Genomic DNA, 144,179 nt, shown 5'->3' with positions numbered 1-144,179 from the left:
ATGAGCCTCAGCTTTCTGGGCCTCCCCGCTGAGAAACGGAGCCAGGATAGAGCCCCAGGCATCGCGGGGCCATTTTTCCAGGTGTGCCGTCCGTTCAAAGGTCTCCAGGTACGCCTCGACCTCGTCCTCCGGCGTCTGCTTCAGCAGCACATCTTTGGGAGCTCTGGGGGATGTGGCTGACCCAGCCTTCTGGCACAGTTCTGCCACGGCCTTCTGCAGGGCGCCTTGGGAGCGCAGTAGGGCGTTCATCGCTTCCTCCATGGTCACTGGGTCTGACCTTACTTTCGGCCCGGTTCTCTCTCGTGGTAGCTCGGTTCACCTTGCCTGCATCCTCCACCATATGTGGCGAGCCGCTGGTTGAGAGAGAGAGAGAGAGAGAGTAAAATTGGTGCAAAACAAGGATTTTATTTGTTTTACACGTGCCTTCCGGGCACTATCCAGCTATTCAGCCCAGCCAGGTACTTTTCTTGTCAAACAAATCAAAATCAAAAAGGAAAAATCCAAAAACTCAAAAAGGAAAAAAAACGGAAAAAAAGTAATCGGCCAAAAAATTAGGGGCGCGGGAATTCGGTTCGTCCTTCCTCCGTACTTGGGATTAGTGCGATTCCTGCGGCGTTCCGGCCGCCTAGTCGTCCGCCTGGGAGGCTCCGTTCTGGGTGCATAGAGGGAGAGATTAGCGGGGTTAGGGGGGTGGTGGTTTCCTCACGTGAGTCCTCGCGGTTGGAGGTTTCGTTTGCGGAGATTCGTTTGTGCCACTGGCTCTCTCATGGTACGTCCAGGCTCTTTCCGCTTCTCTTGCGGCTGGTTTAGCTCGGGGTTCAGTAGTTAGGGTTTTACTCCCTCGGGCTCCGGGTAACCCTCCTCCGTCATGAGCCCCGCTTGGTGTTTGTTCTCTCCTTTTAAATGCTGCCACTCCCTTCCGCGAACTCGGCGCAGCTGTGCCTGTTTAATTAGAGGAGGTTAGTAGTTTCCCCTCACATTCCGCACGCGTCTCGCCTCGGGCCCGCTGTCCTTGGTGCTGATACTCCTCCCAGCCTCTCTCCAAGGTGCCGCTCTTAGACATGTCAGGGGAAAATATTCAAAGTTAATTATTTTCCCAAGCGCTTGGCGCCGGCGCACTGGCTGTTCGACCCCAGTGGTGTACCGATCGCAGGTCGGGCCACCACAGCAAATAAACCCAAAAAGACTAAAACAGTCCCATTAATAAACACAGCCAAATGTTTAACTGTGTGGTAAAATATACAACTTGAAAACATTACAAAGGTTATTTGAATAAAATATTTGCCATAGGCGGCACGAATGGTGGAGTGGGTAGCACTGCCGCCTCACAGCAAGGAGGTCCTGGGTTCGAATCCCCGTCGGCCGGGGCCTCTCTGTGTGGAGTTTGCATGTTCTCCCCGTGTCTGTGTGGGTTTCCTCCGGGTACTCCGGTTTCCTCCGACAGTCCAAAGACATGCAGGTTAGGCTGATTGGAGAGTCTAAATTGCCCGTAGGTATGAGTGTGTGAGTGAATGGTGTGTGTGCCCTGCGATGGACTGGCGACCTGTCCAGGGTGTATTCCTGCCTTTCGCCCAATGTATGCTGGGATAGGCTCCAGCCCCCCTGCGACCCTCTTCAGGATAAGCGGGTTAAGATAATGGATGGATGGATGGATGGATATTTGCCAGACATTTACAATTGACAAAAATCACTTCTGGTATTATACATATACTATAATGTAGAGAATTAATGTACTTTATTTTGTAAAGCATATGCACAGTACTTAAACTTGCATATAAATATAATTGGTATATGGAGATCGCACATTAATATGCCACGTGTGCATATGGCATATTGGTGAACGCAAACACCGATAAAGACATTATAGTATGAGACATATATTTTCTGAGTTTTTCTTTCAATCCTTCTGCAATCTCTCATCAATCTCTCATCAAGCACAAGAGGGAAAGTTGTGCCGCTGTCTTCAATATTGGGTGTCATACTCTTTGCTGTCTTTGTGTTTAGCAAGGTAACAATTATGCCTGACAGGTCAGTAAGGTACATGAATATTCTTAAAAATATAAAAAACCTAAAGAAGAAAAAAACATACCTAAATAAAAATGCCTAAATGACAGCAAGTGAAATTTACAGATTCTAGCAAGCCTTCTGAGCCTTGCACACACTAATAGGAATGTAAAACCAGGGGTCTCAAGTCTCATCAAGCACTAATGTTTCAAAAGGTTATGCAACCTTTTGCTTATTTGCTTGCCAGGGGTAATTTCTGAGTGAACAGTGTTCTCTATGCTACGAATTAGGTCACATGGATACTGGCCTAAAATCAGACTACCACACCCCCAGCACCACCCTATAAACCACAAGCAGCCTATAGAAGGAATGGAAATTTGTACTCAGTTTGAAAAACCCTTCCTCCTTGCTTCCTGTCTCTTGACCCCTTTGCTTGAAAAGCCTCTGATCTACTGCAATGTAAACTCACCGCACTCAACCATAACTTCATTGGTCTTGCTCTTCACCTCGCCCTTCAGGCCCTTTTCACTGGCCTCTTCTTCTTCTTCTACTTCTTCTTCTTCTTCTTCTTCACCTCACTGGGCTGAAGGAAGGAGAGCAGAGGGACTTCTTTTCTGAACCATGTTAATTTCAGGGTTCAGATGCAATGCAATCCCCCAGGATCTGTCAGGGGAGGGTGACCGCACACATTAGCAGATAACAGGACTGCCACTACTGGAGTCTGAACAGGATCGAGCTCAATCATGAAACATCATGGCATTGCGGCCTCTGTTGCAATCAATAAATTGACAATGCTACCAATTAACAACAATTTCTTGTTTGGAACAACTTTAACTGGCAACATAAAAACTTGCATAAGGTAGCTGTTTAGCCAATTAATTGAACATTGACTTGGTTGTAGTCAATTGACCAAAGTCAAATTTTCTCCACACCTGGCAGCAGCATTGATACAGTGTAGAAATGCAGTACTGATGGTCATATTTGCACAATGTCACCATAGAATGTCATGACTACGTATTTGAAAAGCAACTTCTCGTCATCTGTTTATAGGGGTGAACTACTCCGGTTAATTTTTCTCAGTCTGTAATTGTACAGAGTAAAATTTCACAAAAGCCGTATAAGGTTCACGTTAAAATTGTAGAACTGTAGCATTAGGCAATGATGCAGCAAATTAGAGTCCAACATTGTTGCTATTATTGTTATTATACCTGCAGTTTAGCAGCAATACTGGCAACAAAACACTTCCTATAATTTGGTATCAGTCTTTCAAATCACAGTGGAGGAATGAGAACCCACTCTTATTTGCAGAACTTTTTTAATTCAGACAAATTGGTAGGTTTTTGAGCATGCTTCAGATCCTGCCACAGCAACTATATTGGGTTCATATCAGGACTTAGGCCACACCAAAACTTTCATTTTGTTTCTTTTCAGCTATTCAAATATGGACAGGCTTTTGTGTTTTGGGCCATTGGCTTGCTGCATAACCAAATTACACTTGAATTCCCTTCAATAATAGCAAGTCATCCAGGTCCCGAGGCAGCAAAGCATCCCCACAACACCACACTACCACCACCACATTTGACTTCTGGTACAGTATGATGTTCTTACTGTGAAATGCTGCATTTCCTTTGCACCATACATAATGGGACCAGTCTCGTCCAAAAGTGCATGAATCCCATTTTGTTTCTTTCTAATTGTGAAGTCAAGCCTTAACGGAGTTCTTTGGATTTTCTTATGTGAATCCTGGATGAGTTTCTGCAGAGCCCTTGGAGAAATTTGGGCATGCCGGCCACTCCTCGGAAGATTCACCACTGTTCTAAGTGTTCTCCCAGAAGTGTTCTCTAAGTGAGTCCCAGAGCCTTAGAAATGGCACTTTTTTTCTGATGGCTTTTGGAATTTCCTTTGGTGGTGGCGTAGTGTGCTTGTAGAAACTTTCTGGTAACTTCACTCTGATGGTAAGGTTTAACATGACTGAAGTTTAGATTCAACTGGGCAGGCTGCAACTGGTTGATTGAGTAAGGGGGCAATTGCTTTTTCACATGGGTGATATGGGTGTTTGACAACATTTTTCATTAAATAAATGAAATAATAATGTGTTTTGTATGTACCCAGTTTCCCTTTGTTGAATATTTCATTTTATTTAAAGGTCTGAAACCATTCAGGATGATAAAAATGCAATACGAGAAGAAACCAGGAAAGGAGCTAATACTTTTTCACAGCACTGCACAAAGATGATTAGCAAATGACACACTGCAACAACACAAAGGCAAAAAAGGAACACATTGCTGAGAAAGCCATGCATAATATAATGTAGGCAGGACAGTAACTTGTCCTCAGAGGACCCAAGGAATTGACTGTCACTTACATTGACGAAGGGGACGATGAACATGACGATGGCCAACTCCAACTGTGTGTTCTTTATAGGGTTCAGAAGTGCCTGCTAGGACACACACACACACACACACACAGACAGACAAATAAACAAATACACAACAGCATAGATATACAAACATATACACAGAGCACAAACAACATTTAAAAAAAAAAATAATTCAGTCAAATTAATTCAAAGGCATCATAAAATCAAAGCAAACAGACAGAAAAATGCAATTGAAACTTTCATTAAACATCAAGTTTTTTCATATTATTGTGGTATTCTTTGAACCATGCTATAATAATCCTGTAGTAATTAGGTACAAAAGAAACAGTGCTAAGTGGTAAGAAGTGGGAAGTGGGAATTAGATTCAAGGCTACAGTGGTGGGTTTTGCATTAGAACACAGATCATATTTTCTCAATTTTCTCAGTTGAGTTCACATCCAGTCATTCAGAGACATGTTCACCTCCATGCCAATTCACAGACGACATAGGTTCCGCAATACACCTTGGCTAGTTTGAGGATTAATATGCACTTCTTACAGCTAGCTTGCTAAGAACATTATTCAATCATGTGATGACAAAAGCGATGCCAGTCACCGAGAGCTCTCATGAATAAACGCCTAGAAACAAACTTCGTATAATGTTTTTTTTAAGTAAGTAAGTTCGTTATTTCAAACAATGTCCAAAATACGATTATTTACATTGATTTCGCTGGTAAAATGCTCACAGCACCTGGTATTCCCAGGCGGTCTCTCATCAAAGTACTAACCAGGCCCGACATTGCTTAGCTTCCGAGATCAGACGAAATCGGGCGTTCTCAGCGTGGTGTGGCCGTAAGCGATGTCTGGGTAGTCACCGAGAGCTCTCATGAATAAACGCCTAGAAACTAACTTCATATAATTTGTTTTTTAAGTAAGTAAGTTCATTATTTCAAACAATGTCCAAAATACGATTATTTACATTGATTTCGCTGGTAAAATGCTCACAGCACCTGGTATTCCCAGGCGGTCTCCCATCCAAGTACTAACCAGGCCCGACGTTGCTTAGCTTCCGAGATCAAACGAGATCGGGCGTTCTCAGCGCGGTGTGGCCGTAAGCGATGTCAGGGTCGTCACTGAGAGCTCTCATGAATAAACATCTAGAAACTAACTTCATATCATTAGTTTTTTAAGTAAGGTTGTTATTAGTGGAGCTGCACTTGTATTAAATAGCAGGAAAAGGAGTACAACATCAGTAACCTGATGCACCACTGTTATTAGTAGTAGTGATATTTCTGCACGGCAAATCATTTACTTATAGATGTAATAGTGTAATAGAAAAACAACAGACCCAACTGTCATGACATGCATGCTGCGTGTTCTGAGTAATTGACACATTCATTGAAAAGGATTGAAGTAATGAAGTGGCCAACTAAATCCCCCGACCTCAACCCCATTGAAAGCTTGTGGGTTGACATTAAAAATGTGGTTTCTGAAGCAAAACCCAAAAATTCACAGGAACTGTGGAATGTAGTCCGTTCATCCTGGGCTGAAATACCCGTTTCTAGGTGCCAGAAGTTGGTCGACTCGATGCAATACAGATGCGCAGCAGTTATTAAAAACAATGGTAATGCAACTAAATATTAGTTCAGTAATTTAAAGTGAAGTTAAATCTTGAATAATTTCTTCAGTTTATACAGTCATAATGTTCGAGTTTGCAGAGAAAAATGTCGACACTGCCGTTTTTTTGACAGATTAATATTCCTTTTCTTTGCTTCCTGTAAAATAATAACGCAGACTTTATCAAATTTGTTAATGCTTTGATTTGGAATTGAATGTGTAATGTTTCCACTACATTTGAAATATGGAACTAAAAGCTATTAAAAAATAGTTGCACTTTATTCACTTTTTTTAAATGCACTGCTATTTATTTGAACACAACTGTATATTGTAGAACTACTGTGGAAAATCTGTCTCTTAAAAACTGCCAAAGGAAACTATACCACAAAAAGCAAACTGATTACTAATTGTTTAAGCTTTTGAATGACAGACACTACAGAATCATTTTCATATCCATTTGAACTCCCTCACCTACTTCCACTGCGGGATGAGCAGGACCAGAACAATGACGACCTTCTCAAACATCATGAAAAACACCTTTGACACTATGTCATTGTCCTCTGCATGGTAAAGCACCATCCAATGAGCTTCCAGCATTTGATGGAATCTGAACAGATAATATGTTTCTGTACATGCTGTATGCTGTCAGCAGTCACATGATCAATAAGGAAAGTAAGCCAGTTACAGATGCAGCCATACAGGCCCAGGCCATAACACCCTCACCATGTTTCACAGATGAGGAGGACAGATCTATGTATGCTTACATAGCGCTCTTCCATGGTCTACCAGGTCATTTGCTATTGCTCACCTCCTCAGTGTGCTTGCTTCATAACTATGTACCAAACAGTTGACTCTGACACACTCCATGTTTTGGCTACTGTTTATAATTTTGATTTACTCCAATTTTACTCATTTAGCCTGCTTTACTGGCATTGCCACTTCATTAGTCCTCATGTAGAGAGACAACTGCAACATACTAGAATGAACACATTCTAGAAAGAACTCTAGATCTTGCCTTACCTTTCTTGTGCATTAACTAATGATGTGATGACACACAGCTGGCCAAGAAACAGCTGAACAGTCAATTGAGCTGAAGATTGCTGCAGTACAGGCCTGGCAGAGCACCACTGGGGATGCAACGAAGTATGAAACAAGATTAACTTTAGTTACATAACATGAATATGTCCCATGGAGTATAGAGCCAAAATGGAGTACAGAGCCAAATCAACAAAAAATATATCTTTTGAACAATGTTGACGGTAGTTGGCATCATAAAACACTCCCTTTAATCTCAAATAACTCTTATTTCTGAACATAGGATGTTTTTTTTGTTTGTTATGCAGCAGAGACTTGCAACTCTCAAACATATTCAAATGGCCAAAAGTGAAAGCAAAGTTGTGTTTGAAAACCACATGTACACTCACTGAGCACTTTATTAGGAACATTTTTACTTTATTACACCTACTTATTCAACCGATTATCAAATCAGCCAATTGTGTGGCAGCAGTGCAATGCATACAATCATGCAGATGACTTTGACCATGGAATAATTGTTGGTGGAAGACAGGGTGGAAGATACGGGATCAGGAGCTTGAGTTAATGTTCACATCAACCATCAGAATGGGGAAAAAATTTGAGTATCTCAGAAACTGCTGATGTCTAGGGATTTTCACACACACTCGTCTCTGTAGTTTGCAAAGAATGGTGAAAGAAAAAAATCCAGGGGCCAGACTGGTCAAAGCGTACAGGAAGGTGACAGTAACGCAAATAGCCACACATTACAACAGTGGTAAGCAGAAGAGCATCACTGAACACACAAGGCATCATAACTCTAAGTGGATAGGCTACAGCAGTAGCAGGTGAGTACAAATAATAATTCAAAGAGGAGATTGTTCTGGACTACAGAGCAATGCCTGGACATTACTCAGGCATTGGGGTAGTTCTGGTTCCAGAACCAGCAGGCTGCACAGTAAAGCCTGTTGTGTGTCCATTCTGTGTTCTGTGTAGAACAGACACTGCACATTGCATTTCCAGCTCTGTACTAGAGAGAGGTAGGTCCTAAAATGTTTTATAAATGGTAGAGAATGGGAAATCAAAGTAACCTTTTACCTGGGAAGGAACAGAGAGAAAGAATGAGAATGGGAGGAAGAGGAAGAGCTAAGATTGAGGAAGGACTACTTACCAAGTATCATTTGCAAACTCCAAACACTGCCCCCTAATTCCTCAAAGCACAGTAAAACAAAAAGGGACCACAGGAAGTTATTGATGAATAAAGCATACTGTATAGGCCCCAGAAACACAGGCAATCTATCGACACCAAACCTCTTTACATGCAAGAATAATAAGAGAGAAAATACCATCAAAAGCATATTCCAGTGCTAGCAAAGAGCCTTAGAGCCTTCTGTCTTCATTTCATATCTGCTTCAAAACACAATTTAAATAGAACTAATGAATGTGTAAAATGTTTTCTTTTTCTTGTTTTTAGGGTAAAATATGCAAAAACAAAGACTTTGCAGAGAGAAGACTGAAATTTGCCATTTGAAGATGTTCAAATTAATTAGGAATTATTCAGTTACATTAATTGCTTTGGTTGAAGTATTTGAACTACTAACTACAAAGTGGAAACATCCAGCCCTTTAATGAGATGCAACCACTTGAGCTTCTGGACACACTACTAACACAAGGGATACTAAACACACACAGTTCAACTATAAAAAAACGAACACACTGAAATATGTTACACAACTCATTCCTAAAGCACTAAGCTACTGCAACACACAACTGTCACACACTCCAAACACACAACTATCACATACTCTGGACACACAACTGTCACATACTCTGGACACACAACTGTCACATACTCTGGACACACAACTGTCACATACTCTGGACACACAACTGTCACATACCCTGGACACACAACTGTCACACACTCCAAACACACAACTGTCACATTACATTACAATATTGGCATTTGGCAGACGCTCTTATCCAGAGTGACGTACAACAAAGTGCATACCCATAACCAGGGATAAGTGCGCTGAAAGACCCTAGAGGGAAGTACAATTTCAATTGCTACCCATACAACAAAGATAAGGACCAGGGCCTATTTATTTAAACAACAAATAAACAAACAACAACTATCCAAATACTGCTTACCTAGCCAACTAAAAAATACCGAAACACAACGTAAATCACAAAGACAACAATTAAGGTTCACAGGGAGGTAGGGAGGGATGGGGAGAGGTGCTGCTTGAAGAGGTGCGTCTTCAGTTTGCACTTGAAGGTGGGGAGAGATTCTACAGTTCTGACCTCAACGGGGAGTTTGTTCCACCACCGTGGAGCCAGAACAAACAGTAGTCGTGAGTGTGAGGTGGAGGTTCGGAGAGGGGGAGGTGCCAAGCGGCCTGTAGAGGCTGAACGAAGAGGTCTGGCAGGGGTGTAGGGTCTGATGATTTTTTGTAGGTGACACAACTGTCACACACTCCAAACACACAACTATCACATACTCTGGACACACAACTGTCACACACTCCGAACACACAACTGTCACACACTCCAAACACAAGGTTAAGGAGGGGGGTTTGGGCAATGATGGAACAAGGAGAGTCAGAAGAAGGAGGAGGTGGAAGAGGGGAGTGGCTGTTCTTTGACAACGCAGCAAAGCTAACAATACTCCAACCTCTCCCCCCATTCTCCTTCCACTCACACAGCCACACCTGATTCTTACAATTCAACAGAAACAGCCGGAGAGAAGAAGATGAAATGATGCAAAACAAACAAACAACTAAGCAGAAGAATATAACATCCTGAGGACAAGACTTGTTTTAGACATATTCCTGCTGACATAGAGTTAACACAGGGCCATTTAATATTTAATTGGGAATGGCTTGATTGGTCAGTTATGCACAGTATGTGCAAGGTTCAATTGTTTTGGAAGACAGTCACATGGTGTGGAAGGTTTGCCCGTTGTAGGAGATTGTCAACCAAGGAGACTAATGTGGAAAAGGTCTGCTTGTATTAAGACAGTCTAATAGGACGTTTTGAGTAGGTTAGGACAGATAATATTATGGAGATTGCTACAATATGAAAAGGTTTGATTGTACTGACAGACATATTGCATGAGGTCTCACAGTCTAAATGTATAAGGATGAAGTCACATTGTGAGAGAAGGATGATTACATGAGAAATGTTCGGGGGACTTAAGGGTTTTCAGTGAGAGCGACATGTCAGGGATGCAGGCAGATACAGGTCTTCAAATCTACTGCAGGTAATTCAACATGCATATTGCTCCGTAGGCTCTGAAGGCCCTCACGATGCAGGAAAAACTTAGGCTGGGTTAGAAAACAGACACTGTCAGGAAACAGCCACAGTGATTTTGGTCTGGTTGTGATTTTGCGCTGGTTGTCTTCACTTCCTTTCTCAGTTTGGGAAAGGCACAGGGTGACATGGGGGTCATGGTGCTTCAGGCATTCTGTCTGTCTCATGGGAGAAAGCAGTGGTCCCTGGGTGGGGTATGTGGACAAATCTCTCCTACTGCACTGAAAAAATAGGAACCTAATTGTCTTTTGGAGAAATTGGACGATTGGACGGCGCTTCACAGTGCAGATGGATAATGACCCAAAGCATACTGCAAAAGCAACCAAAGAGTTTTTAAGGCAAAGAAGTGGAATGTTATGCAATGGCCAAGTCAATCACCTGACCTGAATCCGATTGAACATGCATTTCACTTGCTGAAGACAAAACTGAAAGGAAAATGCCCCAAGAACAAGCAGGAACTGAAGACAGTTGCAGTAGAGGCCTGGCAGAGCATCACCAGGGATGAAACCCAGCGTCTGGTGATGTCTATGCATTCCAGACTTCAGGCTGTAATTGCCTGCAAAGGATTTGCAACCAAGTGAAAGTTTGATTTATGATTGTTAGTTTGTCCCATTACTTTTGGTCCCTTAAAAAGTGGGAGGCACATATGCAAACTGTTGTAATTCCTACACCGTTCACCTGATTTGGATGTAAATACCCTCAAATTAAAGCTGAAAGTCTGCAGTTAAAGCACATCTTGTTCGTTTCATTTCAAATCCATTGTGGTGGTGTATAGAGCCAAAAAGATGAGAATTGTGTCGATGTCCCAATATTTATGGACCTGACTGTAAGTATGTGCATCAGGTATGTTTGTGTATTTGTGATGCTGGAGCTATGCAGTTATCCAATTTAGTCCTGGGGAACTGAGCAATATGACACAGTAGATCATTAAAGAAGACATTTATTAATGTGTGCAAAGGGACAGTATGCATCTGGAAATGTATGACAAAAAGGTCACAAAGCTGGAAGACACCAGCTTTGAGTTGCAGCCCAAAAAAACAGGCAGGGGTTTCTTTATAATCTAAACACACACACACATACACACACACATGCGCGTACGTATGAGTACGCACACACATTGAAAAATGAACTCCTAGAGAATATAATTTGTTGGTATGAGTGCACCTATCTATATCTCTACTGTGCTGTTTTAGTGTGAGAGAAGCAGTGGAGCAGTATGCATTCGTTTTTTAAGCTTTCATTTTTTGCATTGAAAACCAATGCTTCCATCTAGTGGTGAGTAAATATGTTGCATCACAGTGTCAAGCATGTTTTCCCCCCCACCCACCTAACAAAAAGGCAAACTTTTGATACTTTCATCAACATTCAGCCATATCTTTCACGACAACATACACCACATTGAGGGGGAGGGGTAAATATTGAGGTATCAGAATGTCAATTCATTGTGGATCCAAACTTTTCCCTGTTGTAAATTCCAGTTTGGTTCCAGCCCGGTTTTAGCTGGTTAAAGGTCATCATGCTGGCAACGATACAATGTCCAACTGGTGGGCAATAGACAGCAGACCAGCACAAAGGTATCCAGCGGGAGCAGACACTGGTTCAAGCTAGATTCCAGCTGTCCCAACAGGGATCTGTGGCACGGCCCTGAATTGGATTGAGTCCTACCTCTCTGGTCACTCCTTCCTGGTTGCCTGGGCTGGTACAGAATCGACACCTCATCCCCTTGCCACAGGTGTTCTCCAGGGCTCAGTCGTCTGTCTCCTTCTTTTCTCCCTTCACACTAAATCCCTTGGCCCTGTTATTACTGCTCATGGTTTGTCTTACCACTGCTTTGCTGATGACATCCAACTCTTTTTCTCCTTCTCACCATCTGATACACAGGTTTCAGCCCACATCTCTGCTTGCCTGAGTGACATCCAAAGCTGGATGGACAACCATACTCCGGTGAAACAAACGCCCTGTGCAAGGAACCTCGGAGTAGTGATGGACAACAGACTGTCCCTCTCTGAGAACATTATGGCAGTGACCCGGTCATGCAGATTCTTCTTATACAACATCCAGAGTATCCACCCCTTTCTCACCCCTTACTCAACCCAGCTTGTGGTCCAAGCTATGGTACTGTCCTTCCTGGACTACCGCAAATCTCTCTTGGCTGGCCTTCTGGCATTTTCCATCAGACTTCTCCAACTCATCCAGAATGCAGCAGCTCGTCTGGTCTTCAACCTTCCCAGACACTCCAAAGGTCATCAGACCCTGCATGCCTATGGCTTTAAGTCAGGAAGGGACCATGGTATCAAATGAGCATCAAACCATCATGCTGCTGCCAGATATGCAGTAGATACTACAAGAATTGTTTTTCCTGATAAATTTTCCTGTTGAACAGGATGAAAAAAATATTCAGGAGAAACAATCCTTGCAGTATCCAACAAATATATAGTAAAAAAATATATAGTTTTATTGATATAATGCATTGTCAGATTAATCTACAAGGCCCAATCTTATCTTAGTTCTATTTGTTATTTTTAACACTTGAAAATAAACTTCCCTTGAGGGTCTTTCGGTGCACTTGTCCCTGGTTATGGGTATGCACTTTGTCCTGACGAGCTGATCGTTGCCTTGCATGGCAGCCAATCGCCGTCAGTGTGTGAGTGTGTGTATGAATGGGTGAATGAGAAGCATCAATTGTACAGCGCTTTGGATAAAGGCGCTATATAAATGCCAACCATTTACCATTTACCATTTACAGGTTTCAGCCCACATCTCTGCTTGCCTGAGTGACATCCTGAGCTGAACCACCCCAGACACTCCCACGTCACCCCCCTGCTCACTTGCCTCCACTGGCTGCCTGTTACGGCTCGCATCAAATTTAAAACATTGGTGCCAGCTTTCCTGGCAGTTAAGGGGTCAGCCTGAGCTAGTTTTATTGATATAATCCATTGTCAGATTAATCTACGAGGCCCAATCTTATTTTAGTTTTATTTGTTACTCTTAGCACTTGAAACTAAACTTGGTTATGAGTATATTGAAAGTTGATTGTACTCTTCCAGGGTTCTGAATTTCTGTATGTTTACACTAGGACTCGGAACTGTACTGTCCTCTCAGGTCCTCTTTGCACTTGTTCTTGTGTTTGATTTGCACTTTGTTGTACATCGCTCTCGATAAGAGTGTCTGCTAAATGCCACGTAATGTAATGTAATGTAATATACACTTTGTTGTACGTCGCTCTGGATAAGAGCATCTGCCAAATGTCTATAATGTAATAATGTAATGTAGTATGCATGCATGCACTCACAAACACAGGCTATAAGTGGTCCCAATCTGTTAGGACTGACTGGCTGTGCATTAGATGTGAGCTGCATAGCAGGGGTGCAAAGGTAAACTCCACTGTTCTAGCATCACAGAGTGTAGCACATCTGCCCAATGTGCTGGAGTGCCAAGCCCTTGGAGATTACATCAGCTGCAGCTCAAAAAGCATGTCAAGAAGGGATTCCACTGCCCCCTGGTATTTCTGAAAAGCACTTGTGGGTTTTGTTTCATCCACACTATGACAGAGACAGGCTGTGTTGCACAAACCTTAGGGCATGTAGTCATTGTAATACTGCCACTAAATCCAATAAATAGCATTAATCCAATACCTACATGAACGCACACAAACTTTTGGCCCCTCAGAATTATTATTTTCTTCCTTTTTCTTAATTAAAATTTAGGAATGAGAAAATAATTATATATTTATACATATCCATGCTTCCCTTTATTTTTGTGATTGCAAACAAGTTGGACAAAGAGAGTTCATCATCACATTTCTTTGAGGTTGTTTCCATTGAACCTGATATCTGCCGATTAATGACATGGTAAGGTGCAGAGGAAGACAATGAAATAGATAGTAAACATTTTCATACTGTAGATGATAGTATGCTGGCCTAATACACTTTAATCTTTTGTCCCTTTCACCAAATTACAGACCCAATGTTAGCTTTTCAGACTTTGATTAACTGAGTCCTTGTCTATGGCAAAACACATTTTAAGAATTTAGGAAATCCTTGTGCAAAGCTATGTGTGATCGGAACCGAACTAACAAATTCCGCCAGATTTATCAAACACGCGTAGACACAGCTTTTTTTTTTTACAGCTTACCAAGTAATCGCACATCAAAGGTGTGTGTTCACAAAGTCTTCAAATACAGCAGAAAATGGAATGTAAAGAGAGGTCACCCATAGAAAAAAGCCTAATGCAGCGTTCATGTCATATCAGAATGAAATGATTTGGTACAGCTTAGCTGGTTTTGAATATTCCAGAAACAATGTAGTCACTGGCTGTGCCTTCTATAAGTCCTGTGCCGTTGTTGTGAATGAACCAGCATGGCACACGTTCCCCATTCTTCACATCCCAACGGAAGTCCCGCTGCCAGCCCCTGTACCACAGAGCCACACAATGCATGTGAATAACAGAGATTCCAAAATGTAGTATTGCAGTCTGGTTGTGTGTGTGTGTGTGTGTGTGTGTGTGTGTGTGTGCGTATGTGTGTGTGTGTGTGTGCACCTGAATCAGGGATGTTTGTGTAATTTTTTGTTACCTGGTAACAGAGAGTCGTGATCCCATTACTGTCATTGTGGCATCTGGTTTGTCTGGGGAATCTCCATGATGAAGCTCACCAATCTCAAAATGCACACCATTGTAAAACTGGCCTGTATGTGGGAGACTTATTTTTACACACAGACTTATTATGTGTTATTCAACTAAAATAACATTGAAAATCAGTTCACAGTGAGCTACAGATGTACAGGCAGGATTCAATGACTCCCCAAGCTAGCCCAGCCCCTGGTCTTACCCAGTAGGCCATGAACAGCGGGGGAGAGGAGGTGGCTGTCCAGGGTGTAGAAACCCAGGTAATCCCTATGGTACAGATGCTTCTCCCACACCTTGTGCAAGATAATGATGAACTTCACCGAGTCCTTCAGGGCGACAGTCAGACTTCGGTCCTTTGTCACCTGCAGGTCAATGCTGCAAGACAGAGCATTGTAGTTCATGTGATTCACATGATGGTGTATGGCCATGTCACATTATTAAATATTTTTTGTGGGTGCTGGATGCTGCTTAAATAACAATATTGTGCAGAAGTGATCATTTTGTGGACTCATCTCCATTTTTCATACGTCCTCCTTTTTGTTTTTAACGTTGTTAGAAGTGCCCAGTATGGCATTTGTTTAGTGTGTTATATGTTGTCCTTTCAAAATTAAATGAACTGCTCTAAAATGCACAAATGACAAAAGGTTTTTGGGGTGGACTGATGACTAGTTTGGCATAGGTCAGACAACATCTTCCTATGACTGGGTTGAGCCCATTAGTTTTCCAGTTTGCATTGTAGAAGCGTCCTTGCCTGTATCTCGGTTTTGTTTTACTTACATACTCCACACAAACAAATCCTTTGTTAGACCTTAATCTTTTGGCACCCACATAATTGCACTCATCTTTGGGGTCTAAGGGAAGGCTCAAATAACTGTCCACCAGAGCCACTTGAAGGACATGGTGTTGGACCAAAGTCTGTGCTTGCCTGGGAAGACTGGTGAAGAACTTTTACTCAATGCTCACCTGGGCCACTTGAAGGATTCAGTTGTGGACCAGGAGAGTGAAGTCTGTGTCCCGCTCTGTAAGACTGTGATACTCTGGGTGGTTACCTCCAGCTGGAACCCAAGCTTCTTGTGAAGGATCCCAAACCGGCCAAAGTAAGTATTAATTCTGCTCCCAGGGTCTACCTTCTTGTCCCCAATAGTCTGCGCATTGACCACAATTCCTGCAGGGGGTTCAGGGGTCACAGGGCACACATCAGGACTGCATCTCTCAATTGTACCCAGCAGCGATGTGTATGTTCAACCCACCATCAAAATGGCAGCACAACCGATGCAACCTTACCATAGCAGGTTAACAGTTTTACTGAATAAGCCAAGTTATTCAGAATTACAATCATTGTGAGTACACAAAGTCAGATGGAATGGAATTTTTTGTAGTGATTTTCTAACTTCATGGCCTACATTCTGCAAAACCGCACTGTCCACACCACATGCATTCTATACAGGAATGACGCAAATTGCATCTCCCCACACACTCATTTCATATACAGTACTGTGCAGAAGTCTTAGGCACCCTAGACTTTATTATATATATGTTTATTTTTTGGTGTGTGTTAGTATAAAAGAACACATTTGAGATTTACAAATATTCATTTTCCAAAATATTTAATTTAACAGACATTTTGTATTTCATTTTAAAAAGTAACATATTACTGTAAGCAATTGACTACTTTTTATATAAAAACTTGATCAAGGCTGTCTGAGATCAGAAGCAAGGAGCCAACCAAAGTCTGCAGAAGAACTGGCAAGTTCTCCAACATGCTTGGAACAACCTCCCTGCTGATAGTCTTATAGAACTGAAGGACAGTGTTGGCTATCTCAGAGAAGTGATGCAATTTTAACACCGAAGGGTGGTCACAAAAAATATTGATTTGATTCAGTTTTTAGCTATTCTGCCAAATTACTAAAATGTATGTAAAATGTATTGTACGTTTATGTAGGACCTTTCATAGAATTTTTTTGAAAGAATGTTTTCTGTACAGAATGTTATACAGGTGCTCAAGACTTTTGCACAGTACTGTACTACTGGTTGTACCCCTGATCTCACCTGGCAATGGGTCTCTAACCAGATTGAAGATGGTTCCAGGCGCATCGTCAATGTTGAAACACAGAGAGTCATTCTGTTCTGGCACATTGATGATGAAGTGGGGGTCACCGTCCACTGGTAATTAATATCAGAAAAGTTGCAGCTCCAAAACAGCTCATTCTAATGTAGACAGGCTTGCTCACTTCAAGCAAGCTGTCTGGTAAACTTGTTGTTGTATGGTATTTGTGTTTTGCCATGGATGGCTAAACTGGTCAGATTACATAATTCATACTATTGTATTTCACCAAATACACAATAGCAAAATATTTGATAATGTAGCATGTGTAACCTTACAATAATATTTAAAGGAAGTAAAGGAAAGGAAATCCCAATTGTGGACGTACCGCTTGTAACAGGGTTGTAATGATATGATGGGCTTGTGTACCTGGTCTGGCCTGGAATCAGAAATGCATTTTTGTCATTATCACCTTGTGGGACAGGTGGGGATAAGTATCACAGCACATATCCCATCGTATGTCCAACTTCATGTGTCCAACGTGCTAATCCTGCAGGGGTGGCCTGTAGCGTAGTGGTTAAGGTAAATGACTGGGACACACAAGGGCGGTGGTTCTAATCCCGGTGTAGCCACAATAACATCCGCACAGCCGTTGGGCCCTTGAGCAAGGCCCCTAACCCTGCACTGCGCCAGGGGAGGATTGTCTCCTGCTTAGTCTACTCAACTGTACGTCGCTCTGGATAAGCCAAATGCCAATAATGTAATGTAATCCTGAATATTTGGCAACTGACAACAGAAATTTCCATAAATTTAGACTTCCATCCTAAGACTACTGGTCTAATCATGGAATACACAGTATATTTACCAATTGCCAAGCCAAACTGCTAACATTTGTCTGAATTTGACTGTGATTTCAGAAAACTCCAAAATCTGGTTTGAAAGAGCAATGGACAAAAGTATAAGAATCAAAAAAAGTAAATAGGGGGTGTTTTGTTGCTGACCAATACTCACCAAGAGCTGAACGTGATCGCTCACCTATAAACCAACATCAAAAGCAAAATGTCAACAAAACATGCTTTTATCAATGCTTGGGAGCACCAGTCAGAGATTAGACTGTTTAGATATGAAGATCATGAACAGTTAACCAACAGCAGCCTGAATTGGTTGTAATTGTGACCCTATGAATTTCTAATGCCTCTCAGTGATTTTGCTTATGAAAGCAGATTACACTGTAGCTCAACAGTCTGTGAGCATTGCACGCTACTGTGGCTGTTCTGCCTGCCCTCCCAACTCCAAATCCTACCCTCAGTCAGTTTGTCAGCGATGAGTGTGTCCGGTGGGGCCTCGTCACTCTGGGGTTTTGTGGCCACCATGGAGGTGAGCGGAGTGACAAAATTGTACTTCAGGGACATTTCCAGAGCCCGGGCGGTGGCATTCGCCCTCTCGTGTTCTGGGCCACTGTCCCTGTGGAGACACACATCCAGAGAGGGCAGAATGAAGAATCCCTCCATATGACAGAGACATTTCTAATCTGTGAGTTGGTGCCTTTATTTAGAGGGTGGAAAGGGTGGAAAGTCACAGACTTGAAATATGATTTCAAATGTGATACAGTGGATGTGTACAATTCTGGGGATCCGGGTGGCACTCCTGCCTTAGGGCATAAGTAACGTGTACTGTTACTACAGAGATTCATACTGACTTCTTGCTCAGCAACTGTTGGATTGTGAGGTATGCCCAAAGACGCTCTGTGAAGTCTCCAAAGATGTACTTGTCATCAGGGAACACCACACTCCAGTCCAGGGTGTTGGCTTGACCCTTGTAAGAGATATCTTCTTCCAACTGGGGAGAAAATTATCATAAAGTCTGGGCATTGTGCATTATCATGGGGTAGTAAATATAGTGGTGTGTAGAAGGGGAATTTATTTTAGGGTGGTGTTGAATATGATGCAAGATAATGTATAGTGGTGGAAAGCACTGTAGAACAATAAGAAAATTAACTAAATATATATTTTCTTTTCCTCCTTTCCTGGAATGACCTGTTTCATAACTTGGCTTCTGTAAAATACTGAGATTTGGGAATTCACACAAGCATGTGTTCTCCATGCTCTTGTCCTTCTCAACGGTGGATGTTGGTGACCATCTGTGCGTGTGTCAGGCCTGTCTTGCATTGTTTTTACTTTATTCCTTTTTTCATGTCATTCAGTAACATAGGTGAGCATGAACCATTCCCATACACATGAAAACACATAAAACAGTGATAATGTATCTCACCCCCCGTGCTGACACCTCCACCAGGAAGTTGTTCAGTTCAATGTCAGCCAGACGGCCAGCTACAACAATCTCAGATCCATTGAAGAGCTGCTTGAAGTGATGGTTGGTCAGTGAGTCAACAGCATTCTCTGGATAATGCATGTTTACCTCAGAGAGCAAAGTGCTGGCTACCTCAGAGTAGAAACCCTAAAACAAATAACTGTGTGAGAACAATGCATCTATGAGCTCACAATCATGCGCACACACACGTATGCATTCATGCACAGACAAAACATATACAGTATAGTCCTGAACACAGTGAAATTCTCTGTGTCCATTTAACTCTAAAACAGTTAAAGAATAAAAAATAACACAAAGTTCTTGCAGTATAATTAACTACATAGTAGTACTTTTAAATTAGAGCCCAGTAGGTATACAACAGGATTACAGCAAGGGTACTGTATAATAAAATAAATATAATAATGTAGGGGTTAATAAGGGGTCAGCACATGCAGTTGTAAGGCAGCATCAGAGTCCTCGTAGATCCTTCTGGCCAATCCATTGTTCTGTGTTGCCATCACATTCAAAAAATCATAATCAACATCATAGCCAAATCCAAGGCAGAAAAATGTCATGCTGTCATTCATTGCATTCCGTGCATTCTCCTGGATTTTGTCAAGCCGTGTCTCCCCTGCACACAGGCACAAGCAAACACACACTTAAAAACCATTCCCAATAATGCCATATTTGTATATATACTATTCTTTCATGTGAGTCACATGCTGTCATTGTTTAGTAATGGCTAGTAACAGTATTTTCATGTGTGTTTTGGTTGTGTTGTCTGACTATGAGAACATCAGTCTTAATACACTTGAACATACCGGAACTAGGCTGCCCATCTGTCAGCAAGATAACCATGGACATACTCCTTTCAGGCAGCTTGTTGTTAGCCTTGTCTTCTAGCAACATTTTAACTGCATCCTGCACACCATCATTGATGTTGGTATCTAAGGGAAGATGGAGGAGGCACATCATATGACTTAAATGAAAGCCATGCAGAGAGACACACAGCCTAAAGCAAAAGACATAAAGACTCCTCTGAAAAATGTTCAATTACAGCATCTACTTTTATTTTTTATTGCCCGGTTATACGGGGGAGACTTCGGTGGTGTACACTGTACCCCGAGTGTCAAAAAGTTAATCCTGTGACCATTCCAAAAGCACCTTTATATCCATTACCTTAATAGAGGTGCCCTTTGAAAGAATTGGCATGGATCTCATCGGACCATTAGAGCAGAGCACAAAAGGATATCGCTTTGTGTTAGTCCTATTAGACGATGCCACCCGATATCCAATATCCCCCCGCAATACATCTGCTAAGACTATTGCAGAGGCCCTGTTTCATTCTTTTAAGAAGACAATGCTTTTTTTGGTTTTCATCCCTCTTCTCTGTGTCAACGAATAAACACGGATGAACAAACGCCATAGAATAAGCCATAATTGAACTAACAGCTACAGATGTAAAACACACAGAAATTATTTGACAATTGTAGTACTGTAGCATTCAATTCCATGCGGTGTTTGCATTCTTAACCCTCCAAAATGAGCGCAGATTGCTTTCTAGTACGACTGTAGCTTGTGGATTTCAATGTAAACAGCGTATTGTAATATTTGGTGCAATGATGTATTGCTTTATTTTTATGTAGATACAGAGTGGAAAGCTACGTTCAGTTTGCCATACTTCGAATTTGCGTGTCAACGACTAAACACGGATCTTCTGTGAATCTTAGGAAACGACATAACTTACAATTACCCATAAGTCAACCAACAGGCACAGAAATTCTTTGATAACTCTAATACTGTAGCATTCAATTCCCTGTGGTGTTTGCATTTTAAACCCCCTGAAATGGCCAGATTGCTTGTTCAAACTACTGAAGCTAGTCGATTGCTAGTTTAGAACCGCAAAAATACACATGCATTTATTTTAAACTGAGCTTACAATTTCACCTTCAGAAAAAAAAATCGGTTATCGGTTATCAATTATCAATTTTTGGTAACCGGTTACAAATCAGTTTCGGTTAACCGGTTAACCGTTCACACCCCTAGCTTTGGCCCTCTCCCCTTGTAAAAGAGGCTTTAATCTCAAGTCAAATAAAGGTTTAATATTTACTAAGATAGTAAAACCAAAATGTCAAAGGATCTCCACTTCAACCACATGTCAATTGCTGATCACAAAAAAATGTAGAGTAGAGCCAAATCAAGACAAAAATATGTCTTGGTCCCAAACATTATTGGAGAGCACAGTATATACTTATAAAAAAGATATTGCTAAAGGATTGATTCCCACTCACATCCACGGATATCAATTTTCCTGACATATTCCTTTGCCTCTTCAACATTCTCTTTCGTGGCCTTGATCAGGGATGGTTTCATTCTTTCAGTAAAGGTGGCAAATAGGACTATACCAAAGTAGTCCTCTTCACTGAGATCATCCAGGATAGTCAGCAAGGCCTCACGGGTCTGAGGGAGTGACAGAATCATTACTGAGGGACCCTCTAACACCTGACGTGCATTTAGTTAACACCTAACATGCAAGTCTAAGACTGAGGGAAAGGTTGTAAATGTTTACAGTGGTACAAAAGCATCTTGTGTGCTTCAATGGCATTAAGACCACCTCTCCCCCCACACACACCCCATAGTTAAGGGAAAACAACATCCATGTTCTGCAATGGCCATCTCAGTCTCCTGACTCAAATCCCATCAAATACCTGTGGTCTGACCTGAAGAGGGGATATCAATGATTCTGAAAAGTTCTGCATGGAGGAATGGTCAAAAATCCATCCAAATGTTTTCTCTAAATGTATCACAAATTATAGGAAAATACTGATGGCGGTCATCTTTGCCAGGGGTGTTTAAACCAGAACTGTATTAAACCAGGGGTGAGAATAATTTTAGCACCTATGATTTGCAGAAAAAAATTATCATTTAATAGTAATTATATACACTATTAAAACAATATTTACACTCAGTGAGCACTTTATTAGGTATTTATTAGACTTATTATTTAAACTTCTACTGCTGTAGCCTATCCACTTATGATGCGTTGTGTGTTCATAGATGCTCTTCTGCATACCACTGTTGAATACATAAAAAAAAAACATTTTTCCACATAAACTCAATATTAGCATTGCTACACTGGTTGCCTGTTTCTCTTTGAACCAATTTTAAAGTTGTATTAATCACATAGAAGGCAGCAAACTTTTAACTCCCCATTGTCCTCCAAGGCCCCTCAGCTCTGCCAGCTCTGGACTTTTGGCTGTTCGTTTGCCAGTTCTAGAGTAATTGACATTAAAATGAAGAAAACCCTTGGCTCTGGAACAGCCTTCCATACAATATTAGGTATGTGATATTAAGTTTTAGTAACCTAAAAACCTATTTAAACAAACCTGGTTTCTGTAATGACTGATAGCCATGTGCTGTGCATGTAATGATGCATTTATTATCACCTATGCTAAGAAACCCAATAAAACACTTCCATAACACAAATCAGTGTGTCATCTTCTCCACGTGCAAACTGACTCACCTGTCGCATTTTGTTCCCCCTCATTGAAAAACTGAGGTCTATCACAAAAACAACGTTCTTTGGCATATGGGGCAAATCCGTGGGGGCAAAGAAATGCACAAAGTACCCATTTACTATCTGGGAGAGGAACAAAGAAGGATTCAAGAGTTACTATTTGTCTGTCAAAACAAACCCACTCACAATACCAATGGAAAATATATTCATAGCATTTTGCCTGCTCAAAATTAATATCACTGAAGATGTAGATATTTGGGGATTACAATTCTCCATGCTTCGTGTTCAGTTGTTTACCATAATTTCTCATCTATAGGAATGAATTTGACCTATGTTGAGGACACCAGATTTAGCAAAACCTATTTAAAATAAAACAAAAAACATATTTCATTGCCAGGTCAATCTAAAAAAGAAAAAACTAATAACAGTATATTTCACTGCCTACTTTTTACATAATTTGGAATCTCTATTATGAAGCACGAGTCACTGACCTGAACATCACCAATGCCTTTCTCTCGATTCACATCATACTTGACAATGAAGTCCCCATCAATCAGGGTCCCATCACAGCCAGGGCATGCCCTCTGCTGATCCAGTGTTGGTGAGAAGGTGATATGGGCCTTGGTTGGGGGAGTGGGGGTGAGGGAAAGAGTAGATTTGAATATCCCTATGATTCATTCATAAATAAATGTAACAGTGAATGCGCCAATCAAATAAGACTATTGACCAATAATCCAAGCGACTCATTTATAAAAAGTGCATATGTTTCATGGATTTGACACGAAATAGACTTGACTGTACATGAAAACTGATCTGAAAATATTCTTATATGCATGCCAACTCCAGAGGATGCGTACAAACTTTTCTTTGTAGCCATGCAGTACTGCAGGTTCAACACATTTTTTCAGACCTTGCCAATCCCCTTTCATGTGGTGATGTGTAGGCTATTAGACCACATGTGTCAGTGCACCTTTTGAGATAAACACCGAGATGTAATGCTGTGGGCCATTAAGTGGGGTAGAGCCATATGTTTGGAGGTGAGGCAGGGAGACATTTCACCGACAATATTTTTATTGGAATTGGACGCTAGACTACCAATTATTATTGTGGTTATTGTTAATCCCCTTGAGTTTCTACATAATTTGTTCTCCTTTTTCAGTATGACAATTACCTTAGTGTCAGTGACAGTTTTTTCCACAAGAGGGAGTAAGTCATTGCTGATGAAAGTACCAGAGGCATCCAGAAAAGCAATTCCTTGAGGCTCATAAATGTCTACTATAATCTGTTGATGAAAGACAGAAACATAGTACTCGCATACTCCTGTCAAGGTACAACAAAATAGACAATGGCATATTGCACAGCTGAAGTGCACATTTTCAAATATATGACTATGTCTTTTGCATGGTGTCACCAACCTCAAAGTTCTGGATCAGCTGTTTGGGTTTGACTCTTGTCATGAGCTCATATTTGCCGTGACTGCGCTGAAGTAGCTCTTCATGGGTCAGCGTGAAGATGACTTCACTATTGGCTGCAATGTTCACAGACACAGAGAATTTCTCCATCTTTCTGCCAGATGCCCTTGAAACACACAAACATGGCATGTATAAAATTCTGTGCAAAATCCCTGGGAGGTAGATGCATGCAGCAATTCTTCACCACAATTTGGCACAAACACATATCCTTTGCCATTGATATCTGCCTGAAGTTTGCGACCCATCAGTGTCACCAGACACTGGATATCTTCCCTGGTGATGCACTGTCACGCCTGTACTTTAGCCATCATCGGTTTCAATTTGTTTTGTCTTCAGCAAGTGATATGCATGTTCAACTGGATTCAGGTGAGGTGGTCAACCTTTTTTTTTTTTTGGTTATTTTACAGTAGCAGTGTGTTTAATACTTGTTTCATCTGTCTCAGGTTGAAATGCATGGACCCCAAGAAATGCAGCGCTCTATAAGGGGTGGGGGGGATTATTTGACCAGTTTTAAAACTTTGGCAGGGTTGTAACCCCCCTTTCCCATAAATTACACCCTTACATCAATCCATAAGACCTTGTGCCAGGACTCTAGTTTTTAAAAATACTTTTTAGCCAACTATTATCTGGTTATTCTGTTCTTGAGGATTACCAGTGGATTGCATCTTTTCGTTAATGCTCTGTGGTTCTGCTGATGTAGTCTTCTCTTTATGGCAGTCTGACACATCTACTGTATGCCTACACCCTGGAGAGTGTTCTTGATTTGCTCAAATAAAAATCCCCAGTCTTAGCATTTTCTGTTTCCTGCTTTGTTTTCGTGTCCCTTGTCCTTGTTTGCTTTCCGCACTCTTTTCAGTCATGCATTCATTCATTCATTCATTTCACCTGTGTCTCATTACCCATTTCCCTGCACTCACACCTGTTTGTTATTTCAGTTAATTTGTCTGTGTATTTATACCCGTCTGTTTGCCTAGTTTCTTTGGCAGATTGTAATGTCTTTTGACTGGTCTTTCCAGCGGTTCTCTGCCTGCTTGTTCTGTGTTCTGACCTCCTTTGTGTACCCAAACTTTTTGGATAACCCTTCTGTTCTGTGTTTGATTACCTGCCACTGGACTTTTCTTGGACTATGGATTATGGATTATGTCCGTGCATGGACTTTTGCTTGTAATAACAACTACGAACTTGACTATCCTTGCTGAAACTGTTTGCATTCTTCAGTTCGGGCACCTGATTTTCCAGGCACCTTTTCGTAAAACTGCCTCGACATACTGTAGCTTAAAAAAAAACAATGTACAGTGCCCAATTTTGGTGATATTATCATCAATTTTGAAAGGGGGTTTGTCCAGTGTTGTGGCTTTGGCTCCATTTTTTTCCAAGCACACAGGATACAGCCACAATAATATGTATCAGCTCAAAAACATCTCAGAAAATCATTTCAGTGAGAAAACAAAAGTCCACTTCCACTGTGTTTGAGCTTGTGTAGCTTTGTTTTAGCAATACGTAATTTCATGGCTTTAACCATGAGGGAATCATTTACAACCAGCAATTAATATCAAAAATATAATAATAATAAACTTCATTTGCCCACTCGTTTCGTACATTAATGCAACGTACAATACAGGTAAAAATGATATAATTTGTGAAAGGTAATCACTTAGAAATATATAGCCCTCCCAAATGCCTTTTGTGGTTAACCACTCGATTTTATTCATAAGAAGACTTTACTTGGTTTCTGGATAATGCTACCACACGGAAATGTTGAATGAATTTGAACAGATCAGGTGTGTTATCTTACTTGACCAATCCAGCAGTTTGTCCTTTCGAGACTGCAGCCTGATATTCCTTCTTGGCCTTCGTTTTCTCTTTCACCTCACCCAGATACAGCTTTCCATCAACCTCCCTGAAACACACACACAGTGAGAGAGAGAAAACACCATCAAACTGCGCTTAGCTGGAATTTTCAGCAGGGGAGAGTTCAATGGAGATTTCCTGCTATGTTTCAGAGTCTAATTTCACATACTGCTTGATCCCTTCCATTATTTGAATTATAAAGCCATATACTGTACATACTGTATTTTATGGTTTACACAAAGTCACTGACATGCTGAAGTTTGTGATGAAGGCAGTCTTGGGAAGCTCCACATTAAAGAATACTTCTTTGGATGAGTTGGCTCTGTTGATAGCAGTGGAACTCATGACAGTGTGGGCAAAGTGAGATGCCACCTTAGAGACCACTTTCACACTGCGTACCACCACCTTGCCCTGCTTACAAAGAGGGAGAATCATTCAACAGTACAATCAATTGTCATTTTTGTTTTAGATTATGAAGTCATTTTGCTGTCTCTTTCACTTTCAAGCCTCTTGATGCAGTGCATCATTGTGCATTGCTTTTTATCACTAGATGACATTGGCTCAGGCGGTTAGAACAGTTGTATGGCGGAGAGTTGCCGGTTTGACCCCGCCCTGGGTGTGTTGAAGTGTCCTTGAGCAAGATACCTAACCCCGACATGCTCCTGATGAGCTGGTTGGTGCTTTGCATGGCAGCCAATCGCTGTTGGAGTGCAAGTGTGTATGAATGGGTGAATGAGAAGCATCAACTGTACAGCGCTTTGAATGAATATAAATATATAAATACCAACCATTTACCATCTTACTATGTTTTGATTGATCTTATTGTGTTTTATATGGAAAAGTATAGCTCTTTAATGAAGATAAGGGAACTGCAATCAATTTTGTTGAAAAGGCTCTACTTAACAAACTTTCCCACTGTCCCTCATTGTTGATTACATATACAGTCCCCTCAAAAAGTATTGGAACAGCAAGGTCAATTCCTTTGTTTTTGCAATACACTGAAGACAATTGAGTTTGAGGTCAAAAGATGTACATGAGATGACAGATTGGAATTTCAGCTTTTATTTCCTGGTATTTTTACCAAGATTTGTTTAACAACTGAGAACATATCACCTTTTGTATCAGACCATCATTTTTTTAGGTGAGAAAAAGTATTGGAACATGTGACTGACAGGTGTTTCTTGTTGCCCAAATATGTCCTGTTAGATTGATTGTTTAAGCAATAAATAGTTATGAATGTCTAGTCTTGGTTTTAGCCTTGGGTTTTGCCTGTGAACACTGCATTTGTATTGTATTGGCTGTTCCAATACTTTTGGAGGGCAATACAAATTTAGTAACTATGGTATCAGGTCTCTCTTTTTCTTAGATATACCACATGTAAACACCGAGCTGAAATAGGATTTCAGTACTCTTGCAAAAAAAGGAATTGGAATCACCTGATGTATCACTAGATTTTTAATTGATTTTCTAAATGGTGTACGAATGTAATTGCTTCATTTGTATGCTATTTTACTACTGAATGTTATTGTGCGACTGAAAGCCTTTATAGTTGTTTTATTTGTTCGCACAATTGAACAGACTACCTGCAACATAAAAGATAAATAAATAGATACAGTTGGAGCCATGAATAGATTAAAAAAAGAAGAAAAAAAGAAAGCTTAATAGTTCTTACCTCTTCACTGTCAGGGCTTCGCTTCTGCAGAAAAACAATGAACAAAAATGTACAAAACAAATAATACAAATACTAGCACACTATATCAAGACATAGACACATACGATTTGTGAATAACATCTGTTGCAATGGCGCCAGAATGGGTGGTGCTACTGACGCACCACCTGGTGAATGAATATATATATATATATATATATATATATATATATATATTGCAATGATCATTTGTGAATTTGAAGAGCTTATTGTGAGTTTCTCCAGTTGTTGAATACAAAGCAGAAAACATGAACGTAAATTACGAAAACGACAGTCAGCACCAGTAAGATTTGGGTTGTTCCGGAGCCTATGCGCCTTTGTTGTTTGGATTGTATGAGATTTGTTTTCCAGACACTATGCCACATAGGCATCAGTAATAAGGTGTTGAAGTCGGGGTGGAGGTGTAAAACCCCATGCTACCCCAACGACGGAATTTAGTGAGGGCTGAAGGTATCAGCGTGCTTGTCCTTCTGGTGTTTCTGAAAGAATACTAATACGGTTAAAAATGAGTGGCCCCTATGCGGAGATTCTAGATCAGCCAATAAATAAACCACGATACAATGGCAGTAGTACCACTCCCTTTACTGGTCCGGGCTGACCAAGAATCTCCACAATCGGGCCAATACATTCACCTTCGTTTATCTGACTCCATTAGAATAATAATTTAGATTAGTTGTCCACATTTGGTGGATGTCTTATTCATAATTTTGACTTGATCGCTATAGGAATCCTGTACTGAGAAGAACTCGCTGAACAATCCTCTGCTGGTACCACCGCATGTCACATCGCGCGTTATGTGCACGCCTCACAAACTGACTAGCTATCTGTAGTCATTACAGAGGTCGCAGGGAAAGCTACTCTCGGGTATATCTGTTTACAGCCTAGGGACCCAAGCAGACCAACATAGCTACGGCTGTGCTCGACATTAATTAACTACCATGCGGAGGCGAGGGATTTACCATCATAGGCCTACGGGTGCTATACGCCGTGATACAGTGAGCGGAAATTATTATTCTAATGGAGTCAGATAAATGAAGGTGAATGTATTGGCCCTATGGTGGAGATTCTTGGTCAGCCCGGACCAGTAAAGAGTAGAAGGCAGAGTGGTACTACTGCCTTTGTATCGTGGTTTATTTATTGGCTGATCTAGAACCTCAGCATAGGGGCCACTAATTTTTAACCCTATTAGTATTCTTTCAGCAACACCAGAAGGACAAGCACGCTCATACCTTCAGCCCTCGCTAAATTCCGTCGTTGGGTTAGCGTGGGGTTTTACAGAGTGGAGGTATAGAGGAGAGTACCTTCAGCTGCCTAGTCTCAACCTTAGCATCCTGGAAGAAAAGGTGGAGCATTGTTTAAAAAAGTTTCATTTACAAATGATTTACATTTTCAGCCCCATGGCCCAGCTCGATACAGTGGCTTCAGAAAGTATTCAGACCCCTTCACAATTTTCCCACTTTATTATTTGTAGATTTCATTTAAATTGATAAAATTGCCATGTTTGCCCATTATTCTATACTCAATTACCCAGAATGACAAAGTGAAACACCTTTTTCAACATTTTGACAAATTTATGAAAAAAATATTTTTCCAAAATGTATATATTAATTCAGTGCTTTGTACAAGTCCATTTGGCAGCAATTACAGCTTCCAGTCTTCTTGGGTAAGTCTCTCCAATATTTGCACACTTGGATTTCTCTCAAGCTCTGTTAGATTGTGACCTGCCATCTTCAGGTCTCTCCACCGATTCTGCAGACTCCACAGTTCTTTGGGGTTTATGTCTTGACTTTGGCTGGGACATTCAAGGACAGTCAGAGACTTGTTCCAAGGCCACTCCAGCATTGTCTTAGCTGTATTCTTTGGGTTATTGTCGCGCTGATAGCTGATCCGTCTCATAATAGGCTGAATACTTTCTGAAGCCACGGTAAATACTGTCACATGTGAGCCCCAGCAGGAAGATTAAAGATAGCTCATATAATTAAAGAAAATAGCCAGAGACACCACTTTACCTGTTGCAATGTGATATTACAGTCCAGCACAATTCCTAATGTACAACAAATGCCTAAACGATTATGCTTTAATAACTTATAGATTATTGCAGGCAATGGTGCTGTATGAAAGAAAGGAATGGGAACCACTTTGTGATCAAGATTAAAACAAGCCAACAGTGCAACTGGAAACCTGCAAACAGGCATGCTTATGGTGTATAAAAAAACATATCACGTTACACATGACACTATGGACGCAGTTTAGTCAATACAACCTCCCTATTAGCCCCAAGGTAAGACTATTTACAGTACATAAATAGAATGACAGGAAAGACAAAAGACAGAAATTCACCTGAGACAGGGTGTCCTGGGAGATGATGAGTGCCCCATGGGTAATGGTGGCGATAAACGCATAGAGCAGCACAGTCCTCAGCCCCAACATGATGAAGTTTGAGAACAGCACTGACAAACCCCAGCAGAACTCTGTGTTAAAACCTTATGTGCTCTCAGAGAGAGGCGAGTGGGTGGGGTGTGTGGGAGGAATCAGTAGGCCTATGAGCTGAAGACAGGAGCAGCAGACGTGACCTCAAGCCTGACATAATTGCAAGGCAAGAAAAAGAAAAATAATCTTAATGTACACAGAACATGTCAAAAGTGGATGGGCTAAATCAGCAGAAGTAAAAAAATAAGTCCAATGCACTCACTGAGCACTTTATTAGGAACATTTTTACTTTATTACACCTACTTATTCATGCGACTATCTAATCAGCCAATTGTGTGGCAGCAGTGCAGTGCATACACTTTGACCATGCAATGACTGTTGGTGGAAGACAGGGATTTGAATATCTCTGAAACTCCTGATCTCCTGAAATTCTAGTTTATATCTCCTGAATAAATATAAACTAGAAGATAATGTTACCTTTTACCTTTTGCTCCATGGTGAAATCTGTCCTTTGTAAATAATTGAGATAGATAACACTTTTTTTCTTGCAAGGGCTTTTAAGCAAATAAACCCAAAAAGACTAAAACAGTCCCATTAATAAACACAGCCAAATGTTTAACTGTGTGGTAAAATATACAACTTAAATACATTAGAATGGTTATTTGAATAAAATATTTGCCATACATTTACAATTGACAAAAATCACTGCTGGTATTATACATATATTGTAATGTACAGAATTAATGTACTTTATTTTGTAAAGTATATGCACAGTACGTAAACTTGCATATAAAAGTAATTGGTATATGGAGATCGCACATTAATATGCCACATGTGTGCATACGGCATATTGGTGAACGCAAACACCGATAAAGACATTATAGTATGAGACATATATTTTCTGAGTTTTTCTTTCAATCCTTCTGCAATCTCTCATCAATCTCTCATCAAGCACAAGAGGGCAAGTTGTGCCCCTGTCTTCAATATTAGGTGTCATACTCTTTGCTGTCTTTGTGTTTAGCAAGGTAACAATTATGCCTGACAGGTCAGTAAGGTACATGAATATTCTTAAAAATATAAATAACTGAAAGAAGAAAAAACATATCTAAATGAAAATGCCTAAATGACAGCAAGTGAAACTTACAGATTCTAGCAAGCCTTCTGAGCCTTGCACAAACTAATAGGAATGTAAAACCAGTGGTCTTAAGTCTCATCAAGCACTAATGTTTCAAAAGGTTATATAACCTTTTGCTTATTTGCTTGCCAGGGGTAATTTCTGAGCGAACAGTGTTCTCTCTGCTACGAATGAGGTCACATGGATACTGTAAGCCAGTCATAAGTAACATTTGGTCTCATGCGCTGGTCAGCTTGCTGACTTCCCCCTCCTGGAGCACACATTGTTAGCCCCCACCGTTGGCACACATGCCTGTGGGGGAGACCTAGAGAAGGATTCTTAGAGGCGCCTTCTTGGGCCCTGGGGGCCCCCTTTTCTCACATTCCAGAACAGGAATATTGGAGATGGCATAAAGATGTTTCATGATAATCCCAGGTCAGAATATAGTGATGTTTGGTGTTCAGTGTGACTGGTGTAATGGTCTAGTTTTTGTAACAGTCTACCATTGATATCATAACCATTCAGGGAAACTGGGCAAAAGCTGTCTCTGTAGAAGCCATGTGTTTTAGCCCCCTGCCTGGTGGGCCTGGCTGTAAATTATAGATGGGTGACTCACTTTTAGAGTCAAGAACTAAGGCCTGGATTTCGGAGATAAGGAGAAGAAACCAAACAGTCTGGGATGTCTCCTTTCCTTTCATTCACCCAAATCAGGTTTATCCAAAAGGTATATTACCATGAGAGGCACAAAGACATATTTACAGCATAATGCAGTTATCATGAAAACTCCGAACTACAGCATTCATAGATATGATGGGGCAGCCTGTAGCATAGTGGTTAAGGTCAGGAAGGGCTGCCATTTGTGAGGGGCCTGAGAGCTGGGGTTCCAATGTTGTTTAGACTACCTGTTGGGGAGTTAAGATCTTTGAGTGGTCCAAGGCCAGTTGGGTCATGGGAAAAGAATCCTCCCGAACATTGGTGACCTCGGTGTGACCCCATACCTGGTCACTTCCAAGGGGGAAGACTCCGGACAATGCCACAGTGCCCTCATTTGGGCACTGCTGCCATTACACCGGTGACTGTTCTCCTAGATTAAATATTCAAAACTGCTATTAAGATAGTAAATAGACCCGGTAACACCTTGAAAATATTGCCCATGTGATCCTTGTATTATTGCATTAAGTCTTATGTAATGGTAACAGGAATTGCATGTAAAATGGATAATCAGGAGGGAAGTTTCATGATAACTGCAACATAATAAAACATAAGGGTAATCTGTTTGGTATGGATGTGATCTGATAAAATCAAGGAATCGGATGAGATACATTTCATACCAAATGGAATTTAATAAACTATAGTTTCAGTATCCCAAGGGAAAACCTACACGTCCTCTCCTGGTAATCATCTCATTTTCCCTACTCAACAACCCCCAACGGTGGGGGTCTAAATTCCAGATTTGACCACCCCTCCAGGTTGATTTATGGCACTGCCGCCTGGTTTCAAACGTATGATTTGGCATAAAAGCAAGGGAGACAGACCAATCTGGGAAGATCGTATTCGACTTCCCACACAACATGTCTTGTGTATGTATGTATGTATGTATGTATGTATGTGTAGCAGTGGAAGATCGTATTCGACTTCCCACACAGCATATTGTACGTGTATGTAAGTATCAGGAAGATCGTAGTCGACTTTCCACACGGCATATTCTATACTCTGTGTTTGTGTGTAGTCCAAGCAGGCTAGGTATGATTATTTACTCTATCTCTATTCTTAATTTGTGTATTTTATACTTGATTGTGATATTCTAAAGCTAATAACCTACCTGTCTGCGAATAAACTATTTTGTTTGGAACTTGCGTGATCTCCATGACTCTAATTCATCTTGTACCTTTTCAGCCTAAGTTACAACTGAATACTCAGGGGGAAATGGTGGCCGAAGACCGACCGATCGGCGGGGCGGTACACCTGTGGTAGTTCTAAACTGTGCGGCCAGCAATTTCTGTCCCTTAAAGGGTCGGGTGACGCACGGCTCTTGTGATTTGGTGCGAAGGGAACCCTTGGGCGTTATGGCGCTGGTTCCTGCCAAATTAGCTCTAAGGAGCCCAGTTAATGCTACGCCAACCTGGGCTCGCAACTATCATGGCAGGTTTGCATGTATTGTGTTGACTGGACCCGCAGCCTCTGAGTTCTCCACCGAACTGAGATTTCAGCAGTAATGCTAATCCCGGGAGCATCTATTGAGTAATGGTGGCGCAGGTACAAGTCGAATGTAATCACTCCCGAGGTCCGCGTAAGTTGTAAACCCAAATTTCTAAATTATATTTTAAATGGAGTCAGATAAACAAGTAAAACTATAGTAACCACTAAGCGTACAATACGGCCCCGTTTGAGAACGGAGAATATTAAGAATTGTACTGATCCGTTTCTGGCCAGCTATAAGCGGGATATGGGGCAGGTCAATCCATATCCGACCCATGGCAACGGACCCAGTATATTCTTAAACATAATTGTGCTCTGTTCTTGTACGGAGGATAATAATTAACCCAACTAATGTTCTCCCAGCAACGCCAGAAGGACAAGCACGCAAAACCCCCTTCGGCCCCCGCTAAATTCCGTCATTGGGTTAGCTGTGGGGTTTTACAATACTGGCCTAAAATCAGACTACCACACCCCCAGCACCACCCTATAAAACACAAGCAGCCTATAGAAGGAATGGAAATTTGTACTCAGTCTGAAAAACCCTTCCTCCTTGCTTCCTGTCTCTTGACCCCTTTGCTTGAAAAGCCTCTGATCTACTGCAATGTAGTAAACTCACCACACTCAGCCATAACTTCATTGGTCTTGCTCTTCACCTCGCCCTTCAGGCCCAGTTTGCTCCTGGCCCCTTTCAGGTCCTCCTCTTTCATCACTGGCCTCTTCTTCTTCTACTTCTTCTTCTTCTTCACCTCACCGGGCTGAAGGAAGGAGAGCAGAGGGAAATAGCGTCACCCGAGGCAACTTCTTTTCTGAACCATGTTAATTTCAGGGTTCAGATGCAATGCAATCCCCCAGGATCTGTCAGGGGAGGGTGACTGCACACATTAGCAGATAACAGGACTGCCACTACTGGAGTCTGAACAGGATCGAGCTCAATCATGAAACATTATGGCATTGCGGCCTCTGTTGCAATCAATAAATTGACAATGCTACCAATTAACAACAATTTCTTGTTTGGAACAACTTTAACTGGCAACATAAAAACTTGCATACGGTAGCTGTTTAGCCAATTAATTGAACGTTGACTTGGTCGTAGTCAATTGACCAAAGTCACATTTTCTCCACACCTGGCGGCTGCATTCATACAGTGTAGAAATGCAGTGCTGATAGCCATATTTGCACAATGTCACCATAGAATGTCATGACTACGAATTTGAAAAGCAACTTCTCATCAGCTGTTTATAGGGGTGAACTACTCCGGTTAATTTTTCTCAGTCTGTAATTGTACAGAGTAAAATTTCACAAAAGCCATATAAGGTTCACGTTAAAATTGTAGAACTGTAGCATTAGGCAATGATGCAGCAAATTAGAGTCCAACATTGTTGCTATTGTTGTTATTATACCTGCAGTGCACACAGCTCACCTCAGACCTGGTTGCACCATGTTTAGCAGCAATACTGGCAACAAAACACTTCCTATAATTTGGTATCAGTCTTTCAAATCACAGTGGAGGAATTAGAACCCACTCTTATTTGCAGAACTTTTTTCATTCAGACAAATTGGTAGGTTTTTGAGCATGCTTCAGATCCTGCCACAGCAACTATATTGGGTTCATATCAGGACTTAGGCCACACCAAAACTTTCATTTTGTTTCTTTTCAGCTATTCAAATGTGGACATGCTTTTGTGTTTTGGGCCATTGGCTTGCTACATAACCAAATTACACTTGAATTCCCTTCAACAATAGCAAGTCATCCAGGTCCCGAGGCAGCAAAGCATCCCCACAACACCACACTACCACCGCCACATTTGACTTCTGGTACAGTATGATGTTCTTACTGTGAAATGCTGCATTTCCTTTGCACCATACATAATGGGACCAGTCTCGTCCCAAAAGTGCCTGAATCCCATTTTGTCTCTTTCTGATTGTGAAGTCAAGCCTTAACTGAGTTCTTTGGATTTTCTTATGTGAATTCCTGGATGAGTTTCTGCAGAGCCCTTGGAGAAATTTGGGCATGCCGGCCACTCCTGGGAAGATTCACCACTGACTCACAAGAGCCTTAGAAATGGCTTTGTAACCCTTTACAGGCTGACACATTTCAACAACTTGTTTTCTGATTGCTTTTGGAATTTCCTTTGGTGGTGGCGCAGTGTGCTTGTAGAAACTTTCTGGTAACTTCACTCTGATGGTAAGGTTTAACATGACTGAAGTTTAGATTCAACTGGGCAGGCTGCAGCTGGTTGATTGAGTAAGGGGGCAATTGCTTTTTCACATGGGTGATATGGGTGTTTGACATCATTTTTGATTAAATAAATGAAATAATAATGTGTTTTGTATGAACCCAGTTTACCTTTGTTGAATATTTGCTTTAAGGTCTGAAACCACTCAGGATGATAAAAATACAATACGAGAGGAAACCAGGAAACATGATGAACATGACGATGGCCAACTCCAACTGTGTGTTCTTTATAGGGTTCAGAAGTGCCAGCTAGGACACACACACACACACACACACACACACAGGAAAACACAGACAAACAAACAAATACACAACAGCATAGATATACAAACATATACACAGAGCACAAACAACATTTAAAAGAATTAAGTCAAATTAATTCAAAGGCATCATAAAATCTAAGCAAACAAACAAAAAATTCAATTGAAACTTTCATTAAACATCAAGTTTTTTCATATTTTTCTGGTATTCTTTGAACCATGCTATAATAATCCTGTAATTAGTAATTAGATACAAAGGAAACAGTGCTAAGTGCTAAGAAGTGGGAAGTGAGAATTAGATTCAAGGCTACAGTGGTGGGTCCTGCATTAGAACACAGATCATATTTTCTCAGTTCAGTTCATTCAGAGACATGTTCACCTCCATGCCAATTCACAGACAACATAGGTTCCACAATGCACCTTGGCTAGTTTGAGGATTAATATGTACTTCTTACAGCTAGCTTGCTAAGAACATTATTCAATCATGTTGTAGAACCTGCACAGCTAGACCAATGAGGGAATAGCTGGAGGTGAAGGGACGACGTGTTCTTTCCTGGCTGTTGAATGAAAGATTTTAATCATCATCCTCTGCACACGAACAGAGCACAATTATGTTTAGGAATATACTGGGTCTGTTGCCACGGGTCGGATATGGATTGACCTGCCCCATATCCCGCTTACAACTGGCCTGAAACAGATCAGTAAAATTCCTAATATTCTCCGTTCGTAAACGGGGCCGTATTGAAAGCTTAGTGGTTACTCTCGTTCCACTCGTTTATCTGACTCCATTTAAGATATATAATTTAGAAATTTGGGTTTGAAATTTACGCGAATCTCGGGAGTGATTACACTCGACTCGTACCTGCACCACTATTACTCAATATATGTTCTCGCGATTAACATTATTGCTGAATATCTCAGTTCGGTGTAGAACTCAGAGGCTGAGGGTCCAGTCAACACAATACATGCAACACAGTCATGATAGTTGCGATCCCAGGTCGGCGTAGCATTAACTGGGCTCCTTAGAGATAATTTGACAGGAACCAGCGCCGTAACGCCCAGGGGTTCCCTTCGCGTCAAATCACAAGAGCCGTGCCTAACCGACCCTTTAAGTTGGCAGAAACTTGCTGGCCTCACAGCTTAGAACTATCACATGGGTACCAAGCTCTCAGTTCGGTGTAGAACTCAGAGGCTGAGGGTCCAGTCAACACAATACATGCAACACAGTCATGATAGTTGTGAGCCCAGGTCGGCGTAGCATTAACTGGGCTCCTTAGAGATAATTTGACAGGAACCAGCGCCGCAACGCCCAGGGGTTCCCTTCGCGTCAAACCACAAGAGCCGTGCATAGCCGACCCTTTACGTTGGCAGAAACTTGCTGGCCTCACAGCTTAGAACTATCACCTGTACCAAGGGACTGCCGATCGGTCAGTCCTTGGTCCCCATTGTCCCCCTCAATATTCAGTTGTAATTTAGGCTGAAAAGGTACAAGATGAATTAGAGTCATGGAGATCACGCAAGTTACAAACAAAATAATTTATTTCCAGACGGGTAGGCAGTTAGCGTAGAATAAAACAGTCAATTACAGTCAATAGACAAATTAAAGATAAATAGAATAGAGTGAAATCTTACCCAGCCTGCTTTCGCTACACACATATACAAAGTATGCACAGTGTGGGAAATCGAGTGCGATCTTCCTGATACTTACATACACGTACAATATGCTGTGTGGGAAGTCGAATACAATCTTCCCTGATAGGCTCGTCTTCCTGGCTTTTATGCCAAATCATGTGTTTGATCCAGGCGGCAGTGTCATAAATTAGCCTGGTGGGGTTGTCGAATCTGGAATTTAGACCCCCACCGTTGGGGGTTGTTGCGTAGGGAAAATTAGATGATTACCAAGAGAGGACGTGTAGGTTTTCCGTTGAGTTATTAAAACTATGGTTTATTAAAATCCATTTGGTATGAAATGTATTCCTTGATTTTACTGGATCACATCCATACCAAACAGATTATCCTAATGTTTTGTTATGATGCAGTTATCATGAAACCTCCCTCCTGTGTATCCATTTTACATGTAATTCCTGTTATTACTACAATGGGCATATTGCAATACAACAAGGATCACATGGGCAATGTTTACAATATTGTACCGGGTCTATTGACCATCTCAACCACAGTTCTTTGGTTTTCCTCCAAGAGAGTAGTCCCTGGGGTAATGACAGCAGTGCCCAAAGGAGGGCACTGTGGTACTGCCCGGAGTCTTTCCCCCTGGAAGTGACCAGGTGTGGGGTCATAAGATTTTAGGCAAATTCTTTTCCCAGGAGTTTTAATGGCCCACATGGCCTAATTGCCCGGGAACCGCTCATCCACCCACCATATATCTATCCTTTATCTTCTTGGCGTCACTGGTCTGGAACTCCTCAAAAGGTACTACAAACAGTATTGTCCTTTGTCCCTTTTGACACACACCAGAACCCCCACCTCACAAATGGCAGAGTCAACCCCCAGCTCACAGGCTCCTCACAGATGGCAGTCACACTTCGCCTCCCTCCTACAATGTGATGACAAAAGTGGAGCTGCACTTGTATTAAATAGCAGGAATAGCAGTACAGCATTAGGAACCTGATGCACCTCTGTTATTAGTAGTAGTGATATTTCTGCATGGCAAATCATTTACTTATGGATGTAATAGTGTAATAGAAAAACAACAGACCCAACTGTCATGACATGTATGCTGCTTGTTCTGAGTAATTGACACATTCATTGAAAAGGATTGAGGTAATGAAGTGGCCAACTAAATCCCCCGACCTCAACCCCATTGAAAACTTGTGGGTTGACATTAAAAATGCGGTTTCTGAAGCAAAACCCAAAAATTCACAGGAACTGTGGAATGTAGTCCGTTCATCCTGGGCTGAAATACCCGTTTCTAGGTGCCAGAAGTTGGTTGACTCGATGCAATACAGATGCGCAGCAGTTATCAAAAACAATGGTAATGCAACTAAATATTAGTTCAGTAATTTAAAGTGAAGTTAAATCTTGAATAATTTCTTCAGTTTATACAGTCATAATGTTCGAGTTTGCAGAGAAAAATGTCGACACTGCCGTTTTGTTGATAGATTAATATTCCTTTTCTTTGCTTCCTGTAAAAGAATAACGCAGACTTTATCAAATTTGTTGTGATGTGTAATGTTTCCACTACATTTGAAATATCCAATGAGCTTCCAGCATTTGATGGAATCTGAGCAGATAATATGTTTCTGTACATGCTGTATGCTGTCAGCAGTCACATGATCAATAAGGAAAGTAAGCCAGTTACAGATGCAGCCATACAGGCCCAGGCCATAACACCCCCACCATGTTTCACAGATGAGGAGGACAGATCTACGTATGCTTACATAGCGCTCTTCCACGGTCTACCAGGTCATTTGCTATTGCTCACCTCCTCACTGTGCTTGCTTCATAACTATGTACCAAACAGTTGACTCTGACACACTCCATGTTTTGGCTACTGTTTATAATTTTGATTTACTCCAATTTTACTCATTTAGCCTGCTTTACTGGCATTGCCACTTCATTAATCCTCATGTAGAGAGACAACTGCAACATACTAGAATGAACACATTCTAGAAAGAACTCTAGATCTTGCGTTACCTTTCTTGTGCATTAACTAATGATGTGATGACACACAACTGGCCAAGAAACAGCTGAACAGTCAATTGAGCTGAAGATTGCTGCAGTACAGGCCTGGCAGAGCACCACTGGGGATGCAACGAAGTATGAAACAAGATTAACTTTAGTTACATAACATGAATATGTCCCATGGAGTATAGAGCCAAAATGGAGTACAGAGCCAAATCATAAACAAAAAATATATCTTTGTTCTATTGAACAATGTTGACGGTAATTGGCATCATAAAACACTCCCTTTAATCTCAAATAACTCTTATTTCTGAACATAGGATGTTTTTTTTGTTTGTTATGCAGCAGAGACTTGCAACTCTCAACCATATTCAAATGGCCAAAAGTGAAAGCAAAGTTGTGTTTGAAAACCACATGTACACTCACTGAGCACTTTATTAGGAACATTTTTACTTTATTACACCTACTTATTCAACCGATTATCAAATCAGCCAATTGTGTGGCAGCAGTGCAATGCATACAATCATGCAGATGACTTTGACCATGGAATGATTGTTGGTGGAAGACAGGGTGGAAGATACGGGATCAGGAGCTTGAGTTAATGTTCACATCAACCATCAGAATGGGGAAAAAATTTGAGTATCTCAGAAACTGCTGATGTCTAGGGATTTTCACACACACTCGTCTCTGTAGTTTGCAACGAATGGTGAAAGAAAAAAATCCAGGGGCCAGACTGGTCAAAGCGTACAGGAAGGTGACAGTAATGCAAATAGCCACACATTACAACAGTGGTAAGCAGAAGAGCATCACTGAACACACAAGGCATCATAACTCTAAGTGGATAGGCTACAGCAGTAGCAGGTGAGTACAAATAATAATTCAAAGAGGAGATTGTTCTGGACTACACAGCAATGCCTGGACATTACTCAGGCATTGGGGCAGTTCTGGTTCCAGAACCAGCAGGCTGCACAGTAAAGGGTATGCCTGTTGTGTGTCCATTCTGTGTTCTGTGTAGAACAGACACTGCACATTGCATTTCCAGCTCTGTACTAGAGAGAGGTAGGTCCTAAAATGTTTTATAAATGGTAGAGAATGGGAAATCAAAGTACCCATATACCTGGGAAGGAACAGAGAGAGAAATAATGAGAATGGGAGGAAGAGGAAGAGCTAAGATTGAGGAAGGACTACTTACCAAGTATCATTTGCAAACTCCAAACACTGCCCCCTAATTCCTCAAAGCACAGTAAAACAAAAAGGGACCACAGGAAGTTATTGATGAATAAAGCATACTGTATAGGCCCCAGAAACACAGGCAATCTATCGACACCAAACCTCTTTACATGCAAGAATAATAAGAGAGAAAATACCATCAAAAGCATATTCCAGTGCTAGCAAAGAGCCTTAGAGCCTTCTGTCTTCATTTCATATCTGCTTCAAAACACAATTTAAATAGAACTAATGAATGTGTAAAATGTTTTCTTTTTCTTGTTTTTAGGGTAAAATATGCAAAAACAAAGACTTTGTAGAGAGAAGACTGAAATTTGCCATTTGAAGATGTTCAAATTAATTAGGAATTATTCAGTTACATTAATTGCTTTGGTTGAAGTATTTGAACTACTAACTAAAAAGAGGAAACATCCAGCCCTTTAATGAGATGCAACCACTTGAGCTTCTGGACACACTACTAACACAAGGGATACTAAACACACACAGTTCTACTATAAAAAAACGAACACACTGAAATATGTTACACAACTCATTCCTAAAGCACTAAGCTACTGCAACACACAACTGTCACACACTCCAAACACACAACTATCACACACTCCAAACACACAACTATCACATACTCTGGACACACAACTGTCACATACTCTGGACACACAACTGTCACATACCCTGGACACACAACTGTCACACACTCCAAACACACAACTGTCACATTACATTACAATATTGGCATTTGGCAGATGCTCTCATCCAGAGTGACGTACAACAAAGTGCATACCCATAACCAGGGATAAGTGCGCTGAAAGACCCTAGAGGGAAGTACAACTTCAATTGCTACCCATACAACAAAGATAAGGACCAGGGCCTATTTATTTATTTATTTATTTATTTTTTAAACAACAAATAAACAAACAACAACTATCCAAATACTGCTTACCTAGCCAACTAAAAAATACCGAAACACAACGTAAATCACAAAGACAACAATTAAGGTTCACAGGGAGGTAGGGAGGGATGGGGAGAGGTGCTGCTTGAAGAGGTGCGTCTTCAGTTTGCACTTGAAGGTGGGGAGAGATTCTACCGTTCTGACCTCAACGGGGAGTTTGTTCCACCACCGTGGAGCCAGAACAAACAGTAGTCGTGAGTGTGAGGTGGAGGTTCGGAGAGGGGGAGGTGCCAAGAGGCCTGTGGAGGCTGAACGAAGAGGTCTGGCAGGGGTGTAGGGTCTGATGATTTTTTGTAGGTGACACAACTGTCACACACTCCAAACACACAACTATCACATACTCTGGACACACAACTGTCACACACTCCGAACACACAACTGTCACACACTCCAAACACAAGGTTAAGGAGGGGGGTTTGGGCAATGATGGAACAAGGAGAGTCAGAAGAAGGAGGAGGTGGAAGAGGGGAGTGGCTGTTCTTTGACAACGCAGCAAAGCTAACAATACTCCAACCTCTCCCCCCATTCTCCTTCCACTCACACAGCCACACCTGATTCTTACAATTCAACAGAAACAGCCGGAGAGAAGAAGATGAAATGATGCAAAACAAACAAACAACTAAGCAGAAGAATATAACATCCTGAGGACAAGACTTGTTTTAGACATATTCCTGCTGACATAGAGTTAACACAGGGCCATTTAATATTTAATTGGGAATGGCTTGATTGGTCAGTTATGCACAGTATGTGCAAGGTTCAATTGTTTTGGAAGACAGTCACATGGTGTGGAAGGTTTGCCCGTTGTAGGAGATTGTCAACCAAGGAGACTAATGTGGAAAAGGTCTGCTTGTATTAAGACAGTCTAATAGGAAGTTTTGAGTAGGTTAGGACAGATAATATTATGGAGATTGCTACAATATGAAAAAGGTTTGATTGTACTGACAGACATATTGCATGAGGTCTCACAGTCTAAATGTATAAGGATAAAGTCACATTGTAAGAGAAGGATGATTGCATGAGGAATGTTCGGGGGACTTAAGGGTTTTCAGTGAGAGCGACATGTCAGGGATGCAGGCAGATACAGGTCTTCAAATCTACTGCAGGTAATTCAACATGCATATTGCTCCGTATATAAGTTGGTGCACATTTTCTACATGTGGCATTTTAAAATTACATTATGTACAGGTGAGGGAAATAGGTTGAGATGCATGAACTGGCAACAGGGCATTTTTGTTATTCTGACTAATATCAATTTGAAAATCAAGCTGCCATCTACTCCCCTTACATGAAAACATGATTGTTGACTGTCCATTAGGAGACAGTCACAGGAGAGGCTGTGACTGAAGGCCCTCACGATGCAGGAAAAACTTAGGCTGGGTTAGAAAACAGACACTGTCAGGAAACAGCCACAGTGATTTTGGTCTGGTTGTGATTTTGCGCTGGTTGTCTTCACTTCCTTTCTCAGTTTGGGAAAGGCACAGGGTGACATGGGGGTCATGGTGCTTCAGGCATTCTGTCTGTCTCATGGGAGAAAGCAGTGGTCCCTGGGTGGGGTATGTGGACAAATCTCTCCTACTGCACTGAAAAAATAGGAACCTAATTGTCTTTTGGAGAAATTGGACGATTGGACGGCGCTTCACAGTGCAGATGGATAATGACCCAAAGCATACTGCAAAAGCAACCAAAGAGTTTTTAAGGCAAAGAAGTGGAATGTTATGCAATGGCCAAGTCAATCACCTGACCTGAATCCGATTGAACATGCATTTCACTTGCTGAAGACAAAACTGAAAGGAAAATGCCCCAAGAACAAGCAGGAACTGAAGACAGTTGCAGTAGAGGCCTGGCAGAGCATCACCAGGGATGAAACCCAGCGTCTGGTGATGTCTATGCATTCCAGACTTCAGGCTGTAATTGCCTGCAAAGGATTTGCAACCAAGTATTAAAAAGTGAAAGTTTGATTTATGATTGTTAGTTTGTCCCATTACTTTTGGTCCCTTAAAAAGTGGGAGGCACATATGCAAACTGTTGTAATTCCTACACCGTTCACCTGATTTGGATGTAAATACCCTCAAATTAAAGCTGAAAGTCTGCAGTTAAAGCACATCTTGTTCGTTTCATTTCAAATCCATTGTGGTGGTGTATAGAGCCAAAAAGATGAGAATTGTGTCGATGTCCCAATATTTATGGACCTGACTGTAAGTATGTGCATCAGGTATGTTTGTGTATTTGTGATGCTGGAGCTATGCAGTTATCCAATTTAGTCCTGGGGAACTGAGCAATATGACACAGTAGATCATTAAAGAAGACATTTATTAATGTGTGCAAAGGGACAGTATGCATCTGGAAATGTATGACAAAAAGGTCACAAAGCTGGAAGACACCAGCTTTGAGTTGCAGCCCAAAAAAACAGGCAGGGGTTTCTTTATAATCTAAACACACACACACATACACACACACATGCGCGTACGTATGAGTACGCACACACATTGAAAAATGAACTCCTAGAGAATATAATTTGTTGGTATGAGTGCACCTATCTATATCTCTACTGTGCTGTTTTAGTGTGAGAGAAGCAGTGGAGCAGTATGCATTCGTTTTTTAAGCTTTCATTTTTTGCATTGAAAACCAATGCTTCCATCTAGTGGTGAGTAAATATGTTGCATCACAGTGTCAAGCATGTTTTCCCCCCCACCCACCTAACAGAAAGGCAAACTTTTGATACTTTCATCAACATTCAGCCATATCTTTCACGACAACATACACCACATTGAGGGGGAGGGGTAAATATTGAGGTATCAGAATGTCAATTCATTGTGGATCCAAACTTTTCCCTGTTGTAAATTCCAGTTTGGTTCCAGCCCGGTTTTAGCTGGTTAAAGGTCATCATGCTGGCAACGATACAATGTCCAACTGGTGGGCAATAGACAGCAGACCAGCACAAAGGTATCCAGCGGGAGCAGACACTGGTTCAAGCTAGATTCCAGCTGTCCCAACAGGGATCTGTGGCACGGCCCTGAATTGGATTGAGTCCTACCTCTCTGGTCACTCCTTCCTGGTTGCCTGGGCTGGTACAGAATCGACACCTCATCCCCTTGCCACAGGTGTTCTCCAGGGCTCAGTCGTCTGTCTCCTTCTTTTCACCCTTCACACTAAATCCCTTGGCCCTGTTATTACTGCTCATGGTTTGTCTTACCACTGCTATGCTGATGACATCCAACTCTTTTTCTCCTTCTCACCATCTGATACACAAGTTTCAGCCCACATCTCTGCTTGCCTGAGTGACATCCAAAGCTGGATGGACAACCATACTCCGGTGAAACAAACGCCCTGTGCAAGGAACCTCGGAGTAGTGATGGACAACAGACTGTCCCTCTCTGAGAACATTATGGCAGTGACCCGGTCATGCAGATTCTTCTTATACAAAATCCAGAGTATCCACCCCTTTCTCACCCCTTACTCAACCCAGCTTGTGGTCCAAGCTATGGTACTGTCCTTCCTGGACTACTGCAAATCTCTCTTGGCTGGCCTTCTGGCATTTTCCATCAGACTTCTCCAACTCATCCAGAATGCAGCAGCTCGTCTGGTCTTCAACCTTCCCAGACACTCCAAAGGTCATCAGACCCTGCATGCCTATGGCTTTAAGTCAGGAAGGGACCAAAGTATCAAATGAGCATCAAACCATCAGGCTGCTGCCAGATATGCAGTAGATACTACAATAATTGTTTTTCCTGATAAATTTTCCTGTTGAACAGGATGAAAAAAATATTCAGGAGAAACAATCCTTGCAGTATCCAACAAATATATAGTAAAAAAAAATATTGTTTTATTGATATAATGCATTGTCAGATTAATCTACAAGGCCCAATCTTATCTTAGTTCTATTTGTTATTCTTAACACTTGAAAATAAACTTCCCTTGAGGGTCTTTCGGTGCACTTGTCCCTGGTTATGGGTATGCACTTTGTCCTGACGAGCTGATCGTTGCCTTGCATGGCAGCCAATCGCCGTCAGTGTGAGTGTGTGTATGAATGGGTGAATGAGAAGCATCAATTGTACAGCGCTTTGGATAAAGGCGCTATATAAATGCCAACCATTTACCATTTACCATTTACACAGGTTTCAGCCCACATCTCTGCTTGCCTGAGTGACATCCAGAGCTGAACCACCCCAGACACTCCCACGTCACCCCCCTGCTCACTTGCCTCCACTGGCTGCCTGTTACGGCTCGCATCAAATTTAAAACATTGGTGCCAGCTTTCCTGGCAGTTAAGGGGTCAGCCTGAGCTAGTTTTATTGATATGATCCATTGTCAGATTAATCTACAAGGCCCAATCTTATTTTAGTTTTATTTGTTACTCTTAGCACTTGAAACTAAACTTGGTTATGAGTATATTGAAAGCTGATTGTACTCTTCAAGGGTTCTGAATTTCTGTATGTTTACACTAGGACTCGGAACTGTACTGTCCTCTCAGGTCCTCTTTGCACTTGTTCTTGTGTTTGATTTGCACTTTGTTGAATGTCGCTCTCGATAAGAGTGTCTGCTAAATGCCACATAATGTAATGTAATGTAATATACACTTTGTTGTACGTCGCTCTGGATAAGAGCATCTGCCAAATGTCTATAATGTAATAATGTAATGTAGTATGCATGCATGCACTCACAAACACAGGCTATAAGTGGTCCCAATCTGTTAGGACTGACTGGCTGTGCATTAGATGTGAGCTGCGTAGCAGGGGTGCAAAGGTAAACTCCACTGTTCTAGCATCACAGAGTGTAGCACATCTGCCCAATGTGCTGGAGTGCCAAGCCCTTGGAGATTACATCAGCTGCAGCTCAAAAAGCATGTCAAGAAGGGATTCCACTGCCCCCTGGTATTTCTGAAAAGCACTTGTGGGTTTTGTTTCATCCACACTATGCCACAGAGACAGGCTGTGTTGCACAAACCTTAGGGCATGTAGTCATTGTAATACTGCCACTAAAGCCAACAAATTGCATTAATCCAATACCTACATGAACGCACACAAACTTTTGGCCCCTCAGAATTATTATTTTCTTCCTTTTTCTTAATAAAAATTTAGGAATGAGAAAATAATTATATATTTATACATATCCATGCTTCCCTTTATTTTTGTGATTGCAAACAAGTCAGACAAAGAGAGTTCATCATCACATTTCTTTGAGGTTGTTTCCATTGAACCTGATATCTGCCGATTAATGACATGATAAGGTGCAGAGGAAGACAATGAAATAGATAGTAAACATTTTCATACTGTAGATGATAGTATGCTGGCCTAATACACTTTAATCTTTTGTCCCTTTCACCAAATTACAGACCCAATGTTAGCTTTTCAGACTTTGATTAACTGAGTCCTTGTCTATGGCAAAACACATTTTAAGAATTTAGGAAATCCTTGTGCAAAGCTATGTGTGATCGGAACCGAACTAACAAATTCCGCCAGATTTATCAAACACGCGTAGACACAGCTTTTTTTTTTTACAGCTTACCAAGTAATCGCACATCAAAGGTGTGTGTTCACAAAGTCTTCAAATACAGCAGAAAATGGAATGTAAAGAGAGGTCATCCATAGCAAAAAGCCTAATGCAGCGCTCATGTCATATCAGAATGAAATGATTTGGCGCAGCTTAGCTGGTTTTGAATATTCCAGAAACAATGTAGTCACTGGCTGTGCCTTCTATGAGTCCTGTGCCGTTGTTGTGAATGAACCAGCATGGCACACGTTCCCCGTTCTTCACATCCCAACGGAAGTCCCGCTGCCAGCCCCTGTACCACAGAGCCACACAATGCATGTGAATAACAGAGATTCCAAAATGTAGTATTGCAGTCTGGTTGTGTGTGTGTGTGTGTGTGTGTGTTCGTATGTGTGTGTGTGTGCACGCACCTGAATTAGGGATGTTTGTGTAATTTTTTGTTACCTGGTAACAGAGAGTCGGGATCCCTTCACTGTCATTGTGGCATCTGGTTTGTCTGGGGAATCTCCATGATGAAGCTCACCAATCTCAAAATGCACACCATTGTAAAACTGGCCTGTATGTGGGAGAAAAAGGTTCAGAGACTTATTTTTACACACAGACTTATTATGTGTTATTCAACTAAAATAACATTGAAAATCAGTTCACAATGAGCTACAGATGTACAGGCAGGATTCAATGACTCCCCAAGCTAGCCCAGCCCCTGGTCTTACCCAGTAGGCCATGAACAGCGGGGGAGAGGAGGTGGCTGTCCAGGGTGTAGAAACCCAGGTAATCCCTATGGTACGGATGCTTCTCCCACACCTTGTGCAAGATAATGATGAACTTCACCGAGTCCTTCAGGGCGACAGTCAGACTTCGGTCCTTTGTCACCTGCAGGTCAATGCTGCAAGACAGAGCATTGTAGTTCATGTGATTCACATGATGGTGTATGGCCATGTCACATTATTAAATATTTTTTGTGGGTGCTGGATGCTGCTTAAATAACAATATTGTGCAGAAGTGATAATTTTGTGGACTCATCTCCATTTTTCATACGTCCTCCTTTTTGTTTTTAACGTTGTTAGAAGTGCCCAGTATGGCATTTGTTTAGTGTGTTATATGTTGTCCTTTCAAAATTAAATGAACTGCTCTAAAATGCACAAATGACAAAAGATTTTTGGGGTGGACTGATGACTAGTTTGGCATAGGTCAGACAACATCTTCCTATGACTGGGTTGAGCCCATTAGTTTTCCAGTTTGTATTGTAGAAGTGTCCTTGCCTGTATCTCGGTTTTGTTTTACTTACATACTCCACACAAACAAATCCTTTGTTAGACCTTAATCTTTTGGCACCCACATAATTGCACTCATCTTTGGGGTCTAAGGGAAGGCTCAAATAACTGTCCACCAGAGCCACTTGAAGGACATGGTGTTGGACCAAAGTCTGTGCTTGCCTGGGAAGACTGGTGAAGAACTTTTACTCAATGCTCACCTGGGCCACTTGAAGGATTCAGTTGTGGACCAGGAGAGTGAAGTCTGTGTCCCGCTCTGTAAGACTGTGATACTCTGGGTGGTTACCTCCAGCTGGAACCCAAGCTTCTTGTGAAGGATCCCAAACCGGCCAAAGTAAGTATTAATTCTGCTCCCAGGGTCTACCTTCTTGTCCCCAATAGTCTGCGCATTGACCACAATTCCTGCAGGGGGTTCAGGGGTCACAGGGCACACATCAGGACTGCATCTCTCAATTGTACCCCGCAGCGATGTGTATGTTCAACCCACCATCAAAATGGCAGCACAACCGATGCAACCTTACCATAGCAGGTTAACAGTTTTACTGAATAAGCCAAGTTATTCAGAATTACAATCATTGTGAGTACACAAAGTCAGATGGAATGGAATTTTTTGTAGTGATTTTCTAACTTCATGGCCTACATTCTGCAAAACCGCACTGTCCACACCACATGCATTCTATACAGGAATGACGCAAATTGCATCTCCCCACACACTCATTTCATATACAGTACTGTGCAGAAGTCTTAGGCACCCTAGACTTTATTATATATATGTTTATTTTTTGGTGTGTGTTAGTATAAAAGAACACATTTGAGATTTACAAATATTCATTTTCCAAAATATTTAATTTAACAGACATTTTGTATTTCATTTTAAAAAGTAACATATTACTGTAAGCAATTGACTACTTTTTATATAAAAACTTGATCAAGGCTGTCTGAGATCAGAAGCAAGGAGCCAACCAAAGTCTGCAGAAGAACTGGCAAGTTCTCCAACATGCTTGGAACAACCTCCCTGCTGATAGTCTTATAGAACTGAAGGACAGTGTTGGCTATCTCAGAGAAGTGATGCAATTTTAACACCGAAGGGTGGTCACAAAAAATATTGATTTGATTCAGTTTTTAGCTATTCTGCCAAATTACTAAAATGTAATGTAAAATGTATTGTACGTTTATGTAGGACCTTTCATTGAATTTTTTTGAAAGAATGTTTTCTGTACAGAATGTTATACAGGTGCCCAAGACTTTTGCACAGTACTGTACTACTGGTTGTACCCCTGATCTCACCTGGCAATGGGTCTTTAACCAGATTGAAGATGGTTCCAGGCGCATCGTCAATGTTGAAACACAGAGAGTCATTCTGTTCTGGCACATTGATGATGAAGTGGGGGTCACCGTCCACTGGTAATTAATATCAGAAAAGTTCAGGAGTTGCAGCTCCAAAACAGCTCATTCTAATGTAGACAGGCTTGCTCACTTCAAGCAAGCTGTCTGGTAAGCTCAGTTGTTGTATGGTATTTGTGTTTTGCCATGGATGGCTAAACTGGTCAGATTACATAATTCATACTATTGTATTTCACCAAATACACAATAGCAAAATATTTGATAATGTAGCATGTGTAACCTTACAATAATATTTAAAGGAAGTAAAGGAAAGGAAATCCCAATTGTGGACGTACCGCTTGTAACAGGGTTGTAATGATATGATGGGCTTGTGTACCTGGTCTGGCCTGGAATCAGAAATGCATTTTTGTCGTTATCACCTTGTGGGACAGGTGGGGATAAGTATAACAGCACATATCCCATCGTATGTCCAACTTCATGTGTCCAACGTGCTAATCCTGCAGGGGCGGCCTGTAGCGTAGTGGTTAAGGTAAATGACTGGGACACACGAGGGCGGTGGTTCTAATCCCGGTGTAGCCACAATAACATCCGCACAGCCGTTGGGCCCTTGAGCAAGGCCCCTAACCCTGCACTGCGCCAGGGGAGGATTGTCTCCTGCTTAGTCTACTCAACTGTACGTCGCTCTGGATAAGCCAAATGCCAATAATGTAATGTAATCCTGAATATTTGGCAACTGACAACAGAAATTTCCATAAATTTAGACTTCCTTCCTAAGACTACTGGTCTAATCATGGAATGCACAGTATATTTACCAATTGCCAAGCCAAACTGCTAACATTTGTCTGAATTTGACTGTGATTTCAGAAAACTCCAAAATCTGGTTTGAAAGAGCAATGGACAAAAGTATAAGAATCAAAAAAAGTAAATAGGGGGTGTTTTGTTGCTGACCAATACTCACCAAGAGCTGAATGTGATCGCTCACCTATAAACCAACATCAAAAACAAAATGTCAACAAAACATGCTTTTATCAATGCTTGGGAGCACCAGTCAGAGATTAGACTGTTTAGATATGAAGATCATGAACAGTTAACCAACAGCAGCCTGAATTGGTTGTAATTGTGACCCTATGAATTTCTAATGCCTCTCAGTGATTTTGCTTATGAAAGCAGATTACACTGTAGCTCAACAGTCTGTGAGCATTGCACGCTACTGTGGCTGTTCCGCCTGCCCTCCCAACTCCAAATCCTACCCTCAGTCAGTTTGTCAGCGATGAGTGTGTCCGGTGGGGCCTCGTCACTCTGGGGTTTTGTGGCCACCATGGAGGTGAGCGGAGTGACAAAATTGTACTTCAGGGACATTTCCAGAGCCCGGGCGGTGGCATTCGCCCTCTCGTGTTCTGGGCCACTGTCCCTGTGGAGACACACATCCAGAGAGGGCAGAATGAAGAATCCCTCCATATGACAGAGACATTTCTAATCTGTGAGTTGGTGCCTTTATTTAGAGGATGGAAAGGGTGGAAAGTCACAGACTTGAAATATGATTTCAAATGTGATACAGTGGATGTGTACAATTCTGGGGATCCGGGTGGCACTCCTGCCTTAGGGCATAAGTAACGTGTACTGTTACTACAGAGATTCATACTGACTTCTTGCTCAGCAACTGTTGGATTGTGAGGTATGCCCAAAGACGCTCTGTGAAGTCTCCAAAGATGTACTTGTCATCAGGGAACACCACACTCCAGTCCAGGGTGTTGGCTTGACCCTTGTAAGAGATATCTTCTTCCAACTGGGGAGAAAATTATCATAAAGTCTGGGCATTGTGCATTATCATGGGGAAGTAAATATAGTGGTGTGTAGAAGGGGAATTTATTTTAGGGTGGTGTTGAATATGATGCAAGATAATGTATAGTGGTGGAAAGCACTGTAGAACAATAAGAAAATTAACTAAATATATATTTTCTTTTCCTCCTTTCCTGGAATGACCTGTTTCATAACTTGGCTTCTGTAAAATACTGAGATTTGGGAATTCACACAAGCATGTGTTCTCCATGCTCTTGTCCTTCTCAACGGTGGATGTTGGTGACCATCTGTGCATGTGTCAGGCCTGTCTTGCATTGTTTTTACTTTATTCCTTTTTTCATGTCATTCAGTAACATAGGTGAGCATGAACCATTCCCATACACATGAAAACACATAAAACAGTGATAATGTATCTCACCCCCAGTGCTGACACCTCCACCAGGAAGTTGTTCAGTTCAATGTCAGCCAGACGGCCAGCTACAACAATCTCAGATCCATTGAAGAGCTGCTTGAAGTGATGGTTGGTCAGTGAGTCAACAGCATTCTCTGGATAATGCATGTTTACCTCAGAGAGCAAAGTGCTGGCTACCTCAGAGTAGAAACCCTAAAACAGATAACTGTTTGAGAACAATGCATCTATGAGCTCACAATCATGCACACACACACGTATGCATTCATGCACAGACAAAACATATACAGTATAGTCCTGAACACAGTAAAATTCTCTGTGTCCATTTAACTCTAAAACAGTTAAAGAATAAAAAATAACACAAAGTTCTTGCAGTATAATTAACTACATAGTAGTACTTTTAAATTAGAGCCCAGTAGGTATACAACAGTATTACAGCAAGGGTACTGTATAATAAAATAAATATAATAATGTAGGGGTTAATAAGGGGTCAGCACATGCAGTTGTAAGGCAGCATCAGAGTCCTCGTAGATCCTTCTGGCCAATCCATTGTTCTGTGTTGCCATCACATTCAAAAAATCATAATCAACATCATAGCCAAATCCAAGGCAGAAAAATGTCATGCTGTCATTCATTGCATTCCGTGCATTCTCCTGGATTTTGTCAAGCCGTGTCTCCCCTGCACACAGGCACAAGCAAACACACACTTAAAAACCATTCCCAATAATGCCATATTTGTATATATACTATTCTTTCATGTGAGTCACATGCTGTCATTGTTTAGTAATGGCTAGTAACAGTATTTTCATGTGTGTTTTGGTTGTGTTGTCTGACTATGAGAACATCAGTGTTAATACACTTGAACATACCGGAACTAGGCTGCCCATCTGTCAGCAAGATAACCATGGACATACTCCTTTCAGGCAGCTTGTTGTTAGCCTTGTCTTCTAGCAACATTTTAACTGCATCCTGCACACCATCATTGATGTTGGTATCTAAGGGAAGATGGAGGAGGCACATCATATGACTTAAATGAAAGCCATGCAGAGAGACACACAGCCTAAAGCAAAAGACATAAAGACTCCTCTGAAAAATGTTCAATTACAGCATCTACTTTTATTTTTTATTGCCCGGTTATACGGGGGAGACTTCGGTGGTGTACACTGTACCCCGAGTGTCAAAAAGTTAATCCTGTGACCATTCCAAAAGCACCTTTATATCCATTACCTTAATAGAGGTGCCCTTTGAAAGAATTGGCATGGATCTCATCGGACCATTAGAGCAGAGCACAAAAGGATATCGCTTTGTGTTAGTCCTATTAGACGATGCCACCCGATATCCGATATCCCCCCGCAATACATCTGCTAAGACTATTGCAGAGGCCCTGTTTCATTTTTTTAAGAAGACAATGCTTTTTTTGGTTTTCATCCCTCTTCTCTGTGTCAACGAATAAACACGGATGAACAAACGCCATAGAATAAGCCATAATTGAACTAACAGCTACAGATGTAAAACACACAGAAATTATTTGACAATTGTAGTACTGTAGCATTCAATTCCATGCGGTGTTTGCATTCTTAACCCTCCAAAATGGGCGCAGATTGCTTGCTAGTATGACTGTAGCTTGTGGATTTCAATGTAAACAGCGTATTGTAATATTTGGTGCAATGATGTATTGCTTTATTTTTATGTAGATACAGAGTGGAAAGCTACGTTCAGTTTGCCATACTTCGAATTTGCGTGTCAACGAATAAACACGGATCTTCTGTGAATCTTAGGAAACGACATAACTTACAATTAGCCATAAGTCAACCAACAGCCACAGAAATTATTTGATAACTCTAATACTGTAGCATTCAATTCTCTGTGGTGTTTGCATTTTAAACCCCCTGAAATGGCCAGATTGCTTGTTCAAACTACTGAAGCTAGTCGATTGCTAGTTTAGAACCACAATAATACACATGCATTTATTTTAAACTGAGCTTACAATTTCACCTTCAGAAAAAAAAATCGGTTATCGGTTATCAATTATCAATTTTTGGTAACCGGTTACAAATCAGTTTCGGTTAACCGGTTAACCGTTCACACCCCTAGCTTTGGCCCTCTCCCCTTGTAAAAGAGGCTTTAATCTCAATGGGACTTTCCAGTCAAATAAAGGTTTAATATTTACTATGATAGTAAAACCAAAATGTCAAAGGATCTCCACTTCAACCACATGTCAATTGCTGATCACAAAAAATTGTAGAGTAGAGCCAAATCAAGACAAAAATATGTCTTGGTCCCAAACATTATTGGAGAGCACAGTATATACTTATAAAAAAGATATTGCTAAAGGATTGATTCCCACTCACATCCACGGATATCAATTTTCCTGACATATTCCTTTGCCTCTTCAACATTCTCTTTCGTGGCCTTGATCAGGGATGGTTTCATTCTTTCAGTAAAGGTGGCAAATAGGACTATACCAAAGTAGTCCTCTTCACTGAGATCATCCAGGATAGTCAGCAAGGCCTCACGGGTCTGAGGGAGTGACAGAATCATTACTGAGGGACCCTCTAACACCTGACGTGCATTTAGTTAACACCTAACATGCAAGTCTAAGACTGAGGGAAAGGTTGTAAATGTTTACAGTGGTACAAAAGCATCTTGTGTGCTTCAATGGCATTAAGACCACCTCTCCCCCCACACACACCCCATAGTTAAGGGAAAACAACATCCATGTTCTGCAATGGCCATCTCAGTCTCCTGACTCAAATCCCATCAAATACCTCTGGTCTGACCTGAAGAGGGGATATCAATGATTCTGAAAATTTCTGCAAGAGGAATGGTCAAAAATCCATCCAAATGTTTTCTCTAAATGTATCACAAATTATAGGAAAATACTGATGGCGGTCATCTTTGCCAGGGGTGTTTAAACCAGAGCTGTATTAAACCAGGGGTGAGAATAATTTTGGCACCTATGATTTGCAGAAAAAAATTATCATTTAATAGTAATTATATACACTATTAAAACAATATTTACACTCAGTGAGCACTTTATTAGGTATTTATTAGACTTATTATTTAGACTTCTACTGCTGTAGCCTATCCACTTATGATGCATTGTGTGTTCATAGATGCTCTTCTGCATACCACTGTTGAATACATTAAAAAAAAACATTTTTCCACATAAACTCAATATTAGCATTGCTACACTGGTTGCCTGTTTCTCTTTGAACCAATTTTAAAGTTGTATTAATCACATAGAAGGCAGCAAACTTTTAACTCCCCATTGTCCTCCAAGGCCCCTCAGCTCTGCCAGCTCTGGACTTTTGGCTGTTCGTTTGCCAGTTCTAGAGTAATTGACATTAAAATGAAGAAAACCCTTGGCTCTGGAACAGCCTTCCATACAATATTAGGTATGTAATATTAAGTTTTAGTAACCTAAAAACCTATTTAAACAAACCTGGTTTCTGTAATGACTGATAGCCATGTGCTGTGCATGTAATGATGCATTTATTATCACCTATGCTAAAAAACCCAATAAAACACTTCCATAACACAAATCAAGGAGTGTCACCTTCTCCACATGCAAACTGACTCACCTGTCGCATTTTGTTCCCGCTCATTGAAATACTGAGGTCTATCACAAAAACAACGTTCTTTGGCATATGGGGCAAATCCGTGGGGGCAAAGAAATGCACAAAGTACCCATTTACTATCTGGGAGAGGTACAAAGAAGGATTCAAGAGTTACTATTTGTCCGTCAAAACAAACCCACTCACAATACCAATGGAAAATATATTCATAGCATTTTGCCTACTCAAAATTAATATCGCTGAAGATGTAGATATTTGGGGATTACAATTCTCCATGCTTAGTGTTCAGTCGTATATCATAAGTTCTCATCTATAGGAATGAATTTGACCTATGTTGAGGACACCAGATTGAGCAAAACATATTTAAAATAAAACAAAAAACATATTTCATTGCCAGGTCAATCTAATAAAACAACAACTAATAACAGTATATTTCATTGCCTAATTTTTATATAATTTGGAATCTCTATTATGAAGCACAAGTCACTGACCTGAACATCACCAATGCCTTTCTCTCGATTCACATCATACTTTACAATGAAGTCCCCATCAATCAGGGTCCCATCACAGCCAGGGCATTCCCTCTGCTGATCCAGTGTTGGTGAGAAGGTGATATGGGCCTTGGTTGGGGGAGTGGGGGTGAGAGAAAGAGTAGATTTGAATATCCCTATGATTCATTGATAAATGTAACAGTGAATGTGCCAATCAAATAAGACTATTGACCAATAGTCCAAGCGACTCATTTATAAAAAGTGCATATGTTTCATGGATTTGACACGAAATAGACTTGACTGTACATGAAAACTGATCTGAAAATATTCTTATATGCATGCCAACTCCAGATGATGCGTACAAACTTTTCTTTGTAGCCATGCAGTACTGCAGGTTCAACACATTTTTTCAGACCTTGCCAATCCCCTTTCATGTGGTGATGTGTAGGCTATTAGACCACATGTGTCAGTGCACCTTTTGTGATAAACACCGAGATGTAATGCTGTGGGCCATTAAGTGGGGTAGAGCCATATGTTTGGAGGTGAGGCAGGGAGACATTTCACCGACAATATTTTTATTGGAATTGGACGCTAGACTACCAATTATTATTGTGGTTATTGTTAATCCCCTTGAGTTTCTACATAATTTGTTCTCCTTTTTCAGTATGACAATTACCTTAGTGTCAGTGACAGTTTTTTCCACAAGAGGGAGTAAGTCATTGCTGATGAAAGTACCAGAGGCATCCAGAAAAGCAATTCCTTGAGGCTCATAAATGTCTACTATAATCTGTTGATGAAAGACAGAAACATAGTACTCGCATACTCCTGTCAAGGTACAACAAAATAGACAATGGCATATTGCACAGCTGAAGTGCACATTTTCAAATATATGACTATGTCTTTTGCATGGTGTCACCAACCTCAAAGTTCTGGATCAGCTGTTTGGGTTTGACTCTTGTCATGAGCTCATATTTGCCGTGACTGCGCTGAAGTAGCTCTTCATGGGTCAGCGTGAAGATGACTTCACTATTGGCTGCAATGTTCACAGACACAGAGAATTTCTCCATCTTTCTGCCAGATGCCCTTGAAACACACAAACATGGCATGTATAAAATTCTGTGCAAAATCCCTGGGAGGTAGATGCATGCAGCAATTCTTCACCACAATTTGGCACAAACACATATCCTTTGCCATTGATATCTGCCTGAAGTTTGCGACCCATCAGTGTCACCAGACACTGGATATCTTCCCTGGTGATGCACTGTCACGCCTGTACTTTAGCCATCATCGGTTTCAATTTGTTTTGTCTTCAGCAAGTGATATGCATGTTCAACTGGATTCAGGCGAGGTGGTCAACCTTTTTTTTTTTTGGGTTATTTTACAGTAGCAGTGTGTTTAATACTTGTTTCATCTGTCTCAGGTTGAAATGCATGGACCCCAAGAAATGCAGCGCTCTATGGGGGGTGGGGGGGATTATTTGACCAGTTTTAAAACTTTGGCAGGGTTGTAACCCCCCTTTCCCATAAATTACACCCTTACATCAATCCATAAGACCTTGTGCCAGGACTCTAGTTTTTAAAAATACTTTTTAGCCAACTATTATCTGGTTATTCTGTTCTTGAGGATTACCAGTGGATTGCATCTTTTCGTTAATGCTCTTTGGTTCTGCTGATGTAGTCTTCTCTTTATGGCAGTCTGACACATCTACTATATGCCTACACCCTGGAGAGTGTTCTTGATTTGCTCAAATAAAAATCCCCAGTCTTAGCATTTTCTGTTTCCTGCTTTGTTTTCGTGTCCCTTGTCCTTGTTTGCTTTCCGCACTCTTTTCAGTCATGCATTCATTCATTCATTCATTCATTTCACCTGTGTCTCATTAACCATTTCCCTGCACTCACATCTGTTTGTTATTTCAGTTAATTTGTCTGTGCATTTATACCCGTCTGTTTGCCTAGTTTCTTTGGCAGATTGTAATGTCTTTTGACTGGTCTTTCCAGCGGTTCTCTGCCTGCTTGTTCTGTGTTCTGACCTCCTTTGTGTACCCAAACTTTTTGGATAACCCTTCTGTTCTGTGTTTGATTACCTGCCACTGGACTTTTCTTGGACTATGGATTATGTTTGGTACCTCTGCCTGTTTGGAATGTTTACCCGTGCATGGACTTTTGCTTGTAATAACAACTACGAACTTGACTATCCTTGCTGAAACTGTTTGCATTCTTCAGTTCGGGCACCTGATTTTCCAGGCACCTTTTCGTAAAACTGCCTCGACATACTGTAGCTTAAAAAAAAACAATGTACAGTGCTCAATTTTGGTGATATTATCATCAATTTTGAAAGGGGGTTTGTCCAGTGTTGTGGCTTTGGCTCCATTTTTTTCCAAGCACACAGGATACAGCCACAATAATATGTATCAGCTCAAAAACATCTCAGAAAATCATTTCAGTGAGAAAACAAAAGTCCACTTCCACTGTGTTTGAGCTTGTGTAGCTTTGTTTTAGCAATACGTAATTTCATGGCTTTAACCATGAGGGAATCATTTACAACCAGCAATTAATATCAAAAATATAATAATAATAAACTTCATTTGCCCACTCATTTCATACATTAATGCAAATATATAGCCCTCCCAAATGTCTTTTGTGGTTAGCCACTCGATTTTATTCATAAGAAGACTTTACTTGGTTTCTGGATAATGCTACCACACGGAAATGTTGAATGAATTTGAACAGATTAAGTGTGTTATCTTACTTGACCAATCCAGCAGTTTGTCCTTTCGAGACTGCAGCCTGATATTCCTTCTTGGCCTTCGTTTTCTCTTTCACCTCACCCAGATACAGCTTTCCATCAACCTCCCTGAAACACACACACAGTGAGAGAGAGAAAACACCATCAAACTGCGCTTAGCTGGAATTTTCAGCAGGGGAGAGTTCAATGGAGATTTCCTGCTAGTCTAATTTCACATACTGCTTGATCCCTTCCATTATTTGAATTATAAAGCCATATACTGTACATACTGTATTTTATGGTTTACACAAAGTCACTGACATGCTGAAGTTTGTGATGAAGGCAGTCTTGGGAAGCTCCACATTAAAGAATACTTCTTTGGATGAGTTGGCTCTGTTGATAGCAGTGGAACTCATGACAGTGTGGGCAAAGTGAGATGCCACCTTAGAGACCACTTTCACACTGCGTACCACCACCTTGCCCTGCTTACAAAGAGGGAGAATCATTCAACAGTACAATCAATTGTAATTTTTGTTTTAGATTATGAAGTCATTTTGCTGTCTCTTTCACTTTCAAGCCTCTTGATGTGGTGCATCATTGTGCATTGCTTTTTATCACTAGATGACATTGGCTCAGGCGGTTAGAACAGTTGTATGGCGGAGAGTTGCCGGTTTGATCCCGCCCTGGGTGTGTTGAAGTGTCCTTGAGCAAGATACCTAACCCTGACATGCTCCTGATGAGCTGGTTGGTGCTTTGCATGGCAGCCAATCGCTGTTGGAGTGCAAGTGTGTATGAATGGGTGAATGAGAAGCATCAATTGTACAGCGCTTTGAATGAATATAAATATATAAATACCAACCATTTACCATCTTACTATGTTTTGATTGATCTTATTGTGTTTTATATGGAAAAGTATAGCTCTTTAATGAAGATAAGGGAACTGCAATCAATTTTGTTGAAAAGGCTCTACTTAACAAACTTTTCCACTGTCCCTCATTGTTGATTACATATACAGTCCCCTCAAAAAGTATTGGAACAGCAAGGTCAATTCCTTTGTTTTTGCAATACACTGAAGACAATTGAGTTTGAGGTCAAAAGATGTATATGAGATGACAGATTGGAATTTCAGCTTTTATTTCCTGGTATTTTTACCAAGATTTGTTTAACAACTTAGAACATATCACCTTTTGTATCAGACCATCATTTTTTTAGGTGAGAAAAAGTATTGGAACAGGTGTTTCTTGTTGCCCAAATATGTCCTGTTAGATTGATTGTTTAAGCAATAAAAAGTTATGAATGTCTACTCTTGGTTTTAGCCTTGGGTTTTGCCTGTGAAGACTGCAAAAAAGACTGGCTGTTCCAATACTTTTGGAGGGCAATGCAAATTTAGTAACTATGGTATCAGGTCTCTCTTTTTCTTAGATATACCACATGTAAACACTGAGCTGAAATAGGATTTCAGTACTCTTGCAAAAAAAGGAATTGGAATCACCTGATGTATCACTAGATTTTTAATTGATTTTCTAAATGGTGTACGAATGTAATTGCTTCATTTGTATGCTATTTTACTACTGAATGTTATTGTGTGACTGAAAGCCTTTATAGTTGTTTTATTTGTTCGCACAATTCAACAGACTACCTGCAACATAAAAGATAAATAAATAGATACAGTTGGAGCCATGAATAGATTAAAAAAAGAAGAAAAAAAAGAAAGCTTAATAGTTCTTACCTCTTCACTGTCAGGGCTTCGCTTCTGCAGAAAAACAATGAACAAAAATGTACAAAACAAATAATACAAATACTAGCACACTATATCAAGACATAGACACATACGATTTGTGAATAACATCTGTTGCAATGGCGCCAGAATGGGTGGTGCTACTGGCGCACCACCTGGTGAATGTATATATATATATATATATATATATATATATATATATATATATATATATATATATATATATATATATATATATTGCAATGATCATTTGTGAATTTGAAGAGCTTATTGTGAGTTTCTCCAGCTGTTGAATACAAAGCAGTCCAAAAACATGAACGTAAATTACGAAAACGACAGTCAGCACCAGTAAGATTTGGGTTGTTCCGGAGCCTATGCGCCTTTGTTGTTTGGATTGTATGAGATATGTTTTCCAGACACTATGCCACATAGGCATCAGTAATAAGGTGTTGAAGTCGGGGCGGAGGTGTAAAACCCCACGCTAACCCAACGACGGAATTTAGTGAGGGATGAAGGTATCAGTGTGCTTGTCCTTCTGGTGTTGCTGAAATAATACTAATACGGTTAAAAATGAGTGGCCCCTATGTGGAGATTCTAGATCAGCCAATAAATAAACCACGATACAAAGGCAGTAGTACCACTCTGCCTTCCGCCCTTTACTGGTCCGGGCTGACCAAGAATCTCCACAATCGGGCCAATACATTCACCTTCGTTTATCTGACTCCATTAGAATAATAATTTAGATTAGTTGTCCCCATTTGGTGGATGTCTTATTCATAATTTTGACTTGATCGCTATAGGAATCCTGTACTGAGAAGAACTCGTTGAACAATCCTCTGCTGGTACCACCGCATGTCACATCGCGCGTTATGTGCACGCCTCACAAACTGACTAGCTATCTGTAGTCATTACAGAGGTCGCAGGAAAAGCTCCTCTCGGGTATATCTGTTTACAGCCTAGGGACCCAAGCAGACCAACATAGCTATGGCTGTGCTCGACATTAATTAACTACCATGCGGAGGCGAGGGATTTACCATCATAGGCCTACGGGTGCTATACGCTGTGATACAGTGAGCGGAAATTATTATTCTAATGGAGTCAGATAAATGAAGGTGAATGTATTGGCCCTATGGTGGAGATTCTTGGTCAGCCCGGACCAGTAAAGAGTAGAAGGCAGAGTGGTACTACTGCCTTTGTATCGTGGTTTATTTATTGGCTGATCTAGAACCTCCGCATAGGGGCCACTAATTTTTAACCCTATTAGTATTCTTTCAGCAACACCAGAAGGACAAGCACGCTCATACCTTCAGCCCTCGCTAAATTCCGTCGTTGGGTTAGCGTGGGGTTTTACAGAGTGGAGGTAAAGAGGAGAGTACCTTCAGCTGCCTTGTCTCAACCTTAGCATCCTGGAAGAAAAGATGGAGCATTGTTTAAAAAAGTTTCATTTACAAATGATTTACATTTTCAGCCCCATGGCCCAGCTCAATACAGTGGCTTCAGAAAGTATTCAGACCCCTTCACAATTTTCCCACTTTATTATTTGTAGATTTCATTTAAATTGATAAAATTGCCATGTTTGCCCATTATTCTATACTCAATTACCCAGTATGACAAAGTGAAACACCTTTTTCAACATTTTGACAAATTTATGAAAAAAATATTTTTCCAAAAAGTATATATTAATTCAGTGCTTTGTACAAGTCCATTTGGGAGCAATTACAGCTTCCAGTCTTCTTGGGTAAGTCTCTCCAATATTTGCACACTTGGATTTCTCTCAAGCTCTGTTAGATTGTGACCTGCCATCTTCAGGTCTCTCCACCGATTCTGCAGACTCCACAGTTCTTTGGGGTTTATGTCTTGACTTTGGCTGGGACATTCAAGGACAGTCAGAGACTTGTTCCAAGGCCACTCCAGCATTGTCTTAGCTGTATTCTTTGGGTTATTGTCGCGCTGATAGCTGATCCGTCTCATAATAGGCTGAATACTTTCTGAAGCCACGGTAAATACTGTCACATGTGAGCCCCAGCAGGAAGATTAAAGATAGCTCATATAATTAAAGAAAATAGCCAGAGACACCACTTTACCTGTTGCAATGTGATATTACAGTCCAGCACAATTCCTAATGTACAACAAATGCCTAAACGATTATGCTTTAATAACTTATAGATTATTGCAGGCAATGGTGCTGTATGAAAGAAAGGAATGGGAACCACTTTGTGATCAAGATTAAAACAAGCCAACAGTGCAACTGGAAACCTGCAAACAGGCATGCTTATGGTGTATAAAAAAACATATCACGTTACACATGACACTATGGACGCAGTTTAGTCAATACAACCTCCCTATTAGCCCCAAGGTAAGACTATTTACAGTACATAAATAGAATGACAGGAAAGACAAAAGACAGAAATTCACCTGAGACAGGGTGTCCTGGGAGATGATGAGTGCCCCATGGGTAATGGTGGCGATAAACGCGTAGAGCAGCACAGTCCTCAGCCCCAACATGATGAAGTTTGAGAACAGCACTGACAAACCCCAGCAGAACTCTGTGTTAAAACCTTATGTGCTCTCAGAGAGAGGCGAGTGGGTGGGGTGTGTGGGAGGAATCAGTAGGCCTATGAGCTGAAGACAGGAGCAGCAGACGTGACCTCAAGCCTGACATAATTGCAAGGCAAGAAAAAGAAAAATAATCTTAATGTACACAGAACATGTCAAAAGTGGATGGGCAAAATCAGCAGAAGTAAAAAAATAAGTCCAATGCACTCACTGAGCACTTTATTAGGAACATTTTTACTTTATTACACCTACTTATTCATGCGACTATCTAATCAGCCAATTGTGTGGCAGCAGTGCAGTGCATACACTTTGACCATGCAATGACTGTTGGTGGAAGACAGGGATTTGAATATCTCTGAAACTCCTGATCTCCTGAAATTCTAGTTTATATCTCCTGAATAAATATAAACTAGAAGATAATGTTACCTTTTACCTTTTGCTCCATGGTGAAATCTGTCCTTTGTAAATAATTGAGATAGATAACACTTTTTTTCTTGCAAGGGCTTTTAAGCAAATAAACCCAAAAAGACTAAAACAGTCCCATTAATAAACACAGCCAAATGTTTAACTGTGTGGTAAAATATACAACTTAAATACATTAGAATGGTTATTTGAATAAAATATTTGCCATACATTTACAATTGACAAAAATCACTGCTGGTATTATACATATATTGTAATGTACAGAATTAATGTACTTTATTTTGTAAAGTATATGCACAGTACGTAAACTTGCATATAAAAATAATTGGTATATGGAGATCGCACATTAATATGCCACATGTGTGCATACGGCATATTGGTGAACGCAAACACCGATAAAGACATTATAGTATGAGACATATATTTTCTGAGTTTTTCTTTCAATCCTTCTGCAATCTCTCATCAATCTCTCATCAAGCACAAGAGGGCAAGTTGTGCCCCTGTCTTCAATATTAGGTGTCATACTCTTTGCTGTCTTTGTGTTTAGCAAGGTAACAATTATGCCTGACAGGTCAGTAAGGTACATGAATATTCTTAAAAATATAAATAACTGAAAGAAGAAAAAACATATCTAAATGAAAATGCCTAAATGACAGCAAGTGAAACTTACAGATTCTAGCAAGCCTTCTGAGCCTTGCACAAACTAATAGGAATGTAAAACCAGTGGTCTTAAGTCTCATCAAGCACTAATGTTTCAAAAGGTTATATAACCTTTTGCTTATTTGCTTGCCAGGGGTAATTTCTGAGCGAACAGTGTTCTCTCTGCAACGAATGAGGTCACATGGATACTGTAAGCCAGTCATAAGTAACATTTGGTCTCATGCGCTGGTCAGCTTGCTGACTTCCCCCTCCTGGAGCACACATTGTTAGCCCCCACCGTTGGCACACATGCCTGTGGGGGAGACCTAGAGAAGGATTCTTAGAGGCGCCTTCTTGGGCCCTGGGGGCCCCCTTTTCTCACATTCCAGAACAGGAATATTGGAGATGGTATAAAGATGTTTCATGATAATCCCAGGTCAGAATATAGTGATGTTTGGTGTTCAGTGTGACTGGTGTAATGGTCTAGTTTTTGTAACAGTCTACCATTGATATCATAACCATTCAGGGAAACTTGGCAAAAGCTGTCTCTGTAGAAGCCATGTGTTTTAGCCCCCTGCCTGGTGGGCCTGGCTGTAAATTATAGATGGGTGACTCACTTTTAGAGTCAAGAACTAAGGCCTGGATTTCGGAGATAAGGAGAAGAAACCAAACAGTCTGGGATGTCTCCTTTCCTTTCATTCACCCAAATCAGGTTTATCCAAAAGGTATATTACCATGAGAGGCACAAAGACATATTTACAGCATAATGCAGTTATCATGAAAACTCCGAACTACAGCATTCATAGATATGATGGGGCAGCCTGTAGCATAGTGGTTAAGGTCAGGAAGGGCTGCCATTTGTGAGGGGCCTGAGAGCTGGGGTTCCAATGTTGTTTAGACTACCTGTTGGGGAGTTAAGATGTATGAGTGGTCCAAGGCCAGTTGGGTCATGGGAAAAGAATCCTCCCGAACATTGGTGACCTCGGTGTGACCCCATACCTGGTCACTTCCAAGGGGGAAGACTCCGGACAATGCCACAGTGCCCTCATTTGGGCACTGCTGCCATTACACCGGTGACTGTTCTCCTAGATTAAATATTCAAAACTGCTATTAAGATAGTAAATAGACCCGGTAACACCTTGAAAATATTGCCCATGTGATCCTTGTATTATTGCATTAAGTCTTATGTAATGGTAACAGGAATTGCATGTAAAATGGATAATCAGGAGGGAAGTTTCATGATAACTGCAACATAATAAAACATAAGGGTAATCTGTTTGGTATGGATGTGATCTGATAAAATCAAGGAATCGGATGAGATACATTTCATACCAAATGGAATTTAATAAACTATAGTTTCAGTATCCCAAGGGAAAACCTACACGTCCTCTCCTGGTAATCATCTCATTTTCCCTACTCAACAACCCCCAACGGTGGGGGTCTAAATTCCAGATTTGACCACCCCTCCAGGTTGATTTATGGCACTGCCGCCTGGTTTCAAACGTATGATTTGGCATAAAAGCAAGGGAGACAGACCAATCTGGGAAGATCGTATTCGACTTCCCACACAACATGTCTTGTGTATGTATGTATGTATGTATGTATGTATGTGTAGCAGTGGAAGATCGTATTCGACTTCCCACACAGCATATTGTACGTGTATGTAAGTATCAGGAAGATCGTAGTCGACTTTCCACACGGCATATTCTATACTCTGTGTTTGTGTGTAGTCCAAGCAGGCTAGGTATGATTATTTACTCTATCTCTATTCTTAATTTGTGTATTTTATACTTGATTGTGATATTCTAAAGCTAATAACCTACCTGTCTGCGAATAAACTATTTTGTTTGGAACTTGCGTGATCTCCATGACTCTAATTCATCTTGTACCTTTTCAGCCTAAGTTACAACTGAATACTCAGGGGGAAATGGTGGCCGAAGACCGACCGATCGGCGGGGCGGTACACCTGTGGTAGTTCTAAACTGTGCGGCCAGCAATTTCTGTCCCTTAAAGGGTCGGGTGACGCACGGCTCTTGTGATTTGGTGCGAAGGGAACCCTTGGGCGTTATGGCGCTGGTTCCTGCCAAATTAGCTCTAAGGAGCCCAGTTAATGCTACGCCAACCTGGGCTCGCAACTATCATGGCAGGTTTGCATGTATTGTGTTGACTGGACCCGCAGCCTCTGAGTTCTCCACCGAACTGAGATTTCAGCAGTAATGCTAATCCCGGGAGCATCTATTGAGTAATGGTGGCGCAGGTACAAGTCGAATGTAATCACTCCCGAGGTCCGCGTAAGTTGCAAACCCAAATTTCTAAATTATATTTTAAATGGAGTCAGATAAACAAGTAAAACTATAGTAACCACTAAGCGTACAATACGGCCCCGTTTGAGAACGGAGAATATTAAGAATTGTACTGATCCGTTTCTGGCCAGCTATAAGCGGGATATGGGGCAGGTCAATCCATATCCGACCCATGGCAACGGACCCAGTATATTCTTAAACATAATTGTGCTCTGTTCTTGTACGGAGGATAATAATTAACCCAACTAATGTTCTCCCAGCAACGCCAGAAGGACAAGCACGCAAAACCCCCTTCGGCCCCCGCTAAATTCCGTCATTGGGTTAGCTGTGGGGTTTTACAATACTGGCCTAAAATCAGACTACCACACCCCCAGCACCACCCTATAAAACACAAGCAGCCTATAGAAGGAATGGAAATTTGTACTCAGTCTGAAAAACCCTTCCTCCTTGCTTCCTGTCTCTTGACCCCTTTGCTTGAAAAGCCTCTGATCTACTGCAATGTAGTAAACTCACCACACTCAGCCATAACTTCATTGGTCTTGCTCTTCACCTCGCCCTTCAGGCCCAGTTTGCTCCTGGCCCCTTTCAGGTCCTCCTCTTTCATCACTGGCCTCTTCTTCTTCTACTTCTTCTTCTTCTTCACCTCACCGGGCTGAAGGAAGGAGAGCAGAGGGAAATAGCGTCACCCGAGGCAACTTCTTTTCTGAACCATGTTAATTTCAGGGTTCAGATGCAATGCAATCCCCCAGGATCTGTCAGGGGAGGGTGACTGCATACATTAGCAGATAACAGGACTGCCACTACTGGAGTCTGAACAGGATCGAGCTCAATCATGAAACATTATGGCATTGCGGCCTCTGTTGCAATCAATAAATTGACAATGCTACCAATTAACAACAATTTCTTGTTTGGAACAACTTTAACTGGCAACATAAAAACTTGCATACGGTAGCTGTTTAGCCAATTAATTGAACGTTGACTTGGTCGTAGTCAATTGACCAAAGTCACATTTTCTCCACACCTGGCGGCTGCATTCATACAGTGTAGAAATGCAGTGCTGATAGCCATATTTGCACAATGTCACCATAGAATGTCATGACTACGAATTTGAAAAGCAACTTCTCATCAGCTGTTTATAGGGGTGAACTACTCCGGTTAATTTTTCTCAGTCTGTAATTGTACAGAGTAAAATTTCACAAAAGCCATATAAGGTTCACGTTAAAATTGTAGAACTGTAGCATTAGGCAATGATGCAGCAAATTAGAGTCCAACATTGTTGCTATTGTTGTTATTATACCTGCAGTGCACACAGCTCACCTCAGACCTGGTTGCACCATGTTTAGCAGCAATACTGGCAACAAAACACTTCCTATAATTTGGTATCAGTCTTTCAAATCACAGTGGAGGAATTAGAACCCACTCTTATTTGCAGAACTTTTTTCATTCAGACAAATTGGTAGGTTTTTGAGCATGCTTCAGATCCTGCCACAGCAACTATATTGGGTTCATATCAGGACTTAGGCCACACCAAAACTTTCATTTTGTTTCTTTTCAGCTATTCAAATGTGGACATGCTTTTGTGTTTTGGGCCATTGGCTTGCTACATAACCAAATTACACTTGAATTCCCTTCAACAATAGCAAGTCATCCAGGTCCCGAGGCAGCAAAGCATCCCCACAACACCACACTACCACCGCCACATTTGACTTCTGGTACAGTATGATGTTCTTACTGTGAAATGCTGCATTTCCTTTGCACCATACATAATGGGACCAGTCTCGTCCCAAAAGTGCCTGAATCCCATTTTGTCTCTTTCTGATTGTGAAGTCAAGCCTTAACTGAGTTCTTTGGATTTTCTTATGTGAATTCCTGGATGAGTTTCTGCAGAGCCCTTGGAGAAATTTGGGCATGCCGGCCACTCCTGGGAAGATTCACCACTGACTCACAAGAGCCTTAGAAATGGCTTTGTAACCCTTTACAGGCTGACACATTTCAACAACTTGTTTTCTGATTGCTTTTGGAATTTCCTTTGGTGGTGGCGCAGTGTGCTTGTAGAAACTTTCTGGTAACTTCACTCTGATGGTAAGGTTTAACATGACTGAAGTTTAGATTCAACTGGGCAGGCTGCAGCTGGTTGATTGAGTAAGGGGGCAATTGCTTTTTCACATGGGTGATATGGGTGTTTGACATCATTTTTGATTAAATAAATGAAATAATAATGTGTTTTGTATGAACCCAGTTTCCCTTTGTTGAATATTTGCTTTAAGGTCTGAAACCACTCAGGATGATAAAAATACAATACGAGAGGAAACCAGGAAACATGATGAACATGACGATGGCCAACTCCAACTGTGTGTTCTTTATAGGGTTCAGAAGTGCCAGCTAGGACACACACACACACACACACACACACACAGGAAAACACAGACAAACAAACAAATACACAACAGCATAGATATACAAACATATACACAGAGCACAAACAACATTTAAAAGAATTAAGTCAAATTAATTCAAAGGCATCATAAAATCTAAGCAAACAAACAAAAAATGCAATTGAAACTTTCATTAAACATCAAGTTTTTTCATATTTTTCTGGTATTCTTTGAACCATGCTATAATAATCCTGTAATTAGTAATTAGATACAAAGGAAACAGTGCTAAGTGCTAAGAAGTGGGAAGTGAGAATTAGATTCAAGGCTACAGTGGTGGGTCCTGCATTAGAACACAGATCATATTTTCTCAGTTCAGTTCATTCAGAGACATGTTCACCTCCATGCCAATTCACAGACAACATAGGTTCCACAATGCACCTTGGCTAGTTTGAGGATTAATATGTACTTCTTACAGCTAGCTTGCTAAGAACATTATTCAATCATGTTGTAGAACCTGCACAGCTAGACCAATGAGGGAATAGCTGGAGGTGAAGGGACGACGTGTTCTTTCCTGGCTGTTGAATGAAAGATTTTAATCATCATCCTCTGCACACGAACAGAGCACAATTATGTTTAGGAATATACTGGGTCTGTTGCCACGGGTCGGATATGGATTGACCTGCCCCATATCCCGCTTACAACTGGCCTGAAACAGATCAGTAAAATTCCTAATATTCTCCGTTCGTAAACGGGGCCGTATTGAAAGCTTAGTGGTTACTCTCGTTCCACTCGTTTATCTGACTCCATTTAAGATATATAATTTAGAAATTTGGGTTTGAAATTTACGCGAATCTCGGGAGTGATTACACTCGACTCGTACCTGCACCACTATTACTCAATATATGTTCTCGCGATTAACATTATTGCTGAATATCTCAGTTCGGTGTAGAACTCAGAGGCTGAGGGTCCAGTCAACACAATACATGCAACACAGTCATGATAGTTGCGATCCCAGGTCGGCGTAGCATTAACTGGGCTCCTTAGAGATAATTTGACAGGAACCAGCGCCGTAACGCCCAGGGGTTCCCTTCGCGTCAAATCACAAGAGCCGTGCCTAACCGACCCTTTAAGTTGGCAGAAACTTGCTGGCCTCACAGCTTAGAACTATCACATGGGTACCAAGCTCTCAGTTCGGTGTAGAACTCAGAGGCTGAGGGTCCAGTCAACACAATACATGCAACACAGTCATGATAGTTGTGAGCCCAGGTCGGCGTAGCATTAACTGGGCTCCTTAGAGATAATTTGACAGGAACCAGCGCCGCAACGCCCAGGGGTTCCCTTCGCGTCAAACCACAAGAGCCGTGCATAGCCGACCCTTTACGTTGGCAGAAACTTGCTGGCCTCACAGCTTAGAACTATCACCTGTACCAAGGGACTGCCGATCGGTCAGTCCTTGGTCCCCATTGTCCCCCTCAATATTCAGTTGTAATTTAGGCTGAAAAGGTACAAGATGAATTAGAGTCATGGAGATCACGCAAGTTACAAACAAAATAATTTATTTCCAGACGGGTAGGCAGTTAGCGTAGAATAAAACAGTCAATTACAGTCAATAGACAAATTAAAGATAAATAGAATAGAGTGAAATCTTACCCAGCCTGCTTTCGCTACACACATATACAAAGTATGCACAGTGTGGGAAATCGAGTGCGATCTTCCTGATACTTACATACACGTACAATATGCTGTGTGGGAAGTCGAATACAATCTTCCCTGATAGGCTCGTCTCCCTGGCTTTTATGCCAAATCATGTGTTTGATCCAGGCGGCAGTGTCATAAATTAGCCTGGTGGGGTTGTCGAATCTGGAATTTAGACCCCCACCGTTGGGGGTTGTTGCGTAGGGAAAATTAGATGATTACCAAGAGAGGACGTGTAGGTTTTCCGTTGAGTTATTAAAACTATGGTTTATTAAAATCCATTTGGTATGAAATGTATTCCTTGATTTTACTGGATCACATCCATACCAAACAGATTATCCTAATGTTTTGTTATGATGCAGTTATCATGAAACCTCCCTCCTGTGTATCCATTTTACATGTAATTCCTGTTATTACTACAATGGGCATATTGCAATACAACAAGGATCACATGGGCAATGTTTACAATATTGTACCGGGTCTATTGACCATCTCAACCACAGTTCTTTGGTTTTCCTCCAAGAGAGTAGTCCCTGGGGTAATGACAGCAGTGCCCAAAGGAGGGCACTGTGGTACTGCCCGGAGTCTTTCCCCCTGGAAGTGACCAGGTGTGGGGTCATAAGATTTTAGGCAAATTCTTTTCCCAGGAGTTTTAATGGCCCACATGGCCTAATTGCCCGGGAACCGCTCATCCACCCACCATATATCTATCCTTTATCTTCTTGGCGTCACTGGTCTGGAACTCCTCAAAAGGTACTACAAACAGTATTGTCCTTTGTCCCTTTTGACACACACCAGAACCCCCACCTCACAAATGGCAGAGTCAACCCCCAGCTCACAGGCTCCTCACAGATGGCAGTCACACTTCGCCTCCCTCCTACAATGTGATGACAAAAGTGGAGCTGCACTTGTATTAAATAGCAGGAATAGCAGTACAGCATTAGGAACCTGATGCACCTCTGTTATTAGTAGTAGTGATATTTCTGCACGGCAAATCATTTACTTATAGATGTAATAGTGTAATAGAAAAACAACAGACCCAACTGTCATGACATGTATGCTGCTTGTTCTGAGTAATTGACACATTCATTGAAAAGGATTGAGGTAATGAAGTGGCCAACTAAATCCCCCGACCTCAACCCCATTGAAAACTTGTGGGTTGACATTAAAAATGCGGTTTCTGAAGCAAAACCCAAAAATTCACAGGAACTGTGGAATGTAGTCCGTTCATCCTGGGCTGAAATACCCGTTTCTAGGTGCCAGAAGTTGGTTGACTCGATGCAATACAGATGCGCAGCAGTTATCAAAAACAATGGTAATGCAACTAAATATTAGTTCAGTAATTTAAAGTGAAGTTAAATCTTGAATAATTTCTTCAGTTTATACAGTCATAATGTTCGAGTTTGCAGAGAAAAATGTCGACACTGCCGTTTTGTTGATAGATTAATATTCCTTTTCTTTGCTTCCTGTAAAAGAATAACGCAGACTTTATCAAATTTGTTGTGATGTGTAATGTTTCCACTACATTTGAAATATCCAATGAGCTTCCAGCATTTGATGGAATCTGAGCAGATAATATGTTTCTGTACATGCTGTATGCTGTCAGCAGTCACATGATCAATAAGGAAAGTAAGCCAGTTACAGATGCAGCCATACAGGCCCAGGCCATAACACCCCCACCATGTTTCACAGATGAGGAGGACAGATCTACGTATGCTTACATAGCGCTCTTCCACGGTCTACCAGGTCATTTGCTATTGCTCACCTCCTCACTGTGCTTGCTTCATAACTATGTACCAAACAGTTGACTCTGACACACTCCATGTTTTGGCTACTGTTTATAATTTTGATTTACTCCAATTTTACTCATTTAGCCTGCTTTACTGGCATTGCCACTTCATTAATCCTCATGTAGAGAGACAACTGCAACATACTAGAATGAACACATTCTAGAAAGAACTCTAGATCTTGCGTTACCTTTCTTGTGCATTAACTAATGATGTGATGACACACAACTGGCCAAGAAACAGCTGAACAGTCAATTGAGCTGAAGATTGCTGCAGTACAGGCCTGGCAGAGCACCACTGGGGATGCAACGAAGTATGAAACAAGATTAACTTTAGTTACATAACATGAATATGTCCCATGGAGTATAGAGCCAAAATGGAGTACAGAGCCAAATCATAAACAAAAAATATATCTTTGTTCTATTGAACAATGTTGACGGTAATTGGCATCATAAAACACTCCCTTTAATCTCAAATAACTCTTATTTCTGAACATAGGATGTTTTTTTTGTTTGTTATGCAGCAGAGACTTGCAACTCTCAAACATATTCAAATGGCCAAAAGTGAAAGCAAAGTTGTGTTTGAAAACCACATGTACACTCACTGAGCACTTTATTAGGAACATTTTTACTTTATTACACCTACTTATTCAACCGATTATCAAATCAGCCAATTGTGTGGCAGCAGTGCAATGCATACAATCATGCAGATGACTTTGACCATGGAATGATTGTTGGTGGAAGACAGGGTGGAAGATACGGGATCAGGAGCTTGAGTTAATGTTCACATCAACCATCAGAATGGGGAAAAAATTTGAGTATCTCAGAAACTGCTGATGTCTAGGGATTTTCACACACACTCGTCTCTGTAGTTTGCAACGAATGGTGAAAGAAAAAAATCCAGGGGCCAGACTGGTCAAAGCGTACAGGAAGGTGACAGTAATGCAAATAGCCACACATTACAACAGTGGTAAGCAGAAGAGCATCACTGAACACACAAGGCATCATAACTCTAAGTGGATAGGCTACAGCAGTAGCAGGTGAGTACAAATAATAATTCAAAGAGGAGATTGTTCTGGACTACACAGCAATGCCTGGACATTACTCAGGCATTGGGGCAGTTCTGGTTCCAGAACCAGCAGGCTGCACAGTAAAGGGTATGCCTGTTGTGTGTCCATTCTGTGTTCTGTGTAGAACAGACACTGCACATTGCATTTCCAGCTCTGTACTAGAGAGAGGTAGGTCCTAAAATGTTTTATAAATGGTAGAGAATGGGAAATCAAAGTACCCATATACCTGGGAAGGAACAGAGAGAGAAATAATGAGAATGGGAGGAAGAGGAAGAGCTAAGATTGAGGAAGGACTACTTACCAAGTATCATTTGCAAACTCCAAACACTGCCCCCTAATTCCTCAAAGCACAGTAAAACAAAAAGGGACCACAGGAAGTTATTGATGAATAAAGCATACTGTATAGGCCCCAGAAACACAGGCAATCTATCGACACCAAACCTCTTTACATGCAAGAATAATAAGAGAGAAAATACCATCAAAAGCATATTCCAGTGCTAGCAAAGAGCCTTAGAGCCTTCTGTCTTCATTTCATATCTGCTTCAAAACACAATTTAAATAGAACTAATGAATGTGTAAAATGTTTTCTTTTTCTTGTTTTTAGGGTAAAATATGCAAAAACAAAGACTTTGTAGAGAGAAGACTGAAATTTGCCATTTGAAGATGTTCAAATTAATTAGGAATTATTCAGTTACATTAATTGCTTTGGTTGAAGTATTTGAACTACTAACTAAAAAGAGGAAACATCCAGCCCTTTAATGAGATGCAACCACTTGAGCTTCTGGACACACTACTAACACAAGGGATACTAAACACACACAGTTCTACTATAAAAAAACGAACACACTGAAATATGTTACACAACTCATTCCTAAAGCACTAAGCTACTGCAACACACAACTATCACATACTCTGGACACACAACTGTCACATACTCTGGACACACAACTGTCACATACCCTGGACACACAACTGTCACACACTCCAAACACACAACTGTCACATTACATTACAATATTGGCATTTGGCAGATGCTCTCATCCAGAGTGACGTACAACAAAGTGCATACCCATAACCAGGGATAAGTGCGCTGAAAGACCCTAGAGGGAAGTACAACTTCAATTGCTACCCATACAACAAAGATAAGGACCAGGGCCTATTTATTTATTTATTTATTTATTTTTTAAACAACAAATAAACAAACAACAACTATCCAAATACTGCTTACCTAGCCAACTAAAAAATACCGAAACACAACGTAAATCACAAAGACAACAATTAAGGTTCACAGGGAGGTAGGGAGGGATGGGGAGAGGTGCTGCTTGAAGAGGTGCGTCTTCAGTTTGCACTTGAAGGTGGGGAGAGATTCTACCGTTCTGACCTCAACGGGGAGTTTGTTCCACCACCGTGGAGCCAGAACAAACAGTAGTCGTGAGTGTGAGGTGGAGGTTCGGAGAGGGGGAGGTGCCAAGCGGCCTGTGGAGGCTGAACGAAGAGGTCTGGCAGGGGTGTAGGGTCTGATGATTTTTTGTAGGTGACACAACTGTCACACACTCCAAACACACAACTATCACATACTCTGGACACACAACTGTCACACACTCCGAACACACAACTGTCACACACTCCAAACACAAGGTTAAGGAGGGGGGTTTGGGCAATGATGGAACAAGGAGAGTCAGAAGAAGGAGGAGGTGGAAGAGGGGAGTGGCTGTTCTTTGACAACGCAGCAAAGCTAACAATACTCCAACCTCTCCCCCCATTCTCCTTCCACTCACACAGCCACACCTGATTCTTACAATTCAACAGAAACAGCCAGAGAGAAGAAGATGAAATGATGCAAAACAAACAAACAACTAAGCAGAAGAATATAACATCCTGAGGACAAGACTTGTTTTAGACATATTCCTGCTGACATAGTTAACACAGGGCCATTTAATATTTAATTGGGAATGGCTTGATTGGTCAGTTATGCACAGTATGTGCAAGGTTCAATTGTTTTGGAAGACAGTCACATGGTGTGGAAGGTTTGCCCGTTGTAGGAGATTGTCAACCAAGGAGACTAATGTGGAAAAGGTCTGCTTGTATTAAGACAGTCTAATAGGAAGTTTTGAGTAGGTTAGGACAGATAATATTATGGAGATTGCTACAATATGAAAAAGGTTTGATTGTACTGACAGACATATTGCATGAGGTCTCACAGTCTAAATGTATAAGGATAAAGTCACATTGTAAGAGAAGGATGATTGCATGAGGAATGTTCGGGGGACTTAAGGGTTTTCAGTGAGAGCGACATGTCAGGGATGCAGGCAGATACAGGTCTTCAAATCTACTGCAGGTAATTCAACATGCATATTGCTCCGTATATAAGTTGGTGCACATTTTCTACATGTGGCATTTTAAAATTACATTATGTACAGGTGAGGGAAATAGGTTGAGATGCATGAACTGGCAACAGGGCATTTTTGTTATTCTGACTAATATCAATTTGAAAATCAAGCTGCCATCTACTCCCCTTACATGAAAACATGATTGTTGACTGTCCATTAGGAGACAGTCACAGGAGAGGCTGTGACTGAAGGCCCTCACGATGCAGGAAAAACTTAGGCTGGGTTAGAAAACAGACACTGTCAGGAAACAGCCACAGTGATTTTGGTCTGGTTGTGATTTTGCGCTGGTTGTCTTCACTTCCTTTCTCAGTTTGGGAAAGGCACAGGGTGACATGGGGGTCATGGTGCTTCAGGCATTCTGTCTGTCTCATGGGAGAAAGCAGTGGTCCCTGGGTGGGGTATGTGGACAAATCTCTCCTACTGCACTGAAAAAATAGGAACCTAATTGTCTTTTGGAGAAATTGGACGATTGGACGGCGCTTCACAGTGCAGATGGATAATGACCCAAAGCATACTGCAAAAGCAACCAAAGAGTTTTTAAGGCAAAGAAGTGGAATGTTATGCAATGGCCAAGTCAATCACCTGACCTGAATCCGATTGAACATGCATTTCACTTGCTGAAGACAAAACTGAAAGGAAAATGCCCCAAGAACAAGCAGGAACTGAAGACAGTTGCAGTAGAGGCCTGGCAGAGCATCACCAGGGATGAAACCCAACGTCTGGTGATGTCTATGCATTCCAGACTTCAGGCTGTAATTGCCTGCAAAGGATTTGCAACCAAGTATTAAAAAGTGAAAGTTTGATTTATGATTGTTAGTTTGTCCCATTACTTTTGGTCCCTTAAAAAGTGGGAGGCACATATGCAAACTGTTGTAATTCCTACACCGTTCACCTGATTTGGATGTAAATACCCTCAAATTAAAGCTGAAAGTCTGCAGTTAAAGCACATCTTGTTCATTTCATTTCAAATCCATTGTGGTGGTGTATAGAGCCAAAAAGATGAGAATTGTGTCGATGTCCCAATATTTATGGACCTGACTGTAAGTATGTGCATCAGGTATGTTTGTGTATTTGTGATGCTGGAGCTATGCAGTTATCCAATTTAGTCCTGGGGAACTGAGCAATATGACACAGTAGATCATTAAAGAAGACATTTATTAATGTGTGCAAAGGGACAGTATGCATCTGGAAATGTATGACAAAAAGGTCACAAAGCTGGAAGACACCAGCTTTGAGTTGCAGCCCAAAAAAACAGGCAGGGGTTTCTTTATAATCTAAACACACACACACATACACACACACATGCGCGTACGTATGAGTACGCACACACATTGAAAAATTTGCATTGAAAACCAATGCTTCCATCTAGTGGTGAGTAAATATGTTGCATCACAGTGTCAAGCATGTTTTCCCCCCCACCCACCTAACAAAAAGGCAAACTTTTGATACTTTCATCAACATTCAGCCATATCTTTCACGACAACATACACCACATTGAGGGGGAGGGGTAAATATTGAGGTATCAGAATGTCAATTCATTGTGGATCCAAACTTTTCCCTGTTGTAAATTCCAGTTTGGTTCCAGCCCGGTTTTAGCTGGTTAAAGGTCATCATGCTGGCAACGATACAATGTCCAACTGGTGGGCAATAGACAGCAGACCAGCACAAAGGTATCCAGCGGGAGCAGACACTGGTTCAAGCTAGATTCCAGCTGTCCCAACAGGGATCTGTGGCACGGCCCTGAATTGGATTGAGTCCTACCTCTCTGGTCACTCCTTCCTGGTTGCCTGGGCTGGTACAGAATCGACACCTCATCCCCTTGCCACAGGTGTTCTCCAGGGCTCAGTCGTCTGTCTCCTTCTTTTCACCCTTCACACTAAATCCCTTGGCCCTGTTATTACTGCTCATGGTTTGTCTTACCACTGCTATGCTGATGACATCCAACTCTTTTTCTCCTTCTCACCATCTGATACACAAGTTTCAGCCCACATCTCTGCTTGCCTGAGTGACATCCAAAGCTGGATGGACAACCATACTCCGGTGAAACAAACGCCCTGTGCAAGGAACCTCGGAGTAGTGATGGACAACAGACTGTCCCTCTCTGAGAACATTATGGCAGTGACCCGGTCATGCAGATTCTTCTTATACAAAATCCAGAGTATCCACCCCTTTCTCACCCCTTACTCAACCCAGCTTGTGGTCCAAGCTATGGTACTGTCCTTCCTGGACTACTGCAAATCTCTCTTGGCTGGCCTTCTGGCATTTTCCATCAGACTTCTCCAACTCATCCAGAATGCAGCAGCTCGTCTGGTCTTCAACCTTCCCAGACACTCCAAAGGTCATCAGACCCTGCATGCCTATGGCTTTAAGTCAGGAAGGGACCAAAGTATCAAATGAGCATCAAACCATCAGGCTGCTGCCAGATATGCAGTAGATACTACAAGAATTGTTTTTCCTGATAAATTTTCCTGTTGAACAGGATGAAAAAAATATTCAGGAGAAACAATCCTTGCAGTATCCAACAAATATATAGTAAAAAAAAATATAGTTTTATTGATATAATGCATTGTCAGATTAATCTACAAGGCCCAATCTTATCTTAGTTCTATTTGTTATTCTTAACACTCGAAAATAAACTTCCCTTGAGGGTCTTTCGGTGCACTTGTCCCTGGTTATGGGTATGCACTTTGTCCTGACGAGCTGATCGTTGCCTTGCATGGCAGCCAATCGCCGTCAGTGTGAGTGTGTGTATGAATGGGTGAATGAGAAGCATCAATTGTACAGCGCTTTGGATAAAGGCGCTATATTAATGCCAACCATTTACCATTTACCATTTACACAGGTTTCAGCCCACATCTCTGCTTGCCTGAGTGACATCCAGAGCTGAACCACCCCAGACACTCCCACGTCACCCCCCTGCTCACTTGCCTCCACTGGCTGCCTGTTACGGCTCGCATCAAATTTAAAACATTGGTGCCAGCTTTCCTGGCAGTTAAGGGGTCAGCCTGAGCTAGTTTTATTGATATGATCCATTGTCAGATTAATCTACAAGGCCCAATCTTATTTTAGTTTTATTTGTTACTCTTAGCACTTGAAACTAAACTTGGTTATGAGTATATTGAAAGCTGATTGTACTCTTCAAGGGTTCTGAATTTCTGTATGTTTACACTAGGACTCGGAACTGTACTGTCCTCTCAGGTCCTCTTTGCACTTGTTCTTGTGTTTGATTTGCACTTTGTTGAATGTCGCTCTCGATAAGAGTGTCTGCTAAATGCCACGTAATGTAATGTAATGTAATATACACTTTGTTGTACGTCGCTCTGGATAAGAGCATCTGCCAAATGTCTATAATGTAATAATGTAATGTAGTATGCATGCATGCACTCACAAACGCAGGCTATAAGTGGTCCCAATCTGTTAGGACTGACTGGCTGTGCATTAGATGTGAGCTGCGTAGCAGGGGTGCAAAGGTAAACTCCACTGTTCTAGCATCACAGAGTGTAGCACATCTGCCCAATGTGCTGGAGTGCCAAGCCCTTGGAGATTACATCAGCTGCAGCTCAAAAAGCATGTCAAGAAGGGATTCCACTGCCCCCTGGTATTTCTGAAAAGCACTTGTGGGTTTTGTTTCATCCACACTATGCCACAGAGACAGGCTGTGTTGCACAAACCTTAGGGCATGTAGTCATTGTAATACTGCCACTAAAGCCAACAAATTGCATTAATCCAATACCTACATGAACGCACACAAACTTTTGGCCCCTCAGAATTATTATTTTCTTCCTTTTTCTTAATAAAAATTTAGGAATGAGAAAATAATTATATATTTATACATATCCATGCTTCCCTTTATTTTTGTGATTGCAAACAAGTCAGACAAAGAGAGTTCATCATCACATTTCTTTGAGGTTGTTTCCATTGAACCTGATATCTGCCGATTAATGACATGATAAGGTGCAGAGGAAGACAATGAAATAGATAGTAAACATTTTCATACTGTAGATGATAGTATGCTGGCCTAATACACTTTAATCTTTTGTCCCTTTCACCAAATTACAGACCCAATGTTAGCTTTTCAGACTTTGATTAACTGAGTCCTTGTCTATGGCAAAACACATTTTAAGAATTTAGGAAATCCTTGTGCAAAGCTATGTGTGATCGGAACCGAACTAACAAATTCCGCCAGATTTATCAAACACGCGTAGACACAGCTTTTTTTTTTTACAGCTTACCAAGTAATCGCACATCAAAGGTGTGTGTTCACAAAGTCTTCAAATACAGCAGAAAATGGAATGTAAAGAGAGGTCATCCATAGCAAAAAGCCTAATGCAGCGCTCATGTCATATCAGAATGAAATGATTTGGCGCAGCTTAGCTGGTTTTGAATATTCCAGAAACAATGTAGTCACTGGCTGTGCCTTCTATGAGTCCTGTGCCGTTGTTGTGAATGAACCAGCATGGCACACGTTCCCCGTTCTTCACATCCCAACGGAAGTCCCGCTGCCAGCCCCTGTACCACAGAGCCACACAATGCATGTGAATAACAGAGATTCCAAAATGTAGTATTGCAGTCTGGTTGTGTGTGTGTGTGTGTGTGTGTGTTCGTATGTGTGTGTGTGTGCACGCACCTGAATCAGGGATGTTTGTGTAATTTTTTGTTACCTGGTAACAGAGAGTCGGGATCCCTTCACTGTCATTGTGGCATCTGGTTTGTCTGGGGAATCTCCATGATGAAGCTCACCAATCTCAAAATGCACACCATTGTAAAACTGGCCTGTATGTGGGAGAAAAAGGTTCAGAGACTTATTTTTACACACAGACTTATTATGTGTTATTCAACTAAAATAACATTGAAAATCAGTTCACAGTGAGCTACAGATGTACAGGCAGGATTCAATGACTCCCCAAGCTAGCCCAGCCCCTGGTCTTACCCAGTAGGCCATGAACAGCGGGGGAGAGGAGGTGGCTGTCCAGGGTGTAGAAACCCAGGTAATCCCTATGGTACGGATGCTTCTCCCACACCTTGTGCAAGATAATGATGAACTTCACCGAGTCCTTCAGGGCGACAGTCAGACTTCGGTCCTTTGTCACCTGCAGGTCAATGCTGCAAGACAGAGCATTGTAGTTCATGTGATTCACATGATGGTGTATGGCCATGTCACATTATTAAATATTTTTTGTGGGTGCTGGATGCTGCTTAAATAACAATATTGTGCAGAAGTGATCATTTTGTGGACTCATCTCCATTTTTCATACGTCCTCCTTTTTGTTTTTAATGTTGTTAGAAGTGCCCAGTATGGCATTTGTTTAGTGTGTTATATGTTGTCCTTTCAAAATTAAATGAACTGCTCTAAAATGCACAAATGACAAAAGATTTTTGGGGTGGACTGATGACTAGTTTGGCATAGGTCAGACAACATCTTCCTATGACTGGGTTGAGCCCATTAGTTTTCCAGTTTGTATTGTAGAAGCGTCCTTGCCTGTATCTCGGTTTTGTTTTACTTACATACTCCACACAAACAAATCCTTTGTTAGACCTTAATCTTTTGGCACCCACATAATTGCACTCATCTTTGGGGTCTAAGGGAAGGCTCAAATAACTGTCCACCAGAGCCACTTGAAGGACATGGTGTTGGACCAAAGTCTGTGCTTGCCTGGGAAGACTGGTGAAGAACTTTTACTCAATGCTCACCTGGGCCACTTGAAGGATTCAGTTGTGGACCAGGAGAGTGAAGTCTGTGTCCCGCTCTGTAAGACTGTGATACTCTGGGTGGTCACCTCCAGCTGGAACCCAAGCTTCTTGTGAAGGATCCCAAACCGGCCAAAGTAAGTATTAATTCTGCTCCCAGGGTCTACCTTCTTGTCCCCAATAGTCTGCGCATTGACCACAATTCCTGCAGGGGGTTCAGGGGTCACAGGGCACACATCAGGACTGCATCTCTCAATTGTACCCAGCAGCGATGTGTATGTTCAACCCACCATCAAAATGGCAGCACAACCGATGCAACCTTACCATAGCAGGTTAACAGTTTTACTGAATAAGCCAAGTTATTCAGAATTACAATCATTGTGAGTACACAAAGTCAGATGGAATGGAATTTTTTGTAGTGATTTTCTAACTTCATGGCCTACATTCTGCAAAACCGCACTGTCCACACCACATGCATTCTATACAGGAATGACGCAAATTGCATCTCCCCACACACTCATTTCATATACAGTACTGTGCAGAAGTCTTAGGCACCCTAGACTTTATTATATATATGTTTATTTTTTGGTGTGTGTTAGTATAAAAGAACACATTTGAGATTTACAAATATTCATTTTCCAAAATATTTAATTTAACAGACATTTTGTATTTCATTTTAAAAAGTAACATATTACTGTAAGCAATTGACTACTTTTTATATAAAAACTTGATCAAGGCTGTCTGAGATCAGAAGCAAGGAGCCAACCAAAGTCTGCAGAAGAACTGGCAAGTTCTCCAACATGCTTGGAACAACCTCCCTGCTGATAGTCTTATAGAACTGAAGGACAGTGTTGGCTATCTCAGAGAAGTGATGCAATTTTAACACCGAAGGGTGGTCACAAAAAATATTGATTTGATTCAGTTTTTAGCTATTCTGCCAAATTACTAAAATGTAATGTAAAATGTATTGTACATTTATGTAGGACCTTTCATTGAATTTTTTTGAAAGAATGTTTTCTGTACAGAATGTTATACAGGTGCCCAAGACTTTTGCACAGTACTGTACTACTGGTTGTACCCCTGATCTCACCTGGCAATGGGTCTTTAACCAGATTGAAGATGGTTCCAGGCGCATCGTCAATGTTGAAACACAGAGAGTCATTCTGTTCTGGCACATTGATGATGAAGTGGGGGTCACCGTCCACTGGTAATTAATATCAGAAAAGTTCAGGAGTTGCAGCTCCAAAACAGCTCATTCTAATGTAGACAGGCTTGCTCACTTCAAGCAAGCTGTCTGGTAAGCTCAGTTGTTGTATGGTATTTGTGTTTTGCCATGGATGGCTAAACTGGTCAGATTACATAATTCATACTATTGTATTTCACCAAATACACAATAGCAAAATATTTGATAATGTAGCATGTGTAACCTTACAATAATATTTAAAGGAAGTAAAGGAAAGGAAATCCCAATTGTGGACGTACCGCTTGTAACAGGGTTGTAATGATATGATGGGCTTGTGTACCTGGTCTGGCCTGGAATCAGAAATGCATTTTTGTCGTTATCACCTTGTGGGACAGGTGGGGATAAGTATAACAGCACATATCCCATCGTATGTCCAACTTCATGTGTCCAACGTGCTAATCCTGCAGGGGCGGCCTGTAGCGTAGTGGTTAAGGTAAATGACTGGGACACACGAGGGCGGTGGTTCTAATCCCGGTGTAGCCACAATAACATCCGCACAGCCGTTGGGCCCTTGAGCAAGGCCCCTAACCCTGCACTGCGCCAGGGGAGGATTGTCTCCTGCTTAGTCTACTCAACTGTACGTCGCTCTGGATAAGCCAAATGCCAATAATGTAATGTAATCCTGAATATTTGGCAACTGACAACAGAAATTTCCATAAATTTAGACTTCCTTCCTAAGACTACTGGTCTAATCATGGAATGCACAGTATATTTACCAATTGCCAAGCCAAACTGCTAACATTTGTCTGAATTTGACTGTGATTTCAGAAAACTCCAAAATCTGGTTTGAAAGAGCAATGGACAAAAGTATAAGAATCAAAAAAAGTAAATAGGGGGTGTTTTGTTGCTGACCAATACTCACCAAGAGCTGAATGTGATCGCTCACCTATAAACCAACATCAAAAACAAAATGTCAACAAAACATGCTTTTATCAATGCTTGGGAGCACCAGTCAGAGATTAGACTGTTTAGATATGAAGATCATGAACAGTTAACCAACAGCAGCCTGAATTGGTTGTAATTGTGACCCTATGAATTTCTAATGCCTCTCAGTGATTTTGCTTATGAAAGCAGATTACACTGTAGCTCAACAGTCTGTGAGCATTGCACGCTACTGTGGCTGTTCCGCCTGCCCTCCCAACTCCAAATCCTACCCTCAGTCAGTTTGTCAGCGATGAGTGTGTCCGGTGGGGCCTCGTCACTCTGGGGTTTTGTGGCCACCATGGAGGTGAGCGGAGTGACAAAATTGTACTTCAGGGACATTTCCAGAGCCCGGGCGGTGGCATTCGCCCTCTCGTGTTCTGGGCCACTGTCCCTGTGGAGACACACATCCAGAGAGGGCAGAATGAAGAATCCCTCCATATGACAGAGACATTTCTAATCTGTGAGTTGGTGCCTTTATTTAGAGGGTGGAAAGGGTGGAAAGTCACAGACTTGAAATATGATTTCAAATGTGATACAGTGGATGTGTACAATTCTGGGGATCCGGGTGGCACTCCTGCCTTAGGGCATAAGTAACATGTACTGTTACTACAGCGATTCATACTGACTTCTTGCTCAGCAACTGTTGGATTGTGAGGTATGCCCAAAGACGCTCTGTGAAGTCTCCAAAGATGTACTTGTCATCAGGGAACACCACACTCCAGTCCAGGGTGTTGGCTTGACCCTTGTAAGAGATATCTTCTTCCAACTGGGGAGAAAATTATCATAAAGTCTGGGCATTGTGCATTATCATGGGGAAGTAAATATAGTGGTGTGTAGAAGGGGAATTTATTTTAGGGTGGTGTTGAATATGATGCAAGATAATGTATAGTGGTGGAAAGCACTGTAGAACAATAAGAAAATTAACTAAATATATATTTTCTTTTCCTCCTTTCCTGGAATGACCTGTTTCATGACTTGGCTTCTGTAAAATACTGAGATTTGGGAATTCACACAAGCATGTGTTCTCCATGCTCTTGTCCTTCTCAACGGTGGATGTTGGTGACCATCTGTGCATGTGTCAGGCCTGTCTTGCATTGTTTTTACTTTATTCCTTTTTTCATGTCATTCAGTAACATAGGTGAGCATGAACCATTCCCATACACATGAAAACACATAAAACAGTGATAATGTATCTCACCCCCAGTGCTGACACCTCCACCAGGAAGTTGTTCAGTTCAATGTCAGCCAGACGGCCAGCTACAACAATCTCAGATCCATTGAAGAGCTGCTTGAAGTGATGGTTGGTCAGTGAGTCAACAGCATTCTCTGGATAATGCATGTTTACCTCAGAGAGCAAAGTGCTGGCTACCTCAGAGTAGAAACCCTAAAACAGATAACTGTTTGAGAACAATGCATCTATGAGCTCACAATCATGCACACACACACGTATGCATTCATGCACAGACAAAACATATACAGTATAGTCCTGAACACAGTGAAATTCTCTGTGTCCATTTAACTCTAAAACAGTTAAAGAATAAAAAATAACACAAAGTTCTTGCAGTATAATTAACTACATAGTAGTACTTTTAAATTAGAGCCCAGTAGGTATACAACAGGATTACAGCAAGGGTACTGTATAATAAAATAAATATAATAATGTAGGGGTTAATAAGGGGTCAGCACATGCAGTTGTAAGGCAGCATCAGAGTCCTCGTAGATCCTTCTGGCCAATCCATTGTTCTGTGTTGCCATCACATTCAAAAAATCATAATCAACATCATAGCCAAATCCAAGGCAGAAAAATGTCATGCTGTCATTCATTGCATTCCGTGCATTCTCCTGGATTTTGTCAAGCCGTGTCTCCCCTGCACACAGGCACAAGCAAACACACACTTAAAAACCATTCCCAATAATGCCATATTTGTATATATACTATTCTTTCATGTGAGTCACATGCTGTCATTGTTTAGTAATGGCTAGTAACAGTATTTTCATGTGTGTTTTGGTTGTGTTGTCTGACTATGAGAACATCAGTGTTAATACACTTGAACATACCGGAACTAGGCTGCCCATCTGTCAGCAAGATAACCATGGACATACTCCTTTCAGGCAGCTTGTTGTTAGCCTTGTCTTCTAGCAACATTTTAACTGCATCCTGCACACCATCATTGATGTTGGTATCTAAGGGAAGATGGAGGAGGCACATCATATGACTTAAATGAAAGCCATGCAGAGAGACACACAGCCAAAAGCAAAAGACATAAAGACTCCTCTGAAAAATGTTCAATTACAGCATCTACTTTTATTTTTTATTGCCCGGTTATACGGGGGAGACTTCGGTGGTGTACACTGTACCCCGAGTGTCAAAAAGTTAATCCTGTGACCATTCCAAAAGCACCTTTATATCCATTACCTTAATAGAGGTGCCCTTTGAAAGAATTGGCATGGATCTCATCGGACCATTAGAGCAGAGCACAAAAGGATATCGCTTTGTGTTAGTCCTATTAGACGATGCCACCCGATATCCGATATCCCCCCGCAATACATCTGCTAAGACTATTGCAGAGGCCCTGTTTCATTTTTTTAAGAAGACAATGCTTTTTTTGGTTTTCATCCCTCTTCTCTGTGTCAACGAATAAACACGGATGAACAAACGCCATAGAATAAGCCATAATTGAACTAACAGCTACAGATGTAAAACACACAGAAATTATTTGACAATTGTAGTACTGTAGCATTCAATTCCATGCGGTGTTTGCATTCTTAACCCTCCAAAATGGGCGCAGATTGCTTGCTAGTACGACTGTAGCTTGTGGATTTCAATGTAAACAGCGTATTGTAATATTTGGTGCAATGATGTATTGCTTTATTTTTATGTAGATACAGAGTGGAAAGCTACGTTCAGTTTGCCATACTTCGAATTTGCGTGTCAACGAATAAACACGGATCTTCTGTGAATCTTAGGAAACGACATAACTTACAATTACCCATAAGTCAACCAACAGCCACAGAAATTCTTTGATAACTCTAATACTGTAGCATTCAATTCCCTGTGGTGTTTGCATTTTAAACCCCCTGAAATGGCCAGATTGCTTGTTCAAACTACTGAAGCTAGTCGATTGCTAGTTTAGAACCGCAATAATACACATGCATTTATTTTAAACTGAGCTTACAATTTCACCTTCAGAAAAAAAAATCGGTTATCGGTTATCAATTATCAATTTTTGGTAACCGGTTACAAATCAGTTTCGGTTAACCGGTTAACCGTTCACACCCCTAGCTTTGGCCCTCTCCCCTTGTAAAAGAGGCTTTAATTTCAATGGGACTTTCCAGTCAAATAAAGGTTTAATATTTACTATGATAGTAAAACCAAAATGTCAAAGGATCTCCACTTCAACCACATGTCAATTGCTGATCACAAAAAATTGTAGAGTAGAGCCAAATCAAGACAAAAATATGTCTTGGTCCCAAACATTATTGGAGAGCACAGTATATACTTATAAAAAAGATATTGCTAAAGGATTGATTCCCACTCACATCCACGGATATCAATTTTCCTGACATATTCCTTTGCCTCTTCAACATTCTCTTTCGTGGCCTTGATCAGGGATGGTTTCATTCTTTCAGTAAAGGTGGCAAATAGGACTATACCAAAGTAGTCCTCTTCACTGAGATCATCCAGGATAGTCAGCAAGGCCTCACGGGTCTGAGGGAGTGACAGAATCATTACTGAGGGACCCTCTAACACCTGACGTGCATTTAGTTAACACCTAACATGCAAGTCTAAGACTGAGGGAAAGGTTGTAAATGTTTACAGTGGTACAAAAGCATCTTGTGTGCTTCAATGGCATTAAGACCACCTCTCCCCCCACACACACCCCATAGTTAAGGGAAAACAACATCCATGTTCTGCAATGGCCATCTCAGTCTCCTGACTCAAATCCCATCAAATACCTCTGGTCTGACCTGAAGAGGGGATATCAATGATTCTGAAAATTTCTGCAAGAGGAATGGTCAAAAATCCATCCAAATGTTTTCTCTAAATGTATCACAAATTATAGGAAAATACTGATGGCGGTCATCTTTGCCAGGGGTGTTTAAACCAGAGCTGTATTAAACCAGGGGTGAGAATAATTTTGGCACCTATGATTTGCAGAAAAAAATTATCATTTAATAGTAATTATATACACTATTAAAACAATATTTACACTCAGTGAGCACTTTATTAGGTATTTATTAGACTTATTATTTAGACTTCTACTGCTGTAGCCTATCCACTTATGATGCATTGTGTGTTCATAGATGCTCTTCTGCATACCACTGTTGAATACATTTAAAAAAAACATTTTTCCACATCAACTCAATATTAGCATTGCTACACTGGTTGCCTGTTTCTCTTTGAACCAATTTTAAAGTTGTATTAATCACATAGAAGGCAGCAAACTTTTAACTCCCCATTGTCCTCCAAGGCCCCTCAGCTCTGCCAGCTCTGGACTTTTGGCTGTTCGTTTGCCAGTTCTAGAGTAATTGACATTAAAATGAAGAAAACCCTTGGCTCTGGAACAGCCTTCCATACAATATTAGGTATGTAATATTAAGTTTTAGTAACCTAAAAACCTATTTAAACAAACCTGGTTTCTGTAATGACTGATAGCCATGTGCTGTGCATGTAATGATGCATTTATTATCACCTATGCTAAAAAACCCAATAAAACACTTCCATAACACAAATCAAGGAGTGTCACCTTCTCCACATGCAAACTGACTCACCTGTCGCATTTTGTTCCCGCTCATTGAAATACTGAGGTCTATCACAAAAACAACGTTCTTTGGCATATGGGGCAAATCCGTGGGGGCAAAGAAATGCACAAAGTACCCATTTACTATCTGGGAGAGGTACAAAGAAGGATTCAAGAGTTACTATTTGTCTGTCAAAACAAACCCACTCACAATACCAATGGAAAATATATTCATAGCATTTTGCCTACTCAAAATTAATATCGCTGAAGATGTAGATATTTGGGGATTACAATTCTCCATGCTTAGTGTTCAGTTCATATCATAAGTTCTCATCTATAGGAATGAATTTGACCTATGTTGAGGACACCAGATTTAGCAAAACATATTTAAAATAAAACAAAAAACATATTTCATTGCCAGGTCAATCTAAAAAAACAACAACTAATAACAGTATATTTCATTGCCTAATTTTTATATAATTTGGAATCTCTATTATGAAGCACAAGTCACTGACCTGAACATCACCAATGCCTTTCTCTCGATTCACATCATACTTTACAATGAAGTCCCCATCAATCAGGGTCCCATCACAGCCTGGGCATGCCCTCTGCTGATCCAGTGTTGGTGAGAAGGTGATATGGGCCTTGGTTGGGGGAGTGGGGGTGAGGGAAAAAGTAGATTTGAATATCCCTATGATTCGTTAATAAATGTAACAAATGTTAATAAATGTATTGGTCAACACTATTGACCAATAGTCCAAGCGACTCATTTATAAAAAGTGCATATGTTTCATGGATTTGACACGAAATAGACTTGACTGTACATGAAAACTGATCTGAAAATATTCTTATATGCATGCCAACTCCAGATGATGCGTACAAACTTTTCTTTGTAGCCATGCAGTACTGCAGGTTCAACACATTTTTTCAGACCTTGCCAATCCCCTTTCATGTGGTGATGTGTAGGCTATTAGACCACATGTGTCAGTGCACCTTTTGTGATAAACACCGAGATGTAATGCTGTGGGCCATTAAGTGGGGTAGAGCCATATGTTTGGAGGTGAGGCAGGGAGACATTTCACCGACAATATTTTTATTGGAATTGGACGCTAGACTACCAATTATTATTGTGGTTATTGTTAATCCCCTTGAGTTTCTACATAATTTGTTCTCCTTTTTCAGTATGACAATTACCTTAGTGTCAGTGACAGTTTTTTCCACAAGAGGGAGTAAGTCATTGCTGATGAAAGTACCAGAGGCATCCAGAAAAGCAATTCCTTGAGGCTCATAAATGTCTACTATAATCTGTTGATGAAAGACAGAAACATAGTACTCGCATACTCCTGTCAAGGTACAACAAAATAGACAATGGCATATTGCACAGCTGAAGTGCACATTTTCAAATATATGACTATGTCTTTTGCATGGTGTCACCAACCTCAAAGTTCTGGATCAGCTGTTTGGGTTTGACTCTTGTCATGAGCTCATATTTGCCGTGACTGCGCTGAAGTAGCTCTTCATGGGTCAGCGTGAAGATGACTTCACTATTGGCTGCAATGTTCACAGACACAGAGAATTTCTCCATCTTTCTGCCAGATGCCCTTGAAACACACAAACATGGCATGTATAAAATTCTGTGCAAAATCCCTGGGAGGTAGATGCATGCAGCAATTCTTCACCACAATTTGGCACAAACACATATCCTTTGCCATTGATATCTGCCTGAAGTTTGCGACCCATCAGTGTCACCAGACACTGGATATCTTCCCTGGTGATGCACTGTCACGCCTGTACTTTAGCCATCATCGGTTTCAATTTGTTTTGTCTTCAGCAAGTGATATGCATGTTCAACTGGATTCAGGCGAGGTGGTCAACCTTTTTTTTTTTTTGGTTATTTTACAGTAGCAGTGTGTTTAATACTTGTTTCATCTGTCTCAGGTTGAAATGCATGGACCCCAAGAAATGCAGCGCTCTATGGGGGGTGGGGGGGATTATTTGACCAGTTTTAAAACTTTGGCAGGGTTGTAACCCCCCTTTTCCATAAATTACACCCTTACATCAATCCATAAGACCTTGTGCCAGGACTCTAGTTTTTAAAAATACTTTTTAGCCAACTATTATCTGGTTATTCTGTTCTTGAGGATTACCAGTGGATTGCATCTTTTCGTTAATGCTCTTTGGTTCTGCTGATGTAGTCTTCTCTTTATGGCAGTCTGACACATCTACTGTATGCCTACACCCTGGAGAGTGTTCTTGATTTGCTCAAATAAAAATCCCCAGTCTTAGCATTTTCTGTTTCCTGCTTTGTTTTCGTGTCCCTTGTCCTTGTTTGCTTTCCGCACTCTTTTCAGTCATGCATTCATTCATTCATTCATTCATTTCACCTGTGTCTCATTAACCATTTCCCTGCACTCACATCTGTTTGTTATTTCAGTTAATTTGTCTGTGTATTTATACCCGTCTGTTTGCCTAGTTTCTTTGGCAGATTGTAATGTCTTTTGACTGGTCTTTCCAGCGGTTCTCTGCCTGCTTGTTCTGTGTTCTGACCTCCTTTGTGTACCCAAACTTTTTGGATAACCCTTCTGTTCTGTGTTTGATTACCTGCCACTGGACTTTTCTTGGACTATGGATTATGTTTGGTACCTCTGCCTGTTTGGAATGTTTACCCGTGCATGGACTTTTGCTTGTAATAACAACTACGAACTTGACTATCCTTGCTGAAACTGTTTGCATTCTTCAGTTCGGGCACCTGATTTTCCAGGCACCTTTTCGTAAAACTGCCTCGACATACTGTAGCTTAAAAAAAAACAATGTACAGTGCTCAATTTTGGTGATATTATCATCAATTTTGAAAGGGGGTTTGTCCAGTGTTGTGGCTTTGGCTCCATTTTTTTCCAAGCACACAGGATACAGCCACAATAATATGTATCAGCTCAAAAACATCTCAGAAAATCATTTCAGTGAGAAAACAAAAGTCCACTTCCACTGTGTTTGAGCTTGTGTAGCTTTGTTTTAGCAATACGTAATTTCATGGCTTTAACCATGAGGGAATCATTTACAACCAGCAATTAATATCAAAAATATAATAATAATAAACTTCATTTGCCCACTCATTTCATACATTAATGCAAATATATAGCCCTCCCAAATGTCTTTTGTGGTTAGCCACTCGATTTTATTCATAAGAAGACTTTACTTGGTTTCTGGATAATGCTACCACACGGAAATGTTGAATGAATTTGAACAGATTAAGTGTGTTATCTTACTTGACCAATCCAGCAGTTTGTCCTTTCGAGACTGCAGCCTGATATTCCTTCTTGGCCTTCGTTTTCTCTTTCACCTCACCCAGATACAGCTTTCCATCAACCTCCCTGAAACACACACACAGTGAGAGAGAGAAAACACCATCAAACTGCGCTTAGCTGGAATTTTCAGCAGGGGAGAGTTCAATGGAGATTTCCTGCTAGTCTAATTTCACATACTGCTTGATCCCTTCCATTATTTGAATTATAAAGCCATATACTGTACATACTGTATTTTATGGTTTACACAAAGTCACTGACATGCTGAAGTTTGTGATGAAGGCAGTCTTGGGAAGCTCCACATTAAAGAATACTTCTTTGGATGAGTTGGCTCTGTTGATAGCAGTGGAACTCATGACAGTGTGGGCAAAGTGAGATGCCACCTTAGAGACCACTTTCACACTGCGTACCACCACCTTGCCCTGCTTACAAAGAGGGAGAATCATTCAACAGTACAATCAATTGTAATTTTTGTTTTAGATTATGAAGTCATTTTGCTGTCTCTTTCACTTTCAAGCCTCTTGATGTGGTGCATCATTGTGCATTGCTTTTTATCACTAGATGACATTGGCTCAGGCGGTTAGAACAGTTGTATGGCGGAGAGTTGCCGGTTTGATCCCGCCCTGGGTGTGTTGAAGTGTCCTTGAGCAAGATACCTAACCCTGACATGCTCCTGATGAGCTGGTTGGTGCTTTGCATGGCAGCCAATCGCTGTTGGAGTGCAAGTGTGTATGAATGGGTGAATGAGAAGCATCAATTGTACAGCGCTTTGAATGAATATAAATATATAAATACCAACCATTTACCATCTTACTATGTTTTGATTGATCTTATTGTGTTTTATATGGAAAAGTATAGCTCTTTAATGAAGATAAGGGAACTGCAATCAATTTTGTTGAAAAGGCTCTACTTAACAAACTTTTCCACTGTCCCTCATTGTTGATTACATATACAGTCCCCTCAAAAAGTATTGGAACAGCAAGGTCAATTCCTTTGTTTTTGCAATACACTGAAGACAATTGAGTTTGAGGTCAAAAGATGTATATGAGATGACAGATTGGAATTTCAGCTTTTATTTCCTGGTATTTTTACCAAGATTTGTTTAACAACTTAGAACATATCACCTTTTGTATCAGACCATCATTTTTTTAGGTGAGAAAAAGTATTGGAACAGGTGTTTCTTGTTGCCCAAATATGTCCTGTTAGATTGATTGTTTAAGCAATAAATAGTTATGAATGTCTACTCTTGGTTTTAGCCTTGGGTTTTGCCTGTGAAGACTGCAAAAAAGACTGGCTGTTCCAATACTTTTGGAGGGCAATGCAAATTTAGTAACTATGGTATCAGGTCTCTCTTTTTCTTAGATATACCACATGTAAACACTGAGCTGAAATAGGATTTCAGTACTCTTGCAAAAAAAGGAATTGGAATCACCTGATGTATCACTAGATTTTTAATTGATTTTCTAAATGGTGTACGAATGTAATTGCTTCATTTGTATGCTATTTTACTACTGAATGTTATTGTGTGACTGAAAGCCTTTATAGTTGTTTTATTTGTTCGCACAATTCAACAGACTACCTGCAACATAAAAGATAAATAAATAGATACAGTTGGAGCCATGAATAGATTAAAAAAAGAAGAAAAAAAAGAAAGCTTAATAGTTCTTACCTCTTCACTGTCAGGGCTTCGCTTCTGCAGAAAAACAATGAACAAAAATGTACAAAACAAATAATACAAATACTAGCACACTATATCAAGACATAGACACATACGATTTGTGAATAACATCTGTTGCAATGGCGGCAGAATGGGTGGTGCTACTGGCGCACCACCTGGTGAATGAATATATATATATATATATATATATATATATATATATATATATATATATATTGCAATGATCATTTGTGAATTTGAAGAGCTTATTGTGAGTTTCTCCAGCTGTTGAATACAAAGCAGTCCAAAAACATGAACGTAAATTACGAAAACGACAGTCAGCACCAGTAAGATTTGGGTTGTTCCGGAGCCTATGCGCCTTTGTTGTTTGGATTGTATGAGATATGTTTTCCAGACACTATGCCACATAGGCATCAGTAATAAGGTGTTGAAGTCGGGGCGGAGGTGTAAAACCCCACGCTAACCCAACGACGGAATTTAGTGAGGGATGAAGGTATCAGTGTGCTTGTCCTTCTGGTGTTGCTGAAAGAATACTAATACGGTTAAAAATTAGTGGCCCCTATGTGGAGATTCTAGATCAGCCAATAAATAAACCACGATACAAAGGCAGTAGTACCACTCTGCCTTCCGCCCTTTACTGGTCCGGGCTGACCAAGAATCTCCACAATCGGGCCAATACATTCACCTTCGTTTATCTGACTCCATTAGAATAATAATTTAGATTAGTTGTCCCCATTTGGTGGATGTCTTATTCATAATTTTGACTTGATCGCTATAGGAATCCTGTACTGAGAAGAACTCGTTGAACAATCCTCTGCTGGTACCACCGCATGTCACATCGCGCGTTATGTGCACGCCTCACAAACTGACTAGCTATCTGTAGTCATTACAGAGGTCGCAGGAAAAGCTACTCTCGGGTATATCTGTTTACAGCCTAGGGACCCAAGCAGACCAACATAGCTATGGCTGTGCTCGACATTAATTAACTACCATGCGGAGGCGAGGGATTTACCATCATAGGCCTACGGGTGCTATACGCTGTGATACAGTGAGCGGAAATTATTATTCTAATGGAGTCAGATAAATGAAGGTGAATGTATTGGCCCTATGGTGGAGATTCTTGGTCAGCCCGGACCAGTAAAGAGTAGAAGGCAGAGTGGTACTACTGCCTTTGTATCGTGGTTTATTTATTGGCTGATCTAGAACCTCCGCATAGGGGCCACTAATTTTTAACCCTATTAGTATTCTTTCAGCAACACCAGAAGGACAAGCACGCTCATACCTTCAGCCCTCGCTAAATTCCGTCGTTGGGTTAGCGTGGGGTTTTACAGAGTGGAGGTAAAGAGGAGAGTACCTTCAGCTGCCTTGTCTCAACCTTAGCATCCTGGAAGAAAAGGTGGAGCATTGTTTAAAAAAGTTTCATTTACAAATGATTTACATTTTCAGCCCCATGGCCCAGCTCGATACAGTGGCTTCAGAAAGTATTCAGACCCCTTCACAATTTTCCCACTTTATTATTTGTAGATTTCATTTAAATTGATAAAATTGCCATGTTTGCCCATTATTCTATACTCAATTACCCAGTATGACAAAGTGAAACACCTTTTTCAACATTTTGACAAATTTATGAAAAAAATATTTTTCCAAAAAGTATATATTAATTCAGTGCTTTGTACAAGTCCATTTGGGAGCAATTACAGCTTCCAGTCTTCTTGGGTAAGTCTCTCCAATATTTGCACACTTGGATTTCTCTCAAGCTCTGTTAGATTGTGACCTGCCATCTTCAGGTCTCTCCACCAATTCTGCAGACTCCACAGTTCTTTGGGGTTTATGTCTTGACTTTGGCTGGGACATTCAAGGACAGTCAGAGACTTGTTCCAAGGCCACTCCAGCATTGTCTTAGCTGTATTCTTTGGGTTATTGTCGCGCTAATAGCTGATCCGTCTCATAATAGGCTGAATACTTTCTGAAGCCACGGTAAATACTGTCACATGTGAGCCCCAGCAGGAAGATTAAAGATAGCTCATATAATTAAAGAAAAAAGCCAGAGACACCACTTTACCTGTTGCAATGTGATATTACAGTCCAGCACAATTCCTAATGTATAACAAATGCCTAAACGATTATGCTTTAATAACTTATAGATTATTGCAGGCAATGGTGCTGTATGAAAGTAAGGAATGGGAACCACTTTGTGATCAAGATTAAAACAAGCCAACAGTGCAACTAGAAACCTGCAAACAGGCATGCTTATGGTGTATAAAAAAATATATCACGTTACACATGACACTATGGACGCAGTTTAGTCAATACAACCTCCCTATTAGCCCCAAGGTAAGACTATTTACAGTACATAAATAGAATGACAGGAAAGACAAAGGACAGAAATTCACCTGAGACAGGGTGTCCTGGGAGATGATGAGTGCCCCATGGGTAATGGTGGCGATAAACGCGTAGAGCAGCACAGTCCTCAGACCCAACATGATGAAGTTTGAGAACAGCACTGACCAACCCCAGCAGAACTCTGTGTTAAAACCTTATGTGCTCTCAGAGAGAGGCGAGTGGGTGGGGTGTGTGGGAGGAATCAGTAGGCCTATGAGCTGAAGACAGGAGCAATGACCAGCAGACGTGACCTCAAGCCTGACATAATTGCAAGGCAAGAAAAAGAAAAAGAACAGTACACAGAACATGTCAAAAGTGGATGGGCTAAATCAGCAGAAGTAAAAAAATAAGTCCAATGCACTCACTGAGCACTTTATTAGGAACATTTTTACTTTATTACACCTACTTATTCATGCGACTATCTAATCAGCCAATTGTGTGGCAGCAGTGCAGTGCATACACTTTGACCATGCAATGATTGTTGGTGGAAGACAGGGATTTGAATATCTCTGAAACTCCTGATCTCCTGAAATTCTAGTTTATATCTCCTGAATAAATATAAACTAGAACATAATGTTACCTTTTACCTTTTGCTCCATGGTGAAATCTGTCCTTTGTAAATAATTGAGATAGATAACACTTTTTTTCTTGCAAGGGCTTTTAAGCAAATAAACCCAAAAAGACTAAAACAGTCCCATTAATAAACACAGCCAAATGTTTAACTGTGTGGTAAAATATACAACTTAAATACATTAGAATGGTTATTTGAATAAAATATTTGCCATACATTTACAATTGACAAAAATCACTGCTGGTATTATACATATATTGTACAGAATTAATGTACTTTATTTTGTAAAGTATATGCCCAGTACTTAAACTTGCATATAAAAATAATTGGTATATGGAGATCGCACATTAATATGCCACATGTGTGCATACGGCATATTGGTGAACACAAACACTGATAAAGACATTATAGTATGAGACATATATTTTCTGAGTTTTTCTTTCAATCCTTCTGCAATCTCTCATCAATCTCTCATCAAGCACAAGAGGGCAAGTTGTGTCCCTGTCTTCAATATTGGGTGTCATACTCTTTGCTGTCTTTGCGTTTAGCAAGGTAACAATTATGCCTGACAGGTCAGTAAGGTACATATTCTTAAAAATATAAAAAACATACCTAAATGAAAATGCCTAAATGACAGCAAGTGAAACTTACAGATTCTAGCAAGCCTTCTGAGCCTTGCACAAACTAATAGGAATGTAAAACCAGTGGTCTTAAGTCTCATCAAGCACTAATGTTTCAAAAGGTTATACAACCTTTTGCTTATTTGCTTGCCAGGGGTAATTTCTGAGCGAACAGTGTTCTCTCTGCTACGAATGAGGTCACATGGATACTGGCCTAAAATCAGACTACCACACCCCCAGCACCACCCTATAAAACACAAGCAGCCTATAGAAGGAATGGAAATTTGTACTCAGTCTGAAAAACCCTTCCTCCTTGCTTCCTGTCTCTTGACCCCTTTGCTTGAAAAGCCTCTGATCTACTGCAATGTAAACTCACCACACTCAACCATAACTTCATTGGTCTTGCTCTTCACCTCTCCCTTCAGGCCCAGTTTGCTCCTGGCCCCTTTCAGGTCCTCCTCTTTCATCACTGGCCTCTTCTTCTTCTACTTCTTCTTCTTCTTCTTCTTCACCTCACCGGGCTGAAGGAAGGAGAGCAGAGGGAAATAGCGTCACCCGAGGCAACTTCTTTTCTGAACCATGTTAATTTCAGGGTTCAGATGCAATGCAATCCCCCAGGATCTGTCGGGGGAGGGCGACTGCACACATTAGCAGATAACAGGACTGCCACTACTGGAGTCTGAACAGGATCGAGCTCAATCATGAAACATCATGGCATTGCGGCCTCTGTTGCAATCAATAAATTGACAATGCTACCAATTAACAACAATTTCTTGTTTGGAACAACTTTAACTGGCAACATAAAAACTTGCATACGGTAGCTGTTTAGCCAATTAATTGAACGTTGACTTGGTCGTAGTCAATTGACCAAAGTCACATTTTCTCCACACCTGGCGGCTGCATTCATACAGTGTAGAAATGCAGTGCTGATAGCCATATTTGCACAATGTCACCATAGAATGACATGACTACGAATTTGAAAAGCAACTTCTCATCAGCTGTTTATAGGGGTGAACTACTCCGGTTAATTTTTCTCAGTCTGTAATTGTACAGAGTAAAATTTCACAAAACGTTAAAATTGTAGAACTGTAGCATTAGGCAATGATGCAGCAAATTAGAGTCCAACATTGTTGCTATTGTTGTTATTATACCTGCAGTGCACACAGCTCACCTCAGACCTGGTTGCACCATGTTTAGCAGCAATAATGGCAACAAAACACTTCCTATAATTTGGTATCAGTCTTTCAAATCACAGTGGAGGAATTAGAACCCACTCTTATTTGCCGAACTTTTTTAATTCAGACAAATTGGTAGGTTTTTGAGCATGCTTCAGATCCTGCCACAGCAACTATATTGGGTTTATATCAGGACTTAGGCCACACCAAAACTTTCATTTTGTTTCTTTTCAGCTATTCAAATGTGGACATGCTTTTGTGTTTTGGGCCATTGGCTTGCTACATAACCAAATTACACTTGAATTCCCTTCAACAATAGCAAGTCATCCAGGTCCCGAGGCAGCAAAGCATCCCCACAACACCACACTACCACCACCACATTTGACTTCTGGTACAGTATGATGTTCTTACTGTGAAATGCTGCATTTCCTTTGCACCATACATAATGGGACCAGTCTCGTCCCAAAAGTGCCTGAATCCCATTTTGTCTCTTTCTGATTGTGAAGTCAAGCCTTAACTGAGTTCTTTGGATTTTCTTATGTGAATTCCTGGATGAGTTTCTGCAGAGCCCTTGGAGAAATTTTGGCATGCCGGCCACTCCGGGGAAGATTCACCACTGACTCACAAGAGCCTTAGAAATGGCTTTGTAACCCTTTACAGGCTGACACATTTCAACAACTTGTTTTCTGATTGCTTTTGGAATTTCCTTTGGCGCAGTGTGCTTGTAGAAACTTTCTGGTAACTTCACTCTGATGGTAAGGTTTAACATGACTGAAGTTTAGATTCAACTGGGCAGGCTGCAGCTGGTTGATTGAGTAAGGGGGCAATTGCTTTTTCACATGGGTGATATGGGTGTTTGACAACATTTTTGATTAAATAAATGAAATAATAATGTGTTTTGTATGAACCCAGTTTCCCTTTGTTGAATATTTGCTTTAAGGTCTGAAACCACTCAGGATGATAAAAATACAATACGAGAGGAAACCAGGAAAGGAGCTAATACTTTTTCACATCACTGCACAAAGATGATTAGTGTTGCTTTTTTAACACACTGCAACAACACAAAGGCAAAAAAGCAACACATTGCTGAGAAAGCCATGCATAATATAATGTAGGCAGGACAGTAACTTGTCCTCAGAGGACCCAAGGAATTGACTGTCACTTACATTGACGAAGGGGACGATGAACATGACGATGGCCAACTCCAACTGTGTGTTCTTTATAGGGTTCAGAAGTGCCAGCTAGGACACACACACACACACACACACACACACACACACAGGAAAACACAGACAAACAAACAAATACACAACAGCATAGATATACAAACATATACACAGAGCACAAACAACATTTAAAAGAATTAAGTCAAATTAATTCAAAGGCATCATAAAATCTAAGCAAACAAACAAAAAATGCAATTGAAACTTTCATTAAACATCAAGTTTTTTCATATTTTTCTGGTATTCTTTGAACCATGCTATAATAATCCTGTAGTAATTAGGTACAAAAGAAACAGTGCTAAGTGCTAAGAAGTGGGAAGTGAGAATTAGATTCAAGGCTACAGTGGTGGGTCCTGCATTAGAACACAGATCATATTTTCTCAGTTCAGTTCATATCCAGTCATTCAGAGACATGTTCACCTCCATGCCAATTCACAGACAACATAGGTTCCACAATGCACCTTGGCTAGTTTGAGAATTAATATGTACTTCTTACAGCTAGCTTGCTAAGAACATTATTCAATCATGTGATGACAAAAGTGGAGCTGCACTTGTATTAAATAGCAGGAATAGCAGTGCAACATTAGGAACCTGATGCACCACTGTTATTAGTAGTAGTGATATTTCTGCATGGCAAATCATTTACTTATGGATGTAATAGTGTAATAGAAAAACAACAGACCCAACTGTCATGACATGTATGCTGCTTGTTCTGAGTAATTGACACATTCATTGAAAAGGATTGAGGTAATGAAGCGGCCAACTAAATCCCCCGACCTCAACCCCATTGAAAACTTGTGGGTTGACATTAAAAATGCGGTTTCTGAAGCAAAACCCAAAAATTCACAGGAACTGTTGTCGAGGACCCAGCCCTAGGCCCCCCTGATGAGAGATTGACGGGGGATGGGTTAGAAAGGAATGCATTGTTAACCCCTCGCACACGCCATCGAGGTGGTAGTAAGAACGCCCGTAAGAAGAAAAATATGTGGTTCAGAGAATGAGCAGCCATACTTGTCAGTAGAGGAGTCTGAAGTCGGGGGACTTAGATTTAGGGTTTTAAGGAGCAAGGTTAAAGTTCTGACTGAGAATACCCCAACCCTACAGGGGAGGGGCACAATGCCTGGCTAAAGAAAAACAAAAATAAGGAAAACGGAAGGGATGTCAATACCGAAAGAAAATTAATGATTAATGGCGGATAATTTACACTCAGCTATTGGCTGGATGTCCTTTGTAGATCCCTTAAGGCGCCACAAAAAGGGGCACCTGAAGAGGGTGTTGAGATGGTGGCAGGCTTTAACGTCTGGCTTGCATGAGATCAAAGTTTGGAGGAAGTCAAGGAGAGATTATGAAACTGACACAGACACCAGTGATGAATAGGTTCATTAAAAACAACATAAGGGCTAGTGTTTTTCCACTCGTATATTAAGATGGTGGAAATTCCCAAACCAGAGGGGCCCATGAAATAAAATATTGGGGACAGTTCTTTTGAGGTATGAGAAAATGACAATTGGAAAAACAGAAATAATTAATATGGTCATTAAAAAACAGGTTATATAAGAGATAAATGTCTTCCCGCTTGACATAATGGGGGCATTTCTTATCAAAAAAGGTACACTTTTGTATGCAAAAAAGATATATAAGGGATAAGTTTTTAGACCTTAGAGCAGGATCCCAGAATTTGGCTTCAGAAGATATCTACGAGCTGGTGAAGAGAGAGCAACACAAGACAGCTGTAGTCAAGCTGGAGTGGCGCCACTCCAGGATATGGATATGGAGAGAGGAGTGACGTACGCGGTGCGGACTCAGCCCAAGAGTTGTGACAGCAGGACTGATGTCGAAAAGGTGTTCACGCGCATCCCTCATCATACAGAAAAGCTGGTGAAAGAGTTAAAGGGCTTTTACAACATGCTTGGAGCCGTGAACTGCACCTGGAGGCCAACAGACGGGACGCGGGGTTCCTCCACGCTACAGAACACCTTCCTGCTGGACCCACGCAAGAACCTGAAGCCTCCCCCCCTAACCTCAGTGTCAGTGAGGAGAGGCATATGCTGCGGCTGCACTGCAAAACCCCCGACGTGTTCGAAGAAATACCAGTGCACATCCCAGACAACAGGCAGGAGAAGTACGAAGTGCAAAGTCACGTCTTTCGAAAGTCTGGGTCCTGATCCTGCCCCAGATTCCCAAACCAATGCAGCTGTTCAAAGAGCTCATCAACAGCAAGGAGGAGGGATCAAATCCCGCAGAAAACGAGATGGCTATATTTAGGGCATGAGTGGTAATTATAATCTATATTACTTGTAGAAGTAGGAAAAGTAATACATAGAAGTAATACATTATAAGTTTCCTTTTATTTTTATGTCTTTTATTTTTTAGAAAGATACTATATACGATATAAATAAGTAGTAGACTTTAGGGGTGTTCGTACCCATTGTATTAATGGAAGTTCAGTAGCTTTTATCTCCGTGAAGGGGGAGCCATAAGATGAGGTAAAGGCCAAAGAGGAGGATGGATATAGGAAGGGTGTACCTTGATTTTTAAACATCGTGGTGGAAAGGTAATTTAGAAAGAGCTAAGAGGGGTATATGTAACTTGCATGTGATTAGCAAACTGCAAAAGATGATATGTACACTGTAATCTGTATAACTCTATTCTTTTGATTGATTATAATAAAGTATATCTTACTATAATCATATGTGATAAAGATTCTGTAGAGGAATACATTGAATACAGGACATCGATTACCAGATTTGCATCACACCCTTCACTTCGAGACTGGGCTGGAAGTTCAGTAGAACTTACCAGGGCTCCAGGACGTTCGGAGTACTTGAGTTCGTCCCCGAGACACCTCATTGTGAGGTACTGCTCGTGGGAACGTGAGGTCTGAGCTCGGCAAGGGGTCCGTGGCTCACGACACTGTGGAATGTAGTCCGTTCATCCTGGGCTGAAATACCCGTTTCTAGGTGCCAGAAGTTGGTTGACTCGATGCAATACAGATGCGCAGCAGTTATCAAAAACAATGGTAATGCAACTAAATATTAGTTCAGTAATTTAAAGTGAAGTTAAATCTTGAATAATTTCTTCAGTTTATACAGTCATAATGTTCGAGTTTGCAGAGAAAAATGTCGACACTGCCGTTTTGTTGATAGATTAATATTCCTTTTCTTTGCTTCCTGTAAAAGAATAACGCAGACTTTATCAAATTTGTTGTGATGTGTAATGTTTCTACTACATTTGAAATATGGAACTGAAAGCTATTAAAAAATAGTTGCACTTTATTCACTTTTTTTAAATGCACTGCTATTTATTTGAACACAACTGTATATTGTAGAACTACTGTGGAAAATCTCTCTGCCAAAGGAAACTATACCACAAAAAGCAAACTGATTACTAATTGTTTAAGCTTTTGAATGACAGACACTACAGAATCATTTTCACATCCATTTGAACTCCCTCACCTACTTCCACTGCGGGATGAGCAGGACCAGAACAATGACGACCTTCTCAAACATCATGAAAAACACCTTTGACACTATGTCATTGTCCTCTGCATGGTAAAGCTTCCAGCATTTGATGGAATCTGAGCAGATATGTTTCTGTACATGCTGTATGCTGTCAGCAGTCACATGATCAATAATGAAAGTAAGGCAGTTACAGATGCAGCCATACAGGCCCAGGCCGTATCACCCCCACCATGTTTCACAGATGAGGAGGACAGATCTACGTATGCTTACATAGCGCTCTTCCATGGTCTACCAAGTCATTTGCTATTGCTCACCTCCTCAGTGTGTTTGCTTCATAACTATGTACCAAACAGTTGACTCTGACACACTCCATGTTTTGGCTACTGTTTATAATTTTGATTTACTCCAATTTTACTCATTTAGCCTGCTTTACTGGCATTGCCATTCCACCTCATGTAGAGAGACAACAGCAACATACTAGAATGAACACATTCTAGAAAGAACTCTAGATCTTGCGTTACCTTTCTTGTACATTAACTAATGATGTGATGACACACAGCTGGCCAAGAAACAGCTGAACAGTCAATTAAGCTGAAGATTGCTGCAGTACAGGCCTGGCAGAGTACCACCGGGGATGCAACAAAGTATGAAACATGATTAACTTTAGTTACATAACATTAAAGTACCGAAAGAAGATACGGGATCAGGAGCTTGAGTTAATGTTTACATCATCTGATGAGGAAAAAATTTGATCCAAGTGACTTTGACCATGGAATGATTGTTGCTGGCAAACAGGGTGGTTTGAGTATCTCAGAAACTGCTGATCTCTAGGGATTTTCACACACACTAGTCTCTAGAGTTTGCAAAGAATGGTGAAAGAAAAAATCCAGTGAGCAGCATTTCTGCAGACAGAAATGCAGAATTAATCTACAAGGCCCAATCTTATTTTAGTTTTATTTGTTACTCTTAGCACTTGAAACTAAACTTGGTTATGAGTATACACTTTGTTGTACGTCGCTCTGGATAAGAGCATCTGCCAAATGTCTATAATGTAATAATGTAATGCAATATGCATGCGTGCACTCACAAACACACACAGGCTATAAGTGGTCCCAATCTGTTAGGACTGACTGGCCGTGCATTAGATGAGAGCTGCATAGCAGGGGTGCAAAGGTAAACTCCACTGTTCTAGCATCACAGAGTGTAGCACATCTGCCCAATGTGCTGGAGCGCCAAGCCCTTGGAGATTACATCAGCTGCAGCTCAAAAAGCATGTCAAGAAGGGATTCCACTGCCCCCTGGTATTTCTGAAAAGCACTTGTGGGTTTTGTTTCATCCACACTATGCCACAGAGACAGGCTGTGTTGCACAAACCTTCGGGCATGTAGTCATTGTAATACTGCCACTAAAGCCAACAGATTAATCCAATACCTACATAAACAGGCTACATTGATATAAAAGACGCTAACCTCCACCCCCCCTCAGGATGCATGTACACACACAGGCAATCACACGTCGTGCTTGTACACACACACACACACACACACACACACGTTTGGCCCCTCAGAATTCTTATTTTCTTCCTTTTTCTTAATTACAATTTAGGAATGAGAAAATAACAATATATTTATACATATCCATTACATTAGTGGCATTTGGCAGACGCTCTTATCCAGAGCGACGTACAACAAAGTGCATACCCATTAACAGGGATAAATGCGCTGATATCCATGCTTTGTCACGGTCGGGTCTAGAACCCCAGTCTCTGGCATGCTAGTCAGATGCCAATCCCCTAGACCACCAAGTACTGAGGATGACTCAATTGCGGATTACTGCAGGTATAGTCCAATTATTTATTTGAACAAAATATAAAGTTCCAAATGCACAGAAGATTTACGAAACAAAAACAAAAAGAGGATTTTCCAAAATTCCATAAAGCCAAAAAACAACAATGAACTTCCAAAAAGGGTAAACTAAAAATACTCCAAAAGGTAGCCAAAACACAAAGGGCAATCCAAGTCTCGAAGTGTGCAAACAATCCAGGGTCAAAAACAGAATATCCAATCACGGTACATGTAGACAGGGAATCAGACAGGGTTACTCACAGAGGGTTAAAGTGAAGACTCAACAAAGACCAAGTGAAAAGGACCGGGCTATATACAGGAGACAATGGGCAACACTAATCACAAGACTTAACAACAGGTGTGTGCAACAAGACAATTAAGCAGTGAGACAAAATCAATTTAGTGACACCTAGCAACACAAAGTACAACACTGTGACAGAACCCCCCCCCCCCCCCCCAGGATGACCAGGATGCTGCTGGTGAAAGTCTCTAATTAGAGTCTTGTCAACAATGTTCCGGGCAGGAACCCATGACCGTTCTTCTGGGCCGTAGCCCTCCCAGTCCACCAGGTATTGGACCGACCGTTGGACCCGACAGGAGTCCAGCAGCCGGCGGACAGTGTATACCGGTTGACCATCAACCATACGGGGTGGAGGAGGGGGCTTGGGAGCTGGGGCAAATGGGGAGGTGAGAACGGGTCTTAACCGGGAAACATGAAACGTGGGGTGGATTCTCATGGAACGGGGCAATGCAAGTCTGTAGGTGACCGGATTGACCCGATGGGTCACCTTGAAAGGGCCGACATAGCGTGGAGCCAGTTTACGGGATTCCACCCGCAAAGGTAGGTCCCTGGAAGATAGCCAGACCCTCTGTCCCTTGGTGGCAGTTGGCCTGCTCCTGGTTCCATCTGGCCGTGTGAAGCAGTGCCCGACGGACCCTCATCCAGGTCCATCTGCACCGCCTCACAAAGTGTAGCGCTGATGGCACGGCTGCTTCGATTTCTTGTTTGGGGAATAAGGGTGGCTGGAACAGTAAGTGCATCATTCTGACCAGGTGTTTAGTATCGCTGTGGACTTTCCTCTAGACGCGGTAACGTTGATTTTTAAATTGCTCATTTGAACAGCAAGGGTTAGGGCTTGAGCCAGTTTATTTGTCTATTACCTGTTAATCACTTCTACTGGTTGCATACCTGTAGAGTGATTGAACATTTGTCTTAAATAGCTGAAATAGCTGTGGAATTTATCAGTAGATTAGCTTTGATTTGAGCTTTTGCTTGTGAGCAATTGTAGGCGATTTAAATAGGCACGTCAGAGCGACGCTAGCGTCTCTCCGTCCCACTTTATGATGTTATGTTTCGCCCCATCCCAGTCTGCTCTCTCCCTCGAAGACCCCCCCTGCGACGTGGGCCTCCACGGCGTCGGAACCCCTCGAACCTCAGCTACCCCCCGCTGACCCCCTGTGAGGACTTTGCTGTCACAGGGGGACTATGGAACTGCCAGTCTGCCACTCCGAAGGCTGACTTCATCCCTGCGTATGCCTCCCTCCAGTCCCTACAATTCCTTGCCCTCACGGAGACCTGGATCACACCTGACAACACCGCCACTCCCGCTGCCCTCTCATCCTCCTTCTCCTTCTCGCACACTCCCCGGCCTTCCGGCCGTGGCAGTGGTACTGGTCTTTTAATTTCCCCCTCATGGAAGTTCTCTGTTCTCCCCCTCTCTGACCTGTCCATATCCACCTTTGAATTCCATTCTGTTGCAGTATCCTACCCTACTAACCATTTCATTGCAGTTATCTACCGTCCTCTAGGGCCCCTGGGAAACGTCCTTGATGAGCTAGACACCCTTCTCAGCTCCTTCCCTGAGGATGGCACCCCACTGATTCTCCTTGGAGACTTCAACATCCACCTAGAAGCCTCCCAGGCTGCTGCCTTCCTACCGCTAATCCACTCCTTCGGCCTCTCCCTGCAACCCGCAAGGCGGGCAATGTCCTAGACCTTGTCTTTGTGAGGAACTGCTCATGCTCCGATTTCACGGTTACCCCTCTGCATACATCTGATCACCACTTCATCTCATTCTCCCTCCCTCTTCCTCCCCATCCTCCTCCCCTTCCTCTCACCCACACTTCCTCAGCCCGCCGTAACCTCCACTCCCTCTCACCCTCTTCCTTTGCCAGCACCGTCACCGCCTCACTCCCCCTCTTGAATCCTTCTTCAAACTCCCCACTAACTCTGCATCTGCCACCCTCCTTTCATCTCTCTCCTCCGCCTTTGACTCTCTCTGTCCCCCTGTCTCAAAGCCACCTCGCTCCAGGGCCAGCCTCCGCGCAGCGGAGAGGAAGTGGGGGAAATCCAGAGACGCTTCAGACCTCACGACTTACCAGTCTCTCCTGGCGGCATTCTCTTCCGCTGTCACTGCCGCCAAAGCAAAATACTATCAAACACAAATTCAGAACTCCGGTTCTAACTCCGGTTCTAACTTTTCTCTATTTTCTCCTCTCTCCTCAACGCACCGCCTCCTCCTCCTCAGTCCTCCTTCGCTGCTGATGACTTTGCTGATTTCTTCGATGAGATGGTCACAGTCATCCGCAGATCCTTTACAACCACCGCCCCCCTCACTGTGCCCTTCCCCCCCTCTAGGCCCATCCCTTCCTTTTCTACTTTCTCCCCCCTTACAGATTCTGATGTTTCTCAACTCCTGCTCTGCCACTGCCCTACAACCTGTGCCCTTGACCCTATCCCCTCTTCTCTTCTCCAAACTATCACACCTGACATTCTCCCATTTGTCACCTCCCTTGTCAACTCCTCCCTGTCTTCCGGCTGTTTTCCGGCATCCTCCAAGAGGGCCCACATCACTCCGCTGCTAAAAAAGCCTACTCTGGATCCCTCCATCATCCAGAACTACCGCCCGGTATCTCTTCTTCCTTTCCTTTCTAAAACTATATAGAACTATATAGAACGAGCCGCTTCTACTCAACTTTCCTTTTTCTTTTCTAACAACAACCTGCTAGACCCCCATCAGTCTGGCTTCAGATCGGACCACTCGACAGAGACTGCGCTCCTCTCCGTCAGTGAGTCACTCCATGCCGCACGAGCAGCCTCCCTCTCCTCTGTCCTCATTCTTCTAGATCTCTCTGCTGCCTTCGACACTGTGGATCACTCCATCCTCCTGTCTGCCCTGTCAGCAACGGGCATCTGTGGCACAGCCCTGGACTGGATTGAGTCCTATCTCTCTGGTCGCTCCTTCCAGGTTGCCTGGGCTGGTTCGGTATCGACACCTCGGCCCCTCGCCACAGGAGTTCCCCAGGGCTCAGTCCTTGGCCCGCTTCTTTTTTCTCTTTACACTCGCTCCCTTGGCCCTGTGATCACTGCACATGGGCTATCCTACCACTGCTACGCGGACGATACCCAACTCTTCGTCTCGTTCCCGCCGTCTGATACGCAAGTTTCAGCCCGTATCTCTGCTTCCCTGAGGGACATCCAGAGCTGGATGGACAACCACCATCTAAAGCTCAACCCAGGCAAGACTGAAATGATATTCATCCCTGCTAATACCTCTCCCCATCTGGATCTCTCCATTTCCCTCGGGGATACCACACTCACGCCATCACCCAGTGCAAGGAACCTCGGCTTGGTGATGGACAGCAGACTGTCCCTTTCCGAGAACATTGCGGCGGTGACCCGGTCTTGCAGGTTCTTCCTATACAACATACGGAGAATCCGCCCCTTTCTCACCCCCTACTCGACCCAGCTCCTGGTCCAAGCGATGGTTCTGTCCCGTCTGGACTACTGCAATTCCCTCTTGGCTGGCCTCCCAGTGTCTGCCATCAGACCCCTCCAACTCATCCAGAATGCAGCAGCTCATCTGGTCTTCAACCTTCCCAAATACTCACATGTCACCCCCCTGCTTACTTCCCTCCACTGGCTGCCTGTCATGGCTTGCATCAGTTTCCTCCCACAGTCCAAAGACATGCACGTTAGGCTGATTGGAGAGTCTAAATTGCCCATAGGTATGAGTGTGTGAGTGAATGGTGTGTGTGCCCTGCGATGGACTGGCGACCTATCCAGGGTATATTCCTGCCTTTCGCCCAATGTATGCTGGGATAGGCTCCAGCCCCCCTGCGTCCCTATTCAGGATGAGCGGGTTAAGATAATGGATGGATGGATGGAATAATAATTTGGCCCTCGTCCTTATCTTTCTTGTACAGGTAGCAGTTGAAATTGTACTTCCCTCTAGGGTCTTTCAGCGAACTTATCCCTGGTTATGGGTTTGCACTTTGTTGTACGTCGCTCTGGATAAGAGCGTCTGCCAAATGCCAATAATGTAATGTAATGTAATGGAACCCAAACTGGCAGTGGAATGGAGAAAGGCCAGTGGAGGAGGACTGGAGGGTGTTGTGAGCATATTCTGCCCACGGCAGCTTGGAGCTCCACGCGGAAGGGTTCTCCGCAACCAAGCTCCGAAGGGTGGCCTCCATCTCCTGGTTCACCCTTTCTGTCTGGCCATTGGACTGGGGGTGAAAGCCAGAGGACAGGCTGGCAGTGGCCCCGATGAGCCGGCAGAAAAACTGGAAAACTGGGGACCTCTGTCGGAGACAATGTCCTGCGGCAGACCAAAAACTCGAAACACATGATTAAACACAAGTCTAGCAGTCTCGAGCGCAGAGGGCAATTTAGCTAACGGTATTAATTTACAAGCTTTGGAGAACCGGTCAACAATAACCAAAATAACCGTGTTACCTTCAGAGATGGGTAGGCCTGTAACAAAGTCCATGGACAAATGCGACCAGGGCCGACTGGGAGTAGGGAGTGAGTGAAGCAACCCTTGAGGCCGTTGACGCAGGTCTTTGCTTTGGACACAGGTGGTGCAGGCTGCCACAAAGTCCTTTACCTCTCTGTTCATTTCAGGCCACCAAAAGCGTCGCATTAGGAATTCCAGAGTCCTTTGGGCACCCGGGTGAGCAGTGAGGTGTGAGGAGTGGCCCCACTGGAGGACTTCAGACCTGGCCCTTCTGGGAACGAACAGTTTCCCAGCTGGGGCAAGGCCAGGAGCAGGTTCCTGCTGAAGAGCCTGTTGGACTACCGTCTCTATTCCCCATCGGATGGGTGCGATGATCCTAGTAGGGGAAATGACCGGTCCTATGTCCTCTGCTCTGTTTTCGGACCCAAACTGCCTGGAGAGGGCATCGTGTTTCCCGTTCTTGGAACCCGGTCGATAGGACAACGTGAAGTCAAATCGGCTGAAGAATAATGCCCACCGAGCCTGCCGAGGGTTCAGGCGTTTGGCCTGCTGAAGGTACTCCAGGTTCCGGTGGTCCGTCCAGACCAGGAAAGGATGTTGGGCCCCCTCCAGCCAGTGGCGCCACTCTTCCAGCGCCATCTTCACTGCCAGCAGCTCTCGGTCCCCCACATCATACCTCGTCTCAGTGGGGGTGAGGCGGTGTGAGAGGAAGGCACACGGGTGTACTTTGCCATCAGTTGAGCGTTGTGACAGAACCGCACTCACACCCACACTGGAGGCATCCACCTCTACAACAAACGGCAGAGAGGGATTAGGCAGAGTCAATATAGGCGCTGATGAGAAGCGCTCCTTGAGGCTTCGGGAAGCCTGGTCTGCCTCAGGAGTCCATGCAAACGGGTACCTGTCCTTTTTAGTCAGAGCAGAAATAGGGGCAGCCACAGAACTAAAACCTCTTATGAAACATCTGTAAAAATTAGCAAACCCAAGGAATTGTTTGACCTCCTTCACATTCCTGGGACTGGACCAGTCTCACACAGCCTTGGTTTTCTTAGGGTCCATCTGCACCTGACCCTGTTTGAGAATAAAACCAAGAAATGACACAGTGTTGACATGGACCTCACACTTTTCAGGCTTAACGAACAGGTGATTCTTAAGGAGTCTCTGGAGAACCTGGCGCACATGCTGGAAGTGCTTGTGATGTGACCTGGAAAAAATCAAAATGTCATCTAGATAAACAAATACAAAACGATTTATCATGTCACGCAGCACATCGTTTATCAGGGCCTGAAAAACAGCTGGGGCATTGGTGAGTCCAAACGGCATTACTAAATATTCATAATGTCCTGAAGGGGTATTAAATGGTGTCTTCCACTCATCACCTTGGCGGATGTGGATGAGGTGATAAGCGTTGCGAAGGTCCAACTTAGTAAATATGGTGGCCCCTTGTAACAGATCGAAAGCAGTGGATATCAAGGGAAGCGGATAGCGGTTCAGAGCCCTGTAGTCAATGCATGGGCGCAATCCACCATCTTTCTTCCCCACAAAGAAAAACTTTGCACCAGCAGGAGATGTGGAGGGGCATATAAATCCGGTGGAGAGGGCCTCCTTGTTGTAATCGTCCATGGTTTTCCTTTCAGGTAAGGAGAGAGAAGATCCGACCGCGTGGGGGACTGGATCCTGGCAAGAGTTCTATTGAGCAATCGTACGATCTATGGGGTGGAAGTGTGCAGGCCCTTTGTTTGCTAAACACCTCCTTAAGGTCGAGATACTTACTGGGAATGTGACTTTGCTCGGAGGGATCTGGAGACTTGGACACAGGAACTGGTCTTGAAAAAAGGCAGGTGGCATGGCAAGTGGGACCCCACTCTAAGATGGACCCCATCGACCAGTCGATGTGTGGGTTGTGACGATTCAACCATGGAAAACCCAGGACCACAGGAAATTCTGGTGAGTCAATCAAGTGTAAGGTAATGGTTTCGTTATGGTTCCCAACAATAAGGCGGAGTGGAGTGGTGGTTGACGTAACCTTCCCATTGCCGAGAGGTTGGCCATCTAATGCCGACACAGAGAGCGGAGTTTGTAAGGCGGCTTGGGGAATCTTCAGTCTTTGAGCCAGGGTGGTGTCAATGAAATTCCCAGCAGCACCAGAGTCCACTAAAGCCTGACAGGAGTGTCTTCGCTCTCCCCAGGCCAAGGTTACTGAGAGGTAGACTCCGGTTCCGGGAAGTTCGGGAGAACAAGTGACCCCCGTCACAACCCTCCCTCGGCTGAATGGGGGTGACCTTTTCCCTGGAGTTCGGGGCAAGAACGTCTGACATGGCCCGATTTACGACAATACATGCACAGCCCCTCCCTCCGTCTCCGATCCCTCTCCGCCTGCGAGAGCCGTGTTCGTCCAATCTGCATGGGTTCGGTGGCCTCAGGGGAAGCAGGAGAGTCCCAGGTGAGTACGGGAGGTGTGGACCGGCTCTGGACGCTGGTTGGCGGCTGGACACAGGTCTGGTCCCTTCGACGCTCCTGAAGACGATTATCTAGACATATAGATTGAGAGATGAGACTCAAGATCGTTAGGGCACTCGGTTTTGGCTAAACAGTCTTTCAGTGAGTCCGACAGGCCATTTAAAAAGGTGGAAACCAGGGCCGTCTCATTCCAGCCACTTTCTGCGGCCAAAGTTTGGAAAGAAATGGCGTAATCAGATGCTCGGTCTTCCCCTTGGCGGAGAAGCAAGAGTCGCTTAGCTGCCTCTTTTCCAGCAGCAGACTGGTCAAAAACCCGCAGCATCTGATTGGTAAACAAAGAGAAGTTAGAGCATTCAGGACCCTTTTTCTGCCAGATTGCCGTGGCCCAGGCTAATGCCTTGTCCGTCAATAGGGTGATCACATAAGCTATTTTGGACCTAGCGGAAGGGAACGTGGTGGGCTGCAGCTCGAAGGTCAGTTGGCATTGCGTTATGAACCCACGACAACCACCAGAGTTACCGTTGTATCTTTGGGGTGCAGGTAGACGTGGCTCCGCGCCAGGGTGTAGAGGTGCAGGTTGTGGTGGGGCCGGAGGATCGGGAGATGAACTTCCAAAAAGGGTAAACTAAAAATACTCCAAAAGGTAGCCAAACCACAAAGGGCAATCCAAGTCTCGAAGTGTACAAACAATCCAGGGTCAAAAACAGAATATCCAATCACAGTACATGTAGACAGGGAATCAGACAGGGTTACTCACAGAGGGTTAAAGTGAAGAATCAACAAAGACCAAATGAAAAGGACCGGGCTATATACAGGAGACAATGGGCAACACTAATCACAAGACTTAACAACAGATGCGTGCAACAAGACAATTAAGCAGTGAGACAAAATCAATTTAGTGACACCTAGTGGCTAGCAACACAAAGTACAACACTGTGACATGCTCCCCTTTATTTTTGTGATTGCATACAAGTCAGACAAAGAGAGTTCATCATAACATTTGTTTGAGGTTGTTTCCATTGAACCTGATATCTGCCGATTAATGACATGATAAGGTGCAGAGGAAGACAACGAAATAGATAGTAAACATTTGCATACTGTAGATGATAGTATGCTGGCCGAATACACTTTAATCTTTTGTCCCTTTCACCAAATTACAGACCCAATGTTAGCTTTTCAGACTTTGATTAACTGAGTAAAAATTTGTCTATGGCAAAACACATTTTAAGAATTTAGGAAATCCTTATGCAAATCTATGTGTGATCGGAAACAAACTAGCAAATTCCACCAGATTTATCATACACGTGTAGACACAGCTTTTTTTTTCACAGCTTACGAATCATACATCAAAGGCGTGTGTTCGCAAAGTCTTCAAATACAGCAGAGAATGTAATGTAAATAGAGGTCACCCATAGCAACAAAGCCAAATGCAGCGTTCATGTCATATCAGAATGAAATTATTTGGCGCAGCTTAGCTGGTTTTGAATATTCCAGAAACAATGTAGTCACTGGCTGTGCCTTCTATAAGTCCTGTGCCGTTGTTGTGAATGAACCAGCATGGCACACGTTCCCCGTTCTTCACATCCCAACGGAAGTCCCGCTGCCAGCCCCTGTACCACAGAGCCACACAATGCACGTGAATAACAGAGATTCCAAAATGTAGTATTGCAGTCTGGTTGTGTGTGTGTGTGTATGTGTGCGTATGTGTGTGTGTGTGCACGCACCTGAATCAGGGATGTTTGTGTAATTTTTTGTTACCTGGTAACAGAGAGTCGGGATCCCTTCACTGTCATTGTGGCATCTGGTTTGTCTGGGGAATCTCCATGATGAAGCTCACCAATCTCAAAATGCACACCATTGTAAAACTGGCCTGTATGTGGGAGAAAAAGGTTCAGAGACTTATTATTACACACAGACTTATCATGTGTTATTCAACTAAAATAACATTGAAAATCAGTTCACAATGAGCTACAGATGTACCGGCAGGATTCAATGACTCCCCAAGCTAGCCCAGCCCCTGGTCTTACCCAGTAGGCCATGAACAGCGGGGGAGAGGAGGTGGCTGTCCAGGGTGTAGAAACCCAGGTAATCCCTATGGTACGGATGCTTCTCCCACACCTTGTGCAAGATAATGATGAACTTCACCGAGTCCTTCAGGGCGACAGTCAGACTTCGGTCCTTTGTCACCTGCAGGTCAATGCTGCAAGACAGAGCATTGTAGTTCATGTGATTCACATGATGGTGTAACATACAGAGACTTCCCTTTCAAGAGGATAGTAGGCATAGAAGGTATGACTACCTGGAGGACTGACATGGATTTGATAGGAACAGAACCTGAATGATCTGTAATTGTGTTTAATTGTCATTGACACAGAAATAGTCAAATTTAACATTTTTTACATTTACATTTTAGTCATTTGGCAGGCGCTTTTAATCCAAAGCGACTTACATACCATGTCACATTATTAAACATTTTTTGTGGATGCTGGATGCTGTTTAAATATCAATATTGTGCAGAACTGATCATTTTGTGGACTCATCTCCATTTTTCATACGTCCTTCTTTTTGTTTTTACTGTCGTTAGAAGTGGCCAGTATGGCATTTGTTTAGTGTTTTATATGTTGTCCTTTCAAAATTAAATGAACTGCTCGAAAATGCATAAATGACAAATGGTTTTTGGGGTGGACTGATGACTGGTTTGGCATGGGTCAGACAACATCTTCCTATGACTGGGTTGAGCCCATCAGTTTTCCAGTTTCTATTTTAGAAGCGTCCTTGCCTGTATCTCAGTTTTGCTCAGTCTCTGACCCTCACCCCCTACAAACTGGAGTCCCGCAGGGCTCAGTTCTTGGGCCTCTCCTCTTCTCGCTATACACCATGTCTCTTGGTTCTGTTATCTCTTCCCATGGCTTTTCTTATCATTCTCACGCTGATGACACCCAACTCTTTATTTCCTTCCCCCCCGACACCCAAGTCACCACCTGAAGCTCAACCTTGCCAAAACTGAGCTTCTCTACATCCCTGCTAAGTCCTCTCCGTCAATCGACCTCTCACTGACTGTTGAGGACTTTGTAGTTTCCTCCTCCCGTACGGCAAGAATCTTGGGGTGACTCTTGATCTGCCTCACCCTGGCTCCACAAGTATCCTCCACTGCCAGAACCTGCAGGTTCTTTCTGTATAATAAACGCCGTATCCGTCATCTCCTGACGGAGAAAGCCACCCAGCTCCTAGTCCAGGCGCTCGTCATTTCCCGCCTGGATTACTGCAACTCCCTCCTAGCCGGTCTCCCAGCATGTGCCATCAAGCCCCTCCAGCTGGTCCAGAATGCTGCAGCCCGCCTGATCACCAGTCAGCCCAGGTCGACTCATGTCACTCCGCTTCTCATTGGCCTCCACTGGCTTCCTATTGCCGCACGCATCCGTTTCAAGGCCCTAGTGTTGGCATTTCAGGCTGCTAAGGGGACTGCCCCACCTTACATACAATCCTTGATCACTCCCTACTCCCCAGCTAGACCACTCCGGTCTGCCAGCTCTGGTCGCCTTATGGTTCCCTCTCTACGTGCACCTGGCAGTCGAGCTGCACATTCACGCCTGTTTTCCGTTCTGGTTCCTCAGTGGTGGAATGACTTGCCTACCACTGTCAGGACAGCAGAATCCCTCCCCCTATTTCGACGCAGACTCAAAACCCACCTTTTCAAACTCTACCTTCGTCCTCCCTCCTGATTTCCCCCGCCCCTCCTTTCTAATATCCCTATCCTTGTCTAACCCCGACCCCCCCCCCCCCCCCAACAAAAAAAAAATTACACTTATGACTTACTATATGTTTAGAACAGCATTCCATGTGTATTTTCCTAGTTCTGGATGTGATGCTTTGACTTGTGGTAGAACCTATGCACTTGTAAATTGCTTTGGATTAAAAGCGTCTACCAAATTACAAAAATGTAAATGTAAATGTAAACTTACATACTCCACACAAACAAATCCTTTGTTAGACCTTAATCTTTTGGCACCCACATTATTGCACTCATCTTTGGGGTCTAAGGGAAGGCTCAAATAACTGTCCACCAGAGCCAATTGAAGGACATGGTGTTGGACCAAAGTCTGTGCTTGCCTGGGAAGACTGGTGAAGAACTTTTACTCATTGCTCACCTGGGCCACTTGAGGGATTCAGTTGTGGACCAGGAGAGTGAAGTCTGTGTCCCGCTCTGTAAGACTGTGATACTCTGGGTGGTCACCTCCAGCTGGAACCCAAGCTTCTTGTGAAGGATCCCAAACCGGCCAAAGTAAGTATTAATTTTGCTCCCAGGGTCTACCTTCTTGTCCCCAATAGTCTGCGCATTGACCACAATTCCTGCAGGGGGTTCAGGGGTCACAGGGCACACATCAGGACTGCAGAGAACTGTGCAGGACATCTCTCAATTCTATTCAATCCCGCAGCGATGTGTATGTTCAACCCACCATCAAAATGTCAGCGCAACCGATGTTTAACTAAACTCACCATAGCAAGTTTACAGTTTTACTGAATAAGCCAAGTTATTCAGAATTACAATCATTGTGAGTACACAAAGTCAAAAGGAAGTCAGATGGAATGGAATTTCTTGAAGTGATTTTGCCTACATTCTGCAAAATCATCCCACTGTCCACACCACATGCATTCTGTACAGGAATGACGCAAATTGCATCTCCACACATACTCACTTCATATACTACTGGTTGTACCCCTGATCTCACCTGGCAATGGGTCTCTAACCAGACTGAAGATGGTTCCAGGCGCATCGTCAATGTTGAAACACAGAGAGTCATTCTGTTCTGGCACATTGATGATGAAGTGGGGGTCACCGTCCACTGGTAATTAATATCAGAAAAGTTCAAGTGTTGCAGCTCCAAAACAGATAATTCTAATGTAGACAAGCTTGCTCTCTTCAAGCAAGCTGTCTTGAAAGCTCACTTCTTGTATGGTATTTGTGTTTTGCCATGGATGGATAAATTGGTCAGATTACATAACTGTGCAAATTCATTCTACTGTATTTCTCCAAATACACAATAGCAAAATATCTGATAATGTCGCATGTGTAATCTTAAATTAATTTTGAAATGAAGTAAAGGAAATCCCAATTGTGGACGTACCGCTTGTAACAGGGTCGTAATGATATGATGAGCCTGTGTACCTGGGCGGGTCTGAAATCAGAAATGCATTTTTGTCATTATCACCTTGTGGGACAGGTGGGGATAAGTGTCACAGCATGTATCCCATAGTATGTCCAACTTCATGTGTCCAACATGCTAATCCTGAATATTTGGCAACTGACAACAGAAATTTACATAAATGTAGACTTTCTCTACGACTATTTATCTAATCATGGAATACACAGTATATTCACCAATTGCCAAGCCCAACTGCTAACATTTGTCTGAATTTGACTGTGATTTCAGAAAACTCCCTAATGTTTCCCTAATCTGGTTTGAAAGAGCAATGGACAAAAGTGAAAGAATCATAAAAAGTCAGGTAGATAAATAGGGGGTGTTTTGTAGCTGACCAATACTCACCGAGAACTGAATGTGATCGCTCACCTATAAACCAACATCAAAAACAAAATGTCAAAAAAACATGCTTTTATCAATGCTTGGGATCACCAGTCAGAGATTAGACTGTTTAGATATGAAGATCATGAACAGTTAACCAACAGCAGCCTGAATTGGTAATTGTAATTGTGACCCTATGAATTTCTAATGCCTCTCAGTGATTTTGCTTATGAAAGCAGATTACACTGTAGCTCAACAGTCTGTGAGCATTGCATACTACTGTCGCTGTTCCGCCTGCCCTCCCACCACCAAATCCTACCCTCAGTCAGTTTGTCAGCGATGAGCATGTCCGATGGGGCCTCGTCACTCTGGGGTTTTGTGGCCACCATGGAGGTGAGCGGAGTGACAAAATTGTACTTCAGGGACATTTCCAGAGCCCGGGCGGTGGCATTCGCCCTCTCGTGTTCTGGGCCACTGTCCCTGTGGAGACACACATCCAGAGAGGGCAGAATGAAGAATCCCTCCATATGACAGAGACATTTCTAATCTGTGAGTTTAGAGGGTGGAAAGGGTGGAAAGTCACAGAATTGAAATATGAATTCAAATGTGATACAGTGGATGTGTACAATTCTGGGGATCCGGGTGGCACTCCTGCCTTAGGGCATAAGTAACGTGTACTGTTACTATAGAGATTCATACTGACTTCTTGCTCAGCAACTGTTGGATTGTGAGGTATGCCCAAAGACGCTCTGTGAAATCTCCAAAGATGTACTTGTCATCAGGGAACACCACACTCCAGTCCAGGGTGTTGGCTTGACCCTTGTAAGAGATATCTTCTTCCAACTGGGGAGACAGAGTAGTGGGTAAAATCATTGTAACGTCTGGGCATTGTGCATTATCACGAGGTAGTAAATATAGTGGTGTAGAAGGGGAATTTATTTTAGGGTGGTGTTGAATATGATGTAAGATAATGTATAGTGGTGGAAGGCACTGTAGAACAATAAGAAAATTAACTAAACATATATTTTATTTTCCTCCATAGGTGGAATGACCTGTTTCATTTCTTGGCTTCTGTAAAATACTGAGATTTGGGAATTCACACAAGCATGTGTTCTCCATGCTCTTGTCCTTCTCAACGGTGGATGTTGGTGACCATCTGTGCATGTGTCAGGCCTGTCTTGCATTGTTTTTACTTTATTCTTTTTTTCATGTCATTCAGTAACATAGGTGGGCATGAACCATTCCCATATATGTGAAAACACATAAAACAGTGATAATGTATCTCACCCCCAGTGCTGACACCTCCACCAGGAAGTTCTTCAGTTCAATGTCAGCCAGACGGCCAGCTACAACAATCTCAGATCCATTGAAGAGCTGCTTGAAGTGATGTTTGGTCAGCAAGTCAACAGCATTCTTTGGATAATGCATGTTTACCTCGGAGAGCAAAGTGCTGGCTACCTCAGAGTAGAAACCCTAAAACAGATAACTGTGTGAGAACAATGCATCTAGGAGCTCACAATCCTGCACACACATTTGTGCACAGACAAAACATATACAGTATAGTCCTGAACACAGTAAAATTCTGTGTCCATTTAACTCTAAAACAGTTAAAGAATAAAAAATAACACAAAGTTCTTGCAGTATAATTAACTACATAGTAGTACTTTTAAATTAGAGCCCAGTAGGTATACAACAGTATTACAGCAAGGGTATTGTATAATAAAATACATATAACAATGTAGGGGTTAATAAGGGGTCAGCACATGCAGTTGTAAGGCAGCATCAGAGTCCTCGTAGATCCTTCTGGCCAATCCATTGTTCTGCATTGCCATCACATTCAAAAAATCATAATCAACATCATAGCCAAATCCAAGGCAGAAAAGAGTCATGTCCTCATTAATTGCTTCCCGCACATTCTGATGGATTTTGGGAAGCCTCGTCTCCCCTGCACACAGGCACAAGCAAACACTTAAAAACCATTCCCAATAATGCCATATTTGTATATATACTATTCTTTCATGTGAGTCATTGCTGTCAATGTTTAGTGATGGCTAGTAACAGTATTCTCATGTGTGTTTTGGTTGTGTTGTCTGACTTGTTATAAAAAAATATGAGAACATCAGTGTTAATACACTTGAACATACCGGAACTAGGCTGCCCATCTGTCAGCAAGATAACCATGGACATACTCCTCTCAGGCAGCTTGTTGTTAGCCTTGTCTTCTTGCAACATTTTAACTCCATCCAGCACAGCATCATTGATGTCGGTATCTAAGGGAAGATGGAGGAGGCACATCAAATTACTCAAATGAAAGCCATGCAGAAGAGACACACAGCCTAAAGCAAAAGACATGTTCAATTACAGCATCTACTTTTATTTTTTATTTCCCGGTTATACGGGGAGACTTCAGTGGGGTACAGTGTACCCCGAGTGTCAAAAAGAAAATCCTGCAACCATTCCAAAAGCACCTTTATATCCATTACCTTAATAGATGTGACCTTTGAAAGAATTAGCACGGACCACATCGGACCATAAGAGCAGAGTACAAAAGGATATCGCTTTGAGTTAGTCCTAGTAGACGATGCCACCCGATATCCGATATCCCCCCGCTATACATCTGCTAAGACTACTGCAGAGGCTCTGTTTCATTTTTTCTCCCGTGAGGGAATCCAAAAAGAGATTCTCTCAGACACGGACACTGACACAACAATACAAATTATTGGATGTCAGGTCTATTCAAACCGACAAGCTGGTGAAGCGGTTCAATAAGTTGCTGAAGACAATGATTTGTAAGTAACCAGATTTCAAGATGGATAATGGATATGTTGTTTATTACCTGTTCTTGATTGACACTATTTTAGTTTATGTATATTATCATTTTGGTTATTTTATTGTTGTTATTGTTGCTGTTTTCATATGCTGTTTTATACTGCTTTGGTCCTGTCTTGGCTAGGTCTCACTTGTAAAAGAGGCTTTAATCTCAATGGGACTTTCCAGTCAAATAAAGGTTTAATAATTACTTTGATAGTGAAACCAAAATGTCAAAGGATCTGCACTTCAACCACATGTCAATTGCTGATCACAAAAAATTGTAGAGTAGAGCCAAATCAAGACAAAAATATGTTTTTGTCCCAAACATTATTGGAGAGCACAGTATATACTTATAAAAATGATATTGCTAAAGGATTGATTCCCACTCACAAAGACGGACATCAATTTTCCTGACATATTCCTTTGCCTCTTCAACATTCTCTTTCGTGGCCTTGATCAGGGATGGTTTCATTCTTTCAGTAATGGTGTCAAATAGGACTATACCAAAGTAGTCCTCTTCACTGAGATCATCCAGGATAGTCAGCAAGGCCTCACGGGTCTGAGGGAGTGACAGAATCATTACTGAGGGACCCTCTAACACCTGACATGCATTTGGTTAACACCTAACATGCAAGTCTAAGACTGAGGGAAAGGTTGTAAATGTTTATAGTGGTACAAAAGTATCTTGTATGCTTCAATGGCATTAACACCACCTCCCCCCACACACATGCCCCATAGTTAAGGGAAAACAACATCCATGTTCTGCAATGGCCATCTCAGTCTCCTGACTCAAATCCCATCAAATACCTGTGGTCTGATCTGTAGAGGGGTATCAATGATTCTGAAAAGTTCTGCATGGAGGAATGGTCAAAACCCCCTCCAAATGTGTTCTCTAAATGTATCACAAATTATAGGAAAATACTGATGGCTGTCATATTTGCCAGGGGTGTTTAAACCAGAGCTGTATTAAACTATGATTTGCAGGAATGAATATATTAACATTAAAATTTAAAAAACCCTCGGCTCTGGAGCAACCTTCCATACAATATTAGGTATGTAATATTAAGTTTTAGTAACCTAAAAACCTTTTTAAACAAACCTGGCTTCTGTAATGACTGATAGCTATGTGCTGTGCATGTAATGATGCATTATAATTCATTATAATCACCTATGCTAAGAAACCCAATAAAACACTTCCATAACACAAATCAAGGAGTGTCACCTTCTCCAAGTGCAAACTGACTCACCTGTCGCATTTTGTTCCCCATCATTGATATACTGATGTCTATCACAAAAACGATGTTCTTTGGCATATGGGGCAAATCCGTGGGGGCAAAAAAATGCACAAAGTACCCATTTACTATCTGGGAGAGGAACAAAGAAGGATTCAAGAGTTACTATTTGTCTGTCAAAACAAACCCACTCACAATACCAATGGAAAATATATTCATAGCATTTTGCCTGCTCAAAATTAATATTGCTGAAGATGTAGATATTTGGGTATTACAATTCTCCATGCTTTGTGTTCAGTTGTTTCTCATAATTTCTCATCTATAGGAATTAATTCAACCTATGGTGAGGACAACAGATTTAGCAAAACAAATTTTAAATAAAACAAAAAATATATTTCATTGCCAGGTCAATCTAAAAAATAAAAATAAATAAAAATATATTTCACTGCCTACTTTCTATATAACTTAGAATCTCTGTTATGAAGCACAAGTCACTGACCTGAATATCACCAATGCCTTTCTCTCGATTCACATCATACTTGACAATGAAGTCCCCATTAATCAGGGTCCCATCACAGCCAGGGCATTCCCTCTGCTGATCCAGTGTTGGTGAGAAGGTGATATGGGCCTTGGTTGGGGGAGTGGGGGTGAGGGAAAGAGTAGATTTGAACATTCATTAATAAATAAATGTTAAAATAAAAATTAAAATAAAACTTTTGACCTGACTATTGACCAATAGTCCAAGTGACTAATTTATAAAAAGTGCATATGTTTCATGGATTTGACACGAAATGGACTTGACTGTACATGAAAACTGATCTGAAAATGTTCTTATATGCATGCCAACTCCAGAGGATGCGTAGAAACCTTTCTTTGTAGCCATGCAGTAGTGCAGGTTCAACATATTTTTTCAGACGTGATAATATCTTGCCAATCCCCTTTCATGTGGTGATGTGTAGGCTATTACACCACATGTGTCAATGTACCTTTTGTGATAAACACTCATGTAATGCTGTGGGCCATTAAGTGGGGTAGAGCCATACGTGCAGGTTTGGAGGTGAAGCAAGGAGACATTTCACCGACAACATTTTCATTGGAATTGGACGCTAGACTATCAATTATTATTGTGGTTATTGTTAACCCCCTTCAATTTCTACAGAATTTGTTCTCCTTTTTCAGTAAGACAATTACCTTAGTGTCAGTGACAGTTTTGTCCACAAGAGGGAGTAAGTCATTGCTGATGAAAGTACCAGAGGCATCCAGAAAAGCAATTCCTTGAGGCTCATAAATGTCTACTATAATCTGTTGATGAAAGACAGAAACATAGTTCTTGCATACTCCTGTCAAGGTACAACAAAATAGACAATGGCATATTGCACAGCTGAAGTCAAAGATATGACTATGTCTTTTGCATGGTCTCACCAACCTCAAAGTTCTGGATCAGCTGTTTGGGTTTGACTCTTGTCATGAGCTCATATTTGCCATGACTGCGCTGAAGTAGCTCTTCATGGGTCAGCGTGAAGATGACTTCACTATTGGCTGCAATGTTCACCGACACAGAGAATTTCTCCATCTTTCTGCCAGATGCCCTTGAAACACACAAACATGGCATGTATAAAATTCTACCTGGGAGGTAGATGCATGCAGCAATTTTTCACCACAATTTGCCCCAAACACATATCCTTTGCCGTTGATGACTGCCTGAAGTTTGCGACCCATCAGTGTCACCAGACACTGGATATCTTCCCTGGTGATGCACTGTCACGCCTGTACTTTAGCCATCATCGGTTTCAATTTGTTTTGTCTTCAGCAAGTGATATGCATGTTCAATTGGATTCAGGCGAGGTGATTGACAACCAGTCACCTTTTTCAAAACCTCCATGTTTATTTTACAGTAGCAGTGTGTTTAATACTGGTCTCATCTGTCTCATCTAAGGACATAACGATTGTTTGAATATTGTGGAGGTTGAAATGCATGGACCCCAAGAAATGCAGCGCCCTGTGGGGGGTGGGCATTATTTGACCCGTTTTAAAACTTTGGCAGGGTTGTAACCCCCCTTTCCCATAAATTACACCCTTACATCGATCCATAAGACCTTGTGCCAGGACTCTAGTTTTCAAAAATACTTTTTAGCCAACTATTAGCTGGTTATTCTGTTCTTGAGGATTACCAGTGGATTGCATGTTTTCATGAATGCTCTGTGGTTCTGCTGATGTAGTCTTCTCTTTATGGCAGTCTGACACATCTACTGTATGCCTACACCCTGGAGAGTGTTCTTGATTTGCTCAAATAAAAATCCCCAGTCTTAGCATTTTCTGTTTCCTGCTTTGTTTTTGTGTCTCTTGTCCTTGTTCGCTTTCCGCAGTCTTTTCATTCATTCATTCATTTCACCGGTGTCTCAGTACCCATTTCCCTGCACTCACACCTGTTTGTTATTTCAGTTAATTTGTCAGTGTATTTATACCCATCTGTTTGCCTAGTTTCTTTGCCAGATTGTAATGTGTTTTGTAATGTCTTTCCAGCGGTTCTCTGCCTGCATGTTCTGTGTTCTGACCTCCTTTGTGTACCCCAAGTTTTTTAGATGACCCTTCGGTTCTGTGTTTGATTACCTGCTTCTGGACTTGAATTTTGATTCTTGGAGTATGTTTGGTCCCTCTGCCTGTATGGAATGTTTACCCTTGCATGGACTTTTGCTTGTCATAACAACTACGAACATGACTATTCCTGCTGAAACTTTGCATTCTTCAGTTCGGGCACCTGATTTTCCGGGCACCTTTTCATAAAACTGCCAAGACATACTGTAGCTTAGAAAAAACAATGTACAATGCTCACTTTTGGTGATATTGTCACCAATTTTGAAAGCGGGTTTGTCCTGTATTGTGGCTCCATTCTTTTTCTAAGCACACAAGATACAGCCACAATAATCTGTATCCTCTCAAAAACATCTCAGAAAATAATTTCAGTGAGAAAAAAAAAAGTCCACTTCCACTGTGTTTGAGCTTGTGTAACTTTGTTTTAGCAATACTTAAAGTAATTCTCACCCCAAAGGGTTACCTTTCAGAAGATGCCAGGTTTATGCCTGTAGTCATAAACCACAAACGTCGCTCTGGATAAGAGCGTCTGCCAAATGCCAATAATGTAATGTAATGTAGTCAAAAGGGTTGCATTTAGAAGACATGTTTTTACAGACAGAGACATTTTAAGACATTTTATGGCTTTAACCATGAGGGAATCATTTACAACCAGCAATTAAAACAAGTGCACTTTGCAAAGTGATGCAAACCCTGCAAATACTGTGCACTGCTAAAAATATAATTATAATAAACTTCATTTGTCCACTCGTTTCATACATTAATGCAACGTACAGTACAGGTAAAAATGATATAATTTGTGAGACCGTTTCAGGCAATCACTAACAAATATATAGTGTTTCCAAATGTCCTGTGTGGTTAACCACTTGGTGGTTAACCACTACAGTGTATTAGTTATTGGTGACGTATTTTATTCATAAGAAGACTTTGATTTACTTGGTTTCTTGATAATACTACCACACGGAAATGTTTAATTATATTTTTAATATTATTTTTATTTCCTCGTGCATGGGAAGCCACAAAAATGTATGTCATTTAATGTTTCAGTGCACTGCCATTATCAGAAAGCAAGTAGGCTAAATCTTTTTACAAATGTAATTCATTTGCAAATACTTGCCATTTTTTAATGAATTTGAACAGATTATGTGTTATCTTACTTGACCAATCCAGCAGTTTGTCCTCTAGAGACTGCAGCCTGATATTCCTTCTTGGCCTTCGTTTTCTCTTTCACCTCACCCAGATACAGCTTTCCATCAACCTCCCTGAAACACACATACAGTGTGAGAGAGAAAACACCATCCAACTGCCCTTAGCTGGAATTTTCAGCAGGGGAGAGTTCCATGGAGATTTCCTGCTATGTTTCAGAGTCTAATTTCACATACGGCTTGATCCCTTCAATTATTTGAATTATAAAGCCATATACTGTACATATGGTTTATGGTTTACACAAAGTCACTGACATGCTGAAGTTTGTGATGAAGGCAGTCTTGGGAAGCTCCACATTAAAGAATACTTCTTTGGATGACTTGGCTCTGTTGATAGCAGTGGAGCTCATGACAGTGTGGGCAAAGTGAGATGCCACCTTAGAGACCACTTTCACACTGCGTACCACCACCTTGCCCTGCTTACAAAGAGGGAGAATCAATCAACAGTACAATCAATTGTAATTTTTGTTTTAATTATGGAGTCATTTTGCTGTCTCTTTCACTTTCAAGCCTCTTGATGCAGTGCATCATATCAATGCAATGCAATACATTTTGTTGAAAAGGCTCTACTTAACAAACTTTGCCACTGTTCCTCATTGTTAATTACATATACAGTCCCCTCCAAAAGTATTGGAACAGCAATGTAAATTCCTTTGTTTTTGCTACACACTGAAGACAATTGAGTTTGAGGTCAAAAGATATACATGAGATGACTGATCGGAATTTCAGCGTTTATTCCTGGTATTTTTACCAAGATTTGTTTAACAACTTAGAACATATCACCTTTCGTATCGGTGAGAAACAGTATTGGAACATGTGACTGACAGGTCTTTCTTGTTGCCAAGATGTGTCCTGGTATATTGACTGTTTAAGCAATAAATAGTTCTGAATGTCGACTCTTGGTTTTAGCCTTGAGTTTTGCCTGTGAAGACTGCATTTGTGTTCAAAAAGATAAATCAACATGAAGACCAGAGAGCTGTTTTGGGGAGAAAAAGAAGCCAATTTGAATAAATCCATAGCACAAGCATTGAGGACAGCTTGTACAACAATTTGAAATGTCCTGAAAATGAAAGAAACCGCTGCCGTACTGAGCAACAGACATCGCTCTGGTCGACCAAGGACAACCACAGCAGTTCACGACAGAAACACTGTGAGAGCTGTGAAGAAAAACCCCAAAACATCAGTCAGTGACTTCACAAACAATCTCAACAGGGTAGGGGTGAAGGTATCAATTAACCGTTCAAAGAACACTTAGAGTGCAGCAATATAGAGGCTCTACCACAAGATGCAAACCACTCATCAGTAGTAAGAATTGGAAGGCGGATGTGATGGAAAGGCCAAAGTGTGGATAACGAAGGGATCTACTCATGATCTAAAACATACAAGCTCATCTGTGAAGCACGGTGGAGGAAGTGTCATGGCATGGGCTTGCATGGCTGCCTCTGGAGTGGGCTCACTATTCTTTATTGATGATGTAACTCCTGATGGTAGCAATAGGATGAATTCAGAAGTCTACAAAAACATTCTGTCTGCCAACTTACAGAGAAATGTGTCCAAACTATTTGGAAGGAACTTCATCATGCAGCAAGACAATGACCCAAAACACACTGCCATCACAACAAAGAACTTCATTAGGCAGAAAAGGTGGAAGGGTTTAGACTGGCCAAGTCAATCACAAGACCTTAACCCTATTGAGCATGCATTTCCCCTCCTGAAGAGAAGATTGAAGGGGAAAAAACCCACAGAACAACTGAAAGAGGCTGCAGTAAAAGCCTGGAAAAAAAGAATGCAACAGTTTAGTGATGTCAATGGGTCGCAAGCTTGATACAGTTATTGCAAGCAAGGGATATGCTTGCAAATATTACATGTGATTTACTTTAATTTCCTTAAATACTCTCTGTTCACCTAAAAATTGGGTGGCCTGATACCAAAGGTGCTATGTTCTAAGTAATTTAATAGATCTAGGTGAAAATACCAGGGAATACCTGAATTCTTGACTCGTTCATATTTTTATCCTCACCCCAAATGTATTCAGTGTATTGCAAAAACAAAGGAATTGGCCTTGCTGTTCCAATTCTTTTGGAGGGAACTTCTAATATATATATAAAAAAACGTAATAGTGCTTACCTCTTCACTGTCAGGACTTCGCTTCTGCTGAAAAACAATGAACAAAAATGTACAGAAAAAATAAAACAAATACTAGCACACTATATCAAGACATAGACACATACGATTGGTAAAAACATCTGTTGCAATGGCGCTGGAATGGGCGGCGCTTCCGGCGCTATAGCACCACCCGGGGAAAGTTAGAAGTTTCAAAAACACAAACTCGGAAATCTAACTACGTAAACTCACCGTGTTCCGAGCAGAACACAGGGAAGCGGTCGCTTCCACCAAAAGTTATCGTCCGTGCAATGGTAGTTTTTCTACTGAGGAATGTGATTCAGGATTATGGTTGCTTAATGATTATCTTAGTCACAGTGTATGCCGAAATGGTTTTACACAAAATATACTTTGCACACACACAAAAACCAAAGCTGATTTGGAAGTAATTTATTTAGTTCTTCGGTGAGCTAACTTGGTGTTAGGAACATGCTGAGTTTACGTTAGTCACGAAATAAAGCATATTACTACTCATACTAAGATAACTCCAAGTTCAACACAATCACTAAACAGCGTAATGTAACTGGCCGGAGACTAATAGATGTGGCAAGCCGTGGTGGTTTCCCCACTTACTGGTGTTCTATACCCTAGCGGTTGGCAGTTAGTCAAACACCGCAAACAACAGTTTTTGGCAAGTTTAAATTAATTGGCGTGTTTGTATTTTTAACCTGCTTGATGCCACCTCAAATATACATTTCTGTAATTAATTTATCGAAAAGGTGATGGTCGTTATAGCGGGACGAAGTTTCAAATAACAGCATGTCACTTGAAATAGCCTGAATTTGTAGAATCATATAACGTGTAACTATCATATCCTATTTCTGTGTTAATCATATTGTATAGTGCACGGACTCTTTTTATTAATGTTAAAGACTATCACTTTGAAGACTTGTATGATGACATGGGGACAACTGTTTTATTTTATTTATTCATTTTTTAAATTAATTAATTAATTAATTTTATATTGCAATGATCATTTGAATTTGAAAAGTTTATCATGAGTTTTTCTCCGGCTTTTGAATACAAAGCAGTCCCAAAACATGAACATTAATGACGAAAACAACGTATCACAGTCAGCACCAGTAAGATTTGGGTTGTCCCGGTGCCTATGCGCCTTTGTTGTTTGGATTGTATGAGATATATTTTCCAGACACTATGCCACATAGGCATTAGTAATAAGGTGTTGAAGTCGGGGCGGAGGGGAGGTAAAGAGGAGAGTACCTTTAGCTGCCTGGTCTCAACCTGAGCATCCTGGAAGAAAGGGTGGAGCACTGTTTAAAAATGTTTCATTTACAAATGATTTGCATTTGCAGTCCCAAGGCCCTGCTCGATACAGTGGCTTCAGAAAGTATTCAGACCCCTTCACAATTTTCACATTTTATTATGTGTAGATTTCATTTGGATAAAATTCCCTTTTTTGCCCATTATTCTATACTCAACTACCCATACTGACAAAGTGAAAATCTGTTTTTCGGAAATTCATAAAAATATATATATTTAAATTATATATTAATTCAGTGTTTTGTAGAAACATTTGGCAGCAATTACAACTTTCCATCTTCTTGGGTAAGTCTCTCCAAGCTTTGCACACCTGGATTTCTCTCAAGCTCTGTTAGATTGCATGGGAAGCTTCTGTGACCTGCCATCTTCAGGTCTCTCCACCGATTCTGCAGACTCCACAGTTCTTTGGGGTTTATGTCTTGACTTTGGCTGGGACATTCAAGGACAGTCAGAGACTTGTCCCAAGGCCACTCCAGCATTGTCTTGGCTGTATTCTTCAGGTTATTGTCGCGCTGAAAGGTGATCCGTCTCATAACAGGCTGAATACTTTCTGAAGCCACTGTAAATACTGTCACATGTGAGCCCCAGCAGGAAGATTAAAGATAGCTCATATAATTAAAGAAAATAGCCAGAGACACCACGTTACCTGTTGCAATGTGATATTACAGTACAGCACAATTCCTAATGTACAACAAATGCCTAAACGATTATGCTTTAATAACTTATAGATTATTGCAGGCAATGGTGCTGTATGAAAGAGAGGAATGGGAACCACTTCATGATCAAGATTAAAACAAGCCAACAGTGCAACTGGAAACCTGCAAACAGGCATGCTTATGGTGTATAAAAAACACATCACGTTACACATGACACTATGGACGCAGTTTAGTCAATACAACCTCCCTATTAGCCCCAAGGTAAGACTATTTACAGTACATAAATAGAATGAAAGGAAAGACAAAGGACAGAAATTCACCTGAGACAGGGTGTCCTGGGAGATGATGAGTGCCCCATGGGCAATGGTGGCGATAAACGCGTAGAGCAGCACAGTCCTCAGCCCCAACATGACGAAGTTTGAGAACAGCACTGACCAACCCTAGCAGAACTCTGCGTTAAACCTTATGTGGCAAGTGGGTGGGGTGTGTGGGAGGAATCAATAGGACTATGAGCTGAAGACAGGATCAATGACCAGCAGACGTGACCTCTAGCCCTCTCTCTGAGATAATTGCATGAAAAGAAAAAACATCTTAATGTACACAGAACATGTCAAATCTTGAAGTGGATGGGCTACAGCAGCAGAAGACCAATAAGTAAAAAAATAAGCCCAATACACTCACCAAGCACTTTATTAGGAAAACTTTTACTTCATTACACCTACTTATTCATGTGATTATCTAATCAGCCAATTGTGTGGCAGCAGTGCAATACATACAATGGTGTAGATGACTTTGAATGTGGAATGATTGTTGGTAGCAGACAGGGTGGTTTGAATATCCCTGAAACTGCTCGGTGAGAGTAAATGCGTAGCAAATTGGTCACTGAGTGTATATACGTATTTTCCTTATTCTACTGTGAAGAAGTCCAGGCTGCTTGTTTCCATGCATGAAATTTGTCTCACAATGTAATAAATGTATTAAGGTCATATAACAGTTTAACCCCCCCACACGCACACACACTATCACACAAATATCAGTGTGGGACAAGGTACAGTCAGCAAGGGACAAGATGTCATCTCATCAGTACTGAAGTCACAGCTTCCAAAGGGCTACTCTCATGTCTTTAATAGTGAATCAAGTATACAGTACTGCATGACATAATGTTTTCAGCACACACCCCACTCTCTGCCTGCAGCAGACTCAGCTACTTGTGTTTCTACAGGACAGCACTCTTCTACTAGAGATACTACCAGACTCTCTGCAGAGTTCATTCTGGATTAAAATTCTGGAAGCCATACCCTTACCTGCTACTACACACATGAAATGCATAATTTCTATTAATTTTATTACTTTTCTATTTATTTTTCTGAAAATGTATGCAAATAGTAATGTGATTGAATGTGAGGTAAATTAGTGAATGATATACTTGGTTTCACTTTTGGCAAGTATTGCATGGTTTTTGGTTTCAGAAAGGAAATATTTGGGGTTACTGTAAATTGACGATTCATTTTTAAGAATATTTTCTTTTGAGTCAAACTATTTCTGTTGAACTCTGAGTAAATATAGCCTTTGGCCCCATGGTGAAATATGTGCTTTGTAAATAATTGAGATAGATAACCCTTTTTTTTCCACTATGGTTTTTAAGCAAATAAACCCTAAAAGACTAAAACAGTCCCATTTCATAAACAAAGCCAAATGTTTAACTCTGTGATAAAATATAAAACTCAAAAACATAAGAAAGGTTATTTTAATCAAATATTTGCCATACATTTACAATTGACAAAAATCACTGCTGGTATTATACATATACTGTAATGTACAGAATTAATGTACTTTATTTTGTAAAGCATATGCACAGTACTTAAACTTCTATATAAAAATAATTGCGGTATGGAGATCGCACATATATTTTCAGAGAGTTCGTCTTTTAATCCTTCTGCAATCTCTCTCTCTCTCTCTCTCTGTCCATCAGGATATCTGTGCTCCATGGTGCTACTTCCCAAAGACGCTGCCCGATGGTGTGGCACTAGGCTGTTGGAGGGCTGTCTCTCCCCCAGACCGCACATTGCTGAACACAGAGGGTGCCACCTTCCCCATGCGCTCTGGTGGTGACAGGGAATTGACAGTAAGCAGAGATAAAAAATAAAAAAAGAGAATAAAGAACGCAAACACCCTCTCATCAAGCACAAGAGGGCATGTTGCGCCCCTGTCTTCAATATTAGGTGTCATACTCTTTGCTGTCTTTGCGTTTAGCAAGGTAACAATTATGCCTGACAGGTCAGTATGGTACATGAATATTCTTAAAAATATAAAAAACCGAAAGAAGAAAAAAATGACAGCAAGTGAAATTTACAGATTCTCGCAAGCCTTCTGAGCCTTGCACAAACTAATAGAAATGTAAAACCAGTGGTCTTAAGTCTCCTCAAGCACTAATGTTTCAAAAAGGTTATACAACCTTTTGCCTATTTGTTTGCCAGGGGTAATTTCTGAGCGAAGTGTTCTCTATGCTAGGAATGAGGTCACTGGCCTAAAATCAGACTACCACACCCCCAGCACCACCCTATAAACCACAAGCAGCCTATAGAAGGAATGGAAATTTGTACTCAGTATGAAAAACCCTTCCTCCTTGCTTCTTGTCTCTTGACCCCTTTGCTTGAAAAGCCTCTGATCTACTGCAATGTAAACTCACCGCACTCAGCCATAACTTCATAGGTCTTGCTCTTCACTTCGCCCTTCAGGCCCAGTTTGCTCCTGGCCCCTTTCAGGTCCTCCTCTTTCATCACTGGCCTCTTCTTCTTCTTCACCTCACCAGGCTGAAGGAAGGAGAGCAGAGGGAAAAAGTGTCACCCGAGGCAACTTCTTTTCTGAACCATGTTAATTTCCCATGTCAAGTTCAGACATTTTGCCACAGCGGGCGTTCTCTTTCTTATGACAGCATTTTCAGTCTGGCTGCTTGTAACCACCACTACAGAATTGTGCTGTGTCCCTGGCAAAGAGCTTGTCTCCATGTCGAATTACAGCCAAACTAATGGAGGCTTTGAGCATTCCTTTCAAACTTATCTTCACATTAGCACCTTCCAATTGCTCTTTCCAAACTGGATACCACCCAAAACGCAGAGACTTCCTGAAAATTGTCCTACCTGGGACATGGTGTAAGCAGGCTTGTTGAGGCTCCTGGTAGAGTGGATGTCTCCTCAATTCCTCTCTGTCCCGCCTACTATATATCTGGCTGTGTGAGAGTTGGCATTCTGCCAAGGCAGAAAATAAGCCAGTGGGCTCTTTCCCTCTCTCCGTATCTGTCTCTCTGTTGTAAGGGTGTATTATTAGGTATGAGATAACAGCAGGATATAGCTGGAACTGTTTCGTCAAGCTCCAGATGAACAGCTGAAGGAGACAAAAACAGCAACACCCACCTCCTTCCCCGCCTCATATGTGTGATGACTGTTACACTGCCCCACTTGTTCAGAAGGATGTCCTGAACCATAAAACAGCCCAACCACTTGTCACTTTGCATTTCCAGGATTAGGGATACTACGTAAACAGAGAGAAAGAAACTAGAAACAAACTGACTCATTAACTAAAATCCATTCTGTAAATTATATATATATATTTTTTTTTTCTTAATAATAATAAGTCAATTTGAACACAATTCCATGGTTTGTCTCCTTTAAGCTTTTCTTTCTTCTCCTCTTTCCACAAATTATTCAGCAAAGTACCAATAATTATGAATTACCCATAATTCCATAACACCTTGTCTGCATACGGCTAACTACAGCACATCAAATTTCTAGTTCTACTCACACCAGTGTTTAATTCATGCTATGTATACTATTAATTCATGTATGATACCGCCTCAGTCCTATCATCGTTGTTACTAAAATCTTTTAGCCATTCACTTTACCTATGTATAACTCATTTTTTCAGTTTATTTTAAAATATATGACCATTGGCACACAAAGTCCTGGTGTTTCACGAGAGGACAGATTTAACTTCTGTGCTGTCTGTGCTGTCCCAACAGCAGGCACATGATCATAACCAAGAAAGAATTTAGGCTTGGTGAGCCATTCTGTGATTGCAATGTGGTGGTGGAGTGTGCAGATAACTTGTGAGTCAGTGCTCTTGTTTGTCGGTTTTCATCATGCAAACTGAATGGACTCTCATTTCACTGAACTGTTCCCAAGGGGCAATTGGCCATTCCCCTCCGTCTGTTTGTTTGTTTCTTCCTCGGTCACACCTACTGCGGCGAAAAAGCCATCCATTAATGGATAACTTGCGCTGGTATTTTACACACTGCATCTTTAAGTTGCTCTGGATAGGACCGTCTGCTTAGTTAGGTGAACTTACCACTAAGTAGGCAGATGTTCTTTTTTTTAGTGATTTGATACCATTAATTTATTACATGCTTAGATTTATGGTTTTCATACTACCGACATCAGGCGTCAAGTACAGTAATTGTCCCGCACACAATTAAACTGGAGGTGGCGAAAGTGCATCTTTGGTAGGGAAAAATGTTTTTGCTTGTATTCAGTGTGTGTATTCACCATCACTTTAAAAACTTCATTCCATTTTGTTCCCCTGCAAATCTTTACAAATACACCCACTACGGCAACATTATATACACATTTTATTGTAAACAAATATATAATGTCAATACGTCATATCAGTAAGCCATTTTATTTACTTTTTGAGTATTCCGAAGACTATGGTGGCAGGTGGTCAGTCATGGATTATGGAGAAATTTCAGATTTTATGATTTTTGTGATTTTGTGCAGTTCACAGCCACTCACTTTGGGAGCGCATTCCAGAACAGAGCTATTGCATTTTCACTGAATTCTATTACTGTCAACTGACAAGATGAAAGTCTTCGTCTGCAAGGCTAACACAGCTACATGAAATCAGCAAGGTCATCATCAATGTGTAGGCACCTGCACGTTTCCCTGCTTTCTGTATTACATGTTAGGAATATAACAGGACACTGCACCACCACAAGACACAAGGCCACAGTCCCCATATGAGGCAGGTAGAAAGGTAAAGTAGCTCTCAAACTGACAGCAATCACAAGGGGATAGAAGATCTCCAAAATCGTTCACTTGATTGGAATTCCTTTTCAATAGTTTTAGAAATTTAATAAAAAGAAAATAAATATAATTGACTGTTGTAACACTACACAATCATGACAACACACAACAATCATAGGCAAGGTATCCCATTTCAGAGGGAACAGGGACAGAAATGAGGACCGCTCCAATACTTAAATGAAGTCAAATGAAATACCACCCCACCCATCAAAGACGACCCAAGAACACAGGACACAGGGAGAACGGAAGATTACGCACAACAGGTCCTGTCCAGGGATGACTGCACCTGCTGGTGTTTACATATCCCTGGAGCAGAGCTCTCAGGAATCTCATGTATTTTGGCCAATCCAACAGAACATAGAAAAAACACAAAACACATAAAGATCCAAGTCTCCAGTAGGACTCCTTTTTAACTCTGATACATTAAGGCTGGGTGTCTGTGTGTGTGTGTGTGTGTGCATATGGATAAGCTTGTGTACATGTGTGTGTGTACACTGATGAGCCACCTGCCTAATATGGTGTTGGTTCTCTATGTGCCAGCAAAACAGCTCTGCCACAGTAGCCCTTCTGTCGGTGCGGACCAGACAGGATAGCATTTGTTGCCCTCATGCATTCATCAGCCTTGGTTGCCCAACACGCAATCGTCTGGCCATAAAGATTTAGCCCTTGTTAAAGTCACTCAGGTCTTTACGCCAGCCGATGTCTCCCACATCCAACACTGACAACGAGAACCAGCTGTTCGCTAACCGTGTAATACATCCCAGAGCTTGACATGCGCTATTGTTATGAGATAATCAACGCTATTCCCTAATGTTTTGGCTCATCTGAGAGTGGTCATAATGCTTTGGTTCAACTGATGAACATTATGACCACTCACAGATAAACCAAAACTTTATGAACACTCACAGATGAGCCAAAACATTATGATCTATCCGTTTACTGTGCTCACGAGCAGGCTACACTCTTATATTCACAGCACTTAAGAATAGGTAGTACTACATAAAATCATGTGTTAATAATGAGCTGAGCTGGTTCACAGCAACCAGCAAAGTTCCAACTGCTGAGAAGGACAACTTCACCCACCCTCAACACTTGTCAATCAAACCATCTGCTGGACTGAATCAATTGCTCTCTCAATCAAATCCATCAGAGCCCTGTGTCAATGCTCGAGTAGAGTGGAGAGGCAGGTACAGCGGTCAGACCACACTAGCCCAAAAGATGACTGGTAGGAGAAAAAAAACGATGTAAACAAGTGTACAGCTAGTTAAGAAGATGGTGCTCAAAGATGGTGCACCAACTTTACAGGGGAGGAATGCAAAAGCTATAAAATGCAAACTTATTACAGAAAGATCTAAGCACTACCTCCCAAACCATTGTGGTTCCCATTGCATCTGTAGGGCATTTTACATAAGTGTGCCTCTCTGCAGACCCCTAAAAGGAAACAGACCATGTTGACCATGTAGACACAGGGTCAGCAAGATTTGAGGAAAAGACAGCGCTCGTCAATTCAGGACTATTGCTCCCATCATTGTGCTGCCTCTGTGCAATTCTGCCACCTCAGTGGAATGCCCCCAGAACTGAGTGGAAATAGCACTGTATAAACCATGGGTTTTCCATATACAGTGTTTAGTGTCTTTAGATAGGTAATGTTGTGGGAAATAGTTTGGTGTCATTAGTGGTGTAGTACACTGGTTGCTGAATAAAGATCTTGTAGGAATAAACCACAGGTAATGCAAGTTACCTGTGAGTCAGCATCCAGCTGTGATACAAAAGTCTACCAGGTTTGTTAGACATACAGAGATAACATCAGCAGGACCATTGTTGGTTCGCTAATATGACCACTATTTGCGCACAGCCATTCATATTACAGCTTGTAATTCTTGTAACACATTGTCATTCTATTTCTGCAATGCACATTGTTGAATAAATTGTATTAATTTGAACCTGCATTCTCTTGACTTGCACCACTGCATACTTAGCAGTTTAGAGTCCTAACAGACATAGACAACCTAGGATACCTGCACCCTGCAGTCACTCGCCTATACACCAGTGCCGTCACAAGATCCATATTACGTGTATCATTGTAGGCTATACAGGCCACAGGCACGTCCGCATCTATACAAATAGATAGTGATCATATAGAGCCACACTATTGGCGGACATTTGCAGTTCCTTTTGTTGAACTGTTAGAACAGAGGAGCTTATCTTATGGAGGCAGATAAACGAGAATAAAATAAAATTAACCCGGTTCCATTAGCATTGGTCAGACTACATGCGTTTCCTTCACCTCTCAGATACTTCCGCCTTTTGGTGTATTTGGGGGGTTCTTACACATTATCAACTGTAGAAATCTCACAGACAGAAAATTCCTGAAAAAGAACTGACTGTGTTCAAAATACGATCTCTCCACATGCATGCATAAAAGACTCCACTCAGCCTCAGGCTGCCTACTGTAGATAGAAAAGTAACCATAGCAACATTCAGGCACTGTACTATAATGTAGAATTATGATCCACAAAACTGCTGAGTGGTTTCTATTTTTGGAAAAAAATGTTGGACATGATTAGAAAATTAAATAACAGTAATCAGAAAGCAGCATTTTAAACAATTTAAACTGCCATGTCAAGAGAGCTTATCCTTGACATTCCAATGTCATTCCAAAAGAGATGGAAACATTTAGTATGACATGATCCTGCTACCATTCAATCAATCCAGTATTTGGCTTTGTTATCCTTTTGTCCTTAATAGCCCTACTCTTATTGGTTGTTGACAAAAATCTCTCCAATCAGTTCATTTCAACATCACTCCAAAGCATGCTTCAGTTTTAATCAGCAGGTGTGGCAGTTCTTCTTCTAGTACTTTTTAAATAGGAGTGTTCCCAAAGTGCGAGGGACCAGGTCCAGGAGCAGGGGCTCAGACAGGGAGTTCCAGCAGGCACTTCTTATTGACCGGTTTGAGGTCGTTCACCTGCCACCAATCCTCCTCTCCATCCGATTCCTCCATCTCATCATCAGCTGAGATCAGGATCTGTGGGGGGAGGGTGACGGCTCACATCAGCAGAAAACAGGATTGCCAGCACTGACTGAACAGGATCGAGCTCAATCATGAAACATCATGGCATTGCGGCCTCTGTTGCGATCAATAAATTGACAATGCTACCAATGAACAATTTCTTATTGGGAACAACTTTAACTGCCAACATAAAAACTTGCATACGGTAGCTGTTTGGCCAATTGATTCAACGCTGACTTGGTTGTATTCAAATGACCAAAGTCAAATTTTCTCCACGCCTGGCGACTGCATTGATACAGTCTAAAAATGCAGTGCTGATGGTTATATTTGCACAATGTCACCATAGAACGTCATGTTCCTAGACTACGTATTTGAAAAGCAACCTCTAGTTATCCGTTATAGGGGTGAACTACTCAGTCTGTAATTCTACACCCTCCTTCTCCTCCAGCTTGGCTTTAGTCCTGCTCTTCTTCATCAGGAAGTTATCCATTACATTACATTACATTATTGGCATTTGGCAGACGCTCTTATCCAGAGCTGTACAACAAAGTGCATACCCATAACCAGGGATAAGTTCGCTGAAAGACCCTAGAGGTAAGTACAATTTGAACTGCTACCTGTACAACAAAGATAAGGACAAGGGCCTTTTTTCTTTTTTTTTTTTTTTTGAACAAACAAACAGAGCAAAAGTCACCAAAGTTAACTATCCAAACACTGCTTACCTAGCCAACTAAAAATACCGATACACAAAGCAAGTCACAGAGACAACAATTAAGGTTCACAGGGAGGTTGGGAGGGATGGGGAGAGGTGCTGCTTGAAGAGGTGTGTCTTCAGCTTGCGCTTGAAGGTGGGGAGAGATTCTATAGTTCTGACCTCAACGGGGAGTTCGTTCCACCACCGTGGAGCCAGAACAGACAGTAGTCGTGAGTGTGAGGTCGAGGTTCTGAGAGGGGGAGGTGCCAAGCGGCCTGTGGAGGCTGAACGAAGAGGTCTGGCAGGGGTGTAGGGTCTGATGATTTTTTGCAGATAAGCTGGGGAAGACCCTTTAACTGCTTGGAAGGCTAGCACCAATGTTTTGAATTTGATGCGAGCCATGACAGGCAGCCAGTGGAGGGAAGTAAGCAGGGGGGTGACGTGGGAGTATTTGGGAAGGTTGAAGACCAGACGAGCTGCTGCATTCTGGATGAGTTGGAGGGGTCTGATGGCGGACGCTGGGAGGCCAGCCAAGAGGGAATTGCAGTAGTCCAGGCGGGACAGAACCATCGCTTGGACCAGGAGCTGGGTCGAGTAGGGGGTGAGAAAGGGGTGGATTCTCCGTATGTTGTATAGGAAGAACCTGCAAGACCGGGTCACCGCCGCAATGTTCTCGGAAAGGGACAGTCAGCTGTCCATCACCACGCCGAGGTTCCTTGCACTGGGTGACGGCGTGAGTGTGGTATCCCCGAGGGAAATGGAGAGATCCAGATGGGGAGAGGTATTAGCAGGGATGAATATCATTTCAGTTTTACCTGGGTTGAGCTTTAGATGGTGGTTGTCCATCCAGCTCTGGATGTCCCTCAGGCAAGCAGAGATACGGACTGAAACCTGCGTATCAGACGGCGGGAACGAGACGAAGAGTTGGGTATCGTCCGCATAGCAGTGGTAGGATAGCCCATGTGCAGTGATCACAGGGCCAAGGGAGCGAGTGTAGAGAGAAAAAAGAAGTGGGCCAAGGACTGAGCCCTGGGGAACTCCTGTGGCGAGGGGCCGAGGTGTCAATACCGAACCAGCCCAGGCAACCTGGAAGGAGCGACCAGAGAGGTAGGACTCAATCCAGTCCAGGGCTGTGCCACAGATGCCAGTTGCTGACAGGGCAGACAGGAGGATGGAGTGATCTACAGTGTCGAAGGCAGCAGAGAGATCTAGAAGAATGAGGACAGAGGAGAGGGAGGCTGCTCGTGCGGCATGAAGTGACTCACTGACGGAGAGGAGCGCAGTCTCTGTCGAGTGGCCCGATCTGAAGCCAGACTGATGGGGGTCTAGCAGGTTGTTGTTAGAAAAGAAGGAAGAAAGTTGAGTAGAAGCGGCTCGTTCTATAGTTTTAGAAAGGAAAGGAAGAAGAGATACCGGGCGGTAGTTCTGGATGATGGAGGTATCCAGGGTAGGCTTTTTTAGCAGCGGAGTGATGTGGGCCCTCTTGGAGGATGCCGGAAAACAGCCGGAAGACAGGGAGGAGTTGACAAGGGAGGTGACAAATGGGAGAATGTCAGGTGTGATAGTTTGGAGAAGAGAAGAGGGGATAGGGTCAAGGGCACAGGTTGTAGGGCGGTGGCAGAGAAGGAGTTGAGAAACATCAGAGTCTGTAAGGGGGGAGAAAGTGGAAAAGGAAGGGATGGGCCTAGAGGGGGGGAAGGGCACAGTGAGGGGGGCGGTGGTTGTAAAGGATCTGCGGATGACTGTGACCTTCTCATCGAAGTAATCAGCAAAGTCATCAGCAGCGAAGGAGGACTGAGGAGGAGGAGGCGGTGCGTTGAGGAGAGAGGAGAAAATGGAGAAAAGTTTCCGGGGGTTAGAAGCAGAGTTCTGAATTTGTATAGTATATTGACAGTATTTTGCTTTGGCGGCAGTGACATCGGAAGAGAATGCCGCCAGGAGAGACCGGTAAGTCATGAGGTCGGAAGTGTCTCTGGATTTCCCCCACTTCCTCTCCGCTGCACGGAGGCTGGCCCTGGAGGTACGGAGGGTGTCAGATATCCAAGGACTGGGAGGGGATGTGCGAGGTGGCTTTGAGACAGGGGGACAGAGAGAGTCAAAGGCGGAGGAGAGAGATGAAAGGAGGGTGGCAGGTGCAGAGTCAGCGGGGAGTTTGGAGAAGGATTCGAGAGGGGGGAGTGAGGTGGTGACGGTGCTGGCAAAGGAAGAGGGTGAGAGGGAGCGGAGGTTACGGCGGGCTGAGGAAGTGTGGGTGGGAGGAGGGGGAGGAGGATGGGGAGGAAGAGGGAGGGAGAATGAGATGAAGTGGTGATCAGATGTATGCAGAGGGGTAACCGTGAAATCGGAGCATGAGCAGTTCCTTACAAAGACAAGGTCTAGGACATTGCCCGCCTTGTGGGTTGGAGGAGAGTGTTGCAGGGAGAGGCCGAAGGAGTGGATTAGCGGTAGGAAGGCAGCAGACTGGGAGGCTTCTAGGTGGATGTTGAAGTCTCCAAGGAGAATCAGTGGGGTGCCATCCTCAGGGAAGGAGCCACCCAGAACATCAAGGCCTGGAGACACATATGCACTATTGATAACACATACACAAATACACACACACAAATACACTCTCACACAAAAGACAATAAAACATTTTCATTCATTGAGGTTATATTTCAATAATAAACGCTACATAGACACTTCAAATAACACAAAACACACAGTTATACCAAACACTCACAAGCACTGACATAGCACACATACAGTGCTGTGAAAAAGTATTTGGCCCCTTCACAGCAACTATATTGGGTTCATATCAGGACTTAGAGCACACCAAAACTTTAATTTTGTTTCTTTTCAGCTGTTCAAATATGGACATGCTTTTCTGTTTTGGGCCATTGTCTTGCTGCATAACCAAATTACGCTTCAGAATTATTGAATTCCCTTCAATAATAGGAAGCCATCCAGGTCCCGAGGCAGCAAAGCATCCCCACAACACCACACTACCACCACCATGTTTGACTTCTGGTACAGTATGATGTTCTTACCGTGAAATGCTGCAGTTCCTTTGCACCATACATAATGGATCCCATTTTTGCCCAGTCTCTTTCTTATTGTGAAGTCACACCATAACGGAGTTCTTTGGATTTTCTTTTGTGACTTCCTGGATGAGTTTCTGCAGAGCCGTTGGGGAAATCTGGGTATGCCGGCCACTCCTGGGAAGATTCACCACTGTTCGAAATGTTCTCCTCGGTTAGAAATGGCTTTGTAACCCTTTACAGGCTGACACATTTCAACAACTTTTTGTCTGATTGCTTTTTGAATTTCCTTTGGCGGTGGCGTAGTATGCTTGTAGAAACTTTCTGGTAACTTCACTCTGATGGTAAGGTTTAACATGACTGAAGTTTAGATTAAACTGGGCAGGCTGCAACTGGTTGATTGAGTAAGGGGGCAATTGCTTTTTCACATGGGTGATATGGGTGTTTGATAACATTTTTCATTAAATAAATGAAATAATAATTTTAATAATGTGTTTTGTATGTACCCAGTTTCCCTTTGTTGAATATTTCATTTTGTTTAATGGTCTGAAACCATTCAGGATGATAAAAATGCAATACGAGAGGAAATCAGGAAAGGAGCTAATACTTTTTCACAGCACTGCACGGAGATGATTAGTGTTGCTTTTTTAATACACTGCAACAACACAAAGGCAAAAAAGGAACACATTGCTGAGAAAGCCATGCATAATATAATGTAGGCAGGACAGTAACTTGTCCTCAGAGGACCCAAGGAATTGACTGTCACTTATATTGACGAAGAAGGGGACGATGAACATGACGATGGCCAACTTCAACTGTGGCCAACTCCAACTGTGGGTTCTTTATAGGGTTCAGAAGAGCCAGCTAGGACAAAAACACACACACACACACACACACACACAGGGAAAACACAGACAAACAAACACATACACAACAGCATAGATATACAAACATACAGTAAATCCTCAAATTGTGTCCGGGATTCTATTTCAAGCCGGGCCTCGGATAATAGCCGGGGGCGTAGCCGATTCGGACAAATAAAGGCCGGCCCCCAAATACAAGCCGGGGTAATATTGCCTACCAGTAGGGCTATCAGTCCATGAGCACTAGAAGACATTGTTTCGATTTAACTCAATGAAATAAAAGAGCTCTTCTTAATATTTTATATTGTTGGTTGGTTTAATACTGTTGCCAATGAAAAGTCGTTGTCCTACACCATGGGTCTCCAACACGTTGCTCTCAAGCTACCAGTCGCTTGCCGCCCCCTTCTAAGTAGCTTGCCAAAGGATGAAGCAGTATACATTTAAACACGATTGTTGCCGCGAGGCATTTAATAAAAAGTAAATCAGGCAAAATTAAAAATTAACTCAATTTAGGCTACTTGGCTACGCAATAAGGTTTCCATGTATTTACAGCACAGCGCACGTTCAATGAATGAATGAAAGCGGCTGCCTTGGCTCGCAATAAACAAACGGGTGGAAATCCCGACACTCAACTGCATAAAACTTAACAGTGAACCTTCAAATACCTCCAAGATTTCAGTGCCCATCAGTCCCAACATTTAGCAATAGAATCAAACAGTCAAAAAGTAAATTAAATCCCAAACCAAAGCGAAAATCTTTTGATAGCCTATCGGAATGCTGCTCCAAACTAAACGCATGTCTCACAATAAAACGCACTTTCGGAAAAAAAGATCCTTAACTTGCTGTTATCTACGCGAATTTGTTATTGTTCATGAAGGCGTGTCTGGCAATTTGTTATTTTATGGATTCTGGACTTGAATGTGATGTATTGTGTTTGAGAATATTTGCAATAAACTAAGTCTGTTAAGACTGACTTACCAAACGGTGTTTCCTGATTAGCCTACAGTAATTGATTTCTGAACGGTTACAGGAAGTGTTGAACAGTGTTGGCCCACTTTAAGTGTAGCCTTTTACTTTATTTCTAAGAATAAAATTCTACACCAGAAGCCTAATAAGAAATAAAGGCCTGCCTCGAATACAAGCCTGCCCCAAATAAAGGCCTGTGTTTTGTGCAGCCTAAGTAATTAAAAGACCCCGGACACAATTTGAGGATTTACCGTATACACAGAGCATAAACAACATTTAAAAAAATTAAGTCAATTCATTTGATCATAAAATCAAAGCAAACAGACAGATAAATGCAATTGAAACTTTAATTAAACATTACGTTTTTTCATATTTTTCTGGTATTCTTTGAACCATGCAATAATAATCCTGTAGTAATTAGGTACAAAAGAAACAGTGCTAAGTGCTAAGAAGTGGGAAGTGGGAGCTAGATTCATTTCAAGACTATAGTGGTGGGTCCTGCATTAGAACACATCATATTTTCTCAATTTTCTTAGTTGAGTTCACATTCAGTCATTCAGATACATGTTCACCTCTTTGCCAATTCACAGATGACATAGTTTCCGCAATGCAACTTGGCTAGTGTGAGGATTAATATGTACTTCTTACAGCTAGCTTGCTAAGAACATTATTCAGTCATGTGATGACAAAAGTGGAGCTGCACTTAATAGCAGGAACAGCTGTACAACATCAGTAACCTGATGAACCACTGTTATTAGTAGTAGTGATATTTCTGCATGGCAAATCATTTACTTATAGATGTAATAGTGTAATAGAAAAACAACAGACCCAACTGTCATGACATGCATGCTGCTTGTTCTGAGTAATTGATACATTCATTGAAAGGAGTGTTTTCAAAATAATAGCAGATTAATTAATAAGATAATTCATTCATTCTGTGAAAAAACAGGTTAAAAACATTAATTGTCCTTTATTAAGGAAGAAGGGAAGCAAATGTTTCACATATTGTTATAAAATATATTTCCTTCTGAATTGCTAGGTAAAATGGGCCGTTCCAAACATT

General features: G+C 41.7%; 5 protein-coding genes, 1 non-coding gene and 1 pseudogene across 8 annotated transcripts; all 7 read right to left on the bottom strand.

Moving 5' to 3' along the window:
- Positions 1-5,101: 5,101 nt before the first annotated feature.
- LOC133110787 (5S ribosomal RNA) lies at positions 5,102-5,220 on the bottom strand (annotated as a pseudogene).
- A 140-nt stretch (positions 5,221-5,360) lies between these two features.
- Positions 5,361-5,479, bottom strand: LOC133110784 (5S ribosomal RNA). Its single transcript, XR_009704922.1, has one exon. It is a non-coding gene; the product is annotated as a 5S ribosomal RNA (ribosomal RNA).
- Positions 5,480-14,023: 8,544 nt separating this feature from the next.
- On the bottom strand, positions 14,024-30,302 carry LOC133109608 (inter-alpha-trypsin inhibitor heavy chain H3-like). The gene is made up of 22 exons (XM_061219009.1): positions 30,171-30,302; positions 29,132-29,161; positions 27,795-27,818; positions 26,373-26,533; positions 26,067-26,171; positions 24,215-24,377; positions 23,971-24,081; positions 23,291-23,419; positions 22,806-22,922; positions 21,574-21,742; positions 20,104-20,229; positions 19,732-19,913; positions 19,244-19,429; positions 18,672-18,811; positions 18,276-18,436; positions 17,984-18,007; positions 17,361-17,411; positions 16,978-17,091; positions 15,892-16,093; positions 15,131-15,303; positions 14,876-14,987; positions 14,024-14,713 (listed from the first exon to the last, which is right to left on the bottom strand). The coding sequence occupies exons 1-22, from the start codon at positions 30,258-30,260 to the stop codon at positions 14,575-14,577; spliced, it is 2,709 nt and encodes a 902-aa protein (XP_061074993.1). The 5' UTR covers positions 30,261-30,302; the 3' UTR covers positions 14,024-14,574.
- A 16,677-nt stretch (positions 30,303-46,979) lies between these two features.
- On the bottom strand, positions 46,980-63,278 carry LOC133109607 (inter-alpha-trypsin inhibitor heavy chain H3-like). Of its 2 annotated transcripts, none has more exons than XM_061219006.1 (22): positions 63,151-63,278; positions 62,112-62,141; positions 60,727-60,750; positions 59,319-59,482; positions 59,022-59,126; positions 57,194-57,356; positions 56,950-57,060; positions 56,274-56,402; positions 55,789-55,905; positions 54,556-54,724; positions 53,074-53,199; positions 52,702-52,883; positions 52,214-52,399; positions 51,642-51,781; positions 51,246-51,406; positions 50,954-50,977; positions 50,331-50,381; positions 49,939-50,052; positions 48,852-49,053; positions 48,091-48,263; positions 47,822-47,933; positions 46,980-47,669 (listed from the first exon to the last, which is right to left on the bottom strand). In XM_061219006.1, exons 1-22 carry the CDS (start codon positions 63,238-63,240, stop codon positions 47,531-47,533), a joined length of 2,712 nt encoding a protein of 903 aa, XP_061074990.1. In that variant the 5' UTR covers positions 63,241-63,278; the 3' UTR covers positions 46,980-47,530. The 2 variants fall into 2 exon arrangements, with proteins under 2 accessions (XP_061074990.1, XP_061074991.1); XM_061219007.1 differs by having other exon boundaries at positions 59,319-59,479.
- A 16,513-nt stretch (positions 63,279-79,791) lies between these two features.
- LOC133109948 (inter-alpha-trypsin inhibitor heavy chain H3-like) lies at positions 79,792-96,094 on the bottom strand. Of its 2 annotated transcripts, none has more exons than XM_061219730.1 (22): positions 95,943-96,094; positions 94,904-94,933; positions 93,541-93,564; positions 92,133-92,296; positions 91,836-91,940; positions 90,008-90,170; positions 89,764-89,874; positions 89,085-89,213; positions 88,601-88,717; positions 87,368-87,536; positions 85,886-86,011; positions 85,514-85,695; positions 85,026-85,211; positions 84,454-84,593; positions 84,058-84,218; positions 83,766-83,789; positions 83,143-83,193; positions 82,751-82,864; positions 81,664-81,865; positions 80,903-81,075; positions 80,634-80,745; positions 79,792-80,481 (listed from the first exon to the last, which is right to left on the bottom strand). In XM_061219730.1, exons 1-22 carry the CDS (start codon positions 96,030-96,032, stop codon positions 80,343-80,345), a joined length of 2,712 nt encoding a protein of 903 aa, XP_061075714.1. In that variant the 5' UTR covers positions 96,033-96,094; the 3' UTR covers positions 79,792-80,342. The 2 variants fall into 2 exon arrangements, with proteins under 2 accessions (XP_061075714.1, XP_061075715.1); XM_061219731.1 differs by having other exon boundaries at positions 92,133-92,293.
- Positions 96,095-113,493: 17,399 nt separating this feature from the next.
- On the bottom strand, positions 113,494-129,896 carry LOC133110171 (inter-alpha-trypsin inhibitor heavy chain H3-like). The gene is made up of 21 exons (XM_061220076.1): positions 129,807-129,896; positions 127,514-127,540; positions 125,642-125,802; positions 125,339-125,443; positions 123,016-123,178; positions 122,781-122,891; positions 122,089-122,217; positions 121,605-121,721; positions 120,748-120,916; positions 119,691-119,816; positions 119,310-119,491; positions 118,834-119,019; positions 118,250-118,389; positions 117,866-118,026; positions 117,571-117,594; positions 117,151-117,201; positions 116,755-116,868; positions 116,173-116,374; positions 114,052-114,224; positions 113,783-113,894; positions 113,494-113,634 (listed from the first exon to the last, which is right to left on the bottom strand). The coding sequence occupies exons 1-21, from the start codon at positions 129,894-129,896 to the stop codon at positions 113,496-113,498; spliced, it is 2,682 nt and encodes an 893-aa protein (XP_061076060.1). The 3' UTR covers positions 113,494-113,495.
- Positions 129,897-131,215: 1,319 nt separating this feature from the next.
- Positions 131,216-132,690, bottom strand: LOC133109684 (musculoskeletal embryonic nuclear protein 1-like). Its single transcript, XM_061219161.1, has 3 exons — positions 132,627-132,690; positions 132,176-132,299; positions 131,216-131,588 (listed from the first exon to the last, which is right to left on the bottom strand). Exons 1-3 carry the CDS (start codon positions 132,633-132,635, stop codon positions 131,479-131,481), a joined length of 243 nt encoding a protein of 80 aa, XP_061075145.1. The 5' UTR covers positions 132,636-132,690; the 3' UTR covers positions 131,216-131,478.
- Positions 132,691-144,179: the final 11,489 nt, after the last annotated feature.

Source organism: Conger conger, chromosome 14 (genome assembly GCF_963514075.1).
Source record: "Conger conger chromosome 14, fConCon1.1, whole genome shotgun sequence".
Classification (NCBI taxonomy): domain Eukaryota; kingdom Metazoa; phylum Chordata; class Actinopteri; order Anguilliformes; family Congridae; genus Conger; species Conger conger.
This window is presented reverse-complemented; position numbering and strand designations above follow the sequence as displayed.

Coding starts and splice junctions, on each gene's coding strand:
- LOC133109608 (XM_061219009.1), bottom strand. CDS start 30,260: ATGTTGGGGCTGAGGACTGTGCTGCTCTATGCGTTTATCGCCACCATT. Junction 20,230..21,573: donor GAAAATTGATATCCGTGGAT/GTGAGTGGGAAT, acceptor ATCTTCCCTTAG/ATACCAACATCAATGATGGT. Junction 17,092..17,360: donor TTACAACCCTGTTACAAGCG/GTACGTCCACAA, acceptor ATTAATTACCAG/TGGACGGTGACCCCCACTTC.
- LOC133109607 (XM_061219006.1), bottom strand. CDS start 63,240: ATGTTGGGGCTGAGGACTGTGCTGCTCTACGCGTTTATCGCCACCATT. Junction 56,403..56,949: donor AAACTGTCACTGACACTAAG/GTAATTGTCATA, acceptor CCCCCAACCAAG/GCCCATATCACCTTCTCACC. Junction 50,382..50,953: donor GCGATCACATTCAGCTCTTG/GTGAGTATTGGT, acceptor TTCTGATTCCAG/GCCAGACCAGGTACACAAGC.
- LOC133109948 (XM_061219730.1), bottom strand. CDS start 96,032: ATGTTGGGTCTGAGGACTGTGCTGCTCTACGCGTTTATCGCCACCATT. Junction 93,565..94,903: donor TTGAGACAAGGCAGCTGAAG/GTACTCTCCTCT, acceptor GTTTTTCTGCAG/AAGCGAAGCCCTGACAGTGA. Junction 84,594..85,025: donor TGGAGGTGTCAGCACTGGGG/GTGAGATACATT, acceptor TTTTCTCCCCAG/TTGGAAGAAGATATCTCTTA.
- LOC133110171 (XM_061220076.1), bottom strand. CDS start 129,896: ATGTTGGGGCTGAGGACTGTGCTGCTCTACGCGTTTATCGCCACCATT. Junction 119,492..119,690: donor AGATGGGCAGCCTAGTTCCG/GTATGTTCAAGT, acceptor GCCTGTGTGCAG/GGGAGACGAGGCTTCCCAAA. Junction 117,595..117,865: donor CGCTGACAAACTGACTGAGG/GTAGGATTTGGT, acceptor GTTGGTTTATAG/GTGAGCGATCACATTCAGTT.
- LOC133109684 (XM_061219161.1), bottom strand. Junction 131,589..132,175: donor TGAAGTTATGGCTGAGTGCG/GTGAGTTTACAT, acceptor TGTCACCACCAG/AGCGCATGGGGAAGGTGGCA.